At 32.7% G+C, this 135,613-nt stretch overlaps 11 protein-coding genes and 1 non-coding gene across 21 annotated transcripts; 6 read left to right on the top strand and 6 right to left on the bottom strand.

Annotated features, from left to right (window-relative positions):
- Nucleotides 1-10,440: 10,440 nt before the first annotated feature.
- LOC104644427 (uncharacterized) lies at nt 10,441-18,756 on the bottom strand. Its single transcript, XM_069290072.1, has 4 exons — nt 18,292-18,756; nt 14,147-17,769; nt 11,710-13,901; nt 10,441-11,655 (listed from the first exon to the last, which is right to left on the bottom strand). Exons 1-4 carry the CDS (start codon nt 18,754-18,756, stop codon nt 10,454-10,456), a joined length of 7,482 nt encoding a protein of 2,493 aa, XP_069146173.1. The 3' UTR covers nt 10,441-10,453.
- Nucleotides 18,757-28,114: 9,358 nt separating this feature from the next.
- On the bottom strand, nt 28,115-33,085 carry LOC101258807 (uncharacterized). 2 transcript variants are annotated; one of them, XR_003244070.2, is made up of 3 exons: nt 31,628-33,085; nt 29,817-31,528; nt 28,115-28,368 (listed from the first exon to the last, which is right to left on the bottom strand). XR_003244070.2 is itself a non-coding variant. In XM_004249704.5 (2 exons), the coding sequence occupies exons 1-2, from the start codon at nt 32,913-32,915 to the stop codon at nt 29,886-29,888; spliced, it is 2,931 nt and encodes a 976-aa protein (XP_004249752.1). In that variant the 5' UTR covers nt 32,916-33,085; the 3' UTR covers nt 29,494-29,885. The 2 variants fall into 2 exon arrangements, 1 of the variants encoding a protein (XP_004249752.1); XM_004249704.5 differs by lacking the exon at nt 28,115-28,368 and having other exon boundaries at nt 29,494-31,528.
- A 2,300-nt stretch (nt 33,086-35,385) lies between these two features.
- On the top strand, nt 35,386-40,282 carry LOC101263951 (triacylglycerol lipase SDP1). The gene is made up of 3 exons (XM_004249160.5): nt 35,386-37,859; nt 38,733-38,876; nt 39,046-40,282. The coding sequence occupies exons 1-3, from the start codon at nt 36,429-36,431 to the stop codon at nt 40,054-40,056; spliced, it is 2,586 nt and encodes an 861-aa protein (XP_004249208.1). The 5' UTR covers nt 35,386-36,428; the 3' UTR covers nt 40,057-40,282.
- Nucleotides 40,283-40,354: 72 nt separating this feature from the next.
- Nucleotides 40,355-43,336, top strand: LOC101249692 (probable calcium-binding protein CML36). The gene has a single exon (XM_004249199.5). The coding sequence runs from the start codon at nt 42,461-42,463 to the stop codon at nt 43,088-43,090; it is 630 nt and encodes a 209-aa protein (XP_004249247.1). The 5' UTR covers nt 40,355-42,460; the 3' UTR covers nt 43,091-43,336.
- A 268-nt stretch (nt 43,337-43,604) lies between these two features.
- On the top strand, nt 43,605-43,709 carry LOC112939940 (U6 spliceosomal RNA). Its single transcript, XR_003244171.1, has one exon. It is a non-coding gene; the product is annotated as a U6 spliceosomal RNA (small nuclear RNA).
- A 21,824-nt stretch (nt 43,710-65,533) lies between these two features.
- Nucleotides 65,534-67,820, top strand: BOP3 (BLADE-ON-PETIOLE protein BOP3). Its single transcript, XM_004249185.5, has 2 exons — nt 65,534-66,196; nt 66,664-67,820. Exons 1-2 carry the CDS (start codon nt 65,723-65,725, stop codon nt 67,654-67,656), a joined length of 1,467 nt encoding a protein of 488 aa, XP_004249233.1. The 5' UTR covers nt 65,534-65,722; the 3' UTR covers nt 67,657-67,820.
- Nucleotides 67,821-69,590: 1,770 nt separating this feature from the next.
- Nucleotides 69,591-73,976, bottom strand: LOC101268527 (AUGMIN subunit 1). 3 transcript variants are annotated; one of them, XM_010313809.4, is made up of 7 exons: nt 73,844-73,976; nt 72,047-72,402; nt 71,820-71,952; nt 71,602-71,736; nt 71,242-71,365; nt 70,021-70,158; nt 69,591-69,934 (listed from the first exon to the last, which is right to left on the bottom strand). In XM_010313809.4, the coding sequence occupies exons 2-7, from the start codon at nt 72,324-72,326 to the stop codon at nt 69,827-69,829; spliced, it is 918 nt and encodes a 305-aa protein (XP_010312111.1). In that variant the 5' UTR covers nt 72,327-72,402; nt 73,844-73,976; the 3' UTR covers nt 69,591-69,826. The 3 variants fall into 3 exon arrangements, with proteins under 3 accessions (XP_010312111.1, XP_069146614.1, XP_069146613.1); XM_069290513.1 differs by having other exon boundaries at nt 72,047-72,371; nt 73,844-73,935; XM_069290512.1 differs by having other exon boundaries at nt 72,567-73,854.
- Nucleotides 73,977-77,091: 3,115 nt separating this feature from the next.
- Nucleotides 77,092-87,302, top strand: LOC101258510 (condensin-1 complex subunit CAP-D2). Its single transcript, XM_010313807.4, has 16 exons — nt 77,092-77,411; nt 77,639-77,997; nt 78,606-78,766; nt 78,854-80,039; nt 80,137-80,328; nt 81,234-81,875; nt 81,972-82,148; nt 82,551-82,618; nt 82,708-82,930; nt 83,014-83,113; nt 83,215-83,330; nt 83,402-83,459; nt 84,203-84,354; nt 84,463-84,664; nt 86,746-86,904; nt 86,983-87,302. Exons 1-16 carry the CDS (start codon nt 77,276-77,278, stop codon nt 87,081-87,083), a joined length of 4,032 nt encoding a protein of 1,343 aa, XP_010312109.1. The 5' UTR covers nt 77,092-77,275; the 3' UTR covers nt 87,084-87,302.
- Nucleotides 87,303-88,394: 1,092 nt separating this feature from the next.
- On the top strand, nt 88,395-95,549 carry LOC101265082 (cystathionine beta-lyase, chloroplastic). Of its 2 annotated transcripts, none has more exons than XM_004249164.5 (13): nt 88,395-88,840; nt 89,700-89,856; nt 89,948-90,090; nt 91,551-91,621; nt 91,712-91,803; nt 92,055-92,142; nt 92,220-92,331; nt 92,471-92,567; nt 92,657-92,738; nt 93,526-93,643; nt 93,884-93,991; nt 94,112-94,214; nt 95,141-95,549. In XM_004249164.5, the coding sequence occupies exons 1-13, from the start codon at nt 88,778-88,780 to the stop codon at nt 95,314-95,316; spliced, it is 1,410 nt and encodes a 469-aa protein (XP_004249212.1). In that variant the 5' UTR covers nt 88,395-88,777; the 3' UTR covers nt 95,317-95,549. The 2 variants fall into 2 exon arrangements, with proteins under 2 accessions (XP_004249212.1, XP_069146609.1); XM_069290508.1 differs by having other exon boundaries at nt 88,826-89,134.
- Nucleotides 95,550-95,705: 156 nt separating this feature from the next.
- On the bottom strand, nt 95,706-103,158 carry LOC101268817 (uncharacterized). Of its 6 annotated transcripts, none has more exons than XM_019216091.2 (9): nt 102,950-103,103; nt 102,305-102,367; nt 99,746-99,890; nt 99,540-99,645; nt 98,880-99,047; nt 96,639-97,127; nt 96,475-96,564; nt 96,321-96,400; nt 95,706-96,117 (listed from the first exon to the last, which is right to left on the bottom strand). In XM_019216091.2, exons 4-8 carry the CDS (start codon nt 99,607-99,609, stop codon nt 96,336-96,338), a joined length of 882 nt encoding a protein of 293 aa, XP_019071636.2. In that variant the 5' UTR covers nt 99,610-99,645; nt 99,746-99,890; nt 102,305-102,367; nt 102,950-103,103; the 3' UTR covers nt 95,706-96,117; nt 96,321-96,335. The 6 variants fall into 6 exon arrangements, with proteins under 6 accessions (XP_019071636.2, XP_069146611.1, XP_010312107.2 ...); XM_069290510.1 differs by having other exon boundaries at nt 96,321-96,397; XM_010313805.3 differs by lacking the exon at nt 99,746-99,890 and having other exon boundaries at nt 96,321-96,397; nt 102,950-103,158.
- A 2,428-nt stretch (nt 103,159-105,586) lies between these two features.
- LOC101248058 (two-component response regulator ORR9) lies at nt 105,587-108,023 on the bottom strand. Its single transcript, XM_004249193.5, has 5 exons — nt 107,715-108,023; nt 107,356-107,456; nt 107,022-107,099; nt 106,526-106,596; nt 105,587-106,425 (listed from the first exon to the last, which is right to left on the bottom strand). The coding sequence occupies exons 1-5, from the start codon at nt 107,818-107,820 to the stop codon at nt 106,062-106,064; spliced, it is 720 nt and encodes a 239-aa protein (XP_004249241.1). The 5' UTR covers nt 107,821-108,023; the 3' UTR covers nt 105,587-106,061.
- Nucleotides 108,024-132,183: 24,160 nt separating this feature from the next.
- LOC101258211 (putative transcription factor SlbHLH068) lies at nt 132,184-134,563 on the bottom strand. The gene is made up of 3 exons (XM_004249702.5): nt 134,145-134,563; nt 132,999-133,373; nt 132,184-132,349 (listed from the first exon to the last, which is right to left on the bottom strand). The coding sequence occupies exons 1-3, from the start codon at nt 134,520-134,522 to the stop codon at nt 132,257-132,259; spliced, it is 846 nt and encodes a 281-aa protein (XP_004249750.2). The 5' UTR covers nt 134,523-134,563; the 3' UTR covers nt 132,184-132,256.
- Between the last annotated feature and the right edge of the window lie 1,050 nt (nt 134,564-135,613).

Below are 135,613 nucleotides of genomic sequence, written 5' to 3'. Positions count from 1 at the left end.
GTGTGAGGGGTAGTTCTAATGTTTCATCAGTTATAAAACGAAATTAGCAACTCACATCAAATTTAAAGATATTTTTAATATTTTTTTCGAGTCCGAACGAGTACAAACAAGCAGCCGGTAAAGTAGAATTGTGTATACAGGTGTTAGTAATTGACTTGGTATGAAACTTCTTGTGTGGACCATTAAAACGGTGATTGATTTTTTTTCATAATTGTGTGTAGGGCCAACATTGTTTTATAGTGAACGGTTGATTGATGAGAGTGTTTTGATCGGACGGTGGAGAATTATTGGAGTAGTTATGATGATGTATTCAAATAAATGGTTAAGTGGGACCCATTGTTTAGCTAAAATTCCCTGTAATCCGCGTCGTGCACATGGATGAGTAGGTCGGTATGCCCACCCACCTAAATATTCGTAGAAATTCCAAATGAATGAATAATTTTGGTCGAAGATAGTTAAACCTTTCTATATCATATTATTTATTTAAATTGATACATTCATTTTACGTGATATTTAATATGAAAATTTTGTGTTCTACATAATGTTTGATATGTATCATGTTTACTTGTTTTAATTTTATAAAAGTTTAAGTATTTATTTGTGTACATTTAAAATTAAGGATCATAGTTATCGACTGACGCCAAATTAAGGATCATATTTGTATGCTATGCCTTTTAAATGATATCACTATTGTTAAATGACTTGTGAAGTTGAGTATAATATGTTTACTTTATTTTCATTTGAGGAAGAAAGCTAAAACATCAAAGAATCTTAAAAAATACGAGACTGAGGAATTTATCGTGATGGGAGTAAAAAGAAACAATAATAATATACAGAGACGGAAGCTACTGGGTTCGTCCGAACCCAAGAATCCCCACCTGGCTCCACATGTGATAATATATCTAGTATAACATTAGAGTAATTTTGGTGAAAATAAAATATATATCAGTTTTACTCCTACCTTATTAGAGTGCGATAGGAAGATTATTTCCGATAAACCGAAAAAAAAGGTGAAAGTCATGAGAAAAAGACAATATATTGATTGTTTCTTTAGATGGGCTTTGATGATTAGTTATGGGCCAGGAGGCCCAAGACCAATGAGCTAGTTAGGAACTGGGCCAAGAATTAAGTCCAATGAATTAGTTGGGCCATGTCAAGGCTTAGCTAATATTACATTTTTATATGTCTATTTATTTATTTATTTATTTTCAAAAGTATTTAAATTAGAAATTTATCAACGAAAAAAATATATATATAATCCATCTTCATACTCCATAAGATCAAATTTTAATTTTTTTCTTTATCATTTGGTTGATTTACACTTTTTTTTTTAAAAAAAAATCATTTAGAATTTGTCCCTCCTTTAAAAAATTGTTCAAATATATTATCCTTCTACAAAATGTGAAGTTCGAATCTAATATTTGTTCCTACATAAATGGAGTTGAAACTCAAATTTTACGGGTTTAAAATTTTTGAACAACTATTTCAGAATCTTGATAAATTAATCTTTTTACATTATTAATAATCTTCCAACGCACATACTAAGCTTAAACAAAAAACTATTTAGTTAGACTAAATTGATTAGATATATTTATCGATCTTACGGATAAAATATTAATAATAGTCTAATACCAAAAGATTGTTAAAGCTCCTTGATGAGGCATATGCTAAACGCGAGTACTAAAAATATTAAAGTAGACAATACAAAAGGTGCATAATAATAATAATAATTAATAATGAGAAGTTAGTTTCAAGTAAAATTGGTTGTTGAAGTCTTCAAAGGACAATAAAAGAGCATGTGGAAATCAATTAAATCCACTACTTTTTTCCCCTTTCGAGCTTTTTTTTTGATAATTCAAATTTATAATTTTTAATTAGGACTTTGAAAATGAATAATCTTTACTATATGAACAATTCCTTTTCATCATCATTTTTATTTATGATTAATTACAGAACATGTAAAATAAAAATAATCTACTAAAGCCTTAAAAGTCAATTAACGATATAATATAAGCAAACCTTCTTACCATGTTTTAAGATATAATTTTTATCACCTTATTGACATATATTAAATAAATTTAATTTAATTTTAAAATATAATCAAACTAATTCTCATGAAATATGACAAACTAATTTCAAAATATACGACATGTGTGCATGACTCTCTCTCTATATATATTTTATTTATTTTGAAAAATATTATTGTGGTTGCAAAGCCACCATAATTGACCAAAAACATGTTAAATTAAATTAGAAAATAATAGTCAAATTTGACTCAAGACCATCGAAATTGAGCAATTTTGTTAATTTCTAGTTTAAACAATTATTTTTATTTTTAATAAGAGTTTAAAATTGGGGTTTTTTTTTTTTACTCTACTTTACTTTGAATACGTAAAATTCGCCTATTAGGACTTCTTAACAAATACAAAACGATTTGCTAACCACAACAATACATAGGTAAATAAAAAGTTTGATGAACAGAAGTAATTTCAACTACTATAGTTGAACCAATCGATTTATAAATAAGATAGTAGAATATATGAATGTAGAAAAAATAAGTAATTTGGATAAAATAAGTTCGTGCAGCATTTTCACGATATTATTATATCTATAATTTGACCGATATTATTATATCTATAATTTGACCGATATAACGATCAATATTTACACTATAAATCAATCTCGAACTATTGAGAAATATGTGAGAAATCATCAGAATTCTTGGATATAGATATCTACTTTATTCATCATTCATGCTACTTCCATTTTCTTTTTAGTAATATTTTCACATCATTCAAATGAGTAAAACTCCAATAATTCTACCAAAAAATAGCAAATAAATAAATAAATAAATTGACAAGCCATGAAAAAATAGATATGATCATAGAAACTATTGTTCCTGTCTTATTGAATTGCAAACTTATATAATACATCAAACAAAATCTAATAACTTTTCCCAAAAGCCTCCTAAATATTTATTAAACTCAAAGAAAAAAAAATAGGAGAAAAGATAGCAAAGAGAACAAGATTATTCTTAATCATACAATTAATTACTATATGATTAAAAGAATAATCAGTTGATTAATCTTGATCTTTCTTCTGTTTTGGCACAGAAATCAAAGCTAATGAAGATGAAGAAATAGCTTTGAGATTCTTCTTGTTGTTGTTAATGACAATTTTGCCCTTTGATTCCTCAATTAAGGACTCATCATTATTTCTAATCTTGATTAAGAGATTTTGCTTTGATGTGTTTTCTCCACTAACTGTTTTTTGAATTGGGAAGAAAAAATCTGTTGGAAAAAATTTGTATTGAAGACCAGCCATCAAAGAGCTAATTAAAAAAAAAATTGTGTTTTTTTTTGTTGTGTTAAAAATTATGATGAGTATTTCACTTATTTATAGAAAAAAAATTAGACACCCTCAAAGGGTATTGAAAAGTCATTGCTTTAGAGTTGGATTCTTCTTGTTTATTTATTTTTTTAAATGCTTTTTTTTGTTCCTAGAATATTCCAAACAAAGGATCTAACTTTACACACTATTAGGGTTTAGGTCGGTACGTGAAATTACACTGAATTATTGTTGTTCTTGGTGTAATTGTTTTACCGAAAAAAGGGGGTGATTTTCGAAAAGAGTTTGTTTTTCGACTTTTAGGAGTCGCCACTTAATTTTTAAGAAAAATCAAGAAAACTTTGTTTCTAAACAACCTAAACAGAACAATTGTTTTGAAACATTTTTTAAGGGTTCGGGATTCTTATTAGTGTCTTAGGAAGGTGTAAGGCACCTAAGACACTCCGTTAAATACGGTTTTCCGACGATTAACTTATTTGACTACTTTTTAACCTTTTGCGAATTTGAAGTTGAACCTTTATTAGAGTTTTATTTGGACAAATCTAAAAGTTGAAATACTTATTGTTTTTGAGATTCTTTTAAAGTTAAACTTTTTAAATTTTAAACTCTAAACGAACTAGTGAATTTGAAACGTCCAATATTTTAAGACTTAGTTTTAGCTTGATAAAATAGAAAGGCGTTTCGAAGGAGATTTGGATTTTTCTAGTCCTAACACTAACGATACTTTAAACAACGCACATAAGCAAGTAATAAGGAGAGAGAGAGAGAGAGAGATTTTTGGGTCCAAACTCGGGTACTGTTCACCTTGACCGAGTTTTGGACCCACCTGTTTTTGGGTGTTTCGACCCATTTTGCCACCTGTCCTAGTCTAAACATTACAAGATAAAATATAAGAGGAATAAGGAAAGGAAAATGACAAGGGCTTATGCCCATTACAAAATAAAATACGGAAATAAAATAAAGAAACGTCTTCTAATCCACTTTGGATTCTCCTTCCAACTTCATGACTTGTACGCCTCTCTTAAGGTTGTCTTGCTTGGTAAAAGACTATGAGTCTTTACGACTCTCTCGAGATACGGAGAAGGAGAGTTCGTGGTGAACTCAAACGGATTTTACATGCCACACAATAAACAAAAGGAATTAATATTCGATTCAACGGGCACATATACAAGAAAACAAACTAACTTAATAGAAAATGCATATCCATGGATAGTATCTAATCGGATCAATAGACACACGACAACATGTAACAAGAAAGGTCAGACTAGCGCAACATGAAAGAGACGACAGAAGAGAAAAGTAATGACAAATGCGAGTCGACCCAAGGTAAATAACTATATTGAGGCGATTTTACTTACCCAACCAAACAATGAACTTTCAATTTCACAGAACAAGGCATGTATATGGCAATCTTTGAATTTAAAATTTGACTTGTCGAACTAACAACAAAGAAAAAGGACAAAACTCCAAAATAAGACATCACTATTATCATTCAATGCACTACTTCGCTTCTGTCGAACCCATCATCACATCATTTTGACATCAAAGTGAAAGAAAAACAAAAGAAGAAATAACAATAAAGATGATGACAGAAGAGTTTGAAGTGAAATTGGATTTCACTTCGACCAAACGGGTAACATCTACAACTCATTATAAGCAGAATAACGAAGGATTCCCTTAGACTAATTCATGTACGAATACAAACAGGAGGAAGAAGCAGGAAACGAGCAGAAACAGACTCGGCGGATCGAAATACCCCAAACACACCGTTCGTTCCCTTTAAAACTTTATCAAATTCAGGAAGTTGCGACAAAATCAAGCGAAGACAAGACAAAACCACAAATTTCAAACAACTTCTGCAATACAACAAATTCACAGCAGCTAGGACCAACCTAAACACTAACGTACAAACAGCAAATACAACTAAGAGTCGAGGGTCAAGATGGGTGTTACCTCTTTAAGTGCAGCGAAACAGGGACAGCGAGCAGGCGGAGCACCACTATCACGAACTCGAAATCACCCTCTGCTTCGCTCGCTCGAACAAGAACGTCGCAACGACACTCGATGAAACAGTTTCTTCTCGTCCAGAAATCTCCAACCTCAAATTGCTTCCAAAAGTTTCGACCAAAGATTCAGCCTTAATTTTGACCAAATGTCCAACCCAAGTTCTACTTTTTTCGAATTTCGATGAAAAAATCCCCCTCTTTCGTGAAAAAAAACCCTCCTCTTTTATGAAGATGGGAGGGGTTTATGTAGGGTCGGTGATACGATTTTTCGCCCATTTTTTGAACTCAAAATCGAAATCCCTTTGGGTCAAAACCCACATGGCCAGGCGTGTTGGAGAGGATGAAATTGACACCTCGCAGACCTACTCGACAGCGACGACTTGCGTGTTGCAGACCTGCTCGACAGCGGCAGGGTATGGGTCTCTGTCGAGAGGGGAAGGAGAGAGCGAGCGTGGGGGAGACGCGGGAGAGAGGGAAGGAGAGGAGAGAGGACGTGAGGGAGAGACGCGATGAGGAGAGGTCGCGTCTGTTTTCTGGGGATTTTCGATCTGAGAATCGCGCGATTTCAGGGGAGTTTGTCGCGTTTCTTTCTGGGAATTATTGGCTGTGTTGCGTAGGGGAAGAGACGCGTGAGGGAGACGAGAGCGTGGGGAGATGAGGGAGAGAGCGAGAGAGCGTGGGGAAGACGCGGGGGTTTTCCGGGTTTCGTTTGTTGTTCTGGGTTTCTGTTGATTGAATGGGGCTGAAGAAGAAAGGGGGGGGAAAAACGGGTTATTGGGGTTGGGTCAGGTGTTGGGTCGGGTTTTTGGGTGGTTTTTGGGTGGTTGGGTTTGAATTGGGTTGGGTTGAGGGGAATGTTGGGTTTGAATTGGGTTGGGTTGAGGGGAATTTTGGGTGTTGGGCCGATTTTAGGAAGAGAAGTGGGAGAATTGGGAACGTTTGGGCCTGAAGGGAACTTGGGCCTGGCTTGGAAGAGGAGGGGTGTGGGCTGATGGGGGGAAGTTGGGTTGGTTTAGAATATACACAAGATATACCGGCTATATACACCACTATGTAAACGTTAAATCGTTATATTTTTTGCAAAATTATAAAACTAATTAATCTGAATTATTTGGAAAATTTAGGAAGCTCGATAATTAATTTCTACCGACGTGGGTCAAAATTGGGTGTCAACAACTGTCCCTCATTTTACTTTGGTTGATGCAAGCAACTCGAGGAAAATGAAATTGACCAAACCAATTTTGACCGACCTCCATTCGCTTTTAAGAAGAAGGATTTGACAAAGAGTTTAGGAATCATGGCCGAACCCTTGCAAACGGGTCTCCTACATATCTCAAGCTATATGAGAATTCAGGCCACTTGTAGTTCGATAAGCTTGATTTACCGCACGATTTCAAAGAATCAAAAGCCACCTCGACACCGAATTATGAAGGTATCGAAATGCTCGAGAATAGAATTCGAGAGCGAATGTTGGAATACAGCCGAGTTTTCAACATTGAATCCGCCTACATACCCTTAAACCTTCGGAATCAGGCTGTGTGTAGTTCGACTCGATCGTTGGAAAAGGAAAACTATTATGCTAGCTAACCTTCGGTTTTGGACGAGTGACACATTAAACGAGTATGAAAAAAAGAGGCTTGTAACCTCTTAGCCATGAATGTGGCGCGCTTCACACCCATAATTAAGAACTTACACGGACATAATTTCCAACTCTTTTGGCGTATTGTCACTCAGATTGGAAACTTGCTTCCGGTAAAACAAAACTTTCGAAAGCGAGACAGAAACTGACAGAACTAGAGAAAACCCGTAAGCCTCGAGAGGGTGGTTCGATTGTAGTGGAAGTCGCTCCTCTGCTCGCGTCCTAAGAGTTTTACATTCCTCTTTGGACTATGTCCCAGTTCGCTGCTAAGAAAAAGTTCCACGTTGTGCTGCATCCTTTTTGATGTCGTCCGCACCTGTGATTTTTGGAGAATTCATCCTTTTGGATGCTCTCGACAAAGACTGAGATAAAACTCGTCAGCTTAAAATGCAATTAGGATGGGAGACAGTGTCTTTTACCATGTCGACACTTCATTGTTCTCTTCCATGTTCGACGTCGACTCGATCGGTCTGACGTCCAGCAAATAAAGCTTATGCCTTGTATTTTGCAATATCATCTTCAATGTATTCCATACTTGATGTTGAAATAAATAAATAAATGCTGATGCGACATTGATGCTTCTTTTGTTGTCATCTTCGATGCTCTCCATGATGTTTATTTTTATAAGAAATGACAGAATGCAGTCGAGGCCAATGGATGAGTATTGCTCTTTCTTTATCCAAGTACGTCCTCTTGCGGGCCATGAATATCTTCCCGCGATACGTAAATTCCCGCGAGATATGAATCTTCTCGCGATGCATAACTTTCAGCGAAGAATAAAATCTTCTTGCGATGTGCAAATTTTGACGAGGCATGAATTCTTCTCGTCGTGCATAAATTTTGACGAGGCATGAAATCTTCTCGTCGTGCATAATTATTGACTCGCGATGCATGATTTCCGCGATGCATGATTCCGCGATGCATGAATTCCAGCGAGGCATAAATTCTTCTCGCGATGTATAAATTTCGACGAGGCATGAAATCTTCTCGTCATGCATGATTATTGACTCGCGATGCATGATTTTCGCGATGCATGATTCCAGTGAGGCATAAATTCTTCTCGCGATGTATAAATTTCGACGAGGCATGAAATCTTCTCGTCATGCATGATTATTGACTCGCGATGCATGATTTCCGCGATGCATGATCCCGCGATGCATGAATTCCAGCGAGGCATAAATTCTTCTCGCGATGTATAAATTTCGACGAGGCATGAAATCTTCTCGTCATGCATGATCATTGACTCGCGATGCATGATTTCCGCGATGCATGATTCCGCGATGCATGAATTCCAGCGAGGCATAAATTCTTCTCGCGATGTATAAATTTCGACGAGGCATGAAATCTTCTCGTCATGCATGATTATTGACTCGCGATGCATGATTTCCGCGATGCATGATTCCGCGATGCATGAATTCCAGCGAGGCATAAATTCTTCTCGCGATGTATAAATTTTGACGAGGCATGAAATCTTCTCATCATGCATGATTATTGACTCGCGATGCATGATTTCCGCGATGCATGATTCCGCGATGCATGAATTCCAGCGAGGCATAAATTCTTCTCGCGATGTATAAATTTCGACGAGGCATGAAATCTTCTCGTCATGCATGATCATTGACTCGCGATGCATGATTTCCGCGATGCATGATTCCGCGATGCATGAATTCCAGCGAGGCATAAATTCTTCTCGCGATGTATAAATTTCGACGAGGCATGAAATCTTCTCGTCATGCATGATTATTGACTCGCGATGCATGATTTCCGTGTTGCATGATTCCGCGATGCATGAATTCCAGCGAGGCATAAATTCTTCTCGCGATGTATAAATTTCGACGAGGCATGAAATCTTCTCGTCATGCATGATCATTGACTCGCGATGCATGATTTCCGCGATGCATGATTCCGCGATGCATGATTCCGCGATGCATGAATTCCAGCGAGGCATAAATTCTTCTCGCGATGTATAAATTTCGACGAGGCATGAAATCTTCTCGTCATGCATGATTATTGACTCGCGATGCATGATTTCCGCGATGCATGATTCCGCGATGCATGAATTCCAGCGAGGCATAAATTCTTCTCGCGATGTATAAATTCCGACGAGGCATGAAATCTTCTCGTCGTACATAATTATTTATATTACCCCCGTGAATAGTAACGGCAAGACGACCTCCAAATAATATATCGACTTGATCGATAATGATAAAAATAATAATTGCATAGCTGTCTCTTCTGAGGTAATGCATTGTCTTGATCGACAATAATCATCTTGCTTTGATAACGCGATGCAAATAGCGTCTTCTATAGAAATCGTGAAATCTTCGCTAAGATTCCTTTTGATCTACCTTTGAATCAGGCCAGGCACTTTGTAAATTTCATGTATTGGGGAATGGCTTGAAATAAACAAACACATTCACAAGCATCTTGGCATAAAGATATGAAATGCTTCTTGCTTTCAATAAAATCACCGGCTTTGGAGATAGTTTTCTCCTTCTCCGTATTCATCAGTCGGAAGAATTCGGCCGATTTCGAAGTGAAGCTATAAACCTGCATCCACAGAAAAATTGTCAGTTTTAAACATACTGATCTGTGTCGATCCCTTCGATTGTTTGCTCCTTGTCTTGCCGTCCTCGGTTGATTTCTCGGTTTCCCGACTCTTGATAGATAAGAAAATATCTTATGCCAAAACAGATGAAATATAAAAGGGAAATTTTTAAGAGAAGCAAGAAATTTTTTAAGAAATAGTATCTCGAAAAAGTCAATGCCAAGTCATGTCATGTCAGGCTTAACGAGCTTCTTTGAGTCCGACGCTTGTCGAATGAATTTCAGAGGCATTCCGGACTTGTGGGGAAGTCCCATGACGAAATTTTGAGGCCATCCTCAAAATTTCTGTCCCAGTTTAGTATCTTGTTCATCTTTCCATTGTAACCGAACAAATCTCGGAATTTTTGAGATCTTCTCAAAAATTCTGTCCCAGTCGCAAACTCGAAATGTCTTTAGTTTGATCCGCTGAGGAGAAGGTTCCTTTTGGAGAATTTTTGAGTCCCTCTCAAAAATTTTGTCCCAGTTTCTACTGTAGAGGGGGAAATAGAAATCTTACGAGAGGTATGACCGAGCCCTTGTGGCGCCTACGTATCCCGTTGAGGCAGGAATCAGGTCAAACGTAGTTCCCCTTAAAGGTTAACAAGAATAAAATTTACAAAGAAACCGACCGAAGCCGACAAAGGCCGCCTACGTATCTCATTCTTGAGAATTCAGGTCGAACGTAGTTCAGGTACAAAGAAATAGTAAAGGGGGGTAAATGGGGTGACCGAAGCCGACATAGGCCGCCTACGTATCTCATTCTCGAGAATTCAGGTCAGACGTAGTTCGTTACAAGAGGGATAAGAATTCAAGTTCGAACAAATACAAGCAAACAGAAGATTACAAGTAAATGATGGGAAATGCAAAACGAACTTCACGCGTAATATCTCTTGACAGCATCTGAGTTGATAGGTTTGGGCCACACAGCGCCATCCATCTCTGACAAGACTAAAGCACCTCCAGATAGTACTTTGCGGACCATGTAAGGACCTTGCCTGTTTGGTGCGAACTTTCCTTTGTACTCGTCTTGATGAGGAAAAATACGCTTAAGAACCAACTGACCAACTTCAAAATTTCTGGCTCTTACTCTTTTGTGAAAAGCGCGAGTCATTCTTTGTCTATACAACTGGCCATGACAAACAGCAACCATCCTCTTTTCATCAATCAAGGCTAGTTGATCAATCCGTTTGCTAACCCACTCAGCATTACTTAGCTCGGCTTCTTGGATGATCCTCAGTGACGGTATCTCGACTTCGACAGGTACGACTGCTTCTGTTCCGTATACTAGCAAGTATGGAGTAGCCCCAGTTGATGTTCTGACCGTCGTTCGATAACCCAGTAGAGCATATGGCAACATTTCATGCCAACCCCGCTGCTTGTCAATCATTTTCCTCAGAATCTTCTTGATGTTCTTGTTGGCGGCCTCTACAGCTCCGTTCATTTGAGGGCGATAAGCAGTTGACCTTCGGTGGATAATCTTAAATTGTTCACATATCTCTTTCATCAGATGACTGTTGAGATTTGCACCGTTATCAGTGATGACGGATTCTGGAACTCCAAATCGGCAGATCAAATTGTTGCGGACAAAGTCGGCCACCACTTTCTTGGTTACCGATTTGTAAGAGGCTGCTTCCACCCATTTGGTGAAATAATCGATGGCAACCAAAATAAATCTGTGTCCATTGGAAGCGGCCGGTTCTATAGGACCGATGACATCCATTCCCCAAGCTACAAATGGCCAAGGTGAACTCATAGCATTGAGTTCGTGAGGTGGCACCCTTATCAAATCTCCGTGCACTTGACATTTATGGCATTTTTGCATGAATTTGCAACAGTCGTTCTCCATAGTCATCCAGAAGTAACCGGCTCGAAGGACTTTTCTTGCCAAGGTAAGCCCGTTCATATGTGTGCCACAGACTCCAGCATGTATCTGTTCAATAAGCCTCACGGCTTCAGCAGCATCCACGCATCTCAAAAGACCCAAATCTGGAGTCCTCCTGTAAAGGACTTCTCCATTCAAAAAGAAATTGAGAGCCATACGACGTATCGACTTCTTTTGATTAGATGTGGCGTCTTCTGGATATGTCCCAGACTCCAAATACCTCTTTATGTCGAAGTACCAAGGCAAACCATCTGGTTCTGATTCCACGTGTGAACAATGGACTGGGTGCTCCTTCAAATCTATATCCAGCGGGTCGATGTAATCAATATCTGGATGTTTGATCATTGAAGCGATGGTGGCAAGAGCATCAGCTAATTCATTCTGTATTCGGGGAGTATGTCTGAACTCGATCTTGCGAAACCTTTTACACAGGTTTTGCACATATTGTACATAAGGTACAATCTTTGGGTTCTTCACAGCCCATTCTCCTTGAACCTGATGGATCAAGAGGTCTGAATCTCCAATAACCAGTAACTCGTAAACATTCATGTCAACGGCCATTTTCAAACCGAGAATGCAAGCTTCATACTCAGCCATGTTGTTTGTGCAGTTGAACCGTAGCTTAGCCGCCATAGGATAGTGCTGACCAGATTCTGATACCAAGACTGCTCCAACACCTTTACCCTGGTGATTCACCGCTCCATCAAAGAATAATCTCCAACCTGGATAAACTTCAGAGATATCTTCACCCACAAATGACACTTCTTCATCGTGAAAATATGTCTTGAGAGGTTCATACTCTTCATCAACGGGATTTTCCGCAAGATGATCAGCCAAAGCTTGTGCTTTTATTGCCTTCTGAGTCACGTACACGATGTCAAACTCACTCAACAGCATTTGCCATTTAGCCAGCTTCCCGGTCGGCATCGCTTTCTGGAAAATATACTTCAATGGATCCATTCTGGAGATAAGATATGTAGTATACGAAGACAAATAGTGCCTCAGCTTCTGGGCAAGCCATGTCAGAGCACAGCATGTTCTTTCCAGCAAAGTGTAACGAGACTCGTACGGAGTAAACTTCTTGCTGATGTAGTAGATAGCTTTTTCCTTCTTCCCTGTCTCGTCGTGTTGACCAAGTACACATCCAAAGGCGTTATCCGAGACAGACAAATATAGCAACAAAGGACTCCCTTCTCGTGGAGGAACCAATACTGGTGGGTTAGACAAGTAGCTCTTGATAGCGTCGAAAGCGGTCTGGCACTCCTCAGTCCACTTAGTTGGGGCATCTTTCTTCAGCAACTTGAAGATAGGCTCACATACCACCGTCGATTGTGCTATAAAGCGACTGATATAGTTTAACCTCCCTAAGAAGCTCATCACCTCTTTTCTCGTCTTCGGCGGAGGTAACTCCTGAATTGCTTTGATCTTGGAAGGGTCGAGCTCAATACCTCTTCTGCTGACTATAAACCCTAACAATTTCCCAGCTGGGACTCCAAAAGCACACTTGGCGGGATTTAGCTTCAAGTTGTACCTACGCAAACGTTCAAAGAATTTTCGCAGGTGTGTCAAATGATCCGAACTCTCGCGGGATTTAATTATGACGTCGTCCACGTACACTTCAATTTCCTTGTGAATCATGTCGTGGAAGATAGTCATCATGGCTCTCATGTAAGTGGCACCGGCGTTTTTGAGCCCAAACGGCATCACCCTGTAGTGATATACCCCCCAAGGTGTGATGAAGGCCGTTTTCTCCGCGTCTTCTCCATCCATCAGAATCTGGTGATAACCCGCGTAACAATCCACAAATGACTGCATCTCATGTTTGGCACAGTTATCAATCAGAATATGGATATTTGGCAACGGGAAATTATCCTTTGGACTAGCCTTGTTGAGATCTCTGTAATCAACGCAAATCCTGATTTTTCCATCTTTCTTGGCGACCGGAACGACATTCGCCAACCAGGTGGGATATTGCGTTACTTCTACCAACCGGGACTCTATCTGCTTGGTGATTTCCTCCTTAATCTTCAAACTCAACTCAGGCTTGAATTTCCGAGTCTTTTGCTTCACTGGCTCGAACCCTGGGTTGATAGGCAGCTTATGAGATACGACATCGGTACTCAGCCCCTGCATGTCACTGACCTCCCAAACAAACACATCGCTGTATTCGGCAAGCAAATGAATCAGGCTCTCCTTCTGAGTTTCATTCAGGTGAGTGCTGATCTTAACCTCTTTGACACATTCTGAATCTCCCAAATTTACCGTCTCTGTTTCCTCCAGATTCGGTTTATGTTGATTCTCGAACTGTCGAAACTCTTCTACTACATAGTCTGGTTCCCCACTTTCTTCGTCGTAGTCGTCAGCCTCATCGTCATTTACCTCATTTTGTTCGTTTAGCTCATGACATGACATGACGTTGGCAGGTTTGTAACTTACGTTACTGAAATCATAAACAGACAAAATTAGAAAAGTAAAACATAACAAGCAATCGAACAAACAAAGTCAAAATAAGGAGGCTTTCATTTAAATTGAATCAAGATGCAAAGTTGGGTCATGGCACAAGGCCACGTCGCCCTTTAAACAATCATAACAAAATTCAAAATCAAGAAAATGCAGAAATGGTGGGTCTCGGGCCTCTTCCGAACGACCACCGATTTTGGCATGCACAAAGTAATTCCTTTCTACCCAAAAGTTCGGGACATCAGGATTGGTGTGGACGTCCAATTCTTCAGCATCTCCCCCGGTTCAGCATCGCGAAAGCCAGCTGGCTCAGCCTCCTCCTCTATGACGGCATTGATCTCCTTGAACAGGTCACAGATTCCTTCCCCGTCGTCTTCAGGCTCGGCGTGCTCCCGAACTGGAAAGGAGTGATAGAGATACGGGATCGGCTTAGTCAACTCTTGATCCCTCCTCCTCTTCATCTTCATATCATCATCTGTGGGGATGTACCCCAAACCATACTTCAACCCCTGAGCAAAGACCGGAACAGGCTCGATAATTCCTTGGGAATCTCTTCCCAATCCGAAACCTGGCTCGAACCCATTTTGCAGCATCACCGTGGCTATCATTTTGTACACGGTTGGCATGGAGTTGAGGGCCAAATCTTGGTTGGTGGCATTCACCAGCTCCACCGTGTAAAAGTCTGCGCCTTGCGGCATCTCATCAATGACCGACACCTGCTTGCCCGAGCGACTTCCCTCGCCGTGAATCACTAACTCTTCATTTTTCCACACAAGTTTCATCATCTGATGGAGAGTAGAGGGGACGGCTCCAGCCATGTGGATAAACGGCCTTCCCAAAAGAAGGTTGTAGCTAGTGTCTATGTCCAATACTTGGAATTGCGCACTGAACTCTGCGGGGCCCATTTGAAGGGTCAAAGTCACAGCCCCCAAGGTGTCTCTTTGCACACCATCAAATGCCCTTACATTGACCTGATTCTGCTCCAGTTTCCCAAGGTCAAAATTTAGTTGCCTCAACGTCGTCAATGGGCAAATATTCAAACCGGACCCATCATCTACCAAAACACAGTTGACAACCTTTCCACGACATATCACGGTAATGTGTAGCGCTTTGTTGTGGGATCTTCCTTCGACTGGCAACTCATCGTCACAAAAGCTGATCCGGTGCCCCCGAATGACTTGATGAATCATAGCGGCCACGTTATCACTACTTGTACCTGAGGGTACGTATGTATCATCAAGAGCTTTCATTAAGGCCTGCCTGTGGGACTGAGAGCTCATCAGCAAGGCCCACACGGAGATCTGAGCCGGAGTCTTCTCTAAATGTTTGACGATGGAATAGTCCTTCGGTTGCATCCTTCTCCAGAATTCTTCTGCTTCCCCCTCGCTTATCGGCCTCTTAGCATGGTCCTTCTTCTGTCCTCCGAGAGCAAGCTCATCAGGAGTGTAGCACCTTCCGGACCTGGTCATGCCTTGGGCCACGGCAGTTTCAATGACAAATTTGGGCTTAACGAGGGTTTTCGAAGGCACCAAGGCAACAGCCTTTGCAGGTGTCAGAATAACAAACTTCCTCCTCTCTTTGACACTTAAAGAAGCGACAGCCCTTTCCAAGTCCTCATTCATAATAGGGGTAATCATCTTTGTTCCACACCCGTCTTCATCCGTTTCAATCATATTAAGGTTGTCACCTCCATGATTCGGCAACGGATTTGTGTTGACGTTTGGCACTGCCGGTTGAAGAGAAACTACCTCCTGATCGATCAGGTCTTGGATTTTGTGCTTAAGGTTGATGCAATCTTCCGTGTCATGTCCAACACTGTTGGAATGATAAGCACACCTTTGATCTGGCCTGTAGAACTTTGAGTTGACATCCCCGGGTTTGGGCCCCACAGGGTGGATGTATCCATCTGCGGCTAGCCTCTCAAATAGTTTGGTCCAGCTTTCAGCAAGTGTGGTAAAGTTCCTTGAAGGCCTTTTTTCAAATCTCGGACGGGAAGTATCATAACCGCTTTGCCGAGGGGGAGGCACCCGCTGATAATTTGGGGTATTTGTACGAGGAGCTTGGCTCCGGGGATAAGGGTTTGCCTGGAAATTTGGCATTGGAGCTTGGTAATTCGGGAGGGGGTCCTGGTATAATGGAGCTTGGACTTGATAAGTGGGCGGAGGTGGTCGGTAGCTCGACTGTACGTTGGCACAGTTGGGAGCAATATTCTGATAAGGGGATGGGATCTGGTATGGTTGAGGGTAATTTGGGTATATGGGAGAAAAATTTTGGAGATTAGAGGGTGTACTTTGGTATGACGAAATTTGAGCATTCTGATAGGTGGGGACAGTATTGTGGTTACTAGGATGATTGGGTTGTGGGTAGTTGGATCGGTGGGACTTTGGGGAAGGCCTGGAACGATCTTGGGAATGTGACGGGTTTCTAGGGGTTTTTCTTCCCCCATACGAGACAGCGGCAACTTCCTCTCTTCGCTTTCTTATCAATCCTGAAGACCCAGGCGACGCAGATACACGGGCTATCTTCCCCGATTTTAGACCATCTTCGATAGTCTCACCGACTTTGACTATCTCAGCGAATTTAGCTCCGACCAGCAACATGATTCTATCATAGTACTCAGGCTCCTGTACCCGCACGAACACTTCCACAATCTCTTTCTCGGTCATGGGTGGCCTTACCCTCGCCGCTTCTTTCCTCCACCTATAGGCAAATTCCCTATAGCTTTCAGTTGGTTTCTGCTTCATCTTCTCTAGAGAATACCGATCGGGCACTATTTCAACATTGTAGGCGAATCGGTCAATGAAGTCCTTAGCCAATGCATTCCAACTGGGCCACTGCCTGGTTTCATGTGAAGTAAACCACTCGAGGGCCTCTCCACACAGACTTCGGCTGAAAAGCCGCATCAACAAGGCCTCATCCCTGCCAACTCCCACGAGCTGGTCACAATACGCTCTCAAATGCGCCATAGGATTGCCCACTCCTCCGAAGGTGTCAAACTTCGGAATTTTAAAACCTTCGGGAAGGTTCAAATCTGGATGGATGCACAATTCTGCGTAGCTAAGTCCGACGGCGTCTGGGATGCACTGCAGCTCTTTCATAGCCCTTTTGATTTCTTCCTTTATATCGATCTTCACTTCTTCTTTCGCCTTCCATTCTCTTTCCTGTTCTTCATAGTGATCCAACTCAGAACCGTGCACCTCGTGCTCGGCAGGAACGGGAACTTGGAAGGTGGCTCTTTTTGGTAGGGGCGGAGCTATAGAGGGACTTGGAATGTTTTGGGCGGTCTGGTAGTTTTGTGGGTAGGCCTGAGGATTGGTGTTCTGACTCAAATGCGGATGAAATGCTTGGGTATTGAAGGCAGTTTGAGTTTGGTTTTGATTTTGTGGCAGTGGGGCAGTTTGAGTATTCTGAGGATGGGGTGGTATTTGAGGGTGGTTATTTGGAAGAGGTGAAGGAGTTTGGTAAGATGCAGAAGCGTATTGAGGGTTTTGGGTTGTGAGGTCAATCACAGACGGATTATGCACAGGTGTAGAAGGCTGGTTCTGAGTTGGATCTATGTTTGATGAAGGGAAGTAGACCGGAGGTCTTGCATCAGCAATATTAGTACCAAATCCAGGTGGAGGCGCATCCTGTCTCCGTTGCATTTCAACTTTCATTTCAGCAATCTGTTGCATCAGCTGCATGATCAATTCGTTCTGTTCCACTACAGTGGGCTGAGCCACCACAACGTCAGTAAGATGCCCTTCGTCATTGTTGTCTCCCATAACTGTTTTTCCTTTGTCTGAATTTGATCGAGGGAAGGAATCTGTAGGACCTTTCGATCTGGTGAAGTAAGGATGATCTGCTAGCTTTATTGACACAGATCAGTAAAAAGGTACCTGAGAGGTAAAAACAACTCAAAGGCAAATTTGTTAGTGCATATCCAGAGTACAAAATGCATAATATCGCACATAAAACAGATAAGCACACAAGTCGTTTTGTTTGAGGATATCTTAACCCACGAATAAGGACGGATATATATTTTGAACAAACAGGAATTTGTTTGTTTGGCGCTATCTTGGGAAATCTGAATCACGTTGAGCTATGGTCTTCTTGCAGCTGCTTTGCGACGTCCGTTGATCTTATCTTCGTATCTCCGAAACATGGAGGAGAATGAAAATTTTCTGTGATAGGGGCCGGGCCGGGAAGGCTGCCTACGTATCTCACGGGGAGAATTCAGGCCCAACGTAGTTCGGATTTTAGGATGAAAATTTTCCATTCATTCTTTCGTTGTGATTACAAGGGAATTGAAAAAACAACATTGAGATTTCTAGAAGACCACATTCGGAGATTTCGTGTCTTGTGGCTGCGTCATTCCTTTCCTTTCAGACAGTCGGAAATGGAGGCTTGTAGACTATTTCTTCTTCATCATCCTCCTCAGTCACTTCACGGTCGGGGCCACTGTTATCTGCTCCCAGATCATGGGCGAGGTATTTTCCGCCCTTTGGGTCGCTATGGGTCGCCAATTCCTCGTCGAGCGCCGCGTTTCTGTCCAACAACACAGCAGTCTCGATATCTATCTTCGCCTCTCTCGCCTTTCCTTCGTGTATCTCCAAACGAAGCAAGTTCAACCTTTTCCTTAGGCTTTCGGTTTCCATCTCAACCTCCTTCTTTCTCTTTATCTGTGACGCCAGATCTTCATCCAATGTTGTGACCGCAGCTTTGTAGATCGCCGTGGTCGCGTCTACTTTGAGTCCTTCCTCCTTAACCCTCTGAATCTCTCGAGTGACTCGCTCGATCTTTCTTCGCAATTCCTCCTCAGTGAGCTCCGTCTGGACGTTCTTGCCTTTGTCCATAGCGGTGATTCAACTTTCCTGAGATGATAGAGCGGTATTTAGGATTTATGGTATGGATTTTGTGTGAGAAACTTGAGACTCGGGAATTTTGGTCGGACAATTGTAATGTTGGCTTCTGTATACTCTTTAGGATTTTGGCTAGGAGTGGGTTTACGATATCCTCAATCAAAGCAACATAACACATAAACATTTAAACAAATATATCGTGTCCTAAACATGCATGTGACCCTTTTGTGCCAAGGGTAGGCCTAGCGATCTGAAGGATGTATTGCGCCATTTAAATAAGTAATTGTACCCCCGAAACAAATTTCACTAGATGTCATAGCGTTCATTACACAATCAAAATTAAACGGGATATATCTTGGGAAGGGGATGTAGTGCAAATACACATATAAAATCAATCCCACGCAGGGGAGTTAAAAGGTCGATGATCCAGCTCCTCTTCTGGCCTTCTCCACTTCTTCTCGGATAATGCATTTGCTGGTGAACACGTATGGCTCAGCGAACGCAGCTTTGGAAGATGTTGGTACGGCTTGTAAGGTGTTCATCTGCTCGTCCAAAACAGTGTCCAAACGCATTAGACAAGTCCTTGTGTCAGCTAATTCTTGTGACATTACGGCCAAAACTCTCTGATTTTCTAATTCCCGGAGTTGGTATGCTTGCTCTTTTTGTTGAAATTCCTGTTCTTTCTTATAGAATTCCTGCTCCCTTCGGTCCCACTCTTGCTGAAAATGGTACGCGTGAATCTGAAGCCTTGTCTCCACATCTTCGATTTTCCGACTCGTGCGTGGTGTTGGATCCACTACACCACGCAAATCTTTGTGCAACCATGTCTTGTATTCGTCGATATACCCAGCTCCATACCTGTCTTCGGTGACCTCCCGCTTCATGTTGACGCGTCCGGCCCATTCCTGGAGGATAATTTTAGCGAAAGGTATTTTGTCCTTCTCGTTGTAATCAACAATGAAAGAGCTGGCATCTCCTTGGGCGGGTATGATTTGGACTTTCCCAAATTGCCGCATTACTCGTGTCGGGTTGTAAGGACGCAATCCTCTGATGCCGGGAAGGACTAAAAATGGCAATTTGGCCCCTTGTGCTGCTATCATCTGAGACCTGAAGCTCGGTAATACCCATTGTATGTCTCCTTCTTTCAAATTGTAAAACACCTTTGCCCACGCATCCCTGGTGGTGTGAATTGGAAATTTACGGATACTCAAGTAGAACTCATAATTATCGAGAGGACTTGTTTGACTTGGTTCGGCCAAACCCTGTAGCTGGGGGTTGTCTCTTTTGCATAGATGCTCCGTCAACCACCATTGAAGTAAGATGTTGCAACCTTGGAAAAACGGAAAACCATTCTTGCACAGGCTCAAAGATCGGTAAATGTCGGACAGGATGACTGGGGCCAAACAGCAATATTTCTTTTCTTCAGATTTTCTACCGACTCCTCTGAACATGGCATTCACTACCATTATTACCCGGGTGTCGATCTCTTTACCTTCGTCTTTAGGGAACACCATAGTTCCCAAGAGGCATGCGGAGAAAGCGATAGCTTGAGTTTGCCTCCAAGTACTGTGATCATGAAATTCGTCCGGGAACAATCTAAAATAATTGTCGTGCCCCCACCTCTCGAAAAACCTCATCAGCGGAATGTCGTTGGTCTCTAACCAATCTGCATTCACTAGGAATAGCATATCTCTCAATTCGTTCTTGGTTGGCCTATCTGGTAAGAGAATGTGATGATCGGGACGCTTTTTCCTTTTGCCACACGTCCCAATCGAGTCAAGGCAATCTTTGATCTCTTCTAGTGTGGGTGTTATTTCGACATCTCCAAATCGAAAGACCATCTTCTTATCGTCCCAAAATCGGGTGATGACCTCGATAAACGTGGGCCATACCTTGAAATCCATTATCGAAGGTAGGTGACCCAAGTAAATCGAGATTTCTCTCTTTTGACACTCCTTAAGATTGCCCCACCATATTCGAAGAATGTCGGATGCCTGGGTGACCATTTTGAAGTGAAGGAACTGACTTGACATCTACAAAAACATACAACTAGTTAATTTCAATCCCCCCGATACAACAACTAGTTAAACACGCAATACATCCTTCAAATTTAAACAACAAACATGAGCGTCCTATCGAGCCGCAGGCTCTTTGGACTCAAGGTGGACTTTTCTAATGGGCCCGACACTCCTTGGGTGTCGGGTCATCCTAGGCCAATGCACTATTTTCGGGATTTGGTTTCGCTCTATCCTAGTTTGACTAAGAGTGGGTTATATTTAAAGTGGAATGGGTAACCCAAGCGGACTACTTGGGCTGGGACAATTAACGATCGTTGACTATCAAGTAATCAACTACACTCGTCAGGGTGCCCCGAGAAGATTTTTGGTTAACGAATGACTGCGAACCCGCATAATCGTCCTTTAGTGAAAATGTAAAAAAGTGTCGTTTGACGGAAGTATGTATGCTATGTATGCAACAGTTTAAAAAATCTAATTAATTTAAACACTTAAACAGTTAATCACAAATAATCAAATACGTTAATCTTAAGGTTAGAATCCTCCAAGTCCCCAGCGGAGTCGCCATTTCTGTTTTACCGAAAAAAGGGGGTGATTTTCGAAAAGAGTTTGTTTTTCGACTTTTAGGAGTCGCCACTTAATTTTTAAGAAAAATCAAGAAAACTTTGTTTCTAAACAACCTAAACAGAACAATTGTTTTGAAACATTTTTTAAGGGTTCGGGATTCTTATTAGTGTCTTAGGAAGGTGTAAGGCACCTAAGACACTCCGTTAAATACGGTTTTCCGACGATTAACTTATTTGACTACTTTTTAACCTTTTGCGAATTTGAAGTTGAACCTTTATTAGAGTTTTATTTGGACAAATCTAAAAGTTGAAATACTTATTGTTTTTGAGATTCTTTTAAAGTTAAACTTTTTAAATTTTAAACTCTAAACGAACTAGTGAATTTGAAACGTCCAATATTTTAAGACTTAGTTTTAGCTTGATAAAATAGAAAGGCGTTTCGAAGGAGATTTGGATTTTTCTAGTCCTAACACTAACGATACTTTAAACAACGCACATAAGCAAGTAATAAGGAGAGAGAGAGAGAGAGATTTTTGGGTCCAAACTCGGGTACTGTTCACCTTGACCGAGTTTTGGACCCACCTGTTTTTGGGTGTTTCGACCCATTTTGCCACCTGTCCTAGTCTAAACATTACAAGATAAAATATAAGAGGAATAAGGAAAGGAAAATGACAAGGGCTTATGCCCATTACAAAATAAAATACGGAAATAAAATAAAGAAACGTCTTCTAATCCACTTTGGATTCTCCTTCCAACTTCATGACTTGTACGCCTCTCTTAAGGTTGTCTTGCTTGGTAAAAGACTATGAGTCTTTACGACTCTCTCGAGATACGGAGAAGGAGAGTTCGTGGTGAACTCAAACGGATTTTACATGCCACACAATAAACAAAAGGAATTAATATTCGATTCAACGGGCACATATACAAGAAAACAAACTAACTTAATAGAAAATGCATATCCATGGATAGTATCTAATCGGATCAATAGACACACGACAACATGTAACAAGAAAGGTCAGACTAGCGCAACATGAAAGAGACGACAGAAGAGAAAAGTAATGACAAATGCGAGTCGACCCAAGGTAAATAACTATATTGAGGCGATTTTACTTACCCAACCAAACAATGAACTTTCAATTTCACAGAACAAGGCATGTATATGGCAATCTTTGAATTTAAAATTTGACTTGTCGAACTAACAACAAAGAAAAAGGACAAAACTCCAAAATAAGACATCACTATTATCATTCAATGCACTACTTCGCTTCTGTCGAACCCATCATCACATCAGTTTGACATCAAAGTGAAAGAAAAACAAAAGAAGAAATAACAATAAAGATGATGACAGAAGAGTTTGAAGTGAAATTGGATTTCACTTCGACCAAACGGGTAACATCTACAACTCATTATAAGCAGAATAACGAAGGATTCCCTTAGACTAATTCATGTACGAATACAAACAGGAGGAAGAAGCAGGAAACGAGCAGAAACAGACTCGGCGGATCGAAATACCCCAAACACACCGTTCATTCCCTTTAAAACTTTATCAAATTCAGGAAGTTGCGACAAAATCAAGCGAAGACAAGACAAAACCACAAATTTCAAACAACTTCTGCAATACAACAAATTCACAGCAGCTAGGACCAACCTAAACACTAACGTACAAACAACAAATACAACTAAGAGTCGAGGGTCAAGATGGGTGTTACCTCTTTAAGTGCAGCGAAACAGGGACAGCGAGCAGGCGGAGCACCACCATCACGAACTCGAAATCACCCTCTGCTTCGCTCGCTCGAACAAGAACGTCGCAACGACACTCGACGAAACAGTTTCTTCTCGTCCAGAAATCTCCAACCTCAAATTGCTTCCAAAAGTTTCGACCAAAGATTCAGCCTTAATTTTGACCAAATGTCCAACCCAAGTTCTACTTTTTTCGAATTTCGATGAAAAAATCCCCCTCTTTCGTGAAAAAAAACCCTCCTCTTTTATGAAGATGGGAGGGGTTTATGTAGGGTCGGTGATACGATTTTTCGCCCATTTTTTGAACTCAAAATCGAAATCCCTTTGGGTCAAAACCCACATGGCCAGGCGTGTTGGAGAGGATGAAATTGACACCTCGCAGACCTACTCGACAGCGACGACTTGCGTGTTGCAGACCTGCTCGACAGCGGCAGGGTATGGGTCTCTGTCGAGAGGGGAAGGAGAGAGCGAGCGTGGGGGAGACGCGGGAGAGAGGGAAGGAGAGGAGAGAGGACGTGAGGGAGAGACGCGATGAGGAGAGGTCGCGTCTGTTTTCTGGGGATTTTCGATCTGAGAATCGCGCGATTTCAGGGGAGTTTGTCGCGTTTCTTTCTGGGAATTATTGGCTGTGTTGCGTAGGGGAAGAGACGCGTGAGGGAGACGAGAGCGTGGGGAGATGAGGGAGAGAGCGAGAGAGCGTGGGGAAGACGCGGGGGTTTTCCGGGTTTCGTTTGTTGTTCTGGGTTTCTGTTGATTGAATGGGGCTGAAGAAGAAAGGGGGGGGGGGGGGGAAACGGGTTATTGGGGTTGGGTCAGGTGTTGGGTCGGGTTTTTGGGTGGTTTTTGGGTGGTTGGGTTTGAATTGGGTTGGGTTGAGGGGAATGTTGGGTTTGAATTGGGTTGGGTTGAGGGGAATTTTGGGTGTTGGGCCGATTTTAGGAAGAGAAGTGGGAGAATTGGGAACGTTTGGGCCTGAAGGGAACTTGGGCCTGGCTTGGAAGAGGAGGGGTGTGGGCTGATGGGGGGAAGTTGGGTTGGTTTAGAATATACACAAGATATACCGGCTATATACACCACTATGTAAACGTTAAATCGTTATATTTTTTGCAAAATTATAAAACTAATTAATCTGAATTATTTGGAAAATTTAGGAAGCTCGATAATTAATTTCTACCGACGTGGGTCAAAATTGGGTGTCAACAGTAATTATCTGGTATTTAAATTTTATTAATACGTTAATTTGTAAAATATTCGACCGTTATCTTTTCTTTTTTTATATAAATTATGAACCGTTTTAGTAACGGTATTAAAATATGTTTTGAGCAAATCGAAAATTATATGAGATAATATTGGATCAAAGCTTAGAACTTGTAGACACACTAAACCTAACACTTAATGAGTTTAAACAGATATAATTTACGTATCTTTAAGATAGAGATAAAATCTAAATGATGATTTATTGAGAAAATATTTAAATAAATCAACGAAAAAATTTAAATTTGCCGTGTACAAAAGTTGTTTACGAGAAAAACACTCTTATTAATTATTATTTTTCACTTTTACAATTTATATATATAACATCTGATTAAAAATTAAGAAGTCAGTTCGTCTCACACCTTGGTAGGTTGTACCATTGATCTACCTACTTGTATGAAAGAGGAAATATTCGAATTTGCTTTTGTTGAAATAAATACTCCACTAGTCCAATTCATGAGTTTATTTGACTTTATTTGTGACACCATCCGTAAACAATATATGTCAAAGTACTAACTCCCTTTTAAAATATTAACAATAATTTTTTTATTGAATTGAATTTATTAAAAATATTTAATGAATTTTTTAGAAAAGAAGATGTCTATCTAATATCAAATCTTTATTTATTCCTGTGTAAAATACTTTAAAATATAAATAATTTTTTTAAAATCGCAAAGAAAACTCATATATACTGAGTAAACTTGTTTTCTTAAAAAAATTTGTAAGCCACACAGAATGATAAAAATTTCACTTAAAAAGTATGATATAACAAATCCGACTAAAATGACATTGATTAGAGAAATCAATCTATTTCCTTTGATCTTATTTATGAGATGTAATCAACCATATGGATCAACTCATCAATCTTTACGAATAATGCAAATAATATTAACGTAATATAATATTATCTTATGAGGTTGCCAATCCCTAAAGATTACTATAACAAAAATGATTATTATTGGCAATTAATTCTTAATTGTCGCTAAATATATATTTTTAGCGATAATTGACACTCTTTGCATATGTCTCTAAAGTCTTTAGCGACATTGATTTTAATGACATTTAACTAATACCGATAAAGACTTAAATACTCTTTATTAATGTCAATATTTAATGTCGCTAAAGATTGTTTTTGTAACAGTGGATGAGGCCTAAAACAGTTTTTTTTTCTTTCACAAAAAACTAAATAAAATTAATTTACCTAATTATTGTTAATTATAAATTTATTATAGGAGTAGTATCTATGCCGACCACTTTGATATATCACCTGAGTTTTTATATCATCATCTCAATAAATTATAATATTTCAGTATTACGATCGAAAAATTAATTAAACAAATGATGTTTATTATAAAAGAATTATTGAGAGTGATTTCATTAGGCATGTGGTTAGTGGGATTATTAATATCATATTCTTTGAGAGATACTTTAAACGACCTTTGGTTTATTATAAGAGCTAATATATAATAAATAAATTTTGTATATTCGTGTTTGGACCAAAATAAAAGATTCTCTTTCCACTAAACAATATTGTTCTTTTGCTGGCCAAATAAATCTTGATAATTGTCTACATCAAAAATAGAATTAGAATTATTTTTTAAAAAAGGTAAAAATGTCAAATAATGTATTATTTTAGTCTGGTTTATAAAAAAAATAATATAATAATATCTTTAGTGTAATTTTATTGGGAAGAGTGATAAGTATGTAGGCTTTAACTTCTAGTTTGAGTAAAATATTTCAAAGCAATTTTGAAAGAAAATACAGTAATGAAGAGGTCATGTTAACGAGAAAAGAACAATAACAATATGAACAAAATAATAATAATATTGATGTGGAAAAGAAGGAGCAAGTAAGGTGTTCCGAACGACTATTACCATGCCTTTTCCAAAGAAAAGCAACACAACACGTATTTACTATCTTCAAAACTTTTACCTAATTCTCGATTTGTATACCTTTCTATCTAGAGTCACGTCATTTGTAACGTAAAGATGTATCATGTCCTGCCGCCTAATCACTTTTTCCTAATATATTCTCGATCTATCTATATCTCTCCTTAGATCCATCATAGCCGATCTTACTTATCAAAACATATGCATCTCTTCTTCACAACACAAACCATCTTAGTTAACAATAATTATTCGAGTAAATTATTTAGTCTTATTCTAATAGCTCGTTAACAAATTAGAGATCTAAATAATTAAGAGAAGAACAACAATTTTGAAAGTGTAGCAATTTAATGAATGTGGTCAATTAATTTACTCCATTATTTAATTTGCATTATTGCATGCTTTTATTAGAAGAGATAAGTGGAATAAAATATACACTAGTAACGTGAAAAGTTGGCCACAATATGAAAGTTCCAACTACTTATCACCACAAAATAGTCAATGAAAACACACATACATTGGCCCAAAATCATTATCAACCATTCAACTTGTATTATTGTATGAAATAATTCATGTGGAAGTCGTTGCTCCAACCATTATATGACACATTTTTAAGTAGAAAGACTAATTGATATTATTTTTTTATTTTTTATTCGATATACACATTGAAGCTCAACTAATTAGCACCACATATGACCTCATTTGGAGGAAAGCGCTCTCTATCAAGGATACTTATATAACCAAAGCTCGAACACGAGACCTTTGATTAAGGAGCAATCTCATCCACTATACTACATTTTTCATTCATTTCATGTAATAATTCAAATATACATTGTCAGTTTAAAATATCTTTTTACACATTTAGATAACTCATATGTATAGAAAATTCACCTATCATTATACATCAATTTTACACAAGCATTTGCCCAAAAATAGATTATTTGCATTTACTTGAGAATTGAGCAACAATGGAAAAAAAAATGAAATTGAATTGGATGGTAAAAAGGGCTGAAGTAAACAAAAAGTGGTGGTTTAATTAGACAGCCCATCAGGTGTTTTTTGAACTTGAAAAGCTCTGACTCGTTGTCCTTCCACTGCATAGAGTAGATACTATTCGTTGCTCTGTGAAATCAGCCTCACGCAGTCTGCCCAACTCTAAAGAGACAAGCAACCAATACCTTCGTATAAATCATTTGACCCCACTCTAATGTTGGATTCCTTTTTCTTCAAGCGTTCATCGGAAATAACATCTCTAACCCCATACAAGCTTAGTAAGGTGTACATACATTTCACTTTCTCCGAACTCCACTGGTGAGATTATACAGGATTGTTGTTGTTGTCCTTTTCGGTGGCAGATATTTAATTGTACAAGTGCTGGAAGTGTAACCAGGGTGAGTGGGTATAGCTTCCGGCAGAGAGTAAAACATCAAAGACATATTACATCTGAACTCATAATTTAGCAGTGTAATGAATTTAATATTAAGAATCTTAAATGTCGAACCTATTAAATTTAAATCTTTGATCCGCCTCTAAATATGACCAGTGAAATTATCCTGAATACTTCATCATACCTCATTTGACACACAGTTTGAAATGATGAAAGAACAAAAAACAAAAATGAACTAGACTAAGACCAAGGCTGCCTATTGGCCAACTGCTTCGAAAGCTTCCACAAGCTTTTCATATCCAGGAATCAAACACGAGACCCTTTGACTAAGGAGGAACAAAAAAATGGTGGTTTAATTAGACAGCACATCAGTGTTTATTGAACTTGGAAAGCACCGGCTCGTTATCCTTCCACTGACAGAGCTGTAGGATCTCATTAAGGAGGAATCGCTTTCCATATCCAGGAATCAAACACAAACACGAGACCCTTTGATTAGGGTGAACAAAAAAAATGGTGGTTTAAATAGACAGCACATCAAGTGTTTATTGAACTTGAAAAGCACCGGCTCGTTATCCTTCCACTGCACAAAGCGGGGACTATTCGTTGCTCTGTGAAACCAACCTCACGCAGTCCATCCCACTCTAAAGGCCAAGCAACCTATACCTTCGCAAGCCAAAGATTAGCCCTCCAAGCCCAGCCGTCAGTGTCAGTCTAACATTCCACCACTTACAAGGCTCGGCGATGTTGAGTCTTGTTATCTAAAATATAAACACAAATAAGTCATTGTTCAGAAACGATGTGGGAGAATATGACACAATGTCTACCTAACATTAGCGTAAATAAAACTTTGAAAAACTAAAAACTCAATCAAGTCTAGATCTGTGACATTATTTCATTAGACATTTAACGATTTTATACAGAAGGTGCTACAAGAAAGTGGAAACTATTCTATTTCGCAATTTCATCGCTTGACTGCTTTTTTTAATGGAGGACTTCCCATCTTACGGTAGAAACGTTGGAAAAAGTGTTAGTTTTTTTTGACAGACCCAAATCTTCTCGCGGCTAAAGAGATTGATTGTAGATCAAAAGAGCCTTGAATCAAATTTGAATTTACCAAAACTATAGAACAAAAGAGATCACAAAAAGTGCAATCGTATTTATATATAGTTACGTACTTAACATTAATTACTTTATCACTATTAGTACTTGCGATTTCAAATAGATTGCCAAAACGAGCTAACTTATTACAAATTTCTCCTTATTAAATTACTTTTAATGTATAGTAAGTTGACATGATTTTATATAAATACCAACATAGACATAATATGCAAGATTTAGGGCCCAAAAAAAGTGATGGTTTAATTAGGCAACCTATCAGGTTTTTGTTAGGACTCAAAGAGCACTAGCCCGTGATCCTTCCACTGCACAGAGCGGGGACTAGTCGTTGCTCTGTGAAACCAGCCTCACGCAGTCCATCCCACTCTAAAGGCCAAGTGGCCTATACTTTCGTATAGACCACTTGACCCAACTCTGTGCTTGGACAGGGCAGGCCAGAACATTAGCCCTTCAAGCCCATCCATCAAGATGGACCCAACATTCCACCACATTGTTGCCCCCACTCGGGTTACAAGCCCACGTTACAAAGCTCGGCGAATGCATCAGTCTTGTTTCTCATATATGAAGTCACAAAAGTCTCTATATACAAACGATGTGGGAGAAATATAGTTAGTAGATGATCATTCTAGCTTGTTCTATTTGATGATGAATTAATAAGGTGAATATAAACAGGTAGGAAATTGTGCATCAGATAACATTTTCATTGATTCATATACTCTCATGAGTCAAAGTTTCTTCCATTCATTAATCCAAAAACAAAAATCATATGGTTGTGCTGAAGGAATGATCAAGCTTCCGAAATTACGTTTTATTTATCTGTACAATAGTCGATTTTTTGATCACATATCATGATAAAAAGACTGTTCTTTCATCCTCAGTTAGCCTCTAATGATAGGTGCAAACTCTTGTCTGCGTCCTCGCTGTGGAGTAGAAGAATCAAACGAGTGCATAAGCTCGTTTCGATCCCTCAAATGTTACCCCTCCAAGCTCTTATTCAAGGAACACAATGAAAAGGGAAAGCAAAAAAGATCCTCTATTAATGAGTTACCTTTAGCTATTTCTAGGAAGTGTAGGTAGTTAATTTGCTTACCTTTACATTTCGCGTAAAAAGGTTCTCAAGGAATTTTCTTGACTAAAGTTTAGTCCACTCCAGTTGAATTCATACTTCTGGGAGTGGAACAACTGCTTCGAAAGCTTCCACAAGCATCGCCACTCTTGTTTTCCGTGCAGGAGTTAGCTTACTGACCATGCGCTGCACTGCATTATCGAGCATCCATTGTTCAGCTTTTTTCCTCTCATTTGACATTTGGTTCCTCAAATCCACTTTTTCTTGTTCTTGATCAGGTGTAGGGGGCAAAAGTTGAGGGGGTTGTGGATTGACTTTTCGAGCTCTTTCCAATACCTTTATTGATCTCTTAAGGAGGATCAATTTCTTCAGCTTGCTCCAGCTCTTGGACTTTGGTGGCTCAAATTTACTCTCGGTGATAGGATTATTAGCAACAAGTTCCGTTGTTTCTAATGGACTGTCACGATGTCTCAAGCTTTCGTTGAGTGAATTTGTACTATTTTGCTCTCCGCAATCTGTATGATCAGTTTTTGGTGGCTCCTCATCTGGAAGTATGTCACTAGTGACACTCTGTGTATTGGATGAATCATCTTGAATTGGCGTTGTTAGTATCTGGCTAACAGCTTCTTTTATGAGATTGACAGCATCATTTCTGCTGAAACTTCTGCCATTGTGGCTCATATCATCTTTTTCTTCAGAGAAATCGTGAAGGGAGTTGTCCATATTCGTTTCAGCTAGTGTTTTGTTGTAGTTTACCTCATCGAGTTGTTCATTCCCTATTTTTGATACAACGTCTGAAAGTATGTGCTGCGATACCAAATGCCACATGCTGATGTGCTTCTGTTTGTTGACCTGTTTTCTGTATGTTTCGTCTTCGTCTTCTGCTTCTGTTATCTTTTCGTTCTCATCACTGGATAGAGTACTACTCTCCATGGCCTCACATTCAGAGAGATTTATGTTATTTTCCTGTGTTTCATCACCGTCGTTGCCTAAGTTTGAGATAGTAGAAGATGTTCCTCTTTGAGAATCATCATTTGAATCACCAAACTCCACTATTTCAACCGATCCCTTGTCACTCGAAGTGCTTGCTACTTCATTCAGCTTCTGGCAGAGGACAATGGCCTTTTGAGTATCATCATTTTTTAACATCGAACTGTCATCTTCTGCATCCCTTTTGTCTACGTGTTCACGAACATTATCTGCATTGGAGACTGATGCCTTTCCCTTGCCTGCAGTTTGCATATTGTCTTCATTTCTAGTTTCCAATTTAGGAAATGTAACCTGGATATTACTGCTTCGAGGAGGAACCACATTTTCAAAAGCTGTTACAAGTAGTCCTACTTTTCTTTTCTGAGTCGGAGCAAGCTGACTTATCGCCTTCTGTAGAGCATAGTCAAGCATCCATTCTTCTGCACTTTTTCTCTCATCCTCCATCTGATGTTTCAGATTAACCTTTTCTGCTTCAGGATCAGGCTCCAGCTGCAGATACCGTGGCTTCCTTGGATTGAATTTTCTCAACTTTTCCAATTCTTTGATGAATCGTTGGAGAATAATCCATCTTTTAAGATTGCTCCAGTGCGTTGGTGCTTTCTTCTCAGCTTTGTTCATGACTCGTTCTTCGTTTTCCTGTATCTCATGAGGGCTGTCAATGTTTTCTCTGATTACAATTCCCTCATCCGCCTTATCACATTCCTCATTCTTGGTGTCTGACTCGTTGGAGTTCTCTTCGTTACACACTGTTGTATAATGAATGCTTATGTCAATACTTAGCAGAAAGTTTTTACTTTTAAGGAGAGGAGAGTAAACAATCACATGTAGAAGTATTCATGTCTTACCTTCACTTGTTACTAATTGATCATCTGATGAGTGATCTTGAACTTCTGGAAGAAGAATTCTCTCGATTGCTTCTCGTACTAGCTTAACTGCCAAAATCTTGGGCGCTTCAATCTCTTCGTTATTTGCATCCTGATTTGTAGTCATTGACTCTCTTTCGGAACAACTCAAAAATGAATTAGAGCTTTCTGCTGCACAAGACTTGTTGCTCCCATCCTTGTGATTATCTTCATCAGTTCCACGGATCACTTTGCTTTCCAATTCTGTAGATTCCTCCGATATCATATGTCTGTGAATCAGGCTCCACATGCTCCTGAGCTTCTCTTTCGGAAGCTGGGCTACGTGTACCTTCTTGGACGAGGCATTGGGATCAACATCTTCAGTTGGATTAGCTTTGTCATCCGTCTCTTGCAAATTGTCTACGAGTTCCATTGTATCGTTGCTAGCTAAAGCAGAGGAAACCTCAGTGCTACATTTTGCTTCAACGAGATCATATATCAACGATGTTTCATTCTCATGCAGTTCTCTGTTGATATCCTCAACCTCCTCACCCGTGGTAACGACATTGTCAACCGGCTTTATCAGAACCGCATGACAGAAATCAGCTTCTATGTCCTCTATATCGCGGAAAACTGATGTTGTTACACTCTGATCATTTGATTCTACGTCAGAACTAACCAGTGTATCCTGCTCTTGTGTAGAATATTTCCTCATTATATCGATCGTCTCTTGATAACTTCTCTCTTCACCAAACACACTCTCAACATTAGGCTCATTTACTCCGAAAACTCCAACATCTTGTTTAAGGTTGCTTTTCTCAATAGAAAACTGATCTGCATTTGTTGACTCACTTTCTAGTCTCCTACTTTTCTGTGGTTTTAACAGTCTTCTTCTTCTATATACGCGTTTTACTGGTGGAGACGGATCATCATCAGAGTGTTTATTGAGTGAACAATGATGGTATGAACAAACTTTCACTTTTGAAATCCTGTCTGATTCATTTAGTCCAGGATGAAGTTCAACTTGTTGAGGGAACTTTGAATCCTTGAGTGTGGATGAACAAGTTGACTTAGAACTCGACGATTTTCTACTAGATGGACTATGATCAAGAGTATGACCTTGTTTCCCTTTAGAACAACTTGTTGCCTTCATACAATGAGACGACAATTCGGATACTTCAAGTGAAGATGGATGTTGAGGGGTTGCTGCATAATCAGAAGGAGATACCTGCTTGATTCTTGATTTTGATCTTCTCCAAGGTGACTTTGTGTTGCCAAAATTTGTTATCATTTTGCATAAAAAATATGATGTTTTTCAATCTTTATTAGTCTATTCTTGGTGATGGCTTTTGAAATTGGACTTGTTGGTTTATCTTGTTTTGGGGTGTTTTGTTGATTGAGCAATGAAAAAGGCAAGGAAAGAACCTAAGCTTGTTTGGTTTCTTAATGGTGTTTTGTCCCATCTAGATGTCAAAGTTTTGAGCTAGTACTTTATTCGAAATTCACTAGCTTAACGAATTTAAATATGTGTCACATGGGTCCGTTAACTGGACTAAACGTTTCACTTCCAAGTTCCAACTTCCAACAGGTTCTTTATCCTCATGACTCAAATTCGATAATCTGATGAGTTAATATAGTCTTCGTCCAATGCTATTTGCCTCTCCAAGATTTGACTTTTTTCATTTAATATTACATGAATGGTAGTGATTATATTCCATAATTTATATTATAAGGTAGTAGTTGACTAGTTGACAAGAAAGTTAGGTTATCTTGTTAGTGTGTTTAAAAATGATAATAGATTACAAATTTAGATGTTGGGTCATAGTGATTAGTCTTTTAATTTTTTATTTACTTGCACAGATTTAAAGATAATTAATAAGATTTGCGTCTATATTATCATATTTAAATTTTATTCATAAAATTATATTTAATATATTACTGAAATACTTGAAATCTTAATAATTAAGCAAAGGCTTTTTTTACACCATGAAAAAAAAAGTTACACTACTCAAATCATTTTTAAAATGTATATCAATTAGATAAACCTTATTAAAATAAAAAAATTTGGAATTTAAAAACTTTGAAATTTCAAATATAATAGTTCAAAAGATTTAAATTATCAATAAATATTTTCAAGGGTATTTGGGAATTCTAGTTGGAAGGTCACTATAACAACGAAGTCGGCACCGACAGTATCTTTTTTCTTCTATTAGAAAAAATAATAACTTTAATATATTTAAGAAAATTGGAATATATAAAATAATCCTTATTTAGAGTAAGTAAATAAATACATAATTTGGAGGGAGGGGTAATATATTGCTATTAAAAATATAGCTAACATATTTGTATAAAAATAGAAGGTGGGCCACAACCAATTAAAAATAATTGATTTGGGAAGAAATTTTAGGGATAACTGAAAGAAAATGGGAGAGAAAAGATAGGGAATGAATTTGGATAAAAATAAATCTTCCGCTTGATGTGGATCCGAACCAAATGGCAAAATTTGTGCAAAATTTGATATGGAAATATTTTAAACAATAGCTATAGAATTTATTTTGATTTAAATATTTGCTATTTTGTACAATTTTTCTTTTAAAAGGAAAAATGATGTGATCTAAATTCGAATAGATTATAAAAGACTAAAAGTTCCTTGATTTATCCGTTTTAGCAATGTTTTTAATTTATTATCTAACATAACATTAGTTTACAAAACATAGCAATACCTTAATTTTAGATTTTAATTTGATAAACCTAATCCCTTCCATTCTTCCCAATTCTCTCTCTTGGTCTTAATTAGATCGAGAAAAATTAAATTCTCACTAACAAAATGTAATTTCAAATAGTCTCTCTTTATCTTTCTCGTTAGTGTCATTGACTTCATCTTCTTCTTCTTCTGGTGATGGTGGAATAGTTGTATATACGTCGGAATGTATGTAAATCATTATATGTCACATATATTATTCTACAATACGTATACATTAACTTATACACAAGATATATGTGATATATCTATATTTGTTGTGTGTATGTATCTTATGTATAAGTCATTTTATAATATTACGCATATCATCATATATATAGTGGCATATATATGACACACAAGTGTTATGCTACTGTTTTTTTTCTTTTAATACGTAAACTGTCAATGTATATAAATAGTTATATATATATATGACAACTAAATATGTATATGTATGTGTATTGATGAACTAAACATTTTCAAGTATAGGGACAAAGAATATTAATTATAGTATTGTGAACACACGCAACAAATAATATCATTAAGTTGTAATACTAATTCTAAATTGATTTACTTGAAAGGTATTTCAAATGTCATTTTCTCAATATGTACACACAACCAAAAAAATAAATAATATTTGAGTATTATTGCTTATTAATTACTTCTAAAACTTTTAATATTTCTTTAATGCACGTGTTTTATATCTCTATTATACTTCATTATATCAAATTATTATCGTGTTTTTATTTTATACTCTGAAAATAAATAAAAAAGTTTATTATACTAATTTAATTTTGATTTTTAGTACTAGAAATTAGAAATTAAATCGAGTCGAACTATAAATGTATACTCCAACCTAAAAGTAATCTAAAGATGTGGTGCATTAAATAGACAATTCCTTTTTAATCTAAATTTCAATTTCGAGTCCTTGTTAGAAACGCGCCACCTTTGGATTTAACCTATTCTACACGAATTTTCATTAATCAAATTTGAATTTAAATATTGAATACCAAATAAAAATTGGAAAAAATAAAATAAAAAAAGTCATTAAATTACTTGCAAGCAACAACCTCATATCTCGAAAACATTTACTTTTGCCCTTTTCTCCTATCTCTCACAAAATCAAAACAATTTTCATATTGAGAAAGGAGAAAAGGACAAATTCAAACTTTTATTTTTTTAAAAAATCATTAAAACGATTTACAAATTTCTGCAGAATAGGAAAATTGTTGAATAATATTTTATTTTATATATTTATAGAATTGAATTGAATTTTAGAAATAATATATTCAATCATGTCTATCCATACTTCCTTAGCTGATACATATCATACGTCAGTTTATTAACCATATACTCAAATCGTTATCTGATCCAAATTTCTGACTTTTTTTTCCTTTTTCGAATCCCAATATGATTCTATTAAATCCAATCTGTGCCAAATTGCAGTGCGATTAAATTTATTATTTTTCACATTTTCTTTGTATTTTTTGAAAAAGAAGCATTAGCCTGTTCTTGAGTTCTTATCCCTTTTCTGGGTTTTGCTTTGAGAAATTTTAGTTTTTTTGGTTGATTCCTAGAACCCCTTTTGATTTTGGTTTGTGGGGTTGCATAAAAATTGAATCTTGATGTTAAAAGATTGAATCTTGATTTCTGGGTGTGTTGGGTTTTGTGCTTTTGTCAAGTTGTTGTTGGTGTTTGAGCTGAATTGACAAGATTTTGTACAAAGGGATAGGTTGAAACAGGAAAAGATTGGGAATTTATCTCTTTGACTTTCCTAATATATGAGGTATTTTCTTTGATCTAGTAGGTCTATTCTTGAACTTTAACTTAGCTTTGTTAATTTCTGGTTCAATCTGATTACTTTGAATCTTGTGAATAACCTTTGTCAGAGTATCGTTAGTTTCTGTGTTACTTTGATATTCAGAGATAGTACAGACCTTTGTTGTGCTAATCTTGTTCAATTGGTATAAGTTTAGAGCCTTTAGATTATTAGGTATTTGTGTATTGCTTGTCTTAACATTTTGCTGAGCAACCTATTGGAACCAGTTCATTTGTCCATTTGAGATGGATATAAGTAATGAGGCTACTATTGACTTCTTTGCTATTGGACCTTCTACGATATTGGGTCGAACAATTGCCTTTAGAGTCTTGTTTTGCAAGTCGATTACGCAGTTGAGGCATCGATTGTTTCATTTCTTGATGTATTACTTGTACAAGTTTAAGAGTGGAATTTCGTACTATGTGACACCTTTGATTTCGTGGTTGCACCCTCGCAATCCACAAGGGATATTGGCATTAGTAACGCTTCTCGCCTTCTTGTTGAGGCGGTATACTAATGTAAAAGTTAAGGCTGAGATGGCTTATAGGAGGAAGTTTTGGAGGAATATGATGAGATCTGCCTTGACTTATGAGGAGTGGGCTCATGCTGCTAAGATGTTGGATAAAGAGACACCTAAATTGAATGAGGCAGATCTTTATGATGAAGAATTAGTTCGAAATAAACTTCAAGAGCTTCGACATCGTAGGCAAGAGGGTTCTCTGAGAGATATCATTTTCTGTATGAGAGCTGACCTTGTAAGGAATCTTGGTAATATGTGCAATTCAGAACTTCACAAGGGAAGGCTTCATGTGCCTAGACTTATTAAGGAATATATTGATGAGGTTTCAACTCAGTTGAAAATGGTATGCGACTCTGATTCAGAGGAGCTTCTGTTGGAAGAGAAGCTTGCTTTCATGCATGAAACAAGACATGCCTTTGGTAGGACGGCTTTGCTTTTAAGTGGAGGTGCCTCTCTAGGAGCTTTCCATGTTGGTGTGGTGAAAACGCTTGTAGAACACAAGCTGCTGCCACGGATAATTGCTGGTTCAAGTGTCGGATCGATTATGTGCTCCATAGTTGCGACTCGATCTTGGCCTGAGCTCCAGAGTTTTTTCGAAGACTCCTGGCACTCCTTGCAATTTTTCGATCAGTTAGGTGGAATTTTTACTATTTTCAGGAGAGTCATGACCCAGGGTGCTGTACATGAAATCAGACAGCTGCAGGTACTTTTACGCAATCTCACGAATAATCTTACTTTCCAAGAAGCCTATGACATGACTGGTAGAGTTCTCGGGATTACTGTTTGCTCCCCTAGGAAACATGAACCTCCTAGATGCTTGAATTACTTGACTTCACCTCATATTGTTATATGGAGTGCTGTGACTGCTTCTTGTGCCTTTCCTGGTCTCTTCGAAGCTCAAGAACTGATGGCAAAGGATAGAAGTGGAGATCTTGTTCCATATCATCCACCATTTCATTTGGGACCTGATGACACTTCTGGTGCATCTTCTCGCCGGTGGAGGGATGGTAGCTTGGAGGTTGATTTGCCAATGATGCAGCTAAAGGAGCTCTTCAATGTCAATCACTTCATTGTGAGCCAGGCGAATCCACATATCGCTCCTCTACTGAGGATCAAAGAGTTTGTAAGAGCTTATGGAGGCAACTTTGCTGCCAAGGTATGTTCATATGGACTTCTATTGTCTTTATTATAGATGGTCTTGGTCTTTTTGCTTTCAGTTGATGTCCATGGTCGCTGTTAATGCATCATCTAACTCTTGTACATGTATTTGTCTCATTGCAACAGAAGTGTAGAGTACTTTGCTTTTGGTTGTTGTGATTATTGAGTTAGTTTCAAGTAATTATTCTGTATCTATAGGTAGATGTGTATACCATAGACTTCAACCATATGGTGATAAGGAGCTATTTGATTCCCTCATTTAACTTAAAGAATCTTCACTTGTTTGAACATTTAAAATAAGCTCTTTAGTTCAATCGAAGTCACTGAAGAGATTGATTTGAAGGAATCATATGCAGAATAATTTTTACAGTTAACATGCACCGCCAAGTAGCGGTGTGAACATCTCTATGGTATTTTCTCCTTTGTAGAAATAGGGTTCTTGTAAGTCACTGGTGATCAGTTTCTGAGCAACAATCTTTTGTTGGAAAATTTAATGAGCAGTTTGCAGCTCAAAGTGGTTTTGAATTATATAATCAAAGCAAGATTCACTTGTTGATATTCTTCTGCTATCCTTTTGGTGCTAGAGTAGCGGAATGAGTGTCAAACCTATAGAAAAATCCTGAATCTAATATAAATCTAGCCAACCAAATTGCCTTTATTCCGTTAGATCAACTGATCGCATCTTCACATGTATACTTGTTTTAGCTCTATGGTTTAGACCTCCAAATGTGTAGGCTCTATGTAGGCCTTGTTGGTTGTTGTTAACTCGTAACTAAGAATTGCTATTGCTAGTTCATGGCTCATATCCTTGCATGCTCCTAGCGTTGAATTTAAGCAGAACAATTGTAACATAAAGTATTTGGCCGTGCAGCTTGCCCAGCTTGCTGAAATGGAGGTGAAGCACAGATGCCACCAGGTGTTAGAACTTGGTTTTCCCTTGGGAGGAATAGCAAAGCTTTTTGCTCAAGATTGGGAGGGTGACGTAACTGTTGTGATGCCTGCCACTCTAGCTCAGGTATGTCCACTACTAGCAATTTCTCTTTTTGCAATTAAGGAAAAAGTGTTGTTTCGTAAATCATGACAAGTTTGTTCGAAATTTTGTCTCTATTTTCAAATAAGTTGTACAAGGAAGACTGCAGGTTGGCTTGACACTGATCTTTGTTCCATTTTTGTTTATGATACAGTACTCGAAAATCATACAGAACCCCTCTACTCTGGAGCTGCAAAAGGCAGCAAATCAAGGAAGACGGTGCACTTGGGAAAAACTCTCAGCCATTAAAGCTAACTGTGGAATTGAGCTTGCACTTGATGAATGTGTTGCTATTCTGAATCACATGCGTAGACTGAAAAGGAGTGCCGAGAGAGCGGCTGCTGCTTCTCACGGCTTGTCAAGCACTGTCAGATTTAATGCTTCCAGAAGAATTCCTTCTTGGAACTGCATTGCACGAGAGAATTCAACAGGTTCCCTTGAAGACTTTCTTGCGGATGTTGCTGCTTCACATCATCAAGGAGGCAGTGGTTCCGGCGCACATACCACCAGAAATTGGCGAACACACCGGAGCGCACATGATGGCAGTGACAGCGAGTCCGAAAATGTGGACCTTAACTCTTGGACAAGATCTGGTGGTCCTCTGATGAGGACAACATCTGCTGATAAGTTTATCGACTTTGTCCAGAACTTGGAGATTGGTTCACGATTGAACAAAGGATTGACTATTGACCTCAACAATCTCGTTCCTCAGATGGCTGGTAGAGACCTGTTCTCCCCGAGCCCAAGGGTATCAACTCCAGATAGAACTTCAGACACCGAATTTGATCAAAGAGACTTCAGTATTAGAGTCCCCGCGGGTAGTTCAAGCATTATGGTAGGTGAAGGTGACCTTCTACAGCCAGAAAGGACTAACAACGGTATTGTCTTCAACGTGGTAAGAAAAGGAGACGTAACCCCATCGAATAGAAGCCTCGATTCAGAAAATAACAGTTCTGTGCAGGATACAGTTGCTGAGTGTGTGCAACTTGACAGTCCAGAAAAGGAGATGGATATTAGCTCAGTATCTGAGGATGGTGAGGACTATGTTGAGCAAGAAAGTGGCAAGATAAATGAAGTTGATTCCGTTCACTCTGGTGATAATCGTTCAACCATTGATGATGGGGAAGATAAACAAGTCATCGACAAGCAAGTTATCGATCATTGAGAAAACGAGGTTCGTTTAGCTTTGATTATTCTGCACAGGACACAGAACACTCAAAATATTCTTTTATACTCAATGGTTTATAGTCAGAGCTAACACACTCAGAATTGATATTGTAAATACAAGAGTTACTAATTTTATGTGTAGTTATTTTTTAGTGTACTGATCATCACTCTTCTACTAGTTCATAGTACTTTTAGTCCTCAATGAAAATTTACAACTTTGATAATTCTGAGCTAATTTTAAAGAATCTTTTTCTTGTTTCTTATATCCCTAGTTAAATTGTGTTATGGAGAACCATATTTGACCGATCGCTTGCGCTATAATTTAGATCAGTCACTGTATGACCTATTCAAAGGTAACGCTTCGAGTAGAATTTTGCCTATACATATTCAAACCTTAGACCGCACACTGTATGAACTATTCAAGGGTAACGCTTCGAGCTGAATTTTGTCTTTTACATGTCTAAATATCCTGTGTCTGGTGACTATCTGAGTGACTTTTGTATAGGCAAAACAGTTGCCTGTTTCTCTGCATTTGGAAGAGTGGCATGTGCAAATTGTCTGCCACTGAAGTGTGTTGACAAGTCTTTTTGAGTCCTGGCCAGGAGGTTTTCCAGTTGTCACAAGTCTTTAAATAATAGAGAATTTATCGTAAACAATTTCTCTAGCTAATTCTTAAGGTTGGGATAGGATAACGACAGAATCACATTAAGTATATTGTTATCGTAACATTATTATTACTTTTGCGATTGAAAATAATGCATGTACCTCTCAAAAGTTATATATCTATCATGTTTTTCGGATTTTACTAATGGAATTCGATTATAAATTTAATTTTTGTGGTCCAGAAGCAGTTTGGCCATAAAGTCTAATTACAAGACGTTTGAATGGGCTGTCAGTTGGTGTTATTAACTGCATTTAGACAAGTGAAGACCAAACGAGACAAATTAATAATCTATAAAGTGTTGTGTACTGTTTTCTTCGATAGATGTTAATTCTGAAGTTTGTGAATCGATCGTTCTTTTTAATGCTCACGTGTCATGAATATTACATATATTTCTTTAGAGCTAAGTAGTATATTCATCGAGGCTATATATTTTACTATCTTACTGAGAAAGAATCTGACTTGGACGTAACTTTTGCTACTAAAATAATGTGTTAGCCTATCTTGGCGTGCAACAATGAATCCAACACCAAGTTTTGGTGCAATGAATGAATAGGAAACCATAGTTAGAATATAAACATAAGATGATTCTCTTATATATAATTAATGAACCTAATTAAAACTAACTTATGTCCAATCATTTACTTATTGATTATCAATCATAAGTACCTATCAAATTAATTAAATCTTGTAACCTATATGTCCAATCATACACTCGATATTAATATCAACCGATATATAAGTTAATTGATTTTTCTTTTTACATTACTTTTTCACTAAAAGCTTTTATGTTCTTTAATTTTCGTTCAATAAAATTCTTTTTTCTTTTCTCTACATAATTTGAAAAATAAACATTATATTATAACTTATAATTATGATAAACACGTAACATCCCTCGACCACTCATTTTTTTCACAAACACATTCTAAAAGAGATAATTATCACTCTTTAAATGCAGAATACTTCTAGTAGTTGGCGATTAAATTAAAGTCCCACAAACATAAATAATGAAAGTGACTTAGGTATTGTCCGTTTTCTTTGATTCAATAAATTTTATGATTTTTTTTAGTTATATCATCATTGAGTTTAATAGTAAACTTGATTTTCTATCTATAAATAGTAAACTAGTATTTCTATACTTATGAACATTTAATTATGTATCTTTTAATGTAAAGTTTTTGTAATCACATAATGTTATAACTTATAATACGTATAAAATTATAAGAAATATATTTTGATTTATTAATAAAAGATTAGAAAATAATGAAAATTAATAAATCTAAGATAAAAAGGTTGATATTGCGATATTTTTGGTCCTTTTTCATAGTGTAGTTTTAAAAAATATATAATTCAAGTAAATCGAAATGATTATACGAGTTTGTAACTCTACACTTAAATCAAATATCGAACAAATAGATTGAGTATATAAGTTATAATTCTGCAGATGAATACAAATATTAAATATTGAATGAGTACTACAGGCTTTTGATTCGATATCGATGAACTAAAGACTAAATTTAAATTCGTATCGAAAGAGAGGGGCCATAGTGGTCCAAATATAATTGAACAAATATACCAAAAGTACAGTGTATTCTCTTCAAATCATTTTCTCTCACTACGAAGTTTCCTGGAAATTCACCATGGCTTTCTACCATTTAATCTCCATCTTCTTCCTCTATCTCATACACTCATCTTTTCTTGTTTTTTCATTCTCCATTTCACTTTCTCATCCTCCATAGCTATGAAGCTCCTCAAAAACTTCCCCAAAAAGCTCTTCAACTACAAAAAAACTCGATCAATTTCCAGATCTCAAACCTCATCCTTCGGTTCCTCCTCCGATTCCGATTCCCTTCCTCATCGCGGCTTCAGAAAACCAACCGGATCATCTACTCCAACTAGCGTCTTACCGAACGAAATCTCTGCTGCGGAAGTAGTTTACGCTGAGCTAATCCATGCGTTTCACATGATGGATACTGACGGCGACGGTAAGATAAGGAAGGAAGAGCTGGAAGCGATTTTAAGCAGAGTCGGGACTGAACCACCGAGTAAGGAGGAACTCATGTTGTTGCTTGAAGAAGTTGATGTTGACGGAGATGGATGTATTAGTTTACAGGAATTCGGAGCTATTAGCTCAGCGTTTGGACCGCCGGCGTGTGATTCTGAGCTGAGAGATGCTTTTGATTTCTTCGATGCCGATCACGACGGGAAGATCACGGCGGATGAGCTGTTTAGCGTGTTTAGGCAGATCGGAGATTCACGGTGCACGTTAGAGGAGTGCCGGCGTATGATAAGAGGTGTGGATAAAAATGGTGATGGGTTTGTATGCTTCGAGGACTTCTGTATTATGATGGAACAGCAGCATAGATGTTGATAAGTAATTGGTGATCGTTTGATTCTCCTTTCTTTTCTTTTTTCAATTTCGGTGAAAAAGTGTGTTTGTTTTAAGGGTGGGGATTTGATTAGAATCTAATCAACGGCTAGGATTGATCCATTTTGGAGGTTGTACCAAAGTTATTGATCTCGTAAATACATGTGAGAACAAATTCCTCCCTTTTTTACCCCTGAAACCGAAATGGAATTGGCTTATGCCTAATATCAATATCAAACGTTTACGTAATTTTGCTTCTTGTTTTGTTATCTCCAGAATCTATTGACAACAATTTACTCTATATATATTTATCTTGTTTAATCGAGAATTTATCAAAAATAATGAAATATATACTCTATTCTCTTCAACCATTAAAATCGACATAATAAGTTTGTTATATTCACGTCTCCTAAGTGATAAATGATGTTAATTTTTGTCGATTACATAAATAAATTTCTAAACTTGTTAGAATTTTTTTCTCGAATGTCTTAACTATGTCATTTTCTATTGAATTATTGAACTACCCATAATTTGTTCCTTTAAAATTGGAACATACAGAGAAGATTAGCATGGCCCATGCGCAAGGATGACACGCACAAATCGAGAAATGGTCCAAATTTTTTTTAAAAAAATAATATTGGTTGATTTTGATCGGCTTTTCTATTATAAATGTCTTTAATTGTGTTCGAACTGTAATAATTTTGATTGAAGGAATGAAGAAAACTCGTGTTAGTCTCATTTTTTTCTAATTGTGTTCAAATGACTTAAGTAAAACACAATTATTCTCGAACATTTTCACTATCAATTGGACTAATGAGTTGTGGAACAAAATACGTATCCTCTATCAATACTCATCATAAATCTGGTTCTACATTAGACAACGGTGTTTGTTTAAAGGGAACGGATTATGAGGATTCAATATTTAGTAGAAAATGACGTAGTTGAAATATCTGATGAAAAAATCCAACAAGTTTAGAAATCTGTTTATTTGTTGGAATTGAATTTGAATAAAGAATTAATAGAAGACGGAATCACTGAAATCTTGTTTCGTCTTCACTCCTGGTGTGCTGCTTCCTTTCCTGCCACTACTTTTTGAGTCAAAAACTCCTCTTTGGTTTAATTCATATTCAACTTTCTCTAGCGGAATTAGACTTTCATTTCTATTTCTTCAAATCCAGCATGACATGTGTCAAGAATCAAAGAAAAGTTCGCAAATTGGACCTTAATTTTTCAATGATAGCTAAGTTCAACATGTGCCATGTTAGCATTAATATTTCATTCATTTTTGTTTTTATAAAATGTCAAAATCATTTGTGGAAATGATTGAACTATATTATAGTAATTGATTTGTGTATATAAAGACTAAATAATTATTGTATTTTATTGTATATAGCAAGTTAGATATCCAAAGCATTTCACATAAATTTACTTATTATTATTATTATTATTATGAGTGAATTTGATAATATTTTCTTCATCTTAAACATAGACCATATGCTAATAGTGAAAAACTCAAGTTTAATGGAATTTTGATACAAAGCATTTTCATTCGTGTCATTCACTAAATATCTCTTTATTTCAAGTAGATGGTCTATCGAAATTGATTTTCATATTTCATAAAGATATATCTTCTCATATTTAATTTGTAAAATTATACGAGAATATATTATCATTATTGTTATCTTAAAATAGTGATATACAGTATCTTTTATTTTTAATTTTTAATTGCAATATTATCTCATTATTATGTTTAAAGCCTGATTAATTTAAACACGAGGCTAATGCTATTGATTTAATTATAATTTATTAATTGGATTGTAACCAAACCCATAAATACAAACCAATCACTAACTCAAAAGTCAAAACTAATGCAATATTCCATTATGGCTTAGAGTGTTTCTAATAATTTCTTCGATTTAATTAATTATTATCACTTCAATTATTTATTTATTTTCTTACATCTAGCAAAACATACCTTTAACTCCATTTTCTTGAGCGGAGCTTCATTGATTACGATATCTTCTTTATGTTTATGTACTTCATTTGTTAAAAAATCTACATATTTATTTGCTTCTTTCAAAATATTATCTAAACGTTTATTATATTAATCTTAATTTACGTGATGAATTGAACTCATATTCATCTAAATATTGGATTAGTCTTGATAATATGTGAGGTGTCTTGCATATATAGTATGGTCACATCATTCATACTTTGATGACTCAATTATCTTTTGATCGATAAATATCATGTAATCAAACAATAATTTGATATTATATACATGTCAATTTTTACCCATGTATATATAACTCCAATAACTCTAGAAAATTCTTTTTTCTTTTTTGGTTGGGCCCCACCTCTCACTATCAACATCATCATCCAACCGTCCATTAGATAAGCTACACACAACTCTCTAAAAATTTACTTGCTTTCACTTTTAATTTGTGTTTTGGTAATAAAAGGATCCAAAGAAGACATTAAAAGAGTTGACTTCTTTTTATGATGATGATTATGAGTATACTTGCTCTATGATTAACTAATATACAATGGAAGTTAATGTTGGAGTGGTATAGTAATAGTGAGATTGCTACTCTCGTAATCAAAGATCTCGAGTTCAAAGTCTGGTGATGAAGAAAATCTTATTGGGAGCATCACCTTCGAATAAGTTTTACAGTGAGTAATTCGTATTTAGTCAGGGCTTCAATTTAGACTCCAAAAACTAAAAGGGAAACAAGGAAAAAAAATTAGGTGTAAGGAAAAAACTAATACAACAAATTAAGTGATTAGGTTCAATAATTGATTTAAATGTCAAATGCTAGGTCATTAAAGGCAAAATTAAAATTCGATAACTTAAGGCCATAAATTGATAAATATCCATGCAAGTTGTTACTTTTGCTATTTGTTTATGGTTCTTTCCTCGATATGATCAGCATTTCATACTGTTAAATAATAAAATTTATATTTATTAATTATGACAATTTATGCGTAAATTCATAATTAAATTGTTGAATTCTCGATAATGAAAATGAATTTCAAGTATATAATACTTATTCGATAATCGATACTCACTTTAGATGTCCCGCTTCGTTTATTTTTTATCTATCTAGAAAAATCATTCTTATAAAAAATACTCCTTCCATTTCACAAAGAATAACCTACTTTGACTTGACATGGAGTATAATAATATAAAGAAAATTTTTTAATCTTGTGATCCTAAATTAAAGTTAGATCAAATGTACAAAATTGCCCTTTGATCTTGTGGCCTTAAACATGTCACGTGACAAGTTGTTACCCAAAAAGAAAAGAGGTTATTCTTTTTGAAAAATACTAAAAAGAAAAGAGGTCATTCTTTTTGAAAAATACTAAAAAGAAAAGAAAATCATTTTTTAAAAAACGAATGAAGTATAAATTTTTCAATTTCAATATATTACGTACGTAACAAAATCACAAATACAATTAATTTAACCTTATAAGAGTCAAAAATCTTCTATTATTACCCGATCAAAAGAGCTCCTATCTTGCTGAGATTAACAAGTCTTAATTAGTTAAACCTAATACAAACGGATCCTCTATAATAATATATCAGTATAATCGTCAAAAAAATATTAAAATTATTTTTCATATTATATTTTATATATATGCTAAATAATATTTTTTTCGTCCGATATTGTTTGTCATGGTTTCTATTTTTAAAGTAAAATTATAAAAACTTTGACTAACATTTTAAAATGCATTTTTTTTATCACATTAATTTGAAAAAATTGTAATTTATAGTACTTTTCATATAGTTTTAGAATATCAAATTTTTTTGTTTAAAATATCGAATTAATGTGATACAATTTACTTTTAAAAATTAGTTAAATTAATTTTCGATAAGCGTAACATGACAAATATTTTTAAATGGAGGGAGTAATATTTATGAGATAAAAAAAATTAACTGTCAATTAGAAGGCCATACTAATTTTTAATAGTTATTTTAATTTAGCTAATAAATATTTTACTTTTTTTTTTTAATTTTACTATAAAAAGTCATCAAACATGGGCGGTTTGGAGTGAAGTGATGGTAAACATAGTTTTTCTATTTTGATATTTGGACCATATGAAATTATAACCAAAGACTGACATGTGTATCATTATTAAAATATTTATATAATTAAAAAAAGAATGTTTTTTTTTAAAATATATTTTTTTTCTCTTCCTTTGAGGATGGGTTTGAAACTTGGCATTTAGTTCTAGAGTAAAAAATAAATAGCGTTCGTGGTTATTTTATAAGGTGTATTTCGATAAATAGTTATGGTTATCGCGCTAGTAAATAATTAATTTTAGTTTTAAACTTTATATTGGGTGAAAAATTTATTTTAATAAGTATAAATTATCTATTTCAAATGTTGGAACTTGTTTTATTTTTAAATTTACGAACTATAAATTTAAATAATGAATATATTTATTGGCAAAAAGTCATACGTTGTGACCTATTTCTTGTGGAAATTTTTTGGCTGTTTGGGGTTAGATTAAGTTTTCATGTTTGGAGAGGTAAGTCAAGTATTAAACTGTTAAATATTAATTAGACAAGTTATGATGCTTATCTTAAGTATATAATTAGAGAGTTGAATGAAATTACAAATAATTTGTAATTGGAAAACGAAAAAGTTATCTTATTTTGCAACTTGATGGGAGAAATTAAGGGTCCGTTTGGATAGACTTAATAAAAGCAACTTTAAAAAAGTATTTTTAAAAGTGCTGAAACTTATTTTTAAAATAAGCAGTTATGCGTTTGGATAAAAGTGCTTAAGTTGTTATGTCAAACGTGAAAAGGGAAAAATGGAAGAAAGAAATGTTAGGGTTATATGGGTAATTTGGAGATTGTATAAAATATTAAGGGGAAAAAGATAAAAATGTGGTCAACTTAAAACAACTTATAAGCTAAAAAAAAAAGCACTCCTACCCCAGCTTATAACTTTTGGCTTAAAATAAGTTTTTTTTTAACTTAAAATAAGTTATTTTGAGTATTGCCAAACAGGTAATAAGTCAAAAACCAGCTTTTAAGTCAATTTGACCAGCTGAGTCAAACAGGCTCTAAATATAAAGTACTCTCCCTCTGTTCCTATTTAGTTATCCACTTAAGAAGTAGTATAAATATTAAGACCGTAGTGATTATCATATGTTAGTTATAATTTTATTCTTAATTTAAAAGATTTTACAACTCTCCAAATATAATAAATATATTTTCTGATTCCAAAAAACATGCATTACAACTTAGTAGTACTAGAAATTTTCTTGAATTGAATGACATATTAAAAAAGATATTACTGTTCTTTCTTGATTTGTTAAAATAAACAAGTAAATAAGAACTAATATAAAAGAAAATATGAACAAGTAGATAGAAACGAGAGTATATAATAACAGTAAGAAATTTTTTGAGAAATTGCCTTCTTTGTCTCATTACATTACAAAACTAATATTATCAAATTTGAAAAGGACACATTTGAAATAATTCAATAATCTTCTCATAAAGATAGATCTTTAATAATCCAATATAAGATAATAAGTTATATCCACGTATATAAAAAAAATTAATTTACTTGAGTTGTAATTAATACAAAAAAATTCAAGGAAGTGACCAATGTTAAATCTTCTTTTATTTCATCTACTTTAAAAACATTTCTTTTTTATAATACGATATTTAAAAATAAATTTTTCCTTTTTTAAAAAAATTAAAATAATTAATAATTAAATTTCAGTGGATCGTAACAGTAAAATCACTCGGACAAGGATTCTACATGATGACAAGTTGCAAAACATGTTTGAACTAGAATCCAATTAAGGTACCTACTTACCTACCACTTAGGGTGCATTAGCTAAGTTGCTTCAACTTGAAAACTAGGTTAACATGATTGATACAAATCTAAAGTAGTTGATAGATTGCTATGTCTTTATATATGTCAAAATTAGTATTTTGGAAAGAAGGAAAATGTTTTTTACGAAAAAAAGTTTTCGTGAAAAATGAATGTGTTTTGTAATATATTTGATTAGTAAATAAAAAATGGTGTTGCAAACGCGAATATATATATAATTTTGATAAACACTACTAACATGGGATAAAGGTCGGGTTGGGGGTGGAGTGAGTATGGTAGACTGGAGTAAGGGGGTTGGATGAGATGCTAGAGGTGGAGAGCAGATGCGGCGTCAGTATTAGGAGTTTATGAGTTCTAAATTTCATTCCCCTTTCTTATCATTGAGCTGTCAATCAATTTTGTTAAGGGTTCATAAGTTATTACTTAATTCTTTAGTACAAATATAGGGTTTATGAAAAAGCTATTGAGTTTGTCCGAGCCCACGAAACTCCTCCTAATTTCGCTCCTGGAGAGCTAGGAGACAAGTTTTAATTCTAAGCACTCTATTTTTATTCTTCAATGATGTTAATGAAGATCATGTATATGTGGGTAAACTACATAAATCTCATTAGTTTAAGTTCTTATTACTTAGATTCCCAATAGTTTTAAATATTACTTCCTCTACCATATTCCATACTTAGGATACATTGGTTTGAATCAAGGAGTATCTATTTTAATTAATTTCATTCAATTACTATTTGAAATAATAAATTCGTTAACATCATTTATAAAAGACAAAAATATGTATATCTTGGTCATGCAATTTGATTAATTTCATTTTATTACTCTTAAAATAATAAAATTCATTAATTTGATGTATCTATTGTCAATGTATGATGTATCCAACAAACAAAACACTTGGATATGTATCATACAAGTAGATTCATATGTACCATAAAATTATCTAATATTAATTTTGTGTATTTATTATATGTGTCTAGTATTAATTTTATGTATCTATTTATATGACAATATTAATTTCATGTATCTATTATTAATTCGACGTATCAAGTATCAATTTCATACATTATATTCAAAAGCATGTGTCTCGGATACATAACAATATTCATACTATTTTCTAAATTATGAGTCATTAAAATGGAGCAAACAATATAAAAACCTAACAATAAATTGGCTACAAAAAATCAAAACCATCGAATCAAATACATGATACGACTGAAAACAAATATACAATAGAAAAAACTAAAGATAATCTTACTTTGTCACTTTAACTAATGCTAATTACGTAGAGTTTGATATGAATTCAGCACATGCAAAAGGAAATAAAAATGGTTAAGAAATAAGGGATACGTGTGGGAGTGAGAATGAGATACAATTTTTTTTGTAATAGGGGAAGGAAACGTTGAATGAAGAAGAAGAAAAAAGGGGTAATGGTGGGATACGTGAGGTATCTATTTTGGGATTGGGAAGGGAAACAACTGAAAAGAATAAAACAAAATTAATTTGAATTGATAGTGTCCAACTAATTGAGGAGAAGTAATTTTAAGATAACTATTCATTATCATATTTAAAGGGATTGTGTATTTGATTTAATTTTTTATAAATACGATATAGTAGAAATAAAATATGTATATGTGATAGTTAAGTATCGATAGATACGTAGTTTTTCCTTAAGATAAAGTCCAGTTATTTAAAGGCCCAAATATATCACACATAAAACCATTGGGCCTTTCTTCATCACAATGAGAGTTTTCTCCCGGCCCATATAAATTGTTTTCAGCTTTTAAAATTCCTTTTTTCGGAATAATTCCTTAATTAAATGATTAATTGTCATACAAATATGAAAAATTTATTCTAAACTATAAAATTTTAAAGAGATTTCATTTTTTACAAGTAAATTTTATTTTCAATGAAATATCTTAGCATAAAATATAATGAAGGAAATACTTAGAAGTTCATTTTGTTTTAGGTGTTACAAAATTCCTTATTAGTTGAATCTAAGAAAGAATGACACGTTTATGTAAATATTTGAAAGTAAATTTATTTAAAATTTTATATTTTATCTTTAATCAGATATTTTCGAAGTCAAAGAAATCTCGTAACGTATTAATAAAGAGCACATTTCCCCCATAAAATTTCGTGTCCAATAAGATTAAGTGCCACAAATTGAAATTGAGGGAGTATTAAAGGTAGTACCGTGACAAGATCTTGAATCATCCAAAGGTATGACATAGTGATGAATGGAACAAATCGACAATCATGAGATTGATATTATATTTACATTGAAGTATAGATAATATTACTGAGTGAGTTCTTTTTATTTGTATCGATGAAAAGTAGCAGTTATCTTATACATTTATTGCTCAAAAATTAGTCTTCTTCAAAACTTACTACAATTATGTCTTTGTCCCATGGTAATAAGTAGTGCTGCACCTACAAATCCTACAAACTTTTTGACTATTTTGTTTAGCTTATTGATTTTCACCATATACGTATATTCTAGTCGATTATCGTCTAGTTGTATCTCTTATTAGTGTATGAAAAGATTCGTATATAAGTAAATTACAAATTTTCGTAGATATAGAATAGCCAACTTTGTTTATACATATCTCGTATCTCATATATGAATACAATGAGACACGAACGTTTTCATGAAAGTATAAACACACATTCCCCTCTTCTTTCTTTTTTTAATCTAAAAATTTTATAAGCAGTTTTCGATATTTACATTAAATTATTCACTAGATTATAACTTATTTATCTATATGACTTTTATTTTATATATATATATATATATATATATATATATATATATATATATATATATATATATATATATATATATATATATATATATATATATATATAACTAACATATTAGATAAGCATTTTCCCATGAAATATTTTCCCCTAATTAAAAAAAAGTCAAAATTCACTTTTGGTAATTATACCATTAGACTGATTATTCAAATAAATTATTTATTTGTGAGTGAATGGAAAGTGGTGAATAACCGCTCAAGATATACGACGCATATTAAATTGTTTTTACTTTAATCAGATGTCTTGAGTTTGAATTTGAAATTGAAAAAAAAATTAATAAAAATGCGCCTTTTCAAATGGATTCTATGCAATTTTAAAATAAATATCAAAATCGATAAAAAATTTAAAAAGAGAAAAGAAAAAGGTGGTCAATAAAGAATAGAGAAATAGAAGAATAGTATAATGAAACTATAAGTTCAGTTAGCTAAAGCTGCTTTAAAGAGAGGCAAAAAGAATTTTTATTTTTTTAAAAAAAGACAGATTGAAAGAGACGCTAAATATGAAATCATAACGAATCAGTTCTTTTCGATCAAAAGCCAAAATAAGTTCCGGTAATTTCTCGTATGGTCATTTAATTAATAATTGTTATTTAAAAAAATATATTTCTGATTTTATTTAAAAAGAAAAAAGTTGTTCTTAAATTATTGAATCCATAGTGAAAATTAATTACTCTCATAAAAATTAACATTTTGATCTTTGAATCTGTTAGTGAAAAAACTTACAAGATAATAAAATTGCAAGATTACAATTGAAAACAAAATGAAGAAAGTAATCTCTTCAGGCTGAGGCGCGGATATCTCGCTCTCTTTAAGGAGATTCAAGCCCACTGCAGCAAATGTTTTCACCGGTCCAGCAGTAGTCCTCTTTGACTTGTCCCCTCCAGGATACAACAGCCTTCACAAAGTATAACTCAACAACTCTGGACAAGAGTTGAGTCCAAAGCTCCACAAAAAAAAAAAAGAACACCTCCCTTCAACTAATAAGAACTCTCTTTAGACTAACTCTTTCACTCTTTGTTCTCTCTTATGAATTGTGTGTGTCTAAAACCAAATGAAGACTACCACTATTTATACTACAAGAAGTCTTCCTAGCAATGAATAGGAAGATAATGGAGGTAGTAAATAGTGAAGATAATGGCCTTAGGAGTTACATAGGTTACAATGGGAGTTACATAGGTTACATAAGTTATAATGGGAGTTACATATGTTACATATGTTACAAAGGGAGTTACATATGTTACATAGGTTACAAAGGGAGTAATGGAGGAATTAAGAATGAAATACATTGATGGATAACCAATGCTAATGGATGATGTAGAAGTCATCCATTCTTATAACTCCAAAATAAAGCAATTTAATATGTTAAATATTAATATTAAAATGCTAATAACCTAACAATCCCCCACTCATTTTAATATTTAGATAAGAGAGTATATCAGCTGAAGGAAGACTACTATGCATAATGAAGGTGTACTCTGCATTGAACCTCCACTTAGTGAAACAGTAACTTTTACTCCAGAGTCGTAGTAGTCTCAGACTTGAACTATGACTGCTTAAGGGAAATAAAATATCACTGCTCACACATAATAACCAAGGTGTTGACATGAGCTTTAACAGCCAGCACGTTATGGCCATGTGCTATCCCGGTTTCATGAGTGCATTTGAGAATAAGCCCCATTCTCATAGGAAGCGACCTACTTCCACACATCACATAGGTGAAATCTGTCGAGAGTGCTCCTGTAAGATTAACACTCCACCCATACGGGCTACAGATATTCATTAAGAGTTTTATCAACTCAACCTTCACAAACTACAGGAAATAATGCACTCACATCATAGGGAGGGAAAAAAATAGTGCATTTTTCACAACAAGTCATCATATGATTAGTTTTTCCCTTTGAACCTGGTTATAGGATCTCTAGTCCCCAGGTTGGGTTTCCTCATATATGACTCAAGAATTTGTAGGCTTCAATCCCATCCCCCTCGATGTGCTCCAAACCTTTTCTCTTGTTAAGGCCTTTGTAAGAGGATCTGTAAGATTATCACAAGATTTGACATAATCAACATTAATGGTACCATTTGTCAAATACGATCTTACATTACTGTGTTTCCTCCTTATAGGTCTGGATTTACCGTTGTAATAACGGTTTTGAACTCTACCAATTGCAGCGGTGCTATCACAATGAATTAAAATAGGAGGAATTGATTTTTCAAAATAAGAAATTTGAAACAATAAATCTCTTAACCAATTTGCTTCCTCACTAGCTGAAGCTAAAGCAATTAGTTCAGCCTCCATGGTAGAGTTGGCAATTATAGTTTGCTTTTTTGATCTCCAACAAAAAGCACCACCACCTAAAGTAAAGACATAACCAGTTGTAGAACAGGAATCACCTGACAAAGTGTTCCAATCCGCATCACAAAAGCCTTCAAGTACAGCAGGATATTTTTTATAGAACAAACCACAATTTTTCGTTCCAATTAAATATCTCATAACTCTTGTTATAGCATGCCAATGTTCATTACCTGGCTTGCTTGTAAACCTGCCAAGTACTCCTACTGCATTTGCAATATCAGGCCTAGTGCAATCAGTCACATATCTCAATCTTCCGATTATACTAGCATATTCCTTTTGATTTATTACATCATTTTCACTTTCAACAGGAAATAAGTGAACGCTTGAATCAAAAGGAGTAGCAACATGCTTGCAATCATGAAAGTTATATTTTTTCAAAATTTTCTCAACATAATGTGACTGGTCAAGGAAAATCCCCTCACATGTTCTTGTTATTTTTATTCCAAGAATAAAATTTGCCTCACCAAGATCTTTCATATCAAAATGGCTTCTAAGAACATTTTTAGCTTCATCAATAACATTCATGTTAGAGCCAAAGATCAACAAGTAATCAACATATAGGCAAATGATCACATGTGAATTATTCCAAGACTTATGATATATGCACTTATCACACTCATTTGTCTTAAAACCATTTTCAATCATGCAGGAATCAAACTTTTCATGCCATTGCTTTGGTGCCTGTTTTAAGCCATATAGGGATTTAGTAAGTTTACATACTTTGCTTTCTTGGCCTGCTTCAACAAAACACTCGGGTTGGTCCATATAAATTTCTTCATTTAGGTCTCCATTTAGAAAAGCAGTTTTTACATCCATTTGATGAATTTGCAAATCAAAAATTGCAGCCATAGCAACTAAAAGTCTAATGGATGTAATTCTCGTTACCAGAGAAAAAGTATCAAAAAATTCTAGGCCTTCTAGTTGTTTAAAACCTTTTGCAACTAACCTAGCCTTGTATTTGTCAATAGAACCATCCGGTTTCAAATTTTTCCTAAAGACCCATTTGCAACCAATTGTTTTACAACCCGGTGGTAAATCAACTAACTTCCAAGTTTTATTAGAAATTAGAGATTCCATTTCATCATTTACAGTCTCTTTCCAAAAAATAGAATCATGTGAAGATAATGCTTCTTTCAAAGTTAGAGGGTCGTTTTCAGCATTAAACACATAAAAATCAGGACCAAAATCTTTTTCTACTCTAGCTCTTTTACTTCTTCTTAACTCAAAATCAACAACATCTTTATTTTTTAAAGTTGAAGTAGAAGAACTAGGTAGTGACAAAATATTTTGTTCAATCCTTTGACCCCCACTATTTTTAGTATCAAAAGGAAATTTATTTTCATGAAAAATAGCATCACCAGATTCTACTACAATATTATCTTCAAGATTAAAAAATCTATAGGTTGTACTATTTGAAGCATAACCAAGAAAAGCACAAGTAGTAACTTTCTTACCCAACTTTGTAATCTTGGGATCCATTAGCCTCACAAAGGCTAGACAACCCCAAACTCTTAGATATCCCAAACTTGGCTTGTAACCTTTCCACAATTCAAAAGGTGTCAATTTAGATTTTTTATGAGGCACACGATTCAACACATAACAAGCAATTAAGATAGCTTCACCCCAAAAATTTAAAGGTGTATGTGACTCAATTAGCATGGCATTAGTCAATTCAACTAAAGTTCTATTTTTCCTTTCTGCTACTCCATTAGACGAAGGAGAGTAAGGAGGAGTAGTTTCATGAATTATTCCCAATGATCGAACAAAAGAATTAAACTCATTTGATTCATATTCACGGCCTCTATCACTTCTAATTTTTTTTATTTTTCTTCCAAACTGATTTTCAACCTCATTGAGATAAGTTTTGAAATTTTCAAAAGCATCACTTTTATTTTTCATCAAGTAAACACATGTAAACTTAGAAAAATCATCAATGAAAGTGATAAAATATCTATTACCTCCACGAGTTAGAATTCCACCAAGTTCACAAATATCAGTATGAACTAATTCTAACAAATCAGTTTTTCTTTCAACTTGAAAATGAGGCCTTTTAGTGATCTTGGCTTTACTACAAGTCTCACACTTTTCAAAATTCTTTTTAACCATTGGGATTAATCCTAAACTACTCATGATTCCAACATAACGATCATTAATATGACACAAACGAGCATGCCAAAAATTAGTAGAAGAAAACATATAAACAGAAGTAGAAGTTTTATTCATTTCAACATTCAACTTAAACATCCCATCACATGCATACCCCTTCCCCACAAAAATACCTTTCTTCACTATTACATATTGATCAGATTCAATAATTTGTTTAAAGCCTGCTTTATTAAGAAGAAAACTAGACATCAAATTTTTTCTCATAGAAGGAGTATAAAGTACATCTTTCAATGTTAATATCCTTCCAGAAGTAAAACACAATTCAACATCTCCCTTTCCAAGCACTTGAGTAGTGTGAGCATCACTAAGCATGATAGTTTTGGGTTCCTCAAAATGAGTATATTTTTTAAACCAGTCTTTGTCATAACAGACATGACGGTTTGCACCAGAATCAGCCCACCATCCATCAACATTCTCAACCATGTTTATGTCGGTAATCACCCCCACAAAAGGTTCTTCGGTAACGTTTGCCTGAGGGTTAGGACCACGTTTCCGGAATCTGCAAAATCGAGCATTATGCCCACTCTTGCCACAAACAAAGCATGGTCCCTTTTCTTGAACTTGTTGATTTTGTGCTTGGTGATTTTCACCATTATTTTTTTTTGGGAGGTCTACCATTATTTTTCTTGAATTTTTTCTTCTTAGGCTTTAAAGAAGTATTTTTGTGAGTTTCAGGAGTAGCATTATTCGAAGTAATTAAATTTACCTTCGATGTGATGTTGTTCTCTTCTGTTTGTAAAAGTGCATCTTGGCCTCTTGCTTCTTCTTCCATGCGGATTTTCATTATCAAGCTTTCAAGAGAGGTTTCCTTTTGTTTGTGGCGCATAGTTTTTTGAAATTCCTTCCAAGAAGGTGGAAGTTTATCCACTATGCCACAAACAATAAGGTTATCTCCAATTTTAACCTCTTCGGACCTAAGCTCTCCGACAATCATGATGAAGTCTTGAGCTTGATCTACCACTGATTTGTTGTCCACCATTTGGAAACGAAAAAATCTACTAGCTGCATATTTTTTCGCTCCAGCCTCTTCGGTATCATATTTACTCTGCAATGCCTTCCAAATTTTCTTTGCACTAGAGTAAGTTCTATCATAATAATCATAAAAATTATCAGATAGACAATTAAGAAGATTATACCGACACTTATAGGAATCACCATCGTACTTTTCCACTTTCTCTAGATGAGAAATAGTTTCATCATCATTCATAGTGGTGATGTCTTCTTTATTTGGATTCTTCTCCGTTAATACATAAGAAACATTGAGAAGACTTAAATAGAAAAGTACTTTACCCTTCCATCTTTTGAAATGGTTACCATTGAACCAAAATGACTTGTTAAGATCTCCCATCTTGATATCCGCGGTTTTTTCAATTGTAGCCATGTTGAATCTCCTTAAAATTGTTAGTGAAAAAACTTACAAGATAATAAAATTGCAAGATTACAATTGAAAACAAAATGAAGAAAGTAATCTCTTCAGGCTGAGGCGCGGATATCTCGCTCTCTTTAAGGAGATTCAAGCCCACTGCAGCAAATGTTTTCACCGGTCCAGCAGTAGTCCTCTTTGACTTGTCCCCTCCAGGATACAACAGCCTTCACAAAGTATAACTCAACAACTCTGGACAAGAGTTGAGTCCAAAGCTCCACAAAAAAAAAAAGAACACCTCCCTTCAACTAATAAGAACTCTCTTTAGACTAACTCTTTCACTCTTTGTTCTCTCTTATGAATTGTGTGTGTCTAAAACCAAATGAAGACTACCACTATTTATACTACAAGAAGTCTTCCTAGCAATGAATAGGAAGATAATGGAGGTAGTAAATAGTGAAGATAATGGCCTTAGGAGTTACATAGGTTACAATGGGAGTTACATAGGTTACATAAGTTATAATGGGAGTTACATATGTTACATATGTTACAAAGGGAGTTACATATGTTACATAGGTTACAAAGGGAGTAATGGAGGAATTAAGAATGAAATACATTGATGGATAACCAATGCTAATGGATGATGTAGAAGTCATCCATTCTTATAACTCCAAAATAAAGCAATTTAATATGTTAAATATTAATATTAAAATGCTAATAACCTAACAGAATCAACATTTATAATCATCAACGAGTGTAGTGCAATGAATTCATTAGATAGCACATGAGCAATAACGACGTATAAGTTTTGCGTCTTATTTTTTTGCTTAGATCCATGCAATATAAAATATCTATACTATTAGAAAAATAGTTTTTGGTGTGTGAGTTATGTCAAATACCTAATTTGTGTATGTTTTACTTTAAGTGGGGTTGAAACTACCTCGGTCCATGAAAAGACATACATAGTCAAATCCTAAATAAAGAATGTTTAAATCTGAGCGTGAAAGAGATAATGAATTTCATTGCGATCAACTTGGTCAATTCGACTCTTTTGAGTTAAATCTAATACCTAATTTACATGTATGACTCTAAAATATTTCATAGTACAGACACATTTAAATTAATCGTTGATCAATTCGACTCTTTTGAGTTAAATTTAAAATCTAATTTACATGTATGTCTCTAAAATATTTCATATTACGGACACAAATTTAAATTAATCTTATCATTAAAGTAAGGTGAGTGAAACATTGAAGTTAGTTCCACATTGCACCTCTTTACCTACACCATGACTGGAGTTAAAAAAAAATCTTGCAAACAAATTAGTGATCTGAAAACTGAGTTTTAGGGAAGTAAAAAATAGAGACTGATGGAAAGATGGAGTAGTTCATTGTATATATGTGTGATATCCATTGTCAAAAAGAAAGAAGAAGATACACTTACATTGTCATTAGCAATTGTCACATTTGCATTGTCTTGTCACATCAAAGTTGGTATCTTAATAAGAAGTGACCACCTAATAATGTTTCATGCAATAGCTTGGGCTGACCCTTTTTTGGATCTTATGATTTATTGAGTTCTAATGCGGTGAATTCAAGATTTAAAACGCTATAGTTAAATTTACAAACGTGGTTCAAAAACATGTTAATTCAGATGATCAAAACACGTAACTCTGAGATCTAGCACTAATGAATTTAGTAATTAGAATGAGTTTGAGTTATGGTGTTAGTAGATGAGAGTGTCACCGAGTTTAGCTTGATCTAAACACAAGTGGTGTATTGCTTAGTGACTACTGATCGAACCAAACATCTTAATTTTCTTATAAAAGGATGTTACGACTTACCTTATATATATATATAAGTTACCATGACCTGATGAATTCGATCTAGACACCTTTATTTTCATATTTCAAATATTTAGGTGTATGAACAAGAATATAGGAATATTTTTGTTAGATGGTTTCTCCTTTTAAATTGAGAAATCAAGTTCAATTAAATTACTTGTCTATATTTTAGATTTACACTGTGAACTCCACTTGATAATTTCTCTCTTTCAAATTCTTTTCTTTAATGAATTGTGTCTTCAACAACACAAATGACTTATTTTATTGGGTAATGAGTAATGACCAATAGTTAATTTACACTAAGTTTGAGATATTTTAATTATTTTTTTTTTGGTCCACATGCAATCATAATGCAATTTTTGGATGATACTTCTAGTGAGTGTGCAGAAAGACAAAAAAGACTAGTCATAAAAGTAGTAGAAAACTTTTCCTATTTGTCACTATACTATTCTTCATTTTTGAAGTCCCAAAATATTCTGTCTAAACAAAAATGTAAATACTATGATACATTTTCATCATTTGGTTCCATGTGATGTTAGTCACAAACCACATATCATATCATAGACCTACCCCATGCATGTTCCGCTCAAAGCGTGTGAAGTGAAATCAGAATTTGAAGTTTATATATTGCTCGTAATTTTGAATTTGTCATTATATTTAAGAGGCGTCTATAATGTTCTAGATTAAGTATTTTTTTTTTTAATTTGGATTATTACATTAGTTCCACTTAAGTTGAAAGATGGGAATTTGGAGGTCATCATCTTAATGCCACTCAAAAAAATTGAAGTATTATGGACTTGGTTATGATTAAAAGTTTGTCTAAAAAAAAAGAAGTCAAAGGGGTTAATAAGAAAGTGGATTTTTTAATTGGATGGCTTTTGCTTTAACAAAACATACTCCTATGGGTTATGTTCCCTCAAAAGTAAGTATGATCAACAAATAAGGTCATAAAGCAATTTGGTGGCCTTTTCTTGAAATGGATAGTTGTTAGCTTATGTAGATAAATTGTGATGTGATATTGTTCGATACGAGTCTAATTCATATTATATTCTCTAAGAGGTATATAGTTTATTATTTAAATTATCAATGCGAGATTTTATTTGAATGTTTAAAAGTTTTGATCAAACTAGGTTTCACGTGGCTCATTGTTATGATTTAAGAATCTTCTCTGCGAACTTAATTTCAGTGACTTATTATCACGATTTACGAGTCCATTTATGAGTTTCACTCTATATCACTCACTTGACTAAGCATTTGTGGTCGGCATGGAAGCCCAGAGCTAGCTGCTTCATCTTGTTGGCATGGTAAAGACAACTAATAGATTCGAGCCCTAACACTTTGTTATCATTGTCTTCATATTTATCTCGTTAAATTACTTGATTTGATACGATAAGTTAAGAGAAAAACACCCTTAACAATGATCATATGATATTGTTCGTTTGAGTGGAAACCTATTACTCCCAAAAAGTTTTAACATAATATAAGTATATTTTTACACTCTTTATATGTTTCGCAATCTTTTCAAATATCAATAAAATTAAATGTTCATACTCTCAACAACGTTTAACCTTTTATTGTAAGTTAAATTTTAATAATTTTATAAATATTTATCTTTAATCAGTGACTCACTTTAAATTTCTTTATTATCTCCCCTTATCTTTAATTTTTGGGATAATGTACAAGTACCCTCTCAATCTATGTCGAAATCTTAAAGACACACTTATGTTATATCAAGGTCATATTACCTCCCTGAACTTATTTTACTTATAACTTTTTCCTTTTCGGCCTACGTGGCCCTATCTTGTGGTTCAACGCTGATTGATTTTTTTTCAAAATAGTGTCACGTAAGTCGAAAAGGATAAAAAATTACTTATAAAATAAATTCAGGAGGATAATAGAACCTCATTATAATATAAGTGTGCCTCTAAAATTTCAGACATAGATCGAGGAGTACTCGTGCATTTTCCCATAATTTTTACATCTCTCTTAAAGACTTATTTCTCATTATGGAATCTAAAGAATGTTTTTTATCATATAATTACTCACAAAGCCAATATAAATTGTATAAAATTACTTACTAGCTAATTAACTCCTTCCTTTCCCTAGTTGGAAATTTAAAACACTAGAATTAAAATCAATTTTACGAAGCTTTGGAATCATTATTTTGAAGTCGTAATCATTATATTCTTCAAATGTCATATGGTAAAAAATCATGAAAATAACAGTAAATATTTTTACCAATTTTTTTTTCCCCATTAGGAAATTTTGTTGGAGTCAAAGATGAATCCAAAAAAATACTTGTGACTTTTTTTTTAAATAGTTGAAGATGATAATAACTTTAATATAAAAATTAATTGATTCCTGTCCCACTTGTTTTACCGCTTGTCATTTTTCTTAAAAAAAAATGTAAAAATTTACTTGATATTTAAAGTCTTTATCGGAGCTCTGAATAAATTCAGACAACGCATCAATTAAAGGCTAATTTAGAAATTGTGTTTCTAATAAAATTTTTACTATATTCAAAAATTCAAACTCAAAAACTCTGATCAAGAATAGAGCAGTCTCACCATTACATCACAAGTCACGACCCAGGTTGGACACTTGTATCTTTTATTACTTACTTGATCGACCTCAGCTAGAATTTGTGACACATACAATGAAAAAGAAATAATTGGATACAATTAACTTGAATTTAATATATATCAAATTAATTATGCATAGTGATAAAGAAAAAAATACATCATATACTATTTGCATAGTGAGTAACGTCTCAATTTCACTAAAAATATTTTAAAAAATGTCATATGCCTCTAAAAAGTTGTTTTGATATATATATATATATACACACAAGATTATCTTATACTCGTAATATAATTTTTCTAACAAACTTTTAAGATGAACTAAAAAAAAAAGATATTTTAATTAAACCAAAGAAATTATTAAAATTTAAGATAAAATTATTTTAAAATTTTTAATATGAAGGGGTAGTTGATGATATTTTTTTTTGTCAAACCCTAATTTAATTTGTCAGATTTTTGGTCTATACTCTGTAGTGTCAAAATTGGCCGACCTTTCTAATTAGGAAATACAATATGTCTTCTCCAAATTCTAAAGGTTGAGAATCAAATATTAATTTTATTATATCTTAATTAGTCTCTCATTTAATTCGATATATTTTTCTTTTCAGTATATTTATGAAAAAATATAATAACACACACATTATGTGAAGCGAAATCATATATAATATGCTTCTTCATCTGATAAAACTATTTAAAATTAATTTCTTAATTTTATCTTTTATATAACGTTATCATTTGTACAATTATAACCTTTAATAAAAGTTTATTCTTTTATTGTTGGATAAGAGATAAGATGGAGAAATTGAAATTTCGTTAATTATATAGCTAATTAATAAATTAAACTATTAATTTTTAATTTTTTTTCCCCATTTGACCTTACTTTTTTGGGATAAAGATAGCTAAAATAAAAGCCTGAGTTGAAGGAAAAAGAATAGCTAGAGAAATAAACCTAATGAAAGAGACTCTATACATGTATAATATATATATTCGTGATATTTTTTTAATTCGGTATTTAATATTTGTTGGAGCTCGAGTAAATTTAATTTTTCTTTAAAAATTCTCACTTTGAAGTAGATACGATTTAGAATTTAAAGTTTCTGATTCTTATACGAGGGTGTGGGGGAGTTAGGAGTAGTGGCATAACTATATTCGATTTCATTAAAAAATTATATTATTGTTTATATAAAAATTAGGGATAATGCACGAGTACCCCCTTAACCTATGCCGAAATTTCAGAGACACTCTTATATTATACTAAGGTCATATTACCCCTGAATTTATTTTATTAATAATTTCCTATCCTTTTTTGGCCAACCAGACACTATCTTATGGCCCAACCTTCTCTTGATTTTTTTTTCCAGATTAGTGTCACGTAGATAAAAAAGGGATAGAAAATTACTTATAAAATAAATTCAGAGTGGTAATAAAACTTTAGTATAATATAACGTGTCTCTAAAATTTGGAATATAAATTAAGGGATACTTGACATTTTTCCTATAAAATATTATATTGATCTATGAACTAGAATAATGTTTTGAAAATATATATTTCTAAATTCCGATTAGTAAAATTTCTAGTTCCGCCATTTCGGAGAAAGGTTGGGATGTGTGATGAAATGACAATTGAAACGTCAAATCGGAGGATGTCAAATCATTAGACAGTATGTGATATATTGTCAATCACTGCCCTTCTATTTCTTCCCTTTTGTTTTTATCTCTTTTATTTTCTCTCTAATTCATTGCCCTAAACAAATTATACCATGGGTATATTTTTTATTTTTTTTTATCTTTTTCGAAATTTTAAATTAAAATTTTCTCTTCTTATTTAGAAAGTATCTTATGTTTTAATGAGAAAATTTTATATAAAAATTTAAAGTTAGACGAACTTTAATATAAATATCAAACATCAGATAAAAAAGAAGGTTTTATAGTAAATGCAAATCATGAATATGAATTGATCGATCTTAATTTTTTTTTCATTAAATGAAATTTGATTATAAAACAGATTTTGTTAACGATTAAAATTTTTTTTAATAAATGAAATTTGATTATAAAACATGTTTTGCTAACGATTAAATATATACAAATGGCAATCAAAAATTTTTATTTTTTAAAAAATTTAAAAAATTTATAAAATAAAAATTCTGATTTTGCTTCTTTGTCTAATCATGAGGTTGGATTTAGAGGAAGTGCCAACGTATCCTATGCTACTATAATATAGGGGTTATTAAATAAAAGTATATGTGTAGTATTAATATATATATATATAAACAATATTTAAGCACTTAAAGTTTCATTATTTTATGAGTTACTACTTATTTTTTAAGGGTGTGAACAAAGGTACAATATAATAAGTAATATTTTTTTCATTTTAGGTTATTAAGATTGGTTAATTCATATTTATGATTTGCATCTAACATAAAAAAAATATATAGTAAGTAATATCATAGATTAAAAAAAATAATAATAAGTACATAACTATTTTATTATTTTATTAAAAAATATTCAAATTTACTAGACGTATTTGAATTAATAGAAGAAAATAACTTAAAAAATATACCGTTATAAATTTATAGATTCAAATTTAACTCAAACATATATAATACTATTTAACTTTTTAACATAAATTTATATTTTTATGTTAAAAATATGAAATTCAAATAAACTCATCGTTCATCCAATTAAATCACGACGAATCTACGAACAATTTACAAGTAGACAAAAGGAAAAAAATAAATAAAAGTTACACATACAATTATAGGCTTATAGCACCTATTCACATTAATTAATGAAAGAAAAACTTGGTAGCTAGATAGGCTAACAGTGAGCAAATTTAATTAAATTATACTACATTTTCCAAGAACCTTTAATTCACAAGATCACTAAATTAAATACCTTCCCAAGAAAGATCTGCATGTTTAATTAGGCATAAATTGACCATCTCCCTATCCTACCCTCATACATCAATTTATTGAACCGATTAATTTAAATTTATATCATATATTATTGTTTCAATTAAGGAGTATTTAGTTAATTTTCACTTAAATTTTAATCAATACATTATTATGATAGTAGTGAAATCAAAATCAGTACTAAGAGTCAATGATATATAATGTACATTCTATATAACACTCTACTATAATCAGAAAGTGAAAACGATTTATATCTTAGGCATGTCCACACCTAGAAAAGAATTATGAAGGTATATCAAAGCGTAAATTCTTAACATATTTCGAAAATCTATTACAGTCAGAAATTGATAAAAAGGACTACTAACTTAGGCACATCCAAACTTAAAAATTATAATGATGAGTTATAACGTAAAGTCTTGACATATTTTAAAAATAGGTAGAGTAAATAAATAAATTTAAAAAAACTATTTTTATATATTTTTTTTAAATACCTCAGCCGTCCATAATAGCCACCCACCCACCCATCCTCTCACAAAAAAAAATAAAAATCTATCCTCATAGCAAAATAGAAACTCCATCACTAAAAGAGAGAATCTCACAAAAAATAACAATAATAATAAGTCTACTTCTTTCATCATCTTATACTAGAAAAAAAAAAAAAACAACTAACACAAAATCATCTTCCACTATGTGAATTAAAATCCACCAAAATTTTTTTTTTCTCATCTTTACAATTTATAAACAATATGAATACTCTTGAAGATTCCTTAAAAACTCTCTCTTTAGATTATCTAAATCTTCTCATCAACGGTCAAGCTTTTAGTGATGTTACTTTTAGTGTTGAAGGTCGTTTAGTACATGCTCATAGATGCATCTTAGCTGCTAGAAGTCTTGTGTTTAGAAAATTCTTCTGCGGGCCTGAGTCGCCTGGTGGCGGTCCAGACCCTTCCGTGGGCTTTGGAAGCCCGCGGACTAGTACTACCAGTAGTTCACAGGTAGTAATACCTGTGAACTCGGTAGGGTATGAGGTTTTTTTGTTGATGTTACAATTTTTGTATAGTGGACAAGTTTCAATTGTGCCACAAAAACATGAACCAAGGCCTAATTGTGGTGAAAGAAACTGTTGGCATACACATTGCACATCAGCCGTTGATCTTGCACTTGATACACTCTCAGCCGCTAGATCTTTTGGTGTTGAACAACTTGCTTTGCTTACTCAGGTTTAATTTAACTTTATCGGATTGTTCCGACTCTTTGAAAATATTTGTCGAACACCATGTGGTTTCTAACGTGTTTTTAAAGCGTTCGAGCAATATTTAGTGAAATTCTTGTTGTTAGATGTGTCATTTCACTTGATTTCATGTTAAAGATTTTGAGTTTCTTGAGTCATATCTTTCAAGAGTGATTTATATATCCCCAATCAAATCCACTTTCCTAATTTGGTTTCATGAACCAATATTAAAAAATGGATTTATTTGATGTTACCCTATATATAATCAAGATTATGCAAAAAAAAAAAAACATATATCAATTGTCTTTTTGATTGGAATGATAAAACTTTCTAAATATGTCAATGTATATGAAAAACTAAATCACATTTAGGGACATTTGTGAGTCTTTGTTTTTTCATTTAATTTTGTTCGACTTGTTTGAGACTGAAGCATAGTTATTGTGTTTAATTCCGCAGAAGCAATTGACAAGCATGGTAGAGAAAACTTCAATTGAGGATGTGATGAAAGTTTTAGTTGCTTCAAGAAAACAAGACATGCCTCAACTTTGGACTACTTGTTCTCATTTGGTTGCAAAATCAGGCCTTCCACCTGAAATCCTAGCAAAACACCTTCCCATCGACGTTGTCGCGAAAATCGAGGAAATTCGCCTAAAAACTTCATTAGCGCGAAGATCCTTGATCTCTCACCATCACCAGCACGACCTAAGTTCGACCTCGGAGCTCGAGGACCAAAAGATCCGACGAATGAGACGAGCCCTAGACTCATCCGACGTGGAATTGGTCAAACTTATGGTCATGGGAGAAGGACTAAATCTCGATGAATCGATCGCGTTACACTACGCGGTCGAGAATTGTAGCCGGGAGGTTGTGAAAGCGTTACTCGAGCTCGGTGCAGCCAACGTGAACCACCCGGCCGGTCCAGCTGGCAAAACCCCCCTCCACATTGCATCGGAAATGGTGTCACCCGACATGGTGGCAGTCCTACTAGACCACCACGCAGATCCAAATGTCAGAACGATGGATGGGATCACTCCACTCGACATTCTACAAACCCTAACTTCCGATTTCTTATTCAAAGGTGCGATCCCTGGTCTAACTCATATCGAACCAAACAAACTACGTCTATGTCTTGAGTTAGTTCAATCCGCGGCTATGGTAATTTCACGAGAGGAAGAAACTACAAACAACGTCCCATCTTCCACCGCGATATTCCAACCTATAAACAACGAAGATCATGGTTCTAGCACGAGCAACACGACCAATGTGGGAGGTAATAACCTCAATCTAGACTCGAGAATGGTGTATTTGAATCTAGGCGCTGGTACTTCGATTGCACAACAAATAGGGTGCAACAGAATGACGAACCAGGATGATCATGATAATAGTCACAATAAACAAAATAGGCATGGTGAATTTGACCCATCGTCGATGTATCGTCCATATTCATGATGAGTATTTTCTTTCTCTTGCTTATCTATCTAATTAATTTCTCTTTTACTAGATAGATCACAAAATTGTCTATTATCATTATGAAACAAAATTGGGAATGGGAAATTAAAATATTATATATGATGGTCAAGTAATCTCATGGGAATATTATTAATTATTCAAAATTGCATTAGTACTATGTTTCTTCTCAAATCTTTCATCATCTTCTTTTACAATATATGTGTTATAAAGACGATAATTAAATATTTTTTCCGTCTCAATTTATATGACAACATATTCAGTATAATTTTATTAATTGTCATAGTTTTGTCATATAGTTAGTATTTTACCAGTCAACTAAGTTTTTTATATACATTTTTAATTGTTAATTATTGTAATTATAGTATTTTCAAATATAAATTTTAGATATACAAGTTTTATTTCGAATAGCTTAAAGCTCTGGTGTCTAAATTCTTTATCAAAAATTTTAATAGTAGATATCAAATAAATTGAAACAGATGAATTAAACTCAGATTCTTGTTTGATTTAACATATTGAGGTTAAATTAAAATTATAACTTGTATAACTTATCCTATATTCTATATGGGATTAAGTTATATCAAGATTTTGATATTTCAATAACATATTATGTTTTAGCTATTAATATATTTATACTTCTAATAAAACGTAAGATGAATTTAATTTGATAATACAATAGGCATTTAGCGGTGAAATTGAAATTTAATTAATAGAAAAAAAAGAATCTGAGTTTTTAATTTGCGTTTGATGATAATCAAGGGACACAGACCAAATTTTCCACAAATTAATGACCTGTCAACTCTTGTAGTTTAATATTAAATTAATAATTTTAAATATTTATATTAAATGAATTATATATATTTTAAATATTTATGTGATGGGACTATTTTCTGCAACCAATAATTTTCTTGTCTCCACATCCCACCGCCTTGTTTCCATCTTGCAGTTTTTGTCCCAAAATAAATATTATATAATTGAATTCGTAGCATTTAATATATACATATATATATATATATATATATATATATATATATTTGGTGTTTGCATTATGCCTTTTAAAATTTTCAGAAAACATGTTTGATGTTCGAGTTAAATAATTTTATTTATGCTCAAGATAAAATTATAGAGACTCGAAATATAATTTTTCACTACGAAAGAAAGATTGTTTTGAAAAACTCTAAAGAATAACGTATATATACGTATCATAATTTTATTTGTCGATCGTTATTTATTAAATATCGAATTGATATAATTGTGTCATGTGATCTTATTTAATCTTTCGCTGAGTAAGTAATATATATATTTTAATTTTTAAACGACAGAAATATTAATATTTCAAAAAATATGACGGATGATATCGATAAACCATTTTTTTTAAAAGAATTTTCTAATCACAACATGATTTGGTTAGGAAAAATTTGATTGGCTTGTCTTGCATGAATGCAACATTGAGTGTGACTACACAAATAATGGGCTATTATTAATATAATTTATTCTGGATTAATCTTTGCAAAATCTATCATCTTTTTTGTCTTTTGTTCCTTTTTTTTTTTAATATAAAAGAAAATCACTTTTTTAACCAACAAAAAATACAAACGTGTAAAGGAAGCATTTGGTGAATTATTTTACATGTTAGTTTTCTTATATATGAAAAATAAACAAAACTTGCCAACTCCTAGACACATGAGAAATGTTTCAATCACATATGTTGAAGACAAAATTTTACGTAAATAAAAGTATATTTTCTCTATCGACTTAAGCTTTCAGATGAGATTATCATACACTTGAATGTATTATGAAATGAGGTGTCGAAAATATAATTAAGTATAGGTTGATCGTAGCCTTATCAGGCAACATGAGGGGTGTTAAAGATAACTAAAAGTGTGAACTCTCTCAGGCTCTCAAAGAAGTAAAAATACAAAGGAAATAGGCTTTACCATAAACTTTTTCCTGTTCAAATTACACATCATAATGAGTCAATGAGTTATCTGCAGTGTTGAGAATACACCATCATGGCACATACAAAAAGTGAAGGATAAAAATAGCAAACGAGTCGAAAGAAAATCAATCCCAATCTCATTTACCAAACGTTTTGACAGGCAAGGCACTACGAGCTGAAGTGAAGGCGATGTTCAAAGAAAAGCATTCTACGTCACTCTGAGGAGGCAAGAGCAGACTGCAACACATCTTCAAGGTACTTCTCAGCAGCAGCATACTGTCTTTTCTTGTCCTCGATTGCCAACGCTGCTAAGGCTTTATCCTGCAGATGGAAGTCTCAAACAGTCAGCAGCATAATTTGAGAGACGAGAATAATGGAACTTATATTTCACGTTTAGAAATACTTACAGGAGGTAAGTCTTGATAGCTTCTCAGAGTATCAAGAATTGGTTTTGTTTTCTTCTCCAAGTCTTTCTTATGCTCTGCCATCTCGACCAATACCCCGTGACTTATCTCTGGGGTGTAACCAACACGATTGAGCACAGCCTGCATCCAAAGGCCTTTTAACATCCACTTCACGGTTTCAGGTATACGAAAACACAAAATTATGATCAGGTGCAAGTAATACATTCAGATCACAAAGTTCCTAGCATGTCGAGGCAAAAAGGATCCAATTTTTTCAGATTAAAATAGGTTTTCTATTTTCAGAAGAAATTGCCTGCTGAAGGGTAGATCATCAAATAAAATGTGTGACACAGCAGAAGTAGCTTTTATGACAGATTATATAGAAAGTTACTGCTTCATAAAACGATAATTTGGGCCTGCGAAGCAATTTATCTGGTCCTAGAGGTACTGCCTTCTGACTCATCCAGTCATCGTACATGTGCATGCCAGTCCTCCAGAAGTGACCTTACTATAAGCCCTTGCCAGTCATCGCACATCTGGTCCTAGAAGTGCTGCCTTGTGCCTTCTGACTCAAGGTTTGCGACAACTTATGACCAAACCACTATTTATCTCACCTTTGTCACTAGTAGGGAGAAAAGGAGGATTAGATATTTACAGATAGCAGAGCCCTCTAGAGGCCTTCATCAATCCTCATATCCAGCCAACTCATGACTGTTTACCTTGCATAAGATCATCCATTTATCATAGAACGTGAAGAGAGACACTGCTGGGCGACCTTTTCATCTTTACAAAATTGGTACTAACAAATCTCCCATCTCTTTTTGGCACAGAAGAAGAGAAATAAATAAAACACTCACTTGAAAAGTTGCAAACTATCATCTGACGGATATTGAATCTTCTCTATATTATAAAGACTTTTGCATCAAGCTTTCTTCTTCACAAAAGTAAATGCAACTCAAAGATATGAAATTCATACACATATACATGAACACAAGAACGTATATACAGACCTATTCCATGGAAACTAGCTGAATGTTAAAAAGGGCGCGTCATGAAAACTAATAAACTTGAAGCTCACATTTGTAGGATATACTACATAAAAAGATGTCTCATAACAGCCCATACGATAATTAAATATCGTAACAGCATCTTGACTTTTGACTAGGAGAAGAAAATGAAATGCATAAATTTGCAGCAAATTATTTAAGACAAAAGTAAAGTTACCTTATAATAACCATACTCCTGCAAATACTGCCTCTCTTTTGACTCCATAATTGCTAAGTTTGTTTTCCAGTTCTCCATTTGTGCTTCACATGGAGCAATATCATCTTCAAGCTGTGAAAGTGTTCTGCCGAAACACAGAATAAAGCTAAGAGATGAAAGATGGCATTGATTAACTGAAAGACCCATGATTTCTTTTTGGCAAGAGAAGTATTCATTTCTTGAAACAAAATACGGCAGCAAGAAAGTGCCAGGAAGTCAAACTAACGATATAAGAACATTGACTCCCAGTTGTGCTACCTATTACCCCATTCCACAACATTATTTCATGAAGAGTGCGATGAAATGTAACAAAAGATTTACCTTTTCAAATAAGTCAATCTTGCTATTGCCTTTCGAGTGTATTCAAGAAGAACTTTTGATTCCTGCTGCACTTTAGCTCTCTTCTCTTCTACTGCTGTTTTCCGTAGAGAAAGATCTGCCACTGCAACAAGAAAACTACAATGTTTCTCCTAGTAAGACAACGAAACTAAAGGGGTGAGAACTAAGAAAAGGTTAATTAGTGAAAAAAGGTGACTTACCTACTTAATTCAGTATCTCTAACATCCAACAAATTTGCAACCTTGGCAAGAACATGTGCAGATGAAACCACATTAGATGGTAAACTCTCTTGGGCCAATCCCACACTCTCCAGTATCTCTCTTATCCTAGCAGCTGCAATCAAAATAATATAATCAGCTCAATGGGACAACAACCTCAATTTTGAACCAAATGCCGGTTCGAGTAGTTTAAACAGAAAAACTATGACCTTGGGACCTGTACTCAGCTGCTTTTTGGCGGTAATCATTGGCAACAATAGCAGAGGCTTGAGTTTTGGCTTGCGAAAGAGTGGCAATCTTGTGTAATTCAGCGATGCTTCGAGGAGTGTACTCAAAATCAGGGACATCTTTACCCACAGCGTCAAATTGTGAAGTAAGCCAAGCTTTCACTTCAGAAATTCGATTTGCATCAAAACCAGTAGTTTTTGATGATTCTGCTGTTACTGAAGTAATTGCAGAAGGATCAGGTCCCCCCACTATATCACTCATGTCCTTCTTTCTATTTCTTGTTCCTCCCTTTTGAATTTTCAGACCCTTCAGCCAAAATCAGTACACAAACACTTACCTGATATACGTTGCAAGATAACAGTAAGGAATAACAAAGAAGTGGACTACATAAATAACTCTGAAATAATTATATCCATATCCTTTTAGATGAAATGACTGTAAGTTATTAGAGATACTAACTACTCTATCAAGAAAATAAGAGAGTCAACTATCAAGATCTACCAGTGGCAGATGCTATGCATAGATAGCTGGTGATGATGAACCCACCACCTTCAATTCAACATCAATTCAACTCATACAGGACCATTTCTTCCTTAGTATGTGCCATCTTTATGTGGTTATCCATGTTGATTTTAGTACTCGATGTCACAAAGGAGTATTTACTATACACATAGAGACACTTGAATGACCATTTCTCCATCTGTGCATCTCATCTTTGTTTGTGTATATATGTTTAAGTTCACACTCAACGTCACAAACAAGTAGCAAGTACAGTAGTACTCCTCACCCACTAACTTAAAATCCTCAATATGTCTCCGTCTCTAACACCATGCCAAGATCAACTCAAGGGCCAGTCTTGACAGGCTGATAAGGATTTAAGCAACAACAACAGCAAAACGATACCCAGTGTAATCCCATAAGTGGGTGTGGGGAGGGTAAGATTTATCCAAACCTTATTTCTACCTCTGCGGGATAGATAGGTTGTTTCGATAGACCATCGGCTTTAAAGAAATGTAAATGATGCAGAAAAATAAGAAAGAAAAAGAGACGGCAACATAGCAAAGGTACAAAACAAGTGTAAAACAACTATTGATACACAGTGCGAAAAGAGGACTATGTGACACCTAAATCATACTACTAGAAGTACGACAACCCTTGACTACGTACTAACCTTCTACACCAATCCTCGACCTCCTTACCATCTTATCTAAGGTCATGTCCTCGCTCAGCTAAAACTGTGTCATGTCCTGTCTAATCGCCTCCTCTCAATTCTTCTACAGCCTACCGCTACCTCTCCTAACTCCTGCTACAACCAACCTCTCACACCTCCTCACTAGCGCATCCTCACACCTCCTCATTGATAAGTTTAAGCAAATGAAACTTCACTTTTGTTAGAAATCAAAATCACTGTCCCATAAACTCAAAGAGTTTGCTAAAAGATTGTAAATTTACCCAAGAATTAACAACTCAACATACAATACAAATATTTCATCTTGGGTGCCTCATTTCTCTCCTTTTTCAAACAAAACTATTCAAAATTAAATTTTTAACGAATATTAGCAAAAACCCAACACAAATTTTGTGGATTATCATCACATAGTTAACATATACCAGTGCGAAAACAATCACAAAGGAGAACAATGTCATTTTGAACTTCCTCTACAAATTACAACTCAATTTACCATCATAAAACTACAATTCAAAAAGGGATTTTTGGGTTTTCTCTTCATGAGAGACAGCAGAAACTAAAATCTAGAGAGAGAAACAATTGGACTTACAATTGAAATGCAACCCGAGAGAGATCGAATGGATTTTGGGTCCGAATTTGATATCCTTTCTTGTTTTGGGGTAAATATTATTTTACATCTATTTTTTATTTTAAAGTATAAATAAATTTAAAAAATATATAATTGGTTAAAGTTATATACACCTTTACTATCCATATCTTTTAGCAAGTTGATAATTAATGTTTATTATAATTTTTTTAATAAGGGAAAATTATATAAAATGGCAAACATTCGTAACTAATTATATTTTAGGGGTATAGTTTAATTTATTTACCTTATATAATTATGGTTTTTTTTTTGCTATATTTAATGGGGTCCACAACCTATTATGTAACCAATTGTATAAAAACCTTATTTTCTAATTTTGTATATAATTATACAAAAAATAATTTTCTCTCTCCTTTTAACATTCAAACGTTTTCTCCTACATTCAATACTCCAGCTAGCCGGTTTGAAATTCAAATTGTTATCCAAAATTAGATTTCTCCCTCCCAGTTCCCTCCCCAAGCTGAAGTCAATTTCGTAAGTACTCCTTAATTTTAGTTGTTTACCTTTTTTTTTTACTTATTTAAAATTTGTATATGTGTTCTGTTTATTATTATTTTTCATATATTTAAATGAAATAATCGATTTTTTGTTCTTGATAGATTTAAATTTGGTCAAACAATGAATTAATCATCTTCATCGTTGAGGATTACAAGAGATAGTCCTTTGCATGTCAATGTTGTTGACATTTTACCATCCTTTTCAATGGGACTAACTCAAGATTTTGGGGTTGATGTAGGTTCTTTGGGGAAATCAAATAAAGTTATACAAGAACAAACCATGGAAGAGCTGAGATCAAAGAAAAAAAACGACCATATGGCAGTACAACAAGTTGCCAAAGCTAGAGGCATTAAAATTGTACAAGGAAGAAGAAAGAGGAAAGCTGTAAACATTGAATCAGAGGAAAATGCTTCTGAAGTAGTCGGATCTGAAGAACTTCATAATCAAGAGGTACTGTCTTAAAACACAATGTTACATACAATTTTTTGGTTAATTAGTTGTCAATATACAAAAAAATATTAAATTAAGTATTGTATATAGTATATTCCATGTTTTAGTAATTGTATATAGTATATTTAAGTATTGTATACGGGAATATATGATTAGAATTTGTATATTCTATTAGTTATATACAAATTATTGAAGTTAGTACACAAAGTAATTGGATTTAGTTATATAGATGGGAAAATATCATATGTGATTATAATTTGTATATTGTAGTAGTTATATACAAATTATTGAATATAATGTCATGTTTAACTAATATATTCATGTACACATATTGTAGTTGGATTTAGTTATATAAATGGAAAAATATCATTTGTGAGTATAATTTATATATTATGGTAGTTATATACAAATTATTGAATATAATATCATGTTTAACTAATATATTCATGTACACATATCAATATAACTTATATTTATTTTTTGTATATATATATAAAAAAAAGTAATTGGACTTAGTTATACAGATTGAAAATTTGAATATATGATTAGAATTTGTATATTATATTAGTTATATACAATTATTGAAGTTAGTATATATTGAGTATATATACATATACAAATCTGTCTATCACATGAATTCAAAATAGTTATACAAATAGGAAATTTGTTAAAATCAATGTTTGCCTTTTTTAGCATTACGTACACTCTGACACCCATGTCATTGTGTATAACCATTCCTTTATTGCTTTCTTCAACCTTGTACTCTATCTTCAAAGTCTTATTATTCATATCAACACCAATCTGTTTGACAATAGTAGTATAAAAATCAAGAAATGTTGACTGTTCCTTAAAAACTACTCCTTCTATAGTATAATCAACGTAACTATTTGTATCGTCCCATTTTTCAGAATGCATAACCAAAATAGCTAATAAGCCCATTATCTGTACATTTATGAAAAGAATATTTATATATAAATAATTCAATGAGATCATATATACAATTAATACAACAATTTTTATACAATCAAATTATAGAAATTTTATACTGTTGTTTTTTTTAATATACAAACACTACATCTACAATAGTGTATACTTCTTCCAAAAATAAATCGTATGACATAGAATTTTTATACTGTTATTCTCTTTAATATACAAAGACTACATCTACAATAGTACATAATTCTATCAAAAATAAAACACATGATTTATGAATATATACAACTATGAACACTGATTAAATATTGTCGCTTTCAAAATATACAAATATCGCGAATAACATATACAATTACATGAACAGTATATAATTGTATGTTGCAAAATTTCAGCTTAACAAAATCATATTTTGATTTTTTTTTTAAAAACAAACGATCGAAAACAATTCACAAATTCTAAAACCAATTTAACATTGTATAGTTATTGCAATAATAAACAAGAAATTTCATCGAATAAAAACTTATCTGTATTTGATTGCAAAAATTGCTGAACTTCAGTTTCACAAAGAGCAAAAAAATAATTATAATTTTTTTGTTTCAATGGCTGTATGATTTTTTTTTTTTGAATTTGAACGTTTAGCTTAAAAAAAGGACGTTTCCCTAAAATTGTGGCATTATCTTGATTTATTGTTACCATATTTAATGCTTCAGTTACAAACAACTTTTTAAAATAGAATTGTATAAATAATAATAAAAAAATTATATACAAAATTAAAGACACCTTTAATAACTAAACTATACTCATATAATGTAATTAGGTAAACTATACCCATATAATGTTATTTAATCAAATACATTTACCATATATGAAATTTTTTTCCTTTTTTTAATAGTATAAATTAGGATGCGATGTAATTAAATGATGATATTTAATTAAATATTTTGAATTTTTAAGTCTTAAAAATATAACATTTACCATTAGAATACCCCTAAAGAAAATAGCCTTTTGTGTTTAGAAAATAATAGAAATTAGGATGAATAAAAATTAATAATAATGTTATCCAATCTTAACCATATGTCTCGAATTTTAAGCTTAAGGAATATAATATTTTATGTTAAAAGTGACGCTTAAAAAATATCCAAATAAAAAGCTAAGAAATATAAAAAATAAGATGAGTGACTTTTTTTTTTTTGATTTTCCATCTATTATTCGATAATTATATTGAAATTCTATTAAATTAAATTTACATAAATATTTCAAATTTATGTAAAGTTTCGTAACCTGATTAGAACTCGAACCCGAAACATAAATGATATTGTATTCCCGCTCCCCTACGGTTCTTTTTTCATTTCAAATTTTCTCATCTCATTCCCAGAACCTCTTCTTCTTCCTTCTGCTTAAGCTTTTGTGAATTCAAAAATCTAACCGATCTAGGAAGTTTACACCATTATTTTCTGTAGAAATTCTTCAAATCTTTGACCCCATTTCTCTAAAATGGCTCCACCTTTCATATTTCCCCCAAATTTATACTCTCTGGAAGAAGAAGACTCCGATAGCAACTGTCTATCAGTTCAAAATCCCACTTCACTGAGCAATCTCCGTCCTTCTGAATTGGAAGAATTTGTCAAAGGTTTGTTCTTTTCTGTTCTTGGGTTTCAGCTTAAAGGTCAATTTTCGATAATTTATAATTTTTTTTTGAACTTACCTATTGCGTGCTCTTCAATTTTTCACAATGGGTTCTTCTTCTTTTGTCGAATTCGGCAACTGGGTTCTCATTCCTTTTCGATTTCGGCAACTGGGTTCTTATTTTTTTTCGATTTTTTCTACTTGGTTCTCTAATTTTTTTAATTTAAACAGGCGTCTCTTTTGACCTATCGGACAAAGAGCTATTCTGTGTGGAGGAGCATGATGTGTTTGACCGTGTGTATTCACTGGTGAAGGAGTTTTCTTGTCTTACTCCAGGGTGTAAGCTCAATTTGGTGGAGTCTCTTAGGTCCAACCTCAGTGTTTTGCTCCCCACTGTGGATTCCCTCTTGAGGGTATCTCAGCAGAAGGATGGAAATGCTGATGAAGAGAAGAATGACAGTGAGGAGGATGAGTGTTCGCTTGCTGATAGAGTTGCATCATATCGAAATGCTTTCAAAATATACACTTTCTTCCTCATTCACATTGTGCTCATTGAGGAGTCTACATCTAGTTCTAACAACAGTACAAAAGTAAATTTCTTTCTTTATCTGATAGTATGTGTGTGTGATGCATGTAGTATACTCACAAGGAGTGCAATTTTATGAAATGCTTATAATGAATTTACTGTTTTTAGTCAATTTCAACTGCATGTATAAATGTGTATTCTTGCGGGCAAGGGATATTGTAATCCTGTTGATACTAAAAATGATTAAAGGTTGTTACTCCGTCCGTTTCAATTTGTTTGTCTTAGTTTGACCTGACTCCAAGTTTCAGTATGTAAAGAATACTTCTGAATTTTGTAGTCTTAAAGATGTATAATGTACCAAAATGCTCTTTAATTTTGTGGTCTCAAACATGCAACACATGAGGTTGAAATCAAAGAATTGCCAAATTAGGAAAAAGTCATTATTTTCGAAACAACCTAAAAAGGAAGGTAAGTGAAACAGATTGAAACAAAGGGAGTACTAAAATGATCCCAGGCGGAGTTTCAAGGGATACTAGAGATTTTGAGTTTAGTTGATTTTGTGATGTCCTTGTGTGTATTTATTTTCTTTATAGCTCTTCTTGAAAGCATATGTTCCTTTTTGTTTCATACTGAAATTTCAAGGGCAATTGATAGTATGTTGATTGGCTCTAGGTGGTCGCTAGTAGTCGAAAGAAGCAACTTGTTAGTGCATGGAATTGGGAGCCACAACGGGCAAGGATACTGAATTCAGTTGCAAATTCATTAGAGATCAACCTCTCGATGCTGTTTGGATCATCGGATCCCGATGAAAATTACTTGTCCTTCATTGTGAAGTAAGGGCTTTTCTTTCTTTTTGTTGAGCTGATTATCTTTAAGTGGATCAAAGTAGTAACTCAATCTGATGATGTGGATTGCTGCAGGAATGCTTTTTCGCTGTTTGAGAATGCGGCAGTCTTAAAAGATTCAGACACAAAAGACGCCTTGACTCGCATAATCGGGACATGTGCTACCAAATACCACTATGCTGCACAATCATGTGCTTCAATTTTGCACCTGGTTCACAAATTAGATTTTGCAGTTTCCCATTTGGCTGATGCAGTTGCTTGGGCTGAAAAGAAGTATGCTGATGGTAGCATGGCTTCTTCTCTTATCAGAGAGATAGGAAGGACTGCCCCGAAAGATTATGTGAAGGATACAGTAGGGGCTGAAAATGTTGGGCGCTTTCTTGTAGAGCTCGCTGATAGAATGCCTAAGTTGATCTCAACTAATATTGGCTTATTAATCCCACATTTTGGAGGTGAATCTTATAAGATGAGAAATGCTCTTGTTGGGGTGTTGGGTAAGTTGGTAATGAAGGCTTTCGACGACGGTGAAGGTGAAGTGAGTTCTAAATCGATTCGTCTCCGAACCAAGCAGGCCATGTTGGAAATTTTATTGGAACGTTGTAGGGATGTGTCAGCCTATACAAGGAGTCGAGTGCTTCAGGTCTGGGCTGAATTATGTGAAGAACATTCAGTTTCAATTGGCATGTGGAATGAGGTTGCAGAAGTAGCGGCTGGGAGGTTAGAGGATAAGAGTGCAATTGTCAGAAAATCTGCACTGAATTTACTTATTATGATGTTGCAGCACAATCCCTTTGGACCCCAGCTTCGAGCAGCATCTTTTGAAGCAACCTTAGAACAATACAAGAAAAAGTTAGATGACCTAGGACCGAAGGCTCAGCCAACAAGTGTTTTGGATGGACTGTCTTCCTGTGATGAAATTAGCAATGAAGATGGGGAGGTCCTCAATGTGGGTGAAGAGATGAACAAGGAACAGTCTGACAGTCTGACAGACAGCTGCTTGCCTCATGAGGAAGATATGATAGGCCAGACAGACGATTCTGTGCCAGATTTTGGGAATTTGGAGCAAACAAGGACCTTGGTTGCATCGCTGGAGGCAGGCTTGAGATTCTCCAATTGTGTGTCCGCCACAATGCCAACCCTTGTCCAATTAATGGCTTCCTCTTCTGCCACAGATGTGGAGAACACAATTCTTTTACTGATGAGATGCAGACAGTTCCAAATAGATGGTTCAGAAGCCTGCCTCCGGAAAATGTTGCCACTGGTATGTTAACTTTATATATTCGGAGCAACAGCTGATTTCAATATGTTTTATCGATGAGGACTATTATACATTTTGACCTGATAAAGCACATCTGCAGGTATTTTCACAAGACAAAGCAATTTATGAAGCTGTTGAGAATGCTTTTATTACAATATATGTAAGGAAGAGCCCAGAGGAAACTGCTAAAAATCTCTTGAATCTTGCTACCGATACAAATATTGGAGATCTTGCTTCACTGGAGTTCTTAATTGGAGCCTTAATGTCCAAGGGCGACTTGACGAGCAGCACAGTATGTAATCTATAAACTCATTCCAATTGTTTATTCTTTTGAATTGCTAAATAAGAAATCTAGTGAGGCATGACTCAAGAAGTTATAAATTTGTTTTGAAGCATGGTAGAATGGTTGCATTTATTTTTTTGAGGAGTTCATGGTGGAGAGCACATGTCATATTTTAATTTACTCAATTATATTTAGGAAATGAATATCAGATGTTTATTTTGGTACTGGGTGATGTGTGCTGATTTAGTAGCTTTAGAGATTGTTGTTAAGCATGAGCTAGAAAGCGATGGGTTAAGTGTTACAATGTGCATTTCATTTGGAACACTTTAGCGTGGAAATCTACCTCCACAAGGTAGTGGTAAGGGCCGTGTACAATCTACCCTCCCCAGGCTTCACTTAGTGGGATTTTACTCGGTATGTTGTTGTTGTAGCGTGGCTGAAGATAATCATTATATCAAATAAAAAGTGTAATTTATCCTTCATTCCAGCTTGGACCTATAAATTTAGTATTTGAGAAGAAGCAATCGTCTTTCATATAATATGAAACTTGATATCAATAAAGAGCTAGGGTTACTTAACAACATATTAAAGACTTGACGAGGATTAAAGGCTTTGTAAATTTATTGTGTTAGAAAAACTGCAAACTGACAAAATTGGTGGTGTTAATATCTTTTTTTTTTTTAAAAAGAAAAAGAATGGTGCTAACAGCGTAATATCTCTGGCATGATTGGAAAGTGACTACTCTGTTGACTTCAATAAGCTATATCGCCTTTGCTTAACTCACTTTGGCTTAACGTCAATTAACTCATTGTCATAACAAATGGATAACCTTTACTTATCTGATGCCTAACTCATCTAACTTTTTTTCCTAAAGCTAAAGGATAACTTTAATATTAATTCTTTTAATATTGCAGTTGTCAGCATTATGGGATTTCTTCTGTTTCAATATTGCTGGAACAACTGCAGAGCAAAGTCGTGGTGCTTTATCTATTTTATGCATGGCAGCAAAAACATCAAATTCTGTTCTCAGCTCTCACTTACAAGACATCATTGACATAGGCTTTGGGCGTTGGGCAAAAGTGGAACCTTTACTTGCTAGGACAGCATGCCTTGCTCTTCAGAGGCTGTCTGAAGAGGACAAGAAAAAATTGTTAAACACTAACGGAAATCGGGTTTTTAGTATCTTAGAAAGCTTAGTTACTGGATTTTGGCTTCCTGAGCATATATGGTATGCTGCTGCAGATAGAGCAATAGCTTCCATATATACTATCCATCCGTATCCTGACAAAATGGCTGCTGATCTGGTGAAGAAAGCTCTTAGATCTGTATTTGATTGCAGTGGAGGGGATGAGCTCCAAAATGGTAGCTCCAACATGCTAACCACAGTTCAAGTGACAAAACTCAGCAGGCTTCTTTTTGTTGTAAGCCATGTAGCTTTGAATCAATTGGTTTACATTGAGTCTTGGGTCCGCAAGATTCAGAAAGATAAAGCAAAGAGAGAGAAAATGATTACGGAGGATAAGGGTGATTCCACAGATAATACTGGTCCACCGAAGGTGAGAAGGCTCTTGAGGCAAATTGATATTTTTGATAAAGTCTGCACCCATTTTAAACTTTAAATACTTTATAACATTTGTTCTTCTTTTTTGCAGGATAATGGTATCAATGCAGAGCTAGGACTAGCAGCTTCTGAAGATGCATTCCTCGATACATTATCTGAAAGAGCAGAGAAAGAAATTGTATCAGGACGTTCCTGTGAAAGAAATTTGATTGGCCATTGCGCACCTTTTCTTTCTAAACTCTGTAGGAATTACAGTTTGATGCAGAAGGTAATTGTTATGCCTATACTGTCTATGTTTTTGTGCTTTCAAACACTGGAACTATACGGACCTCTTTTGTTTTTCGCTCCTTGTTTAACTCACATGAATCTCCATAATCAGATGGACCAGTATGAATTTGAAAGGCAGTTCCACCGACTGTGAATGATGCACTTTTTGTTCAGATTAAGTTAATAAATTTTTTGTCGCTTTGGAGTTCAAATGTGAAATGTTGGTTTCGTGTTCTATTGATATGTTACTTGGATGCTGTGGCTCTAGACTTTTATCATCGAAGAAAAGAGAACCTCCAAACTTTATTAGTATACCCAAGGACAGTTTACTTCATTGTTGAATCAGTAGTCTCAATCCAACATCATTTAATGGATACTGACATATCTTCTGTATCTCTTCCAGTACCCTGAACTACAAGCATCTGGAATGCTTGCATTATGCCGGTTTATGATAATTGATGTCGACTTCTGGTTAGGCTTTTTCTCAATTCCTCTTTTCTTGTTTTATTACATAAGATTTTTGTTAAAAGTTCTAAACATGTGTCTATGTTACATTCTAGTGAAGCAAATCTCCAGCTTCTTTTCACTGTTGTGGAGAATGCACCATCTGAAACAGTTCGATCAAATTGCACTGTTGCTCTTGGAGATCTGGCAGTTCGTTTTCCTAATCTCTTAGAGCCATGGACAGAGAATATGTATGCACGATTAAGAGATCCATCAGTTTCTGTGCGGAAGAATGCTGTATTGGTTCTTTCTCATCTGATACTGAATGACATGATGAAGGTTTGACTGGATTATCAATCATTTATACTGAGCTTTCATGTGGTAGAATTTTTGTCATCTTGACTTGCGTCTACCATTATTAGGTGAAAGGTTATATAAATGAAATGGCCATTTGTTTGGAAGATGAAGATGAAAGAATTTCAAATCTTGCCAAACTTTTCTTTCATGAGTTGTCAAAGAAAGGTAGAATGTCTACCCAACTTTTCTTTCATCAATTCCTAATAAAGAAGTTCATCTTTTCTAGTCTTTCTACTATTGAGCTTCTTTACACTTAATGTTTACAGGGAACAATCCAGTTTATAACCTACTTCCAGATATCCTTGGGAAGTTATCTGTCCAGAACTTGAAGGAAGAATCTTTCTGCAACATCATGCAATTTTTAATTGCTTCAATTAAGAAGGTACCATGAATTTGACATTCTTTTTTGGCTCTTTCTATAGGATTGACTGAAATGTTTATATGTATTTTTAGGACAAGCAAATGGAAGCTCTTGTAGAAAAGCTTTGCAATAGATTCAGTGGAGTTACTGGTATGGAATTTGAAAATAGTTTTGATGTGTTATTGAATTTGTGTACTTGATCTAACTATAAATTGTCAACTATTGATCAATAATTTAGGAGAGAAAATGTATGGGGTACTTGTGGTTTGCATTTTGCAAGGATATCTGTTCTGTAAGTTTACACTATGCTAATTAAAGAAGTTAGTCGGAAATCGGAAAGTCTATTTCTTCCCTAGTTTTGGTCTTGAATGCATATACTTGGAAAACATGGATGTCTCTTTTTTTTTTAACTGTAAACTTTGCATTGAGATTTTCCACAACTTTCGGTGAGGTTTCACATTTTTGTGGATAAATCATGATGCCACCTTGCTCCACTGCTATAGCTTTAGATTTTACAATATTTTTTCTTGATAATCCCTGCTTGCGCTACATTTCAAAGATCCAGAGGTTGTCTACTTTGAGTCGTGTTTCTGCAAGCTTTAAAGGAGGATGATATACTTATTTGAGATTGATTGAGGAGTTGCCAGACTTTCAGTATTTAGCACCAAGGCTTTGTGGATGCTTCATCAGATACTTGATTTTGTACTCACCTTTCTGTCTGTTATGTCAGGCATGTTTACCATGTTTTTAGGAGTATCATGCAAAAATCAAAAAGAAAATTATAATTAGGAGACCTTAAATGAAGAGACTATAGTGGATAGATTAGCTTCTGATTGCTATTTGAATTATCACCGGATAAACTTCTGCATGTTATAACATCCTTTTTTATGCAGATATTAGGCTATGTGAATACATCTCCTATTGCCTGTCTCAGCTATCGTACACTGATAAAAGCATGAGAAAGTTGATAGAGTTGTTTAAGACTTATGAACATGCCTTATCTGAAGACTCTGTGATGGATAATTTTCGAACTATTATCAACAAGGTAAGATTTGTTGTGGCATCACAAGGCTTGGACTAGTTTTCGGCAGTTCTTGGGAATTCATTTCACTGTGTTAAAGCCTTATCTGTCTGTTTGAATATCTTCATTTAGGGCAAGAAGTTCGCTAAACCTGAACTCAAATCATGCATTGAGGAGTTTGAAGAAAAGTTGAATAAGTACCACATCGAGAGGAAGGAACAAGAACTTACTGCCAAAAATGCTCAAAGCCACCAACAGAAAGTTGAGAGCTTGGAGAGCATCAAGGTGACTGTAAAAGAAGAAGAGGAAATCAATGAATCTGAAATTTCTGAAGGTAGTTCTCTCCAAGTTTATTTACTGTTCATTAAGTTATTACTATTTCATGTTTTATTTACAAGGTTCTCATTTTGAACATTTTTATGGTGGAGGCCACCCAGAGCTTCATGCTTGTCTCTTTTTTTTTTTTGGGAAGTGTACTTTTATTGATTACCAAAACTGCAAAAATTATAATGCTAAACAGGATTAGACCCCTGTTTCTCACAACTCTATAGCCTAAAGCAGCACCACCGTAGGGACTAAAACAGAGTGGTGCTGAAGGAAAACATTGAGCTAAGCTTATATCTAACAATCAACAAAACATGGTAAGAAAGACAACTATAGGCCTGCCTTAAGGCATATGGTTCGACTGTTGGAGGCAATCTTGTCACTTCTTCTGTCTTGCTCCCCTTGCATGTATGTAGATTGCAACCTCTCTTGATATTCTATCAATTTGGAACTGACCTCTTTGAAAGTGCATTTAGATCCTTTCCCTCCATATCACTGTAACCACTATTGCAAATAGTCTACTGAGTATGCCCCCTCTCCCAGATCTCTTTTTAGCCCAATCAATTGTGTGAGCTACCTCTTCTTGCCAGCTGCCAATAGTCCTATATTCACCCACCCATCTTAACAGTCTACTCCAAAGTGCGTGAGTAGTTGGGCATTCAAACATTAAATGAGTCAGACTTCCAAAGGATGAGCACAGAATACACAAACATTAGGAATCGCTATACCAAATTTTTGCGGTCTATCAACAGCTGGTAATTGCTGGTGTAGGAATTGCAGGATGAGTTGACACTCTCCATTGTATTTTGGGCTACTGTGGTCTCAAAGCTGCATACATACTTCTAATGCTGAACTTGTTTGTTGTGGACCACTCTTTCCAGGCTATCACTCAGGCTGCCCTGAATAGAAGTGACAACCAAGATACATCTTCTTGCCTCCATTATCTTCTTGATAACCCATGTTGCATTTGAGGGGATTTGACATGAACTGATGTCCTCATTATTCATATAATATATGTGTACCCGTTTGACCCACAAACAGTCCTCCTTTGAAGCTAGAGCCCATAACAGCTAAAGTATATCAGCCTTGTTCCAGCCACTTAAGTGCATAACATTCAAACCCCTGCACTCCTAGGTTGACACACCTTTTCCAAGAAACCAAGGCTCTTTTGGAGGTACCAGTGGATCCAGTCCATAAGTAGGTTCTGCACACTTGCTCAATTAGTTTCATTATCTTCTTAGAGAGAATGAACATTTGTGCCCAATATGTCTTACTAATTACCACAGACTTAATTTAATTGTAATCTCCCAGCATAAGTAAATTACTTGGATGTCCAGCATTTCACTCTTTCTGTAATTCTATCCACCACAGGCATAGATTGGCTAATTGTGAGTTTTTTTTTATGACAAAGGAATGCTCAAATACTTAAAGGGTAGAACTACCTTCATTATAGCCCAATAGACTTAAAATCTCTTGTTTAACAGTTGGCTGTACCCCTGAAAAGTACAGAGAGCTTTTATCACAATTTGCTTGCAAACCAGAAGCATTTGAGAACTTGGCAAAAGCTTGCTGAATCAGTCGTATTAATCTCACCTCAGCTTTACAGAACATTAACAAGTCATCTGCAAAACATCTCGTATGGAAGTGAAAGCATTTATCTCTTGCTTGTCTCTTTAATTTATACAGGTCATTTATGTTTTCGTTCCGCCAAAAAAATTTAAAACAATGTAGATGACGTAGCAGTTGTTAACATTCGTGGTAATACCTTATATAAATAGTTGATCATTCACTAGAACTTTTTTATTAAAAAAACCATAAAAATCATTTGATGGAGCTTTTCAGAATTTGGTACATTGAAGATGTAGATACTGACTAAAAAAGCTCTGAAGTCATATGGTAAGATAGCTGGAGATACATAAAGAGACTAGTGGCAATGTACAAACTGTATATGCAAAATAAGTATAGCCAACATGGTGCAGGATTGTTGCATCTGTTCCGTTTCTTATGATCTATAATGGGAAGGGACGGGAACAGTGCCTCATTTAGTTATCTTGAATCTTCTGTAACTTCATTTTCTTAATCATGTACTAGATTCTGAAGTCACTAATCCATCAATGGGAGCGCAAACAGAATGTTCACCTTCAGAACCAGCATGCGCTGAGTCAGAAGCAAACTCTCATGCTTCAAGTGAGGTGACTGATTCAGTAATTGATGAAAATGAAGTTCAATCCCCTACAAGTCGCACCAGAGGTTCTTTACAACGCTCTATATCCTTTGCAACTTGTTTCTCTAACGGGATGGACAAACATTAACACTTCTAATTTGCAGGTGCCACTAAATCCAGAGCTAAGAGCAGTAGTAGAAGTGATCAAAGCCTTGATACTTCCAATTCCACAAGAAGAATAACTAGGTCCAGGCGAAGGTCCTAAACCACCCTCGTAGAAATTAAAGTTTCCTTACATTCTCAATTTAGTCGCGGCAGTTGACTTGCCTGTCAACTGCATTGTAAACTAATTTTTCTTTAATAGTCACTGTTTCTCTGAGCCTAAGTATGTTTTGGATCATTTTCTTGTAAAAATGAAACACTCAGTTCTTGGCTGAGGCAAATATATGGTTCATATGGGATTCAATTCTCCATATTTTAAGAACCTCTGTTCCACTTTGCTTTTGGTCTTTCTACAAAGTTATTTTTGTTCGTGAATCCAACTTGTTTGATATTGAGGCGTGATAGTTATTGTTTTGCTTCTCCATCCGAGTCTTCAAAAGAAAATGCAAGTCTAGCTATGGTCTACATATTTTGCTCTATGCCAGGAATCACAATCAAGCTGATTACTAGGTTTACAGCTGCTACAGGAAGGCCTTTGCTTGCCTCCCGTTGGCAAAGATCACGTGCATTCTTTGCGTAATACGTTGTTTTGATGGGAGGTAGAGCTGTCAAAATGGATTGACCCAATTCAACTCAATCCAAGCCTAAAGAGTTAAATGGTTGGGGTAGGTTGACCCTTTTAGTTAAAGGGTCAATAAAATAGCAGCCCTAAGCGGGCCACGGGTTGGCCCTTCAACAAAAATAATTAAAAATATTACTTTCTTAAAATGAGAATTTAAGATAATTGAATGTAACTAGGCATCAATACATACAAATTTTCATTAATGAATCACAAACTTGAGCGAATACTTACAGAATACTTTTATGAATCTCACAATTCGGTGAATGCTTACCAAAATACATGATAATCAACGTAAGATTTAGCGGAAAAATATTGATCATTCAACCATTCCTCCCACAAAAAACAAGCTAGTTTAAAAGACTTTGATTTTTTTATGTTTTTAACATATTTATTGATAAAATATTTACAAATAAAATACTACTTAATTATATATATATATATATATATTCATAGTTCACGGGTTGGCCTCAAAGGTTTGTGGGTTGGGCTACAAGGCTAGTGGGCCAAATGAGACTGAACTAAAAAGTCTCGTTTCTAAATAGACCAAAAAATTAAGTCCAACTCCACTTAATTCAAGGGTTAAATTGGACCGGTCTCACGGGTTAAGCCCATTTTAACGACTCGGTGGGAGGTAACATGCATTTGCGGAAACAATCAAAGAGTGTGCAAGTTAATTTGGATAACACCATTATTTTATTTTGTTAAAAGGACAGATATCTATGATCTAGACCATGTTTGACTAAATTTTTTCTTTATGATATAATTTGTTCAAAAACAGGTCCATTACCTATTACAATTATTTAGGTTTGGCCATCAAAGGAATTAAACTTGTAAACATTTTACAATTTTAATATTTTTCTTTAAAAAATAATCACTAATTTGATCGTATTCTTCTTAATAGTATATATATATTACTAGTCCTAACATGACTTTCTATTTAAAGAGTCAACAATCAAAAAATTTGAAGAGGATAAAAGTATAGTTTTCGATGAAACTCTCAAAGAGATAAAATTATTTTTTAGAAAAAAAGTCTGAAATTAAATTAAATAAATATATTTCAAGGAAAATATCAAAAAAAGTAATTAATTAATTAGTATACTACATAATTTACACCAAGAGTATATATACCACTTTTTTTTTTTCGGCCCTTATTGAAGAAGACGACAATTTTTGAAATGGCATGTTCTCTGTCTCTCAAGCAGCCATTCACGTCTCTGCCTACCAACACAACCACTCAGGTTAGCGAAAAATGATTTGTATGGTGTAATTTTTTTTTTGTCTTTTTTGTGTAAAAATCTTTGGGTGGTAGAAAAAAATGGAGAAATCTTGAACTGGGTTGTAATCTTTATTCAATCTTGACTCGAGAAATTGAAAAAAGTTTGGATTTTTTTAATGATTTTTATGCTTTGAGAGCTTCATACAGTTGTTTTGCTTATTGGGTGTTTCTAATTTTCTGTTGTGTAAGTGAAGAATGTTTAAAGTTGAGCAATTTAAGGATATCAGGGGTTTTGAACGGCCTGGTGGTTAACGAAGTAAGTTGAGAATTCAAAATACTAGTTTTCACATTTGTTCTAGCTTTAGTGTGAATTACCTAGGAAGTGGTAGGTCTCTTGAAAAATTAGTCGAGATGTGTGAAAGCGGGCTCGGACACCATATTTATCAAAAAGGGTAAAAGCTGAGCAATTTAAGCTTGAAAATGAAAAGCTATCATTTTTGTGCTTCTATGAGCTTCACAAAGTTGTTTTGCTTGTTGGGGCTCTCTAATTTTCTTTTGTGGAAGTTAAGAATGTCTAAAGTAGAGCAATTTAAGCTTGAAAAATTGGAAAGTTATCATCTTTATGGTTCTATGAGATTCACACAATTGTTTTGCTTTTTGTGGCCTTACATCAAGAATGTGCACTGTAAAAAGTAATTTTTGGTTGGTATTTCACCCAAACTATACCTCTTGTTTAAGCTAAGGCATCACCTTCTTGATGTTTTGGGCTCTTGCTAAACTTAGATGGAATAATGTGATAGATTGTTTTTGCTCTTACTTGTTGAGCAGCCAAACAAGTGGCAAAAGTGTTGCTTCTGATGGAATGTTGTGCTAATGTGTAGGGTAAATTGCCTGTAAACTTTCCAGTGACATTTGGGTGCATGAATGGGAAGGGAATTCTAATAGAAAAGAAATTCCAACTGAATTGCTCAAGAGACAAAGAGATGGATCTCACTGCATCAGCTTTGATTGATAGTGCTGCTGCCGAATGCATGGGTGGTATGTACCAAATCCACTTTTAGACAAGGATAAACGAGATTTATTCTCTGGGTTTATCTTTGAGCTAATAGTACGTATTGATTGATGGCAGAGATGGTGGAACTACCTCCTCGAGTTGAGGCTAGGGAAGCAAAAGAGCCAAGTGTTTCAACAATGTTGATGAACTTCAGTAATGATTTTGATCCTTATGGTGCCTTAAGTACCCCCTTGTATCAAACATCTACTTTTAAGCAAGTAAGTTTTGAAGAAACTTTGTGAAATGTAATTTCATAATACATTGTAAAGCTGCATTTTTATTTCGGAAGAATTTAATGGTGCAATTTTTTGCAATCAATGCTCCATAGTTACTTGTTTCTACTATATTTATATGAGATGTAAATCGTCAAAATATTTGAAGGTTTTGTGCAATATATTGGATTAATACATGAACCTATTTGTAAATATTATAATGTGAAACAAGGATAAGAATGGTAGTTAGTTTTACATGCAAAAGAGTAAAGACCAAAAAGAGAACACAAATTTTAACGTCCCTTCACTTCTTTTCTTTTCCATTTGTGTCTTGAGCATGTCTTCTATTGCTCTCCATGTAACGTCCACATCACCACTATCATTGACCCACCTTTCCTGAACCATTCACAATACTATGAAAAAGATTGGCAGTGGAATGCAAATCTTTTTTCTTTAAAAATGAAAATGTATTGCACTGTGTATATGTAAAAGACCCTTCATAAGTAGTAGGTGTTATAGGAAAAGTGCCCGTTTCCTTGCGCATTTAAGCAGAGCAAGAGTTATTGTCTTCATCTTTCATGAAGAAAAAGGGCCAAATTAGGAAGATAGGAGTAGGCACCCTTTATAAAGCTAAGTGGTTAGCCTTTATAAGGTAGGAGAAGTCCTTAAAACTAAGGAACGGGAATAAGCTCAATCAAACTGAGAGAGCATGTCACTGAACTCTAACTAACTCGAAGAAGAAAATATCCTGAACGAGTTGCTGCAAAGAAGAATGAACAAAGAGGGGATTTGCGTTTGGCTTACCCAGTATGGCCATGCCTTTTAAAGCAAACCAAATGAATACAATGCAATTGAGAGTGCTTACTAATTCCAGGACCTCCAACAGACCTTGGGATGGTTTAACTAACTCGAGTAAATGACCACACTTTCATCCAATAAACTAACTCCTTTGACGAGTTTTTCTGTCTGCAACGGTAATTTTGGCACATGACTGGCTGCACCCATCCTAAAACAATTCTTATCCTCATGAATCATGTTTAAGAGGACAACTGAACCATTTAACCCACTCCTCACCTTTGAGATTTGCAAAAATTCTGTGATCCAAGATGGCCTCAAGCTCCAGCAGGATGTGACCATTAATAGATAATGTTGCGTTAATGGTTGGGAATGAGAGCTATTAAGAATATTGTGTAGAATATTTTTTATCAGAAGAAAGTTTCCTTGTTTCATGTACTCAATACTTCTATATAAGAATCCCTCTTGTACATTGTTAAATAACCATTTCCTCTCTCCTTTTCTCTTTTGACAACACAATTTCATCAGTTCTTTGTTGCTTTAATTGTCTCTTCAGATCCTTTTTTTAAAAACTATTCAGCCTTCAGCAACAGATCCCAGAACTACAATTCCATAGGCACAAGTAACAAAGAGCTTGTCTTAGCTTTAATTGTTTCTTCATCCTTCTGCAGCCTTCAGCGACCGAAAATGGGCAATATGATTATACACGGAGTGGAAATCCAACAAGGGATGCGTTGGAAAAGTAAGTTAAACTGTGTACTGCTAATAGTTCAAAGTTCATCTGTTAACATTATTGTTATCAATACCATTACCGCATTTTGAAAATTTTCAGGCTTCTTGCAGAGCTTGAGAAAGCAGATCGAGCATTTTGCTTTACCAGTGGAATGGCCGCCTTGGCAGCTGTAACTCGTCTCGTCAAAGCTGGTACTTCTAAAAGTTGTACACGCTATGCATTTGTTTAGAAAAATCTGAATATGTGCATACCAGATAAATTATGCAACAAACTTGATTAAGACCTCCTTGAAAGTTTGTTCTGCTCATTTAAGATGGTTGTGCTTTCTTGTTGGATGAGTCATTGAATCTTAGTTCGAGTCATGCTAGTGTTTTCTTTCTTGACATCTCGGCAGGCAAATGATAGTTAGCAAAAGAATAGCTTCAATTTGTTGATTTTATAGGTGAGGAGATTGTTGCCGGGGATGACATATATGGTGGTTCTGATCGGCTGCTCTCACAAGTTGTTCCAAAAGCCGGGATCGTGGTCAAGTTGGCATCTCTTTTATCAGTGTAACATTGTTTTCAATCTGGTTATTAGAATTTTGATTGTCACCTTATTTGTACAGGCGAGTGGATACCACTAATTTAGATGAGGTTGCTTCTGTGATTAAACCACGGACAAAGCTTGTTTGGCTGGAAAGCCCAACCAACCCTCGTCAACAAATTTGTGATATTCGTGTGGGTAATTTACATTGGTATAGTAGGTTATGCATGTACAATTTTCAGCTTTTACTGTAGCTGATAGATAGTAATGTAATGATCTTCAAAAGACAATGATTTTTTGTCTCATATTGTTGTCTCTTCTGATTTATTCCAGAAAATAGCCAAGATCGCTCATGCACATGGGGCTCTTGTGCTGGTAGATAACAGCATTATGTCCCCAGTACTGTCCCATCCTTTGGAGCTCGGAGCAGGTATTGTGCAAATATTTTTTGTTCCACTAATTGGAACATTCTCCAATAACATGCATGGGATGTTGGCTTACTTGTCCATGGTTTTGTAGATATTGTGATGCATTCTGCTACTAAGTTCATATCCGGTCATAGTGATCTCATGGCTGGTGTACTTGCCGTCAGAGGAGAAAGGTGTTTCCTCTATTTCACATATGTTTCATATTTTGATTTATTGTGATCTTATGGTTGTATATTCTTAGTTTCTTGAGTCTTTTTTGGTGACCTAAACCAATAATCACATTAGGAGCTTGACTATAGTGAACGCGAGTTTTTGATAGACGCATTATTGGTTTCTCTTGCAATGAATCACTTACCCAACCCATAGTGAAACTCTAGAAATGTTCAACAATAGGTAGAAAATGTTGATATCGTCATGCTTCCTTTTCTGATTCTACTTTTCGTAAAAATAAGAGTTCTATTTTCTTTGGACTGGATTAGAAAGGATGTCAATGACTATTGTCTTGCAACTCACATAATTTACATGGAATAAGGGCCTTCTCTGAGTCCCGACTCCTGAGGGTGAGCCTTCACCGAATTTTAGTATACTTACTCAGGGTTGTGTGCAAGTCAAAAATGGATCCCTTCCAAATGTCTAAGGCGTATACAAGAAATCCTCTTTATGCAGCACCCTATAGGCCCTGCAATGCACAAAATTGTTCAATACTTGGTGACACTGAAATTCTTTTCCTGAATGCACTGGCTGCTCTTATAATTGACCATGAAGCTTAAAAATCAACTTTTTTTTTGTTGATAAAATTAAGTCTAAAATATCAGAGTTCATTGACAAGTCTATATCTGAAAATCCGTAGTTAGTTATGTGTAGCGGATTGAACGTAAGTGATGCCTGATGCTTTGTTTCTCTTTGAATATCTCAAGTGTCCTTTTAATAATTTGCTTATAAATTTTCCTACTTAACCAGCTTAGCGAAAGAGGTGTACTTCCTACAAAATGCTGAAGGTGCTGGGTTAGCGCCATTTGATTGTTGGCTTTGTTTAAGAGGAATCAAAACAATGGCTCTTCGTGTTGAAAAACAACAGGTTTAATTTTATTTGTTTTTCTTTTATTTTGTGGTGAAATTAGTTGTTCCACCACTGTTTCTAGAAACATATATGCCTTCCTGCGCCTTTGTTAATCTATTATTCTTAACCCTATATATTTTCATGATTATGGCATGCATACCACTGCATCTTCATCTTTATATTATGCAGAGAAGTTACGCTGGTTCGTAAAACTGTCACATCACCTTCATCTAACCAAATAATTTCAATATCTTGCAGGAGAATGCACAAAAAATTGCTGAATTTTTATCTTCCCATCCACGAGTGAAAAAGGTCAACTATGCAGGTCTTCCTAACCATCCTGGGAGGTCTTTGCACTTCTCTCAGGTATTCAAACATGTGGTTTTTTCTGGGAAATTGAACGAAGGCGCTATGGTATTCGGTGTCCTGCCACCATGAAGCTTTCCCTTGAAACTTATTATTGTTTCAATGTTGATCAATTTGCAGGCTACGGGTGCAGGATCGGTGCTGAGTTTCCTGACAGGTTCTTTGGCACTCTCTAAGCATGTTGCTGAGGCTACCAAGTATTTCAGTATTACTGTCAGTTTTGGTTAGTTTCATCTTAATGCTCAATTATATTTTCCTATATTTAAGATCATATTTTCCTATCAAACTATACAATTCCTAATGATGTTTGCCTTCTCTCTCTTTTCCCTGTTGATTATAGTAAACGTGCAATATTCTTTTTGCTTTGGTAAGACAGAAACCATATTCTAAAGGATGAAAACCTTAAGTATCAAAACAATGTTGCTCTTTGAATACCACGTCTGATAACAAACCTTAAGAATGAGCAATGCAGAAAAAAGATGGAAGCATAGGCTATATTCCTTGAAACTAGTGCAATCAAGGATAGGGAAGGACCGAACTACCAATAAGAAGCATAGGCAAAATAACCTAGATGTGGAGCCTCTTACTCTATAAATCTGACAGAAAGACAAGGAGATAGTGTGTCGTACTGTTTCGTATCCAACTCAATTCAACTCGAGAATATTTTTGCCATCCATAGAACACTTCCCATGGCAAGAGAGATGAACGTAGACAGCTATTCATGTCTTTTGGTTGTTTTTATGAGTATTAGGCGGGGATTAGAATTTCAGCTTTAATCCGGGTTGTTATGATTGTAGATTTTGTTTTGCACTAGGGGTGGGAACAAATGGGGATGTAGAAAAAAGATCGTGAGTAATAACTCGTCTCTTGCTTGTAAATATATACATGGAAATCAAAAAGTGTTTTTGTGCATTCGACACACTGGAACCATTTGACTACTTGAACTTGTCCACAGGACAATGGCACGGTACTAAGTGACGCAAATGATTCATCAAATGACCTCTTGTGTTCATGCTTCAAAAGATCTTTTGTTTCATTTTTTGATTCAAAACTATTCTTCATTGATGCCATTATTATTCCCATTCTTCCCTCTGCATTTTCCTTGTTCGCTATCCAAACTTGTTATATGGTGTCCTCAAACATTTGCAGGAAGTGTCAAGTCACTCATAAGCTTGCCTTGCTTCATGTCCCATGCGAGCATACCTGTTGAAGTACGAGAAGCTAGAGGTCTTACTGAGGACCTGGTTCGAATATCTGTTGGTATTGAAGATGTCAACGACTTGATAGATGATTTAGACTATGCACTCAAGACTGGGCCTGCATAGAAGATTAAGCAAGTTTGTGGAATTGATCCCAAGCTTATGTGCACTTTCTATTGTAGCGCTTGTCGCGTCGTTTAATTCATCTCAAGGGTTTATTTGATTTTTGCAAGTTGGTTCAAAATGAACTTGATTTTGAGTGATCTGGTAATTATACAATGTAATAAATTTTGCTCTCTTTGGAGTTCTCACTTTGATTTATAGGCAAAATTGAAGAGTTCATGGCATTTTGCCATCCATTTTGTTGCTTCTATACCTTTTGGTTGGCAATTCAAGACATATATACATAACTTGTTTGAGCAAACTTGTGCACACTTCGACTAATAAACGAGTATTTTCTACTTTCCATCAACACAGATATCAGATAATTATGTCCCTGAAGGCTTGGGCCAATGTGAAGAAGAAACACCTATAACTGGCATAATTATATACAAATGTCTTAACAATTGATGCAAGTCATGAAGCACAACTTCAGGTCATTTTATGAAAGAAAAAAAATACATCAGACCTTTTGAAAAAAATAATAAATACATACATACATCACATCTAATTCATCAATCACCACAACCCTATTCACAAAACTCAAAACAAAATAATGCTTTCTTTCTGAGATAAAAAAAAAAAGTAGGAGAACCATTTCCAAGAGCTTTTTGCTTAGATTATTTTGTGTTTACACGAGAGCAACAGACATGTCAACCATAACGAGTATCTTGAAACTGACAAACTAATGTGTCTTCAAAAGGTGTCAAAGCAACTTCCTTTTGCAATCCTATTTACAAAACCTTCTGAGACCAGGAGCCATTGGACCTGCAATAATAGCAATCATACAAAAAGGAAATAACGTCAAATGTGTTGCACCTATATAACAAAGAGTGCATATAGATTGAAAACTATCTATGTTGATAACAAATATAGAACGAATCACAGATTTATCAGTTATGGACATTTGGCTGGAATGCTACTATACTTTACACCCTAACCAGAATTCTGAAATCAAGACAAGATGGTACCATCTGATTGTTCACTCAATCACTGGCAAAATCTTCAAACGTCAAGCCTTCAGATATAGCATCCAACCTTTTAATGTCTGCTGAAATGTGAGGCATCGATATAACTACTTACCTACCAGGTTTAGGAAATTGATTAACATGCCACACAACTAACCTTGATGTTCTCTCCTATCTTGTGGATCTAAGAATAAATTGTTAACATCCGTTGCCAGGAAGGCTGATCCTGAATAGCTTTCCAAGATATCTACAAATGACAGAACTCAAAGATAAGAATGTGCACTTAAGAGAAATATTAACTAAGAGAGGGGCTGCACAAACCAGAACTGTTGGAAAAGTCAGCTGTTAAGTCCGACAAACTAAAGTTTCGAGGTATCTGCCCCAAGAAACCAAATGAAGATGAATCAGCATCCAACACAGTCTCATTTACTGGTTGTGAATCTGATTCTACACTGCTGAAAGATGATACAGATGGATCTGTAATTCCAGGATGAGTTTCGAGGATATTTGTCTCAGTACCATACATGAAGGGTAAATTTCCTGAATATCCAGCTTCTGACTTGATCATCCCCCCTCTCGCACTTTGCAGCATTCCCAAATTTGAGCTCTGAGCCAATAGCATATTTGAGGATGCATCAATTCTCCTTGAATGAGCAGACACATCAATAGCACTTCGCATACATGGTTGAAGCGAGGACGCACCATTAGCGTACACTTGAGATAAATTTGCATTAACAGTCTGGTGCACATTCTCAGGCTTGACATGAGGTCCAGCATGATCTCTTGCTTGACATGTTGAGTTCGGTGGAACTGTAGAAGTGTAACAGTCATCAGATAACTTTCATCCTTATTCAACAAGTCACTGATGAAATGATATGCATAATCAAGCATGAGATTTTATTTTCAGTGTCGCACCAGCAGTCCAAAGTATATCATATTAGTAAAATATGCAAATTACTACATCTCTTTGGTCTTGCTGAATCGAAACCACATAAGTAGAGAAATCGAATAAAGTACAATCTATGAACCACAGGGACAGCAGGAGGCGGAAGTAAGCAAACAATCAACAAAGAATTTAGGGAATGTAGTTCAGCTAATCTCGAATCTGAAAAGTAGTAAATCTATCATCATATCATATATCATATATTGAAAGAAGCAGTATTTTTTAACTGAAAGGAAAAAAAGTAACACTGCTCCTGGGCTTTAAGCAAGAAGCACACGCGTCCCCGAAATTAAGTCCCAAATTAGCAAAATAGATTTAGCATAAATGCATAAAATTGACCGTGATCAAGGCAATCATGAATTCAAGAGCCTAGTTGATAGCATTCATTATAGCATACCTCCAATAAAGTTGATGGATTCAATGAAAAAATCAAGATGTTTATTGTGGAAGAAAAGCCCAAGAATTATAACAAGTGGACTAAGTGCTACGCCTTACAATATTTCATGGTCCAAGTTCGACTCCAAGAGCCGATATATTGGAGCCACATGAAGATCAAGTGGAGGGACTACATGGAGCCCAAGAACAAAAAAGAGCCAAAATTTCAGCCCAAGGTGTGCTGAATCTTCGCCCAACAAAGGCTGAAAATCACAACAATATGGAGTCCAAATATGAGATGAACTCATGTGGGTTTTGGGTGCAAATTTGCCAATTTTCCCCTTATTTTCGTTAGCTAATTTTAGAAAGAAGTTTGATACTATTTTTACATGTTTTCCTAGTTTAAGGGTTCCCTAGTTATTATTTCCATAAAAGTAGGATTTGAATCCGATGCTATTTGGGATAGGCTTCCCCTGTATATAGGGGTGAGTTTTGTTATTTACAATCCTAAAGCATCAAAAACAAAATACTATGCTACGGTGAGGAGAAGTCTAATTTTAATCTCTTGCTTCTACTGTGTCTACACATTTCTAGATCATTTTATGTATCAAAATTCAGCAATCAATTCCATTACAATTCCAAATTCAACAAGTATTCGGAGTCTCATATTAGAAGCAGCCTTAGAACCAGAAGACAGATCCTCATGTGCTTTCTTTCTCATTTGTAATATACTCCTTCCACAGACATTCACATTTTTCTCAGCCAATTCATCTCTTAAACCTTTCACACAATTATTCATTCTAAAGCTAATAAGCCATTTAGTTTTCTAACAATTCAATTCAAAAACAAAAAGCATTTTAAAGAAAATAAAAATTCAAAAGAAACTTGTTGGGCTTGGAGGGAATCCATCATAAATTTTACCATGCAATTTAAAAGAAAAAACCAGCAGAATAATTATTTCTAGGAAGATTAACATGGCAATCTGAGATTACGCCTTGCGAAATCGAGATCCATTAGATGGGATTGATTGTGTTGAAAACATCTATAGCTAATAAGCCACAATTAGTTTTCTAATAATTCAATTCAAAAACAGAAAGCATGTTCAAGCAAATAAAAGTTTCAAAAGAAATTTGTTAGGCTTGGAGGTAATCATCATAAATTTTACAATGCAATTGAAAAGAAAAACCAGCAGAATAATTATCTCCAGGAAGATCAACATGGCAATCTAAGATATTATTCCTTACTTTGACGAATCTGAGATCCATTAGGGATTGGTCGTGTTGGAATCATCTGCATTGCCTCAACCTGTCTCTCAAGCAAATCATTGAATCTCTCTATCTGATCCTTCACCATCAACCGTACATGATATGCCCTGAAAAATTCTTGGTTTTCTTCTTCAAGCTTCTGCCATACTGGAAACATATCTAGATGTCAGATTTATCTCTTCTGCAAGAGACACGTGGAGCGCATAGCACATGTTGCTTACAGATCTTAAGAAATGGGATATTGACCAGACGAATCAAGAAAAATAAAATTTCAGATACCTCAGTTCTATCAAACGTCAGTCTAAAAATTAGAGTTTCTCTAGTTACTAATTCTTCCAATAAAATAGAAGTAGGTGAAGTGGTGAACAGAGTGTTTGTCATTGAAAGGGAAAAAAATATATTATTAACAATTCTGTCATCTTCATTAGATCAATTCTGATAACAGGACAATTTTTAGTAGTCTTTTCATTTTCCTGGTCATTGAATCCTAGTTTATCTATATATCAGGTCATAGCTTGTATGTTTTTCCTTCCTTCCAAGTCATGGAATACCAAAATTACATCTGAGATGATATGATAGTATGCTAGCATAGCATCGGCAAAAAACAGGAACAAAATGTTGGGAAGAGAAAGGACGAACCAAGCTCAGTGAAACCAGGCTCAATTTTTGCTTGATCTAAGAGGGTTCTGATAACTTCCTCCTGGTTCATGTAAAGCTGTAGACATCTTTCTATAAGATTTTGCACCTGACATCAAAGAAGCCATGTTGGGAAAGAAATGCATGTGGAATGTGAGCAATTATACAGCAAGGAATAACTTCATAATTATGTTAAGACCACTCCTTACCTGTAAGAACGAATTAAAAGATGCAAAATTTGTGGTACACCAACAACAGATAAAGAAGTTCCATATTTCTAACTATAACAAGACAAACCCTATCGTAGAAGAACAGCTAAAGAACAACCATATTCGCAAGGCATGAACAGTGAACCTGCAAACACAGAATTAGAAACCTATAACAAATTTGGAAGTATCAACTGCATCAGCACCTAAAACAGAGAGCTTCTAAGCTAGGCCTCATAATCCCATTTCCGATAAGAACTAGACAAAAAGTTACAAGAAATTGGCTAGGTCTATCAAGATATTGTAATACTGTTCTCTATGACAAATTTCCTTTGGAAATTGAAAGAAAATGTCAACTAGCACTTGGTGAGTCCATGAAAAGATTATTGCTGTCTATGATAATTTAGCTTACTTCTTCAAAAGGGAAGCAAAACTTCATATTTCTTTTTTCTACCATTTCAACTGTTGCTTTGACTGAGATATAACTTGAAATATTTCCTTTTATTTGGTTACGTTACAAGAACATTTTCCATAACAAAATCAACAATTCACAGGTAACAACTTGTGCACTTGTGACTACCGTGTGTTGCGAATCTAAAATCATACTCAGGGAGAAAAAGAGTGGCCTCTTCTATATACCAGCAATTATCCAGAATCATTCATCTTAAAGTCATGGATTTACAGGAACAAACTTTATGATAGGAAGTCCGAAGTTGACAGAACATTTATGTGTTTCAATGGGATTGTTAAGACTCCACACTGTTATCTCTTGTACCCTTAAAAAGATTTAATAAAACAACAAAGTGTTATATCCTCAGACCGAGTAACAAATCAGAGTAAGAGAATCACAAGAATTCTAGTCTTCAGAATAGGAGTAGAAAACCATGAAGATTTTCGTATCCCAAAACCAAAAAGTAAGATGAATACAAAAAATATTAACATAAACTAAATTCCTTCAAGATTGTTAATTTTTTTTGTTTTCATCTTTCTGTTTTTGGTGGACTTTATCTATGTGGTCTTCTACTTCCTTTTTTCTGAAACTAAAATCCTTGTAATTTTCTACTCTAATTTGTTACTTGGTTTAAAAATATAAAATATTCGCCATTATATTTAATTTGGTTAAGGATACAAGAGATAACAATCTTAAGGAACTTAATCCCCTCATTGTCAACCAAGGTTTTGGATCAATTCCTCCCATGATAGAACTTAATAAACTATTCTATAACAGTGGCACTTCAAATTACAGAACTTCAGCGAACTCCAAAAATAATGCAAATCACACTTGACACTTACTTTTATTTTAGAAAAATATGCAGAAGAAAAGAGGAAGGGGATTGTGAATTTCAGTGTTTTCAATATATCGAGGACATGACCTAAGCTAGGAGAATATAAATGTAGAGTATTAGGGTGCAAGGTTAATAGATAGTCGAGCATGGTCTAGTTTCCCTTATCAGTAGTGTTATTAGTAATTCACCTACTATCGTATTCTTAAATTTCACTATTACTTGTTGTTGTTTTTTTGCTTCCTTTATCGTATCATTTGTAGTTGCTATTATTCTTTTCTCCACTATTTTCTTTATGCTTCACTTGTGCCAAGAATATATCGGAAACAACCTCTCTATCTTCGCAAGGTAGGGGTAAGAATACGTACACATCACCCTCCCCAAACCTCACTTGTTGTTGTGTTCTCAATATATCAAATCTGAGGCAAAACCTCTAAATTTATAGCCAACAAGAGATATTTGTTCAGAAATTAGGTGTGTTGTCGAGCCGAGCAAGCGAGCTATAGCGCAAGGGCATACCATCTTCCCAACTCTTAAAGCTAGAGTGGAAGTGCTTTTGCATTTATACCTAACAAAATTCTTTTCTCCTTCCTTTGTGGGACAAAGTCTCTTCATTTCCCATTCATTAGCAAACCCAAAGGTCATGGAATCAAACCCCATACACACCAAAAACCCAAACATACAACAATCCCTGGTGCTGCTTACAATATAAAACACTGTGCTTATCAGCAACCAGAAAATATGTCTTCAGATACTTCCTTTGATTCAGATGGTTAATGTTATTATGGAGATCATTAACTGATTTAGATGGTAGGTTTATCACAACTGACCAAAAGGGCAACGGCTAGTGGCTTATAAACAATGCCCACAAGAATAACTAACACAACCTAGGCATCCGCATACAACAAAGGAAGGAAGTTCCAAATAATAGCCACATTACATACTCTGGCAGTCTCTTAAATTAAAAAGACATAAATACATGGATATGTATGGTTAGGCAAAACTTCTTTAAGGAATTAAATACTTTAATCAGAATTAACTGAAGAATTTTTACAAAGAGTATTCCTATCTAAGCACTTAAGTGCAATCAAATGCCTAATTTATAAGCGTAAACAAAAACTGCATGCTCTATTTCTTCCATTGACATTCTACTATTACAACTACACCTCAGTTCCGGACAAGTTCTGTCCAACTATGTGATCCTCACTGTCCATGTTTCTCCATTTAAATGTTTCATACAAGCAGTGCATAAAACCAATGATTTAAGCTATTGTCTTACCAGTTGTATATCTTGACGTGATATCTTCTTAGCTTCCCCCTCAGACATTTCAATCTTTCAATACTGCAAAAACTCAGAAAAATCCAAACGCAATTCGTGTTAACAAGGCTTGGCAAAGAAATGCAAACCACCTCTTGCAAACAAATATACAAAACAACCAATATCACCTAATAATTAAACTAAACTTAGCATTCAACACCTAAATTACCAAAAATCCCCCAAAAAAAGGAAGGAAAAAAAGGAAGCAAAAGCAGCTATCAGCTACACTAACACGTCCTCGAGGTATCAAGCAACAACAAAATACAGCTTGTAAGAATCAAAACAAACTAAAAGAAAAAAATTCCACAACTATTTTCTGATTTTTTTGAATAATAATGTCACTAATATTGAACAAAAACGATTCCATAAGATTCACAATAGACAAACAATTACAAGCAAATGAAATTTTTACCAATTCCGTACCTAAACAACTTCTACTAACATAAATTTCAATATAATATCAAACAAAATAGCTCTATGAACAATCCTAACCTTTTAACATTGCTACATCAATATAAATGAATCAAAATCAAGGTAATCACGCAACAACAAAAAACCTATTTCTTCACCGGAACCAAAAAAAAAAAAGTTTTCGATCAATTTTACCTGAAATATAATCCGTTCACCGGAAACAAAACAACCGTTGACAACTATCAGCCGGTGGCGTCAACTAGGTAAATCGCCGGCGCCGATCCTCCGATTTCGTTCTTCTCCGTTTTCTCGCCCTCGCGCTTTTTCTCTTATGCAAAGTTGTTTGAACAGATCATCAAAGACCAGAATCTTTTATTATTGTTGTCTTTTAACCCCCCATTATTATAGAATATGCGTTTTAAACACCCACTTGTTTTATATTTTTCATATCAGGTACCAACTTGTTAAGTTTTTTTATTAATGAATCGACCCCAATATTCCAAAATATAAACAATTCACTCCCCTTTTCGAATACTCTCTCCCGTTTCATATTATTTGATCATGTCGACTTTGATATTTTTCGTTAAGAAAAAATATTTATTAGAAACTTAATTTATTAAAATAACCTTATTGACTACTTATATTTTATGCAGTTATTTAATTATTAGGATAAGATTGAAATCTTATATAAATAATTTTTTTTTAATTTACTAAAATGGGCAACTAAAAAGAAGAATCATTAATTATCAAATTTTACACACCCCGTTTGAATAGATTGTCAAAGACTAAATTTAGACAAAAGCCTTTGTCAAATTAATACATTCTTTGTCTTAAATTTATAAATATGACGGTCTTTTATTTTAAATTTAAGATATTTCATAATAATCAATATATTTTGTCTAAAATGTATATGAAATATACGGATTTTATAAAGTTAGATCTATTTAATTAATTAAATGAGTTTTAAAATATTGTATTTTGTTGTAACAAACTTTAGTTTATACTCCTTTCGCGTCTAGGTATTTCATGGTTTTGGCATAATCAATTTAGATGAAGCAAAGTCACATAAAATTGACTAAATTAATGATGGTGAAAATGTTAATTCGTGATGTTTTAATTTATTCGAAAAGAAAATATATAATATAAGTAAATTTACGTAGATGAAGAAATTTTAATTGGACTTATATTTCATTAGTATTGTTAAATTTTATTTACGATTGAAAATTATATACATCAAACTTAGAATAAATACTCTGAAATATCTAACATACTTAAATAAATACACCACTAACGATTCGAATGGTGTAAGGTACTTAAATAATATTACTAAGATCCTTTCGTAATCTAGTTCACTTTACCCACTCTCCACTAATTAAGTGCTTAAATAGTTTATTTTTTAAATTTAAAAATATTACTTTACTAATTATTTTATCTAGTTTAATTTGGACTTTGTGGCACACACATAGAATCAACCTAATTTAACATATAAGTAAATTGTTCCAAAAAAAGATTGTTCAATAGTCAGTACTTTTAATTTGTTAAAATTCAAAAAAGAATTTTATTACTTTAGACTTAAATCTTTTTTAATGTGTGTGAAGATCTAAAGCATTAAGAGGATTTGATTTGTAGATAGTTGAAAAATATTCAGATTCTGCATGCTGTAAAATCTAGATATATTGCTTTTTTTTCAACTTTAAAAGTTATATAAAATCAGCAAAGCATATACTAATGACTTTTGTTGATCATGATATATGCTATAAAGTACTTTTATATTGTCAAAATGATAAAAGAAAATAGGGAAAAAGACATGAAGTGCACCCCAAAAAATAATGTTTTCTCCCTCTTTCACGCTCTTTATCACCTTTGTCTAAAAAAGTCATGTCGAGCGTGTGAATACAGTATCAATTCAATAGTTAAAAAGAAAAAAAAATTATACTAATGATTTGACGAAATGAGTATGGATGTTATAGAGTAATGGTGTGGAGGTCGATTTAGTCCTTTTGTCCATCTACAACGACTCTACTACTTTTATTAATTAGTTCAAGGGGGAAGACTTTGGTTACACAAACAAAATGTCACATTAACAACTGAAAAGACAAAGAAATTGCATAAGATACTGTGACACTCTTATTAGTATCGTACGAAGTCTATTGATGATATCATATGATTTTGACTCAAAACAAATAATATCACGCCATATTAAGAATTTCTGAAAAATCATGTTACATAAATGGCAACCTTAATGTAGGGTTTGAGTACACTCATTAAAGATTATAATTTGATACCAAAGTATCTAATTTTACATCAAAAGAAAACAGGTTGATGCTTTTTTTTCTATTAGGTGAATTGGACAATAAAGTCAAAAAGTAATGACATTCAACTCACCAATTGGCTGTTGAAAATTTTACCCAAATCTTTCATTGAAGAGAAGATTGAAAAAAAATAACTTTTGAACAAAAAGTAAACAAAGACATTAAAGTAAAAGTCAATCTTGCTTTCATCAAAATTATTATGAATTCTTGAAAACTAAATTAACTCTATAGTTTCATTTTTTGTCTTACAATAGTTTAAGCACTTTTAAAAGAGAATAGGAATAAAAAAAAGTCTAATGTGTGCGTTAGATGAAATAATATTGATAAAGACCTGATATTTAAGTGGAGGATATTAAATAGTAACGAAAAGGATCATAGTGGTCGATAAGAGCACAAAACTTGTTTCATATGATATGTGAGTGAGATATACGTTACAGATTTGAACCTTGTCTAAGTGTAGAAGAATAAAGGCACGATATTAAAATGCTCGTCTTTCTAGAAGAAGTAAATTTCAAACACATTTTTATCTACTTTGGCAATACTTTTCTTCTCTTAGATTAGCAAAACAAAACTTTATGAAAATTTCTTCCCATGTAAAATGTACACAACAATTGTCATAGTTCATAGCACATATTATCTGCTTTGGCCCATCATTGAGCTCAAAAGCACGCGTACCATGTCTCTTATATTATAGTTTACTTTCTCTCTCATTCCGATGTGAAATTTGATCAAGGTGTCATATACTACACCACTTCTTCAGAAGCTTATCAGCCTAAAAGTCTGTCAGTCCTTCTCTTTGACCCGCCTTTTGGAGGTCCCATGTAAAAAGATGGATGGTTTTCTCTTTCCCTCTACATTAGGATTCATCTCACATTGTCCTAAACTATGTTAACTAAATAAAAAGTTGAATAAAGGAAAAACAAAAAGGGGTTATCTAGATTAAATTTCCAAATTGAGTAAGAAAAAAAAAATGTTAAACATATTTGCAACAGAGATTAAACTGTTGTGAGGCTACTCAATCTTTGTCTTGTTCTATCTGGTGATAGATTTTCTTCAATGGACTTTCTCTTGTTGTCTTGTGATTTCTGTTGTTGTACTATGTTGTCTGAATCTTGATTTTCTTGTGATGGAACAACATATGTTGTGTCTATTGATTCTTGATTTTGTTGTGATGTAACAACATATGTTGTGCCTATTGATTCTTGATTGTCTTGTGTCACAATTATCTCAGCTTCTTGTTGTTGTTGTTGTTGTTTGGGGCTTTTACATTTGGTTTTCATCATATGAGGTTTAAGTTTATTAACATCTGATAATCTTACTGGCTTCAAGAAAAATTCCTCTGCCCCTTCTTCTAAGCATCTGTAAATCAATCAATCGGATCAGCTTTGAAACAACGGTAAAGTTATCGACCTATAGGTCACATGTTCGAGTCGGATGAACTTGATTGTTCTCTTCTTACCTACTGATTCTTGAAGGAACATTTTCAGATGACATAATCACTACTGGTATGTTCCTCAGAGATGCAGATTCCTGTTCCAAAAGAAAGAAAAAAAATTTAATCAGCGTGTGTCAGAAACTCCAAAAAAGTAATACATTTTTTAAAAACGATAACATTTTTGAAAAATCAAAAGAACTAGCGAAATAGTTGAAAATGACAAGGCACATGACTCTTTCAATATCTAATATAAGCACTGTATTTTGATATCCAATATTTGCCCATTAGATTCTCAAATGATCTCAAAAATTGAAAGGTAAGAAAAGGACATTAAGTCCAAGTGGGAGAAACACTTTAAAGAAAAGATAAAATCTTTAATATGAGAGAAGCAATTTTTTGTGGAAAATTTTGTTTTTTAGAGTATTTTTCCAAGAAAGGAAAATAAATGACAGAGAATTTGGAAAGAAAGTAAAAAGGAGAATATAGAGAAAAATAGAAAAACAAAATAAAATAAACATACCTTAATTTTCTTTAACAAATCATAGCCTGTCATCCCAGGCATACAATAATCTGTTATAATAAGATTAATTTCCACTTCCTGCAATAATTTCAGTAAACAAAGAATTAATTTTTCTGTTCAAATTTTCTTGGAAAATCAGTGGGAAAGTTCAACAAAAAAAAAAATCATTTAAAAAAAAATGAATCTTACTTTCTCTTTTAGTCTATTTTCATTAAATTACGGTACAGGTTTAAAACTACGAGATCTAAAATTCCTTTTTTAACTTTTTAAATTTTGTATCAATTTAAAACCAGACAATCAAATTGAAACGAAATCCGAAAGAGCATTAAATTACCTGTTGGTTGCTAGGAGAAACACAAGGGTGATTCTGTTCATCATGTTCTTCTTGTAAACCAAGAAATTCCAAAGCTTTACTTCCAGAATCCACAGTAGTAACTGCAATTAACACAATACAAAATGCCCACACAAAATAAATAAAAATCAATACCAATACAAATTAAAAATTAATTAAAACCATTTCAAATACAGATTTTTTTTTAAAAAATATTTCATTCGATATTCGATATTTATATTAGACGTCTATCAAAAAAAAAATTATATATCCAATAACCTTAAAAATAAATGATCTTTTTAAACTCCATCAAATTAAAAAGTCAAAACTCGAGACTTGTGATTAAAAACGAAAGAAGTTACCTTGACAAGAAGAGATTTTAAAGAGTCTTTCAATGAGTTTTCTATCAATTAAACTATCATCAACAGCTAAAACATGAAACTGTAGATCTGCAGCTGCCATTCCCATTTTTATTTTTTATTTTTCAAAACAAAACAGAGAAAAAAAGTTGAATTTTTTCTTTTATTTTTCTCTCTCTCTCTAAGTATTTTTTTAATTTTTGAAGCTGGTTTTTGGAGTTACAAGGGAAGAGAAGCAATAAGAAAGACCAATGAAATAATAGAAAGTGGAATATATATATAAAAAAGAATTTGGATTACCAAAAAGATTACAAATCTACAACATGGGGTTGCCTTGCTTTTATTATATTGCTTGATAATGATGATGATTCTTGGAGTTTTTTTTTTTTTTTAATGTATATAAAATCAAAAGAAATAAAAATTAATATAACGATATAATTTTATTAACGAAAAAAAATAAATATATATATATATATATAGATAAAACATTGTTTATTAGAGATCTTCGACTCAACTAACTTTGAAGTGATATATTCCTCCTAACCAACTACTAAAATTTAACTACTTCTTCTTTCATTTGTCATGATACTTTTCTTTTTAGTCTGTTTATTTACATCTTTCTATATTTAGTATGTTCTTTTATTCTTTTTTTATTTAGTAATTATTAATTTTAATTTTTCACATGGTATATGTATGAAAAAAAATATAAAATACTCTTGAAGTATTAAAAAGGGTACAAAATTACTATCCTTCATCCACTTATTGATTCTAAAATGTCCTTCTCATTCATCTATCGGCTCAAAAATATTCTTGTCGTCCATCTTTGGGTTCAAAATTGACCACTTATTTTAGGTCCTTTTGCGTTTAAAATATAAGATTAAACAATATTTTGACAATTTTTTAGTTTCAGTTTTGTTTGTTTACTTTTCTTTTTAGTTCATTTAAAAGGGGATCTCTCTAATTTTAACTACAAAGTTAAAAAAAATCTATATTTTAAACTTCATATAAAATAACAATCAGACAAATAAATTAAAATCGGAAATAGTGTATTTGAGGGGTAGAGGGGACCCACAAAAATCCATGAAGAGATACAGGTGATGTAAGCAATGGTGGCCTTGTGAAATTTAATTATGTGTGCTTACCATATCTTTGAGACATGGCAATTTCTTTCAAGATTTGTTTCCCCATGTGTGCTCCTCCATCTCTATATGTTTTTCTAAGTCATTCTCATTCATGCATCTTACCTTTTCGATAAAAAAAAGAAGCGGATTCATAATTTTAAATTTTGACGTATTATTTTAATACTTAAAACTAGAAGTATGCTTTAATAGATAATGAATAAAACTTTTTGTATCAAAAAACTAGAAGTATGGTTTAATAGATAATGAATAAAACTTTTTATATATTGTAAGTGAATAGTTTCTTAATGTTGATATAAATTATCAAAATCCATAAGAAATTTCAAATTTAAATTTCTTATTACTTTATGCGCAATTGTTATTCTTTGAATGCGCATAGGGAGAAACTCTGCTTTTATATTAAATAGCTCGCCGACTACACATAAGAGATAATTGTACTAGGCAAGTTTGATGCGACGAGCTTATCAAGAAGGACAAATTAATTTGTTGGCATAAAATTTTGAAATTAAGATCTCTAACATGGAATTCGTAACCAAAACGCCACCCCAAAGGGTGATTCATGAGCAATTTTGAATCGTTTCATATAATTCAAACACAAATTTGACTCAATAAAATCATATTTATATGTTGAAAAGCTTATTGTTAGTTAATAAAAGCGTTGATATTTAGAGGTTTAGATCAATCATTTGTCTGAATTCATAACTTTTTATATTTAGATGCTTAGATTAATCATTTTTCTGAATTCATCACTTTCAAATATATAATACTGTATTTGAGATCATACTTTAATAATATAATAAGTTTAATATTTAAAAAATTAGAAGTTAAATCCATTAAAATTAAGTTTTGAATTTACTTTTATTAATTTGACCTCAACTATTAACAATTAACAAATAACAAATATAAATAAATTTAAATCTTTCCCTGTATATAACAAACTAAAAGGACAAAAAAAAACATAAATATTATCATTTTGATGTCTATTTTTTCGAAAGAAGTCAGTATAATTTATTGTAATGAGATGGAATGAGTGGAGGCACATGTCTGGCAGATCATGGAATCTTCCAACATTTTGACCAACACAGAACAGAAATTACTATAAGTTTTTTTTTAAAAAAAATATTTTAATATATAGATAAATATTTTAATCTGATTTTAAATTATTGAATATTTCAAGTTCAAAAAATGGCTATTACCACCTCAATCCTCGTTATACACTTATATTTATAAAATGATCATTCAAAATACTTTTAAAATTTACATGTCACGTTTATATTGGATGTCTACAAGAAAAATGAAAACAAATTGAAATATCTAGATACATATTTTAAAAATTAATGTTACTATTGTCTGTGACATGGAAAATGAGAAATAATATCCTCGACGAGACGTAGTTACTATACTATAACAAAAATAATTTTTAGCGGTATTAAATATTTACATTAATGAAGAGTGTTAAAGTTTTTACCGATATTAGTTAAGTGTCATTAGAACCAATATCGCTAAAGGTTTTAGGGACATATACAAAGAATACTAATTGCTGCTAAAAATACATATTTAGATTTTTGATGTAGTGTATTGTCATTATATTTTTAACGTAGTCTTTTCTTTATTTTTTCAAATATATATATATATTATACGCATTCTAACATCATAAATCTTTACATTTTTTACCTGAAATTGATAAAACCAAATAGGACCCCACAAAAAGATTCTATGAAATAAGGAAAAATCATATTACTAATTCAATTATATTGATAATTAACTTATGTTATCGAATAAATTAAGTGTCACCTAAATTAGAATATACTCCATCCATTTAAAAATGTTTGTCATGTTACGTTTATCGAAAGTTAATTTAACTAATTTCCAAAGGTAAATTTGATCACATTAATTCGATATTTTAAATAAAAAAATTAGATATTCTAAAACTATATGAAGAGTACTATAAATTACAATTTTTTCATATTAATATGATGAAAAGATGCATCTTAAAATGTTAGTCAAAGTTTTATAGTTTGACTCTAAAAATAGAAACCATGACAAATAATATCGGACGGAAGGAGTAGTAAATTATGTAATTGACCAATGTAACTTCACAAAGGCATGTGACATACAATCCAAAGACACATATAACTACTTTACATTATGATAAAAAATTATCCAATCTTTCACAAAGCCAAAAGAGGGAAAAAAGAAAAGAAAAAAGAAGATCATAACTAGACAAGGCAAATAAACAGCAATTAGGGTACATGGAGAATAACAAGTCCTTTTCAAACAAAAAAAAAAAACATAAAATGGAACATACTACATACAGTAAATTTAAAGCTATATTATATTATTATTAATTTAAATACAAAGTTCTTTTATTTAATTTGCGAGTTCGAGGGAAAATGAGAAGGGATGGATTTGTCATTGGGAGATTGAATTTATAATTTGAAGTTTATATATTTTTATACGACTACTAACTTCAATTTGATATGATGATAATAATTAAATTTACGGTTCATAACTACATAATTATTTTCGTCACACATTTGTTTAGGATTTGTGTAAAAAAATTATTAGATTCACGAAGACTCTCATATTGCATTGAGATCCTCCACATCGGTCATCGCCAATGAGTGTGGTTGGAGGGAGAGTAAGGGATCGATGTAGGTGAATTCATAATTCAAAGTAAATAAATTCTTAAAGCTACTTCAATTTCAATATACAATACTAATTGAGTCACATATATAGAATCTGAGTAAACGTTTGTTAAATTTTTTACATGAATTCCACATATTACATTATAGATCGATCCCTACCCCATCATGATCATCACAAATAAGTGTGGTACAATTATAATTAAAAACCTTTCGTTCATAATTAAAAATCTCAAATTTGAATTTCTCACATTTCAAAACATAAAAACAACCTCTTTTTTTATATTGGAGTCTCGACTAAATTCGGATCACAGACTGCAAGGCCCATTCGAAGGTGACGCTCCTAACATGATTTTCTTTATATTCAGAATTTGAACCCTAGACCTCTGATCTGATTAAGAGTGAAACACTCCCACTATTAATGCGACACAACTCATATCGATAAAAACAACCTCTTACTAGGTAGTGTTTTACTATATCTACTCAATGCAATAAAGAAGGGTATTAATCTATAGACCTAGTTTTATACAAAGTCATCTACACCTATCATTTTTGTAAATTTCACCAGTTATACTGAATATGTTGTTATTGTTAAAGAACTCGAATTAATCGAACTAAACGATAGAAGTGAGGTGGACCAATAATATAATCCTGCCATCTTTATTGGACAAGGAAGAGTATTATCAGTTTTTGGTAACAGTTTTGATTTGGAACAGATTGTGTCTACCTATTGAGGAACCATGCATGTTTTTATCATCCTATTTTTCATCATCATTTTGACCCTACCAATGTTTTTAAGGATATTCCCATCTAAAATGGATCCACAATATCAGATTTACTGTCTTTTTGTCCATATATTAATATTGTCTTGTAACAATATTTGACTACAAATTAAGTTTATAAAACCAAAATAAAAAAATAAAAAAATCACAACTTATGATTTTTATGACATTTTTGTTAATAATTGAAGCGTATCATATCATATCTTATTATCTGTAAGGTATTATACTGTTTTTATGGAGTATAATATTAGGAAGAATTGTATTATGTTTCGCTATGATTCATAATTGATATAAGAAAATATAGGGTATAGGATAGAATTAATCATCTTTTTTTAAAAAAATAAGTTAGCTACATTGTTGATGCATGGTCAACACCATCCAAACAAACTATAATAAGGGTTGGAGTTCGAAATCGACCTATAAATTTGATTGAATTTAGTAATTATAATTTAATTTTTATAATTATATTTAAAAAAAATAACTTAAATATGTACATGATTAAGTTATGAAATTTGACGTCGTTAAATTCATAATGGAGTTTAAATCTTGACTTTGTCTTTTACGATTAAAGATAAAATGATAAAATAAAGTTGGAAAAATTGATATTTCTTAGACGGATTCATAGAAAAAGAGTATCACATAAAATGAAACACACTTGATCAATTATAATTACTTTTAAGTCGATTGACATTTTAATTAAACTAATTTATGACATTATAATTATAGCTGAAGTTTGATATTATTGTAACTAGCCCACGTTTAATCAATCTTAGTAACTTTTAAATAGATTGACACTTTTATTAAATTAATTTATGACATTTTAATTATAGTTGAAGTTTGATATTCCTGTTACTAATCCACATGTTTATTAATAAAATATACAAGTATTTGCATCTTTTTACTAATTTTTTTTTCCGATTAACATGTTTACATCTTTTTTTGAAAAAAATATAACTAATCATCACATGGATTTATCATTTATCTATTGTCTTTTTAACTTGGTCCCCAATTATATTCTGGATTTATACAGAATATGTTCCTTCAATTTTCAGTTTTTCTTTTTCTTAATTGGTCCCATTTTTAGAATCCCAAAAAATATATAAATTGGGTCCCCTAATGTCAAATATATGGACCATTATATTGGACCTCCTTTTTCACTTTACCTATTAGGAGTTGAAATTATATTTTCTAGTAATTATAGTTATATTACCTAAAACTTGTTATTAGCATTCAACTATTCACTATTACTTATTTTCTCCATTTCAAATGATCTGTCGTGTTATTTTCTTCGTTTCAAATGATTTGTCGTATTTTGTTTACACGCCTCTTGATGTGTTTGTAATGGATAGATTGTGTTTTTTACACGCACTCTCTTGATGTGTTTAACTATTTCACCTTCATTAATATCTTCAGATATAATATCTCTTCATTAAATATTTAATCTATTGATGTGTTTGTAATTTAAAACAATGGCGATTTAGGACGAAAATGGAGAAAAACTAATCAATTTTATCTTGAACTCGAATTAATTCATTGATTAGATTAGTTTATAATATCATTTTATTTGTAAGAATATTAAAAGAAAATTAAAGCCAATTATAATTAGTTATCCTTTTTTATAAAGTCAGCTCGTATTTTAATCTGAAATCTTAAATGTGAGAGTCCATTAAGCAATTAATTTTGAGGACTAATCAAAAGACTTAAGCAAAATTGGATTTTATTCTCCTAATTAATTAAATAATAATATTATAATATTTGACTTATGTATGATGTATATATATAAGGGGTTCAATAATGTCAATTAGTTGACATTATTGATGTGCCTAATCTCTAATAAAAATTTTTTTTAATCAACATGTCTCATAATATAAGGTTGGTAATCAATATATAGAAGGATGTGATAAACTCTCACTCTTTTTAAACAAATTATTTATGATAAAATAATTAACATGTCTATGGGTAATAATTTTTTTTTTACCTTTACATACATTTTTTTTCAGGAGACGATTATACTGAATATGTTATTATGGTTATTATCATCTTTTTTTCGTAAATTAATTAGATTCACGAGTAGACAATCCAACTATGCAATTTTTTTCTGTCTAGTAAACCAAAAAAAAATAAAATACAATTATATAGAAAACTTGTCGACCAGAAGCCATGCTTGAATAATAAAATAAAGATATTCTCCATTTGTTAATAAATTAAAAAGAAGAAAATAAAAACAAAAGATGGAATTAAATAGTAGTAGTAATGAGCTGGTGGAATTAATTGCTAAATGATTAAACTAATTTGGTTCATTGAACCCTCCACTATAACCATTACTTTTAATTAATAAAGTGATGGGCTTGTACTTTGAGATCTTATTTTCTGATCATGTACCATTAAAATACTATAATATATATATATATATATATATATATAACAATTAATAAGCCAACACACTAAGCAAAACAAGTGGTTTCTTTGTTTACGATCATCTAAGGGTATAATGTTATTAAAGAGCGTTTTTATGTAAGAGCAATACTCATCGATAAACCAATTAATTACTAGTACAAATAACATTAAGAAAATGTAATCAATCTTATTGAACGAAGCAACCCCAAAGACTTGGAATAAAAAATGGTTATTGATGACCATTGAATAAGTTTCTTGCGATTTAAATTAGGTTAAAAACATGAAAGGTATGATATGCATACGTTCGATCCATCAGATAGGGTTAAATTTATAAAATTGAATATATACGTACACAAGCATATATAAAGAAAGAAAAATACCATTTCAAAACACAAAAAGAACTAATTTTTGACAAATATTGACATTTTTACAAAAGAAAAACATAATTTAGTAAAATCAAGTTATATTTCGTAGCTAATCACTCTTATAATGCATAATCAAATAGAATTAACAAATTAGTTTATCATTAATTCGTGTTGTAAAGGGTTTGAAATATTAGCAACAAAACCAAATACAAGTTATGAATTATAATTAATTTTTTTTGGCTGAATATTTAATTTATTTGTTGATGGGAAGTAGCAACTAGTAACGTAGTTGTTATAAAAATTTAATAAATTTAGGTATTTGTTAATAAAGGTACATTGCACAAAGCACAAGTGATAATAAACTAGTACAACTTGCTTAAGAGGATCTCTTTTGAGATAATCCAAATCTTAATCAAGCAAAATGCCAATTAATTTATTTTCTTGAGGTGTTAATCAACTAAATCCAGTTGTTAAGACAGAGATTAATCTGATTCCTTTTACATAATGGACAAAACGTGTGGGCTAGCTAATTAACTAATTAGCAATGGTGAGCTGCTACAAATTACAATTCAAATATATTAATGAAAAAAATTCCAAATTTGCCCTTCAACTTTGTAAAATTACCCAAAAACTTCCCTCGACTAATAGTTGAGGTCATATATACTGCGATCTTAATTAATAAGAACTGTTGAAAATACGTCCTTATTCACTAGCAATAGAAATTTTCTAACATATTATTAAAACAGAAGCAGTGACCCCTTATTCTTCAAAGCCTTGATACATAAAGTTATCGTGCTGACGAGAGGGTAGCAGGTATCTCGTAAAACTGGTTAAGGTGCACTCGAACTGACTTTAGTTAATATCGCTAAAAAAAATTTTGAATCAAGGTAGTACAATGCATATTAATGGGCTTTTGCAATCTATTGGGCCTCAGAAATTTCATTATATGGGCTTGGATAAGAATCTGGCTACTGGGCTTGGATGATTGGGCTTGTGTAAGGTAAGTTTACAAGCTCCATAGGTTTTTCCATAACGAGTCAATCTAGCAAAACTCGTGAACAATTGAACAACACATGCAAGTTTTTAAACTTGTGAAATGTCTAAACTAAAGTTATACTAATTTTTCATGACTCGTAAACAAAGCGAGTTTTAACTCGTGAGGTAGAGAGGTCATTCTGTCCTATAATATATTTTTTCTTTACCAGCAAGTGTGAGTTCATCGACTCTTTGGTTAGTAAATCCAATTCTCCATAATACTAAATAGCAAAAAAAACAAAAAAACTAGGTATACTTCTCATTGCTACTATAAATTTTCTGATATTATTAATTACACACCACAAATATTATGAATAGAACACTTTAGTCCACTACCCAATTTTTCCAAATTTATGCACCACCCATTCCAACAACTTCATATATTGGGATGATAAAAATCTAAGGAAAATTTTGAACAAATCAAGGTGATGAAGTTTAGAGACGGTTGTTCTTTAGATTTAAGAGGATATACCATAGTTTACACGAGGGAGAATAAGTCGTTCGTATCTGATATATAAGTGAGACGCATATCGTGAAAGTACATACTGTATTCTATAATTTTTTTATAATAATCTCAAAATATTAAGCTTTAAGATACATTTTGATACTTTATCTCACAATATATACTGAAAATTCATCACATATTGGATAATATATGTCTCACATATAATTTTAAAAAAAATACTAAAAAAATTAGATGAACAAATGTTTTATAACAGAAAAACTAAAATATATTCCATTTGGAAATTAAAACAGAAAAAGAATAAAATAGAGTAGGATAAATAGAAAGGACCTTTACCATAGAGTGACCGACGGCGGTTCTCCGGCACCGGCCATGGCCAGAATTCCGGTGGTATCCGTCGGAAAACTTGTAAAATTTCTCCACTTTTTCAAGTTTCTTTACTAACAACCTTATCAGTATTATCACACGTCTGATTCACATATTGCAGAACTTAAAGTAACGCTTCTAACAGAATTTGTGATCCAAAATATATGATTAAGAATAAAAGAAATCTTAATCATTCCACTATAATATACGTCGATTAGTATCACATTATTCAAAAAGCAAGTTGAGAGAATGAGAAGATAATTATTATTTTTTGAGCTAAAAAAAATTTGAGAAAATAAAAGTAAGATATTTAGAGTACTATGAGAGTGGTAGGGGCACACAAGATATTAGGTATTATAAAGACACGTGTGGATTGTTTAAATAATAATAATAATAAATAAATAAAGAATTTAAATTTTGTGTACATAAAATTTATTCTATACAGTATTTACACTAATTATATCATATTTAACGTGATATTATATATTAATTCACTAAAAATCTCGCTATACATAGAATTTAAGGAGAGAAATAAATACGTAATCTTATCTTATATTTCTGTTAGAGATTATTTTGAAACTTGATATACTAAAATTTGATATATTTTTATATGATAAAGAATTTATATTAATATTTTTTTTAAAAAAATACAGCTAAAAAAAGAGTAGCATTTATTTTAACTCACGTGGTGGAAATAACTGCCTGGGTAATTATTATTTGTTTTCTTTTCAGTCAAATATAATGTTAAATAGTAGGACCATTTATTTTGTACTTTGTACCTATTGATTTAAAATAGTCTAAAAGATTGTGGAGGGGTATTTATTACTAATTCTTAATTTTGCAAAAATCTTGGTGATAACTAATATTCCTTTTATTCACATTTAGTTGTCATTTATATTTAAAATAAATATGTTTTAAAAAAATTGGCTAAAAGCTCCTTTAATATATAATCGAATTTTCAATTAGATATTCATACTTAATTTGAACATTTTTTAATATATTATGTATTTAAGCAATTTTGATATATTAAAAAAGAAATTGAAAAAGTTTCGTAACTAAACAAAAATATATACTAGTTAATTGATTAATATAACTACAATTTACATTATCACAATTCAAAAATTGCTGAGTCAAAGAATGACAAATAGAAATGAACGAAAATAATGTTTGGTTAGAAAAAATAACTATTATTATAACTTGTTGCTAAGGCGAGTTTCCTTGACGATTTATCGGAATTTTGCTTTTCTTCCAACGAAAATGTTACAAGAACCAATTTTATATGATAGCACTAAAAGATTTTACTATGCAATCACACGTTCAATATTTATTCGTGCAGTATAAAATTTATTAGAGAAGAAAACACGTTCTCTACTTGGGGATTTTTACGTTCCTAAGGCTCTCTGTAAAACGCCAATTCAAGTTTAGTATCAAAATGGTATATCTGAACTCATAATCTTAAAAATGAAACGATGCTCATAGAATTTAGATCTTGTATTCGCGACACATCATGTCACTAGCAATATTTTGACACAATTCTATTGCAGTTTAGTTTTTAAAACATCAGCAGACACTAGTACAAGATGAGCAAAATCATTATTTTTTTGACTTAATTGAGATTGACCACATGAATCTTCACAAGTAAGAGCTCTATCTCCAGATTGCAAAATTGAACCAATTGCTTGTGTAAATTGATCAGATCTCAATTGTGTAACTGAATTTGGAATATAAGTATTGATACACAAATTGTATTGTTGCATACAAATTTGTTGACATTTATTTGGAGCCAATTTTTGGACTTGACCTAAATTTTCTTTGGCATTATTTAAACATTGATTGAGAATTGTATTTGCTAAACCTTTAAAATCATCAGAAGAACCTTTTGGATCTTTTCTAAGAGAATTTGAACATAAATTTGGATCAATATTTTTTTTGCAAATATCATCTATTTGATCTCCATTGGAATTTTTCATATAACAAAATATGAGAAGGAGAAGGAAAAAAAGACCTTTGTTTTCCATTTTCTTTTTTTTTTGTGTGTGTATTTTGAGTAGATCTTTGTTTTTTTATATATAATTTAAAAAAATGTTGAATGGTAAACCAAATTTATAACAAGTCCACAATGGTCAACCAAATGTAAATGCTTAGAATCCACACTTAAATACTTTTAACACTTTTTTTGGAAGGTGAAATGAATTTTGTGCTTTATTCCACTCTAAAAATTAGGATTAACTAAATCTTTCGATCTGAATCTAAGTTAGAAGCTAAATTTAGAACAACGGTTTTGACTTTTATTTTCAAAGGTAGGCTTTAATAGAGTCCAACTTCAAATTTAAAAGTTAGAATTTTCCATGCTTGAAGTCGAATTTAAATGAAGCATTTATGTACTTCAAAAAGAAATTATAAATCTTGGTTATTTTTTAAATAACGATGATAGAAACGATTATTTGTGCACTAAAAAACAATGTATTTCAAGCCCAAGCCCAACAATGTAGCCCATGTATATTTCAAGCCCAATTCCAAAACAATCATAGGATTAGTTTTCTTACTATTTTGGATATACTTTACTAAATGCGAGGGTTCATTCAAATACATTTTTTCTCTACCTTCACAAGGTAGAGTAAAAGGCTCAATACACACCACTATCTTCAGATTTCGTTTATAAAATTTCACTGATATGTCGTTGTTGTACAAAACATTAGCTCAAAATACTTAAAAAATGAACACAATTTTTTGTTTAATATTTTTCTTTTTGGAACAAAGATTCATGAACAAAGTACTTAATACTATTTTTTTATGATTGAAAGTCTAATCAAGCTACAAAAAGAGAGACATTTTATATACTATTAACAAGAAAACTCTCCTTGTGGGCTGTTTCCTAAAGAGCATAAAAATTATGTAGACAAAGGAATTGAAAAAAATATATATATCTTGTACATTCATGTAAACATATTATAACAATATTCTTTTAAGCTTCTTGTACAATGAATCTACTATCATTTTTGTGTTGATTTTTTTGGTGAACATTCATATAAAAGATCTTTAATTTTTCCTTTTTGAGGAAAAAAAAGATATCATTTAAACTTTTATGTACAATGAATCTACCATGCCACCATTCTCCTCATGGTTCACATTTTCCATTCATACCTTCTTATTTTTTCACAATCTATTATTTGGATTCACCGACTTGATTAAATTTTATCAGTATTTATCTAGTTTATATATTATTTTATAATGTTTTATGTTATATTATATTATATATCATATCATATTATTTTGATAAATACAATGCTAGGTAAATTGTATGGCAACAATTGATATGAAGATGTCCCTATCTTTCCATCGAAATTTTTAATTAAAAAACGTTTAATGTTTATTTTCAAGATATTATAATGGAATTGGAGAGAAAAAAATAGTAATATTTTCATATGAAAAAATTAGGAAAGTTGTCACTATTTCAATGAAGGATATGTTTTCTCGTGCATTTTCCAAGTGAGCTGGTTCAGTGGGGTATATGATTGAAAAAATCATGTTCTATAGCATAATTTTTGTATTGATTTTTGACGGGAAAAGCCTTGCTTCTAGTAGTGCTAGTAGTCATAATTCGATTGTTTACCTGAACTTTCAGCTCGTAAGTGAAGTATTAATTTTCAACATTTTAATATCTTTGTTTTTTCATTTTTCTTTTTCCTACAACAATTGTTTTTTCTTTAAAAAGAATGGAGAATAAACTTACAATATTACAAAGAAAAATAAAATGCATGCATGATAGATATTCAAAAAAAAGAAGAAGATATAGGATCAAGGATAAAATCCGATCATTAAATAATAAGTATAGAATAAAAAGAGTAAAAAACATGTAAAAATACAATTACATTAATCGGTCGATACATGAAAAAATATTTTTCACCACTTCATAACAATATATTTAACGATATACTATAGTAAAATTTGAACTTGCATTTAGAATAACAAAAAGATCACTCAAAATAATTGATCTACACAAATCGTAATGAATAACAACTCAAAAAGCTAGATATTCAAATAATTAATTACCTTACGTGTGTTTGAACCTAGTTTTTGTGATTAATTAATTTAATAATCATGCAAATATATGTACATGTGTATGTTTTACAACCACACGTGCTTAAAGTTTAATTACTTACTTACCCCCACCAATAAAATCTATATATAGGGCCACTTTCTTTATTGCATATACCCTAATTGTCAATATTACAAATATTACAATTAAATGTAGCATAAAGAAGAAAATTAATTGCATATTAAAGAAAAAATTTAAAGAATGTAGGTCCTATATGTTCCCAAATAAAAGGAAATAACAAATAATGTAGTACTGTAAATTTATATTGATCTTTATTGAAAAAATAATTAAATCAACATCTACTTTTATTAATGGTGTCTGTCTTTTTTCAATCATATTGTATATCAAAACTACAAAAGAAATAAAATGCATTTTGTTGTGAGATATCAACGAGGAACATTTCTTTATTAAATGAATTTTTTTTGATGTTGAATTTAATAAGTTTATTTGATTTAAAGACGATTATTGTCATTTAGTTAGTAGCAAGTAATAGTTATTAAGAATATGTATAGTTATGAAAGTATAATTTGATTCTTAAAAAAGTAAAACATGATAAACATTATTATAAAATAAAAGAAGTAATTAATAAAAATTATTAAATTGACGTAAATAATGTAATTTTTCTAACTCAAAGTCAAATCCAACTTTATCGGTGCATGCATTTAGGTAACAAAACAATTAAGAGCATACTTTTTCTGTCTTTAGTACTATTAATTGGACTTTACGTTTTTTTGCAATAATAATTTAAAAGACATTTTAATTTAAATTAATCTTAGGTAATTATAAAGAAAAATCATGCTAAATGGTAACCAATAACTTGATAAAATATAATTGACTTGTACGTTATCACATATAAAATTATCATATAGCATTTTTAGTGTAAGTTTAGTTATTTCACCTAAAGATATATAATTTCTCTGTTTTTAATCGAATGTTTGTTGTTCAAATTATTAAAGTTAGTTCTTTCAGATTTTGATAGGTAAGTCTTTATACGCATAAAATTTATATATATAGGCATTAAAAGGGTCAAACATATATGACGATGGAATCATTGAAATATTTTCATTTTAATCAAAAAATTTTAATTTTAATTTTGAAATAATTTTTTATTAATAGGGGCCGCAAATTTAAATTTAAATAGATATTAATGAGCAAACAAAGAGTATAACTCTTGTTTCACATATACATATATACCTACTAGCTAGGCCTTCAAGGATATGTTGTGAGAGTAAAATTGTCAAAATTTGAGGTTTGTTCACTTTTAATTAAGGATGTCAAATTTAAATTTTCAAAATGAATTTCTTTTATTAGGAGAAATTAATAATATGAAATTTTAAATTTAATTAAATTTCCAATATAAATACGCCTCACCTTTCACAGGAAAAAGAAAAGGAAAGAACTTTGTGTCAAGTCCCGTCAATTCTCAATAAGATTTTACATCTGGATCGAGATGGAAAAATCTAAAGTTTTAGAGGTGTTTATAAAAAACTCTAAAAGTCCCTACATATTTCAAGAATTCTTTAGAATTCCCTAGAAAGTGTAGATAATTCTAGAAAGGAACCAACGTGTAAATACTTTAGGAACTTGTAAAGTAATTATAAATTACACTTTAGCCTCTAGGTGTTGGTATAAACAGAGGTGCCACTCATTTGTAAAAGTTATCCATCCAAGTTGTAAACAATTTTCCAAGTAATACACAAGTCTTCTTCCAAACTTCTCAAATCTTCAAATCTTTCAAAATCTTGAAAGATTAGTGAATAAGTTTCTAAGTCCGTGACAACAACCTTATTCAGAGGATCAGATTAGTGAATAAATTTTTAAGTCAGTGACAACAACCTTATTCAGAGGATCATAAAGATTAGTAAATAAGTTTCTAAGTTTGTGACAACAACCTTATTGAGAGGATCATAAGTGATATAGAATAATTGAAATCTCTTGTCTTCAATCAAAAAATTTTAATTTGAATTTTATTTAGGAGCCTCATCTACAAATAATTTCTATATATAAATATAAATTTAAATCATATTCTAATATAAACGTTAAAAAAAAATCGCATTATGCTTCTTTTTGTCACAGCCAAAATAAAGGGAGAAAACTTGTCTATGTACAGATGAATCATAAGTAGCCCACAGAAATTCTCGTGCCTTTAGGAAGACACAATTTTCGAAGTTAAAAGAATTTCTTATCGACAAGAAAATATGAAATTAGCTATAATTTTATTTTTTAATTTTCTATTCAATATTTAAAATAGTCTCGATTAAATTAGATCGCAAAATTTTTTTTATATCTAAAATTCGATTATGAAACATCTATTTAAGGATGCAACCGTTTATCACCACACAACATGTTGTTGCTATTTTCTTAATGGTGCAATGTATTTAAAAGGTAATTATAGACTACTTGGTGTACTCTCTCTATATGTTAATGATGAATTTAGAGACCCCTTTTTCCACTCAATATTTGAAAGAAAAATAAAAAATATCGTCATTTATTACAAAGTAAATTATATTATGTCAAAATAAATATTATGATATTGTTATATTATAATAAAAATAATTTTTAATAATTATAAACATACACATTGATTACTATCAACAGTATTGATAGTAATGAAAATAAACCTGTGTTTAGTAAAGTATACTCCCTTTTCGTTAGTTAGTATTGAAATTAGTAATTGATTAATATTTAATTATTTTAATTATAAATTTTTTAATAATTAATAAGAATAAAATGAAAAAACTATATATAATTTATGTCTAATTTACTTTTCTTAATGAAACACATCAAAAATTCAATTAATATGAAATAGGAGCAGTTGAAAGTTAAATTAATAAAATTATTACTTATAATTTACCCTGGTTTTGCTCATTCGTATGGAAAAGCTAGCTAGTTGAATATAATATAATTTGACCATTTATACATATTTATAAAATTTATGCATAATTAAAGACAATACCAGTGGCGGCAAATGGTTACAACTAATTAATATATTACTATAAATTCGATTAATTTTACCTTAATAAAACGTTAAAACTGTGGATGTAATTACCCAAAAGTTAACGCTTATCAAACAAACATTCAAATGTTAATCAAATTCTTTCGATGTGATCTAGTCGTCAATTAAGTGAATAACATTTACAAATTTTTTGATTGAAATCTTAGTAAAAACATGATTATTAATGTCTCTTTCAGCCTTTGACGAAAAAGAAGAATATAAACTGATAAAATTATTATCATGTGACTAAAAGATCAAAAGTTCAAATCATAAAAATAGCTTCTTACCATAAAAAAGAACCAGAACAAGACCACATTTATTTAATTCTTGTGATTTTGCTCTTTACAAAATTAAAAATAACGAAAGTTTAATACATTCGACGAACATGATTTTTTTAAAGTAAGTTCTAATTCTATATATTCTCTAATGAAATTAATTCAAACAAAGTTTCCTTATAACTACTCCATTCAATGCACCATGAAAATTCTAAGGTAACTAAAATTCTCCATTTGTTTTTTCCTATCAGACGCAATAAAAATAAATAAATGAATAAATATATATTGTCGATGTAAACAAGAATTCAAACTTTAATTTATGTAAACTTTCAAATTGTGGATTTGAGGAATGAACTATAAAATATACCCAAAGACAAATTTAAGAATTAAGATTTATGATTTGAATTTATAAAATTCTTTAACTTTAAACTTATTACATTTTTAAAGCTATAAGCTTATATCTATTGCTTATTAAAATCTTTTATATTTGCATCGATAATATTAGATTCAAATAAACCTAAAAATAATCGTACTTACTTCCAACCCTGCACAAACAAGTATACAAACCAAAAGAACTGAACTATAACTTCCTATAAAATGTATTCTTTAAAAGTAATCCAAATCGCTATTTTCGACTAATTATTAGTCGAAAAGTAGAGATTTTTCGTTTGAAATCTCATATTTTTATTAAACTTTATCAGAAATTTCATATATCGAAATTACACCAAATGAAACATTTCATAATATTTTCAAGAAATTCACGTGTTATATACAAACAAAAATCAAAAATGACTTTATATCAGAAATTTCATATATTTCTGTCAGAATTACACCAATTGCTACATTCCATAGAAAATCTCAAATATCTAAATTCTGACAAAAACGTCCATCAGAAATTCAGATTTTTATTATTACTACATATAAACAAAAACAAAAACAAAAACAAAAAAATCTCAAAAAAATTAAAATTATATTAATCCGTTCTATTAGCATTCACAGTTCTACAAAGAAGTAATAGGCACATTATAATTAGGCAATTGAGAAGGAGTAAAAGCTAAATAAACAAGTAAAATTAAAAGCAAAACTGGAACGCACAGTAGCATTAGCGGCGGTGGCGGTAACGGCGGCAGAATTAACGGCAACACCAAAAGTGTTATCGTTAAAATCACCATGACGAAAATAACCCTAGATGAGCTCAAATTCTTCAACATCATCATATTTGTTGAAATTGATTTATCATCAAATGGATCAATTTGGCACATCATCATCTTCGTTCATTTGAAAATATATATATATTAATATGTAAGTAATTTAATAAAATGTTTGATTTATATAGAAAAACAAAAAGTATGTGTAGGGGTATTAAGGGGATGAATGGGTATAAATAAGGAAGATGAAAGGGAAAAAAAAAAGTGAGGAGAATATGTAGGAAGATTTTGGGGTGTGTGTGTAGGGGGGTATGGGGGAGTGAGGGTGGAGAATATGTAGGAAGTAATAGGCACATTATAATTAGGCTTGAATATATACAAAATTTAAGTCTCGATACATCACCAAAGGGAAAATTTTATGGGTTCAATATTAATATTGAATTTATAATATATATTTTTTTTAAAAATAAATTTTAATATTTTTTTCGTTTTAATTTATTTAACGTACTTTTAATTTAGTGACAGGCTTAGAAAATAAAGAAGGTTCTGATTAAAAGATATTTTTAAAAATATCAAAAATATTGTTGAATTTTCTAATTTTAAATATATCACGTGTAAAATTGAAATTAAGAAAGTACTAAAATAAGAATGAACTATTCTTTTGGAAAGGAGTTGGGTTTAATAAATTTAAATTAAGAATATTCTTTGTAAAAAATATTAGATTCAGATGAATTTGACGATAAAATAATAAAAATTGGTATTTAAGAGTCATCGTCAAACCGACACGTCACCTGACCAACCACAAACGTAATGTCAAAATTTTGGGTTGGATTCATCGTACAGAAGGGTATATTAGTAAATTCAAAAGAACATGGATATGAATATTACTGCTGTTTGTTTGATATCTTTCCAAAAATCGAATTGATAGTAAATTTTCTATGTTTTCACGCATTACGATTTAATTAATTTAAATTTATATTATTTTAAATAATTAAATTTTATAATTAAAATTTAAAATTGAAATCTTCTAAATAATATTCCTTTATGATCGAAAGTTGAACTTTATATAGGTCAAATTTTAATAGAGAACTCAAATGCTAATAAAAAAAAATTAGGCTGAAATTATTATATATTAAAAAAAAATTATTCAATATTGTAATTATCCTTCTCTTACTCAATAAACGAAACGAGACTAACATGAAATATGGTACAGTAGTGTAATAACAAAATTGTGTCATCTTTAAATTTTAATTATGAAAAAAATTATATTGAAAACACCACATAATACACAATTTGACTGCGAATTTCGAGCATCAAATGAAAAAAAAAAGAAGGAGATATTTAGTTAGGAGTTTCTTGCAAAACTCAAAAGCAATACAATGTTTCCAATTTCTAATTAGAATGTTCCAGAATACGTTTGAATATATTTTAAGTGAAGTTATTATTCTTGAATTGATATAAAGTGGAAAGATTATCAGTATGATACACATTCTTGAATTAATGGTAAATGATATTTTCTATAAATGGAACGAAATTATTTAAGACGTTTTTACTATTTTAGTGCATAATAATAAAAAAATGGTTGAATGTAATTAGTCAATTTTATCTTTTAAATTAAGTTTAAGTTTCACATTGTGCTAATTAAAAATGCATTGATACTAATTAATTACGTATTTCCTCCACCATTTAAATTGAGTTCCGTTTAGATTACAATTTACGAAACAAGATATCATTAACAAAAATATTTTAAAAGTAATAATTATGTCAAATGTATTTTGTGAAAGTTCTTTTTTTTTTTTAGCATATTTGTTTATGAGGTAATATAATGAAGTTATTTACTGAAAAATATATTAACCAAGATCTTCACAAAAATTAATTATTGACATCTTTTAGGGCTTATGTAAATATTTGATTTTTCATCTAATTAACTTCATTATGTGATAGTGGCATATATCTATCCTCTATCGCAAACTTAATTTTTTTATTATCATATGTATTATAAAAAATTACGATTTTTTTTATTGATTTCAATTATATTTAATAAAGAAAACGACTTTCTTAAATAACAATTGTTGATTGAGTGACTATGAAAAATATCTTATACCTGACAGTACAATTTAAGGAAAATTATCTTCTTAAGTACGTATGTACATTTCCTTAATCCATTAAATAACCAGTAATTAATAGAATGTTGATGGTGATATAGTGATAACTTCAAAACAAAGACAGTTAAGCTAAACTATGATTGATGACTAAAACCAAGAACCATTGTATCTGGTCATCTAATTTCTTATTAATACCTCAAATTTTAAAAAACTAATTAATTTATTAATTACCATTGGCCTTTATTATTATTGGTGGTATTAATTATTTTATTTTCTTGAAGAAAAAAGTATTACCCTCTTGCTAATAAAGGACTTGAGTCAAATGATAAATGTAACATGTGAAAATATTATTCCACATGCAAGTTGAGTAATTTTCTAAAAGGATTTTTTTTTTTTTACTTGTATTTAATTCTTCCACTTGTTTAGGTTAGAGGAAAATGGACTATCACATGTGTATGATCGATAAGCAATCTATTTAGAATCACATGACATATGATAGGTAGCATCAACTATTTATTGATAAAGAAGAAAGCTGACGATTGGATCATGTTAAAGGAACATGTCTAATAAAGCTGATATGTGAGTTTAACTGAAGGATTAGAATCGCATTAGGATTAGACTAGTTTAGAGTTATATTATAATTAGAATTATATTATAGATTTGATTTATTATTATTATTATTATGATAATAGTAATATGAATTCTAATAGGACTCGAAATATTCGACTCTATAATTCTTTCTTATATAAAAGGTTACAACTCAACATTATTTTCATCAATACAATCAATACTATTCTTATTTCTCTAATTCTAAATGTGATATTTCAACATGTATTTTTACACTATTAATATACTATTAGAAATAAACATTAAAATATTAATAATCTTAATTATAACATAAGTGTTTGTATGTAGTTGCAATAAACACTAAGCTTTTTAAAGTATCATTTTTTTCGTTCTGTGTTATGCTAAATTAAAGACACGAGTGATAGCTCAATTGGTTGACTGATTAAATTCTCATCTTGTTCGTGTGAGTTTGATTCTCCAAGTACTCCAGCTTCTCCTATATAGCCAAATTATTTTTTAAAAAGTTTTTACAAGAATTTCTTATCCTAGGTAAAAGAAAATTACATTTTCTAAATAAGGCAAATTCTTAACTTTGGTCTACACAAAATATATTTATATTTAATGTGAATATTCTAAATAACATAAATACTTAAACATAATATTTTCAAAAATCTCACCATTCAACTCATTTTGGATATTTGTTCATATAAATTTAGAATCTCCCATTTGTAGATTAATTGAATATGTACTTTTTTCATATTTCAATTACGTACACAAATTGATGAAAAGTAAAAAAAAAAAAAAAGGTTGTTATTCTTTGGAACAACTAATTTAATCATATGGCCTAGCACTTTAAAAATTACAAGCAATAAAGTTGAATCATCAACCAGCATAATAAACGATAGATACTTTATATTATTACATGAATTTAGACAATTTATGTAACAACGTTATGAAGAAGCATTATGAAAATACTTACAATATCTTCATATATATGTTGTACCCAATATTTATTAATTTTTATTATGATAACAAAATTAGACTCGTTTCATTTCTTGATTGATCGATATTTTAAACCTAATACATGAACACCCCCATGCACAAAATCATTTTAGACATTATTGCACGTGCAATTAGTATTATTGCACAAATTAATTTAGATAGTCCCATACGAATTTATACACAAGGTTGGTATATAATATCTCACACGCACGCGCATACGTTCTGAATTATAATCTTTTTTATTTTATTCTATTTTATTTTTACATATCAAATATTCTTTTCTGACATGAATGTATTACTGAGTTGTATTGAATCCATAATAGATATGATGATCTGACCCTAGGAGCATAGACACACCTAGTTCAGTGTATCTAGTCAGACCTCTTCGTTAAAAAGCTAAAATATATATTAAATCTTAATGTTCTTAACGAGATTTCTGACCTCGTTTCGACTTGGCCCCTTGAGCATGAATGGTGTTATTTATAGTCAAACTCCATGACAAAAATGGGAGATGAATATTGAGACAACGTAGGACCTTTGGTATCCTCGATTTTGAGAATGTACACTTTTTCCTCTCTACCATATTTCAGACCAAACATTTGATTCATTGAAATAAGACATATCTTTAATTTTTAGCTAGTATAATCAATTGATACATTGACCCAAAATTACTCTATCAAAATACTAGAAGGAAATTAATTTGACTTATTAATAAGTACTTGTACAAACTTTTTAGCTCCATTAAGATACTATAGCTGATATTTTCAATTAAAATTAAATAATATACGTTGATATTTTAAGATATATCAGTTTATACAATATTTCAAGAGTTAAATATGTTTACATTTGTTACTCTTTCCGTTTTTTCTATGTGTTATTTTTCAACTTTTTGATGTTAAACGAGTTTTTATTTGGTTGTAACTTTTCATATAATTTTAGATATTTTGTATTATTACGAGAAAATGCACAAGTACCTGCTCAATCTATGTTCAAAATCCCAGAGACATATTTATACTATACTAAGGTCCTATTACCCTAATAACTTATTTTATAAGTAATTTCTACCATTTTTCGGCCTACGTGACACTACCTTGAAAAAAAAAGTCAACCAACGTTGACCCACAAGATAGTGCCACGTAGACTTGAAAAGGGCTAGAAAATTATTAATAAAATAAATTCAGAGGGTAATAAGACCTTAGTATAGGTTGAGAGGTACTTGTGTATTATCCATATTATTAATTATTATAACTTATGATGTTTGCTAGTAGTTATTTCAAATATGTAAGGTTTTAAAACAATCTAAAGATTTTCTGTTCGAGTTCATGACTCATGAAATATATATTGTGTTATATAAATTGAGATTAAAAAAAATATAATTTTAATTAGTTTAACGCATAAATTTATATTTTGTATTGAATTTTATGAATTTAGATGAACGCGATATTGTAATCTTTTTACGTTTCTTTGGATTTATGTTGTCATTGGCGGGTTTGACATATTGCAAAATTTTAGATCTTAATGTTAAATTTTTGACTATGAAAGATAGAAAACAAAAATGATTATGTCTTTTGAAAATCTATAATGTGGAAATATAGTTTTACTTTGTTGAAAATTATCTTTGACATATATTTATACCATTGGACAAATCTAATCGCCGTTTTAATTTTAATTATTTTGATTAAGATTTGAATGGCAAGTCTTTTTTTATGTTTAAATTATAAATATTTAGATCTTAATAGTTAAATGTATTTGTTTTCTTATATTCCATTCACATAATTTGCATGAATAATTACGTCTGTAACAAAATCTTAATATCATTAAAAGATTATTTTTAAAAATTTTTAAAAGTAACAATTCAGGAATTTTTTTGATTATTTTTATCGATATTCTCCACTATTATCAAGTGTCGTTTATCGTTGCCCATTATTATTAACTATCACCCTTTCGCACCATTAACGACTTCACGTTCGTGAGTTTTAATTAATTAATAATTAGACGTATATTCAAATTGATACATTTTAATATTAATGCATATTTAATATTTTTATGTTTTTAAATTTATACATCTTAATCTTAATAAAAGAATAAGGTCCAAAGATATTAAAGGGCGAGTTGGTTGAATTTAAGAGAATCAATGAAGAAAATAAAAAAGAGTAATGTCCAGCAAATACAAAATTCATATTTATATGTTATAGCAAAATTTGCATAATTGTGCTCCATAGCAAACATAAATATGTATATTTGCTATACATATACAAAAAAAAAAACAGTTCTATAATTCGCTATACACATACAAAGAAAACAATTGTATAATTCGCTATACATATACAAAAGAAAGTAGTTGTATACAAATCAATTGTATAATTTGTGTATGTATAAAACAAAAAAGAGAGAAAGACATAAGAAAATTGGCAGGATAGTATTTGTATTGTATAACTATAAGTGCATATGACAAAGATATATGTATTTGTATGCGTATATACAATTTTCTCTCGCTTTATACAAACAGAAACACAATTTATACATTTCGTTTCTGTTTGTATAAGCGATAGAGGAGAGCATGGCGAGCGAGATTCGGAAGAGTGATGAGCGAGATCTGGGAGAGCGTAACAAAAATATATGTATATGTATAATTTTTTCTCGCTTTATACAAACACAAACACATTTTTTACACTTATGTTTGTATAAAAGTGAGAGGGAGCGAGCGAGAGATAGAGAGTGATGAGCGAGAGTTTGAGAGAGAGGTAACTGACAAAAAATTTACTACTGGGTATAATTAAATCAAATTGTAATTAAAGAATTTAGTTTAATTTATTAGTTTGTCATTATATATTCATTAGCTCGCCCAAATATTATTTGGGCTGACACTAATTAAATCAAAATAGGCTTTATAAGGGATTATAGCCCAATTGTACTTTCTATTTCACATTATATCTTTTATAAACTCGTTTTATATTTCACATAATTTAATGTGAATAACATTAATTAAGTGTTAACAATTTATCAATTTAAATCATTTTAATACGTCTAAATTCAGTACAATCAATCCATTTAACTATATATAGAGTTAAAGGAGTAGCTAACACATCTTTTTAATTTTTTTTAAAAGAATTCTTTTTATTTTCAAATGGCTTTACTTGAGATGTTTTAAAAGCAACAACTTTAAACTATATATGAATTTTTTCTTCTTTTTTCACACATTACTAAAAGCTTAGTCTTCAAAACCTGAATGTCCATTTCAATTGGTCCTTGCATCTGCAAAATTCACAAAAGAAAATTAAATTAAAAAAATATGAAACATTATTAGTGAACTTTTAATTAGTTCACAAAAGAAAATTAAATTATATTGCTTGAGTGACTTAATTTTATTACAAAAACAATAATTATTTTTTACTTTTTATAATATTTATCAAAGTTGAATGACTTTTCCATTATAACAAAATGGGATAATGCACAAGTACCCTCTCAATCTATGTCCGAAATCTCAGAGACACACTTATACTATACTAAGATCCTATTATCCCCTGAACTTATTTTATTAATAATTTTCTACCCCTTTTTGGCCTACGTGGCACTATCTTATGGGTCCAACGTTGGTTGACTTTTTTTTTGAAGTTAATGCCACGTAGGTCGAAAAGGGTAGAAAATTACTTATAAAATAAGTTTAGGGGGTAATAAAACCTTATTATAGTATAAGTGCGTTTCTGCGATTTCGGACATAGGTTGAGAGGGTACTTGTGCATTTTCCCTAATAAAATCATCAAAGTAACTAAAAGTTCATTTTTTTCACAACTTTTTCAAAATACTCTTCCTTCCGAAATTCACATTTTTTTTTATGTTCAAACGCCCACTTATATAAGTTGTTTCACACATTATTAAACATAATATATATGTATATATGTACCTGAAAATGCAAGCTGTGAAAAATCTTGTCTCCAAAAGATTTAAAGGATGATGCATTTAGCAAAATTAATCCATCTTCCTCTACACTTGCAAATACTTGTGAAATTGGAAAATTATTTTCTTGAGTTGTTGAAATTTGTACCAAAACTTGTGAATTACTTAGTTGACTTGCACAAATTGATGTTGTTGAAGAATTACAAGAAGTTCCACCAATAATTAATTTTCTCTTATTATTATCATCAATTTTGAGTAATGAATAATTTGATTTCTTTGATAAAAGCAAATCTTTTGTTTTGCTTAGCCTCTCTATTTCTTTCTTCAACTCTGGGATGTATTCTTGTACATATGATACTGTTGCTGGAAAGCTTAATTTTTTCTGTAATTAAAAAAAAAAGCTAAGAGAGAGATATATATAGGTTAAATAAGTTATATGGACAAAAAAAAATATTTATGCACATCTAAAATTTAATTAAATCATAGTTGAGGGAGATGTTAACCCTGGTTGAGAGACGAATTAGGGATCTGAAGTTTAGTGGTTCGAGATTCTAGTCCTTTTAAGATGTTATTGGTTTCAAAATAAATACATGTTAAGAGATTTTTTAAAGATAAATCCGTGTATATATACCTTTAACGTACTTTATAATAGAATTTAGAAGTAAACAATTCAAAATAAGTATGATTTTATTATACATATCATTTCCGTCTGTAAACCTAAATAGAATTGAAGGTAATGAATTCAGTTAAAATCATAAAATTCCATGATAATCTTCCAACTTTTGAAAATTAGCACCCTAGGCTAGGGTTATATATCATCTAAAAAATATACTAAAACTAATTTGTTATATAGATATTTAATTATAATAAGTTGTAAAATTTCTTTGGTGAATTGAAGAAAGGCCTTTTACTATCAAGATGTGTAATGGAATAGATGATATCCCTTTTAGATATAAAGTTTCAAAAATCGACTCAGAATAAATCTAGGAAAATCTTAAATAGCGTCTCAAAAAGTAAATACCTAGTGCTATTTGAGCATTATTCACATAAATGGAACTTACACAAAGGGCATGTTGATTAGGGCATGTTGATTAGTTGAATCAGTGAATTCTGAATATAAGACGTTTAAAAAAAATACGTACTAAAGTTGTACCTTTTGATGTTTATTAGTAGGAGGAGGAAGCAAAGAACGAAGAGTTGAATAAAGAAAATTCATCTTCTTCCTTCTATTACGTTCACTTGCATTATGATTTAGCTTCTTCTCCATTAATGACCTTTCTACCCCTAACTCATCAACATCAAACTCACTTCCTTTCAAACATTGTTGTTGATAATGATGAGATGAAGGTAAATCAATAGTATTATCGGCACGTAAACCTTCAAACAACTTGTTATTCTGATCAGTTTGAAATTGAGGCGTAGTTATTATCGTTGTATTTTTGTGATGATCATCATAGCTAAGTGGTTCTTCCAAGGACCATGCAATACTATTCATAGTTGGAAACATATTAGAAGAGGAAAAAGCTAGCATTTTTTTTTTTGGAATAAGGTTTTCTCAAGGAGAAATGATTTATTCGAGAGATTGACTATCTTGAGTATTTATACAATTTGTTGTAACCACACACATACTTTTTGTTGAATTTAATATTTTGTTTTGTTATTTACAATTTCCAAGAATTACAATTAATTAGATAGTTGAACTTTTGATCCATCAATTATTAGTAAACTATGATTTTGGTCCTTGTAATAACTAAAAATGTGTATTTTTATCCCTTTATAAAAAAATATACTTTAATATTTAGAGTTCTTTTAGAACAATATATATATATATTGACTTGAGATATGGATTTACAACAAAAATTGATAATTGAATGGTTTAATGCTTAACAAATCATTAAATCAAATGTGTACTTATCAATTAATTGAAGGCTAAATGTGCTTAATAAAACATTTTAAGGATCAAAAGCTGAATTTATCAACGTTTAAGGGATTAAAAGGCTAATTTCCTTAATTTATTCATTGTTGAAAAAATTTAATTAAAATAAGCATAATGCTTGGTGCACTTTGGTGGGTTTGGTGTAAACTTAATTACTTAATTTACGATCTCATCTTGGAAGCACATAAATAAAAATGGAATCTTGCTCAAACTTTGGGTGAACTACATGCATATAATATGTTTTCTATTTATTTATAACAACATACTCAGCGTAATTTTAAGATCTGAAAAGAATAATCGCATGTAAACAATCTTAACTCATATCCCATTTTTGTGAAAATACTAAAATTATTTTCGATAAATTCTTGATTTAAGTAAAATATATAAAATCACGTAAAAAAAAAATGACAAATTCACCATACAAATAATTGATAAAAAATATATATCAACCACAAATAATATTTTGATGAATAGGATAAGATATATACTAGACTGATGAATACTTCTTATTGTATTATTATAATACAAAGTTTAAGATAATACTATGACCTGGATCTTATTTTAGTAAAGTTATCCAACATTTATGGATCAAAACTAAAATTTTAGTAATATAACTCGCTTATATATTAATTCAATTCTATTTACTTTTACCACGCCAAAATTCAATTAAAATTATTTTTTGATAT

This window comes from Solanum lycopersicum, chromosome 10 (assembly GCF_036512215.1).
Source record: "Solanum lycopersicum chromosome 10, SLM_r2.1".
Lineage (NCBI taxonomy): Eukaryota > Viridiplantae > Streptophyta > Magnoliopsida > Solanales > Solanaceae > Solanum > Solanum lycopersicum.
The sequence above is the reverse complement of the archived record's forward strand: the minus strand, read 5'-3'. Positions and strand labels throughout refer to the sequence as shown.

What these genes read in the sequence shown, in the direction of transcription:
- LOC104644427 (XM_069290072.1), bottom strand. Translation starts at nt 18,756, where the DNA reads ATGGACAAAGGCAAGAACGTCCAGACGGAGCTCACTGAGGAGGAATTG. An exon ending in ACAAGCCTCCATTTCCGACT is followed by an intron (nt 17,770 to 18,291) that starts GTCTGAAAGGAA and finishes GTGTCAATAAAG; the next exon opens with CTAGCAGATCATCCTTACTT. An exon ending in CGTGGAATCAGAACCAGATG is followed by an intron (nt 11,656 to 11,709) that starts GTTTGCCTTGGT and finishes GGACATATCCAG; the next exon opens with AAGACGCCACATCTAATCAA.
- LOC101258807 (XM_004249704.5), bottom strand. Translation starts at nt 32,915, where the DNA reads ATGATAACAAATTTTGGCAACACAAAGTCACCTTGGAGAAGATCAAAA. An exon ending in TCAATTAGTAACAAGTGAAG is followed by an intron (nt 31,529 to 31,627) that starts GTAAGACATGAA and finishes ATTATACAACAG; the next exon opens with TGTGTAACGAAGAGAACTCC.
- LOC101263951 (XM_004249160.5), top strand. Translation starts at nt 36,429, where the DNA reads ATGGATATAAGTAATGAGGCTACTATTGACTTCTTTGCTATTGGACCT. An exon ending in GAGGCAACTTTGCTGCCAAG is followed by an intron (nt 37,860 to 38,732) that starts GTATGTTCATAT and finishes TTGGCCGTGCAG; the next exon opens with CTTGCCCAGCTTGCTGAAAT. An exon ending in TGCCTGCCACTCTAGCTCAG is followed by an intron (nt 38,877 to 39,045) that starts GTATGTCCACTA and finishes TTTATGATACAG; the next exon opens with TACTCGAAAATCATACAGAA.
- LOC101249692 (XM_004249199.5), top strand. Translation starts at nt 42,461, where the DNA reads ATGAAGCTCCTCAAAAACTTCCCCAAAAAGCTCTTCAACTACAAAAAA.
- BOP3 (XM_004249185.5), top strand. Translation starts at nt 65,723, where the DNA reads ATGAATACTCTTGAAGATTCCTTAAAAACTCTCTCTTTAGATTATCTA. An exon ending in AACTTGCTTTGCTTACTCAG is followed by an intron (nt 66,197 to 66,663) that starts GTTTAATTTAAC and finishes TTAATTCCGCAG; the next exon opens with AAGCAATTGACAAGCATGGT.
- LOC101268527 (XM_010313809.4), bottom strand. Translation starts at nt 72,326, where the DNA reads ATGAGTGATATAGTGGGGGGACCTGATCCTTCTGCAATTACTTCAGTA. An exon ending in AGATTGACTTATTTGAAAAG is followed by an intron (nt 71,366 to 71,601) that starts GTAAATCTTTTG and finishes GTGTTTCGGCAG; the next exon opens with AACACTTTCACAGCTTGAAG. An exon ending in GCTATCAAGACTTACCTCCT is followed by an intron (nt 69,935 to 70,020) that starts GTAAGTATTTCT and finishes TTCCATCTGCAG; the next exon opens with GATAAAGCCTTAGCAGCGTT.
- LOC101258510 (XM_010313807.4), top strand. Translation starts at nt 77,276, where the DNA reads ATGGCTCCACCTTTCATATTTCCCCCAAATTTATACTCTCTGGAAGAA. An exon ending in TAATTGCTTCAATTAAGAAG is followed by an intron (nt 83,331 to 83,401) that starts GTACCATGAATT and finishes ATGTATTTTTAG; the next exon opens with GACAAGCAAATGGAAGCTCT. An exon ending in CCCTACAAGTCGCACCAGAG is followed by an intron (nt 86,905 to 86,982) that starts GTTCTTTACAAC and finishes TCTAATTTGCAG; the next exon opens with GTGCCACTAAATCCAGAGCT.
- LOC101265082 (XM_004249164.5), top strand. Translation starts at nt 88,778, where the DNA reads ATGGCATGTTCTCTGTCTCTCAAGCAGCCATTCACGTCTCTGCCTACC. An exon ending in AAACATCTACTTTTAAGCAA is followed by an intron (nt 90,091 to 91,550) that starts GTAAGTTTTGAA and finishes ATCCTTCTGCAG; the next exon opens with CCTTCAGCGACCGAAAATGG. An exon ending in CTTGCCGTCAGAGGAGAAAG is followed by an intron (nt 92,739 to 93,525) that starts GTGTTTCCTCTA and finishes CTACTTAACCAG; the next exon opens with CTTAGCGAAAGAGGTGTACT.
- LOC101268817 (XM_010313804.3), bottom strand. Translation starts at nt 102,352, where the DNA reads ATGTCTGAGGGGGAAGCTAAGAAGATATCACGTCAAGATATACAACTG. An exon ending in GCCTGGTTTCACTGAGCTTG is followed by an intron (nt 99,048 to 99,539) that starts GTTCGTCCTTTC and finishes ATATGTTTCCAG; the next exon opens with TATGGCAGAAGCTTGAAGAA. An exon ending in AGATAGGAGAGAACATCAAG is followed by an intron (nt 96,401 to 96,474) that starts GTTAGTTGTGTG and finishes CTCACATTTCAG; the next exon opens with CAGACATTAAAAGGTTGGAT.
- LOC101248058 (XM_004249193.5), bottom strand. Translation starts at nt 107,820, where the DNA reads ATGGGAATGGCAGCTGCAGATCTACAGTTTCATGTTTTAGCTGTTGAT. An exon ending in TTTCTCCTAGCAACCAACAG is followed by an intron (nt 107,100 to 107,355) that starts GTAATTTAATGC and finishes AAATTATTGCAG; the next exon opens with GAAGTGGAAATTAATCTTAT. An exon ending in GTTCCTTCAAGAATCAGTAG is followed by an intron (nt 106,426 to 106,525) that starts GTAAGAAGAGAA and finishes ATTGATTTACAG; the next exon opens with ATGCTTAGAAGAAGGGGCAG.
- LOC101258211 (XM_004249702.5), bottom strand. Translation starts at nt 134,522, where the DNA reads ATGCTAGCTTTTTCCTCTTCTAATATGTTTCCAACTATGAATAGTATT. An exon ending in CTACTAATAAACATCAAAAG is followed by an intron (nt 133,374 to 134,144) that starts GTACAACTTTAG and finishes TTTTAATTACAG; the next exon opens with AAAAAATTAAGCTTTCCAGC. An exon ending in TTCACAGCTTGCATTTTCAG is followed by an intron (nt 132,350 to 132,998) that starts GTACATATATAC and finishes TGAATTTTGCAG; the next exon opens with ATGCAAGGACCAATTGAAAT.